Below are 121,896 nucleotides of genomic sequence, written 5' to 3'. Positions count from 1 at the left end.
GATATCTCTTCGGGAAGATAGAAAAAATGGTCAAAGAAAAAAATTAGTTAAAAATTTTAACGTTAAGAATTTTGTAGAGAATTAAAAATGAGTTTATTTTGTCATACTGAATCATTTGATACCACACATGACTATAGTTGAGTTTATTTTGTCATACTGAATCATTTGATACCACACATGACTATAGTTGAGTTTATTTTGTCATACTGAATCATTTGATACCACACATGACTATAGTTGAGTTTATTTTGTCATACTGAATCATTTGATAACTCACATGACTATAGTTGAGTTTATTTTGTCATACTAAATCATTTGATACCCAACATCAGTAAAATTTACTTTGGATAAGGAGTTCGTATGGAAATGCTTTTTAGCATTCTCAACTGGTTTATTTATTATTATTATGTATTAACGACCTAATAATTTATTATTTATTAAAGTTTTTTTTTTGTTGAATTACTACTGTATTAATGTATGACATCTGAGCTTTGATCGACAAATATGTAAGTATTTTTTAAAAATATAAATATATATAATTATTATTATTTATTTAACTATATTTAATGGAAAATTTTATTATTGATCAAAATAAAAATGTCAAAAAAATATTATATGTTGATTTGTTTGCCTTATAATTTACTAATAAATAATATTTTTATAGTTAATATTATATATAATGTATAATTAAAATACAATTTTATTTGACATTTTTTTTGGTACACACAAAATACTTAGACATTTGCTATTAAAATGTTTTTAATAATCTGGGGTTTTATTAATGTGCAAAATATGGTATAACTTTTCCAAACTATTTTACTATTTATTATTAAATACACATATGCGGTGCAATTTTATTATTATTATTATTGTAAAATATGGTAATTTTAACTATTTGTATATAAAAATAAACAAACATACGTTTATAATTATATACTGTACCACACAGACAGGGTATCAAACATAAACCATAACATTAAAAAAGGTATCAAATTTTTTTACGATATCTTTTTTGTAGGGATTTGTATATAATCCTAATGCAAATTATTAAACATTTCAATTTTTATATTCCATATATTTTATACTATATAAATATACTAAATATACAGTTACTATATTACAATATATATATATATATATAGCATCCTATTTGATATATTTGCAAACTAACTAATCTGCATATAATTGAATGGCAATAAAAATAGTACTGTTTTTATTTTCAGAGATGCAATTGATAATATTAGGTGTGAAGGGAACGGGTGTTTTTTATGAACATTTATCATTATATATATATAATATTCGTTAAGTTAACAAATACTATCTCACGAGATATACTCTACATATACACACATAAAATGAATATATGATATTAACAATTTTTACGACTATATCATCGCATCTTACTGTACGACATATTAACTTTAACGACAAATTTTTATAGCATTTCTCCTATCACTGTGTATTTGGTAAATGCCGTTTCCGATCGGCATATAAATTATGTGCTAATGTTGTGAATATGCAAAACAAAAGATATACAGAAAGAGAGAGAGAGAGAGAGAGAGAGAGAGAGAGAGAGATCCCATTCCCATATAGATAATAACAATTGCATTAAGCATTATATATAATACACAATATGTTTGTTTATAAATGTGATATATTGATAGTAAAATTTTGTTATATATTGTATTAATTTGGTGACGGCTTTATACATAATGGACGTCCATACAATTAACTAAGTTGGACTAGAACTAGATAAATCTAAGTGCATATTGTCTGTACGTTTTTATACAACTATATATTTGAAATTAAATATTTACTCATAGTTTTTGGACGTCCTTTAAGATTAGTCTCTACAATATTATATTACTGGTAATAATGTATACTGTAAATGATATAAACAAATTCTGGTATTAAGAGAAAAAAAGTACAATAATATAATATTATAATAAACTAGTAATTTATGTGTATATTTAGTTTATATATTGTATTATATTATGTGTGTTTATATTTAAAATAGCATGTATTTAATATAATATAAAAAGCGCTATCATTAATATGGATTTTCTGTTATATATTAATGTAATAATATTATGCATTAAATGTCACAGGATTTGCCTAAAATACAAACACAATCTATCATTTTTTTTGAGTGAATACCTGTACTAAATAAACTGTATGTATAGTATATTTATATATATATATTTTTATACGGTAGATAAAATGCTAGTATTTTTTTGGTGTGTCATCTAATTTACAGAAAAACTATTTTATTATTATTAACAATATTATTATTATATTTGTTTTGTATTTTATTTGAATACGAAATATGTTTTTATACTGAATATAATATTTTTTATGTTTAGACAATATTAATAAAATAAATTTATTAAATTAGAAAATATATTAAATTAATTATTAAAATGTATAAAGGCATTGAACTTTTGTTAAACTAAACCAAAATATTTATATATATATATATATATATATATATATATATATATATATATATTAATAAAATTTATAAATTTAAACTGTATTTATTTATTTAGTAGTTTATTTAATTGTAATTGTTAAATTCAGTTATATTAAAATTATCATTATAAAAATGATAAAAACAAATTATTATTATTATGCCACACATAATAAACATGTTATATTATTCAATACTGACTATTAAAATATTTTCTAGCCTTTATATGAATTAATCTTTAATATTAAAAAAATAAATAAAAATTTAGTTTAATTGCATGTGAATTGCGTGTCCAACATATTTGTGGATAATTTATTTATTTATTTATATTTTTATATATTATTTTATATAGATTTCATATCATTTATATTAAATAAAAATTTTTCAACATTTAATGGCAGAAAATAATCTTTCCACATGAAAAACTAATCAACATTTTTAAAAATAAAAAAAAATATTTTATCAATTTTTAAATATTAACTAATCAGTTAAATAATCATTTAAACCTACACAAAAATTAAATATTAGTTGCTGAAAATTGAATCCAATTAATGTAAAAAAATATTATTTTGCTTTTTATTAAAAATTTTAGAAATGTTATTATTATTATCATCATTATTATTGTTATGGTTTTTTATAAGTTTATAGTTTAGTTTAATAGTATTAACAAATAAATATTTGTGGTTAAGTTAAATCACAAATTTGTATTCAATGTGAGTACTATATGATATTTATTTATTTATTTAATTTATTTATTTTTTGTGTGTGGAAAATCTGATTCATAAAATGTTGTTAATTTAAAAAAAAATTATTTTTTAGATATACTTATCATAAATTTTATCACAAGTCATAAAATCCTTTTAATCTGTAAAAAATATATAATATAAATATAAGGGATGGGATGTTATATGTGGTATACTATATAATATATATATAATTTATATATAATACTAATATATTAGTGTGTGTGTGTGTGGGGCTTACTATCAGAGGGTCTGTCACAAAAAAGGTTAGTCCAACAAACAAACAAAAAATAAGTACATATAAAATAAATTTAAATGTAATTTTTTCTGTATGTTTATGTGTGTGTACTAAACGCACAGATGGGCACAAATATTTTACGATCAAAACATAAGCCATCAAATAATTGATTTTTTTTATTATTATTATAAAAACCCGTTCATCAAAAAATATATGTTAAATTTATTTTAATATGTATATAATGTATATATATATATATATATATATATAAATTATATGTATCTTTTAAAAATAAAAAAGCAAAAGAGCATCTGTTTCGTCAATAAAATAGACATTTAATGGTTTGGGCCTATCATTCATTTTTATGACCAGAAAAAAACTGTATTGTTATGCAAATGAATTATGATTTTTCTGCGCCAAACATCTTATACGGTTATAACGGTATTTGTTTGGTGAGTTGAGTGCCAATTATCTACAAATTTGAGGCCATTATTCCTCTGGTGTGTAGCAAATGGATGCTCTCATCTCTCTCTCTCTCTCTCTCTCTCTCTTTCAGTCTTTCACTCAAGAAATAGATAGTAAAACCATTAAAATTCTTCAGCAAAAGAAAATCTTCAACACATAATATATAACATAGAGAAATGAAATATTAATTTTTCTTATGTTGTATTCAAGTAAATCACTATTTATCACACATTCTTTGAAATATACGAAAATTTTTAGTGAAAAAAATATATTAATTTTCTAGTGAAGTAAACAAAATTTTGTGTTCATTATATATATATATATATATATATGATATGTACAATATTTATACATTTATTTGCAATTTTCTTTTTGAAAATTAACATTAATTTTTCAACTTTATTTATAGCAATTTGTTTGCCATTTGTCTAACATATTGTGCACATTGTGTCTGACTGTATGTGATAATTAAATAATGTAAAAACAAGTTATAAATGCTTTTTTTAAAAAAATAATATTTTATTATTTATGCAAAATTACATGTTTTTAATGCCAAACCATTAATACAAATATCCTAATGTCAATTTATCTAAATTAATTTAATTTCAATGGAAAATTATGTTTATCTAAACTTTATTATTATTTTTTAATAGCTGAAAATTAAATGTAATTCATTATTGCAGAGTTCAAACATATTAAATATTTTTAAAAAGTAAAATAGTGGTTAATTAATGATAATTTGGTTATATTTAATAAAATTAAACTATAAACACAATTTTTTATAATTAAATAAAAAATACTAATTTTTAATTCAATTGTTTTAAAAGTTGTAGTCGTTATTATTATTATTTTTTCAATTTTTATTAATAAACTCTATTATATAATAAATCATTTTATATAAGACAAGCAAACAATTTTTTTCTTTACAGTTTAGTTAAATTGGCATTAATTTTTGCTCACATTTTGTTTTGTAGTTTAATATTATGATTATCAATGACTTCCAAACAAAAAAAGACAATTTATGGTATATATATATATATATATATTTATTGCTAAACATTACTTTATGTTTTGGGTTAATGACATTTTCCCAATGTTTTGCATAATTTCTCAGTTAATTGTCTTTTACCACTCATATGATATGATATCATTTTTTTCTAGCCATTACATTGAATTATACAGTTATTGCATATACACTGGTGTTTTATTGTGTTTATAATTATACATTTATTATAGATTTTATGCCACCACTGCTCTACTATCACCTATCTTATCATTATTAATACAATTTATAATTTATACAAATTATACATATACTGTATACTCATATTATGTATTGTATTTTAATATTAGATATTATTACTGTATATTTATTATTATAGTATGAATCTAATAGTAAATTCCTAATCAATGTATTATATAATAGCTCTCTCTCTCTCTCTCTCTCTCTCTCATCATTAAAATCGATGCCTTATTTGATTGTCGCTATCTTTTAGGTTTGTTTTACACCCGGAATCTCTTCAGTAAAGCGCATGTGTCTCATGATTGGCAATACAGTAACTAAAACACACACTCACTCTTTGGCATCAAATTCATTGAAGTTTATTATTTGAAAGACAAGCAGAGATTTGCTGCTTAAGAGACTCAAAGAAAGAGAGAGAGAGAGAAACAAGTTTTTCTTTTCTTGAAGATCACCTCAAGTGCTACTACTCTCTCATCATCAGCTCTGGCATTGTTTGGTCCAACACATCAATGATATTATTTAGTTAACACATCCAGAAGTGTTTGATGAATATACTGTATATATATATAACACCAATTGTTTTTGACACCAAAAATATCCACTAAAACCTCCACTAATTTGAAGGACTAATGAGTGGACTTAACACACATCACATCTCCTAAACAGTTGTAGTAATCAATTTAGTGCCTCAAAAAAAATTAAAACATTGATCTCTAACCGAAATAAAACTCTCACTTAATATCAACTTTAATTGATTACATGAGATCACTGAAAGTGATATACAGTATATTTAGTATATATAACTGAACTGTTTATACTGGTCTACTATATTATACTATCAGTGCTTTTTTTTATTATTATTATTACTACTACTAAGCCACTAATGAACGCTCATTGAATTGATAATCACACTTCAATCGGATCGACATTTATTAGGTCTCATAGTTTTTTTTGTGATCATATATTCATCTCAACAAAACACATATAATAATTACACACATTGTATAATACAATTCAATATCATTAAACACTGTGTGCTAATAGTTGTTTGACTCATCATCGCGTAATACAACCAACAAAAACGTAAGTCCCAGTTGTTTGACATATAATATAATAAGTTTTAATGAATTTGCATTGAATTTTGCTAAACATCAATATAAATGGTTTTAATGTTTAGTAATGCCTTGCAGTGTATGTGTGTGTACTGTATATACGTGTTATTACATGTCGTTTAGGGGTTACTCCGGACAACCGGCTTTACCCCTCGAAAGACACTCTGGTTTTTAATATATTGACCGCCGATTCTGTTATCTTAACTGTTTTTCTATGTGTGTGTTTGTATATGCGATTCATAAAGTGTATATCCTCTCATATATTGCCTATTACTCACCATCACTACCATTACTGACTCATACACCCATTCCCTATTCGCAACAAAATATAACTGTTTCTATGTTTACCCAATGAGTTTAGCTATCACTGTATCTCAGGTGCAGTTTGTGGTTATAGTTTTGCTGTGAGTTTGATATCCTAACTGTATAATAGTATAGTCTCAATGAAAATAAATCTCAATTGCACATCACATATACATCCAATTTTCCTGTACTCTAACAACTCAACTGGCACTGGGAGTTGCTATAACTGCACTTACAATAAGAGAGAAAAAGATAACAAACTGATATAATGTTATATAATGAGTACACATATTAAGTCATGAAATACAAAAATGTTTTACTATTTTTTGTTATTTAGTTTGTTTGTATATTTTGCTATTGGTTTTCATGTCGTATCATACATACGGCTCCAGAAAAACCAATGATTTAATCGTTAAACTAATTTCTGTTTTCACTAATTCTGTACTACAATACTGTATGACTTAGATTTGAAGTGGTATTGATGTAAACAGCGATACATTTATTAAATTAAAATCAATGCATTTCTCTCTCTCTCTCTCTCTCTCTCTCTCTCTCTCTCTGTCACTCTTTGACTAAAATAAAAGGTTTAGCTCTGATTTAATACTGAATTTTATTTTAGTTAAATTTATTTGAGAAAAAAGTAAAAACAAATAAAATAATTGAAAATTTGTTTTAACATAAATTATTTGTGCATATCTTTAGGCAACTTTGTGTAATTGCAATTGAGTTTAATTCACTTTTACTGTTTGACTGCAATTTTATTACATACGATTTCGTGCGATGATATTAGTTGTATTTTTTTTCCATAAATGTTGCATTTAATTATGAGAAATATATATACATATATATATATTAAATATATTAAATACTGTATAAACGATAAAGCAATAAAATGTGTGTTTGATATAAAAATTTATGCTTTAATTTGACTTAAACATAGCGCTTTGTATTTAATTATAATTAATAATGGCTTTTATGCAATATTTGCTGCATTTAAGTGGAAATTATATATACGAATACGATATATATATAATGTATATAATAAGTTATACAGCAAATGGATATTAAGTAATAAATATTCAATATATCTGAACATTAAGAGTGATTGCATGTTAGATAACGGTTGTGTAGTAAATATAGATAGAGAGGATAGACAGCTAAATATATGGCTAATGTATGTATAGATACTGAGGAATGGTATGGCATTTAGCATAAGATTTTCTGTTTGTCTATTAAATAGACGGAATGTCTTCCCTTTTTTTCGTGAATAATTGATTGGTTGACCCAATAGTCGATAACTATCGGTGTCATCACTGGATATATCTCTAACTCATTGACATTCAATGATTCAGTGAACCGTTTGGTTTGTCTCTCTTATATATAGTGGTCATTGATGACCGTCTCGTTATATGGTTATCGGCAATCGCAATCATAATAAGACATATATATTATATATATATATCCCTCAGAGACTTATAGAGCTATCCGTTCATCGATCCTCTCATTTATATCATATATAGTCATTGAGTTAGTAAATAGTCATAATAGAGTCGCCAATATCTATCTATCTCTTATAATAACTTATTTGATGGAAACAGTTATGATTTTAGGGGTTTGCTTTGGCAACATATGTGTGATATCTTTATACATATATATATATATATGCGATATTTACACTTAATTTCTACTCAATCATCTCTGGTCTGCTTTTCTATCATTTTTCTCCTCTTCATTATTATTATCATCTAATTCCTAACCTCAAGATTATGACAATAAGTTTGATTAAATGTTATCTGAGTTGACTATTTGATGGGTAGTATTGAATGTATTCTCAACAAAAAAATCACACAATGTGTTTCAGTGTGTATGTGTGTGGTATGGGGTAGTAAATGGACAGTCATTTAACGGTCATATGAGTCAACCCGTTTCGATAAATATAAATAAATATACTTTTGCTTTTGTGTATTTGATAAATAAATATTAAGCACTTCGATGGTTGGCCTCTCTCTCTCTCTCTCTCTTTATATATATATATATATATATACAGTATATATCACTATTATATTCATTGTGTTATCTCTGATGTACTTTTATGGTATATATTTTCTAAATGTTTAATCCACTCTCCAGACCAACAAAAATCAATTTGAGTGTTGATTTAGGATCGGGAGGTAAACAGGAAAGAGGCCTACAATCGGTTCACTAAATCTTTTTTAAAATTCAATCTCTCTCTCTCTCTCTTCTCTCTCTCTCTCTCTCTCTCTCTCTCTCTCTCTCTCTCCACTACAGCTAATACTGACTTATGATCGCCTACTTTGAAGTTTTGTCAATAAAAGGGTGAAAAATATTGACTTTTTTTGTTTGCCAACAAAAATAGTGATTTTTCACTCCATTTCAAACTAATATAATATATTCATTGATTTTGGTGTTCACCCGAAGCCAAGGTTTTATTTATTTTTATTTATTTATTATTATTATTATTTCTATTACTGTTTGGCATTATTAATATTATTGTAAATTTTCAATCATTTTTTCTTTTTTGGTGATAATTCAGAGCACTTTTTTCTGATAAGCGATTATTGATTTGCTTGTCTTTTAATGTAATCAATTATACGATAGAAATTTTGTGCCAAATTTTTTTTATATACCCTAAAAAATGTTTTGACTATAAAAATTTTTTTAAAGACAATATCAGTCGACAGTATCTCGGAAAACACTGTAATTGAAAAACAAAACAAAAAATAAAATTGGAAATAAATTTAAATCTAGTTTTATTTCATATATTGTATACGATATACTAAAATACTATAATATATTATTAGAGATCAATATAACAGATGCTTTGTTTCACTGAAACAACACATTTACTAAATTTAATTTTGTATATAAAACTACTTTTGTTTTATATTTGATTTGTTTTTCTTTCTAAGTTTATAAAGTATTTGATTGTCTATTGATATTTGGTTCATGAGATGTTTGAATTCAGAGAGAGAGAGAGAGAGAGAGAGAGAGAGAGAGAGAGAGAGAGAGAGAGAAAATAGATTAATAATAATATCTAATATATACTAATATAGTATAAAACAAAACTATTTTTTTACAATTCAAATGACTAAATAAATGCAAACGCAAAACATATTGAATTAATTAATAACACATTTCATATAAATGGTAATATTTGTTTCGTGAAACCAAGAAAAAGAAAATAAAAGATTATTATTTTTGCTAAATGTTTTTATATGGACTCATATCGGGCTTATTATTTATATATATAAAAGTTATAACTCATAAATTTTATTGATTATATATCCAAACCACCAGTTTGCCATTGATTGCCTGTCCAATCTATCAAACCATTCAAAATAATAATAATAATATTTTATGTCGAAATCGGTTATAAAATTGTAATTCAAATATTATGTCAACAAAACAGATATCTGCAATTGTTATACTTGTTTTGTAATATTACTACAGAGAAAAAAATTGGCCACAATTTTTCGTGTCATTCTCTCTCTCTCTCTCTCTCTCTCTCTCTCTCTGTCTTTCTCATCCATGATTGAAGTTTTTCATTGTCAACGGTTTCATTCATGCAATAATATGATGTGTTTGTTGTCATTCAAATGTATCACAAAAAATATTTTTGTATGGTTTTGACTACTAATTTTCTGTATGATCTCTATGTATATGTATATCTGCATATACACAGCAAATACATAAAATTTACACATTTTATCAGACAAACAGATAGTCTTAAAACACATATTGTTATTGTTAAAATATCGATAGTATATTGCAGTTAAATTAATTTTGTTTTAATGTATATATTAATAAATATAAATGCATTTTGGTGTTGATAATAATAACTAATTGCATCAAAACCATCGGATATGAACAAAATATTATATATATATATATTTACCGCACAAATGTATGATTTTATTTAAATAAACAAAAAGTTTAGGATGTATATTGAGACATAAAATATGATAATAATAATAATACTATTCATAACCATTTCCTGTTGAGATAAGCAAAATAGTTAGGTATAAGACTTGGCAGCAAATCATTGAGAGAAAAATGTGTTCAAAAAAAATAACCAGAAATACCAATGAATTATTTTTGTTGTTGTATTTATAATAAATTATATATTGCTATTTGATATTAATATTAGTTAATATTTTTTGTTTTGTTTGTTTATTCATCACTAAAAGATATACTGTACAGTATATAAATTAATATATATATATATATATATATATTGATCAACGATGTATATGTAATGTGTATTTGGCAGCTAATAGTTTAGCAATTCATTCAAAACATTTATTTTTGCAAAACACAAAGTCATTAATATAAATAACATATGCAATGTTGGGAGAGATTACTGGATTATCGGACTAAATCCCAGTCCATGAATCTTATGTCAGACAACCCCCACTACATGAATATACTGTTTATATATTGTATATACAGTACTATCATATAAACCCATGTACCCAACCCATATGATATAATATAACATAACAGTCTAATATAACAATCAATGAGGTTATAAGTTTTGTTAGACACAGTATATTCATATTTATGTTTTGAATTTGTAATTTTAAATTGAATTTTGAATGAAACAGATTTTTGGTTGGTTTGGCGTTAAAACAGTAACTAAAATATATGGTTATAAACAAAACATAGTCTATGAATATTCATCAAAAAAAAATCATAGCCTAAATATAAATATAATACATTACAAGTATAGTAAGTACTGTATTAGTTATATATATAATACAAATAACAGTTCATCCAAAATAATATATAGTTTTGTTTGTTATTTCTTTTAAAATTTCAAGTCTCGGATTAAATTACTTTACAGTGAATCAAATGCTCAAAAATTAATGTCTGGTCTTATACTATATATTGAAGAGGAATAAAAACTTATTTTATAAATTTTTTTTTCGTTCACTAAATCTTATTTTAAGTATAATAATTGCTATTTCTGTTTTAGTTGTGTTTAATTCAATCAATAATTCAAGAGTTAATTATTTGCTTCGTTTTATTTTATTTTTTTGGTTATCTTTTCTTATATCTGAGAGTTTGTAATTTACTTTTTTTTGTTGCTTTACTTTCTGTTAGTTATGCACTGAATTTGAGATTAGAGATGAAAACCTCTTCTAATAATAACAAAAATAAAGAGAAAATAGAGAGAGAGAGAGAGAGAGAGAGAGAGAGAGACTATAAGTTTACTAATAAGAGTATCTTCTTATAGGTATTGCCACTAAACTTATTAGCGGTAAAACAGTAGATAAAGTTTAGTGACTTATGGTATGAATTATATTTAATATTTATCCGAAATTGTTTAGTTATTAATGCCAGAGATCTTAATCAAAAAAAAAATCTATCACTTGTGTGGAACCGTTAGACAAATGAGTATTTCCTTTGGCATCTCAACAATGATTGTATTTTTTGACTTAAAATTTTTCTTTGCATTTCATCTTATGGTTGGATTGTCTTCCTCAAGGAGTTACTCGAGATTTACTTATTATTTTGTATTTATAATATTAATTAATGTTTTTTTATTAAAAAAATATATAACAATAACCTAAACATATTAATTTATTTTACTTTACTTTTTTTGTTTAATTATTAATGCTAACTTTATATGGCAACTAAATTAATAATATACTGTATGTTAATTCAATATACAATACAATGAATATAATGAAGCATTAAAATTAAAATATTAATAATAATACTGCATTAGGAGTCTAATTCAAATGCAATAAATTATATAATATAATAAAATTAAAAGATTTATAACAATGTTATTTCTAATAATTAAAACAGACATTAAAACAATAGGTGTCTGTGTTTGTGTGTGTTTGGGGTAATTAAATCTAATGAATATATGCTATAAAAAATGTCTTGAGATGAGGACCACCTGCAATCTCCAAGTCATCACACAAAACACACACACAATGGCTATAATAATGTATTGTCTCTCAGAAAGAGAGAGAGAGAGAGAGAGAAAGAGAGAGAGAGAGAGAGAGACTAATGGTTTGCCAAAAATAATAGCCAATTATGGGGTGAAAGGCGTCACTGGATTTAGTGATCATTTGCTTTTGAATTTGAGGCCATCTTTTTTTAGACTCATTTATTTTTGTCTTCACCAATGTTTTCAATGATGGTGTCCAATGGTATTAAAATTGTTGTAATGTTTTTAACAAACAAACGAAAAAAAAACATACAAATACAATACAATTTAAAAACAAACAAACAAATCGATTGACTAAAAGAAATTGATTTTCATTTACCCGTTAAGAATTGAAAATTAGTTTTTATTTGTTTTTATTTTGTGGTTTATTTATATTTAGTTAATTTATATATTGTATATAATATATTATATATATATAGTATATAAATAAAATAAAAAAAATTTAGTCTTATTTTTTGTTTGTTTGTTTGATACAATTAATTTATTGTGGGCGATTTAATTTAGGATAAAATTATTTTTATCAATAGTAGTATTATTGTTATTGATGTTATTTTTATTAATGTTTGCCATTTAATACATATTAATTGACTTAATATTATTTTTAAAAATTTATATAAAAAATAATAATAAATTATGTTATTTTTTATTATTTAATTATTCACATTAAATTTGATGTTCAAAATTTTTTGAGAGTTAACAAATAAATTAAATATTTCAAATTTTGTTTACTTCTTATTTATAATATATATATACAATATATACATAAATTTATATTATAAACGTGTAATTTAAAAGCAATTTATTTTATACAGTATAATACCACACATTTTTTGTGTTTGTTTGCAAACATGGGATTAAACTTTTTTTAAATTAATTAATTTTCTTGTGTTAAAAGTATAATTATATGTTAAGACTCTCTAATTATATGTAAAAAGCTCTCTCTCTCTCTCTCTCTCTCTCTCTCTCTCACTCACTCACTCACTCACTCACTCACTCACTCACTCACTCACTCACTCACTCACTTATATCTTAAGTGCATTTACAATGATTTATGAATGTTTTAATAATATTTTGAACAAAATAAACAACACTTTTCTTTTAAAAATCCTTTAATACATACTTAAAATGAAATTTCTTATTCAATAATAATATTTCGATTAGAAAACTGAAATGTTATTTAATAATACAGTAGTAGTAGTAATAGTATTAATAATAATAATGTATGAGAGATGAGAGTAAAATGCATTAATAAAAATAATCGCTTTTTAAAAAATATATATAAAGATTAATATTTATGTTAATTGATATTAAAGTATCTTATAATAATTTTTTTGTTCGCTTAGATTATTTATAATAAAAAACTAACAATTAATAAGATTTTATAAGATTTGATGATTTTTATTTTCTCTATAAAATACATGCTTTTTTAAAATATAGTATATATATAGTACATCCTCTTTAACTAAATAATATAATGCATATGAATTTACAGATAATTATAATTGTAAAATTTATTTAAGCAATTATTATCTGCAATTCCTTTTTATAACATTAATTTAACAAAAATAAATGATATAAATTAACGAACCTCTATATAAAATTTTCTAATACTAATTTTAATATTGAATTATATACTGTATAATATACACTATATATATTTAAATTAATTAGTGTGCGTTAAACATAAAGGTAAAAATAAATGATGCAAATTTTTAGTTAAAATCTATATATGATATATACATGTTTAACATTTATTAGTTTTCAGTATCAAAGTATACTATATTTTATGTTTCTATAATAACGAAAAATTATGGTTCAGATCACTGGTCCTGTGCTCCCAAAAAATTTAAATGCATTAATAATTAGCGCAATTAATATAATATTATGTATTATAGCGATATATATATACAATAAATTCAGTGCATGTCATAAATTATAGTAAAATATTTTTTAATTACAAACTTTAATGGCATCTAAAAGTGTAAAAAGGTATTAGAAATTTATGTTGTTTTTTCAAAAAATAATTTAATGACTAAAAATCGATTAAAACTCAAAAGTTTGTAAATATATTTATTATATATAATTTAATTTTAATCTGTGAATACATATTATAGATTGTATTCTAAATATAATATAAATTTTTCTTTATATATATTATACACTATATATGAAAAATTCCGAAAATGCTTTTGAATTTTTAATCAAAACGGCTTATGTATGGCAATGGATGGCACATCTAAATGAACTCATCCATTGTGTGTCGGATTCACTGTTAACTTAAACTAATGGTATAAACTATCGGTGCTTAATTGCCTGTTGCACTGGTGTGTGTGTGTGTGTGTGTGTGTGTTGTCTCTCTCCTGTTATATTGTTGAACCCGAGCTCCCAGAATAATATATCTTATATGTCTGCTCTCTCTCTCTCTCCCTTTCCTCAATTTATCTGTTGCTAAGACACGTCTGGATTATGATAACCCCTGACGACTAAACAACATCTCATTGGAGTCCCATCTCATACATGAGTGCATCAAAATAATGGTAATAACAGTGATATTGAGAGCACACATATCTACAGACTTTATTGATGAATACACGTGCTGTTCAATCATTGAGTAGTGAATCACGAAATTATAGTCACATACAGGAGCTCACAGACACACTGGCATTAACTTGAAATGGATTTCAATACATATTCAATTCATATATATTTATAACATACAAACATATAGCTAACAATACATAAAAAACAGTCGCTTTTTGCGTACAATTTACTGATCATTACAACTGCAAAACTCAGGGATTCTCCGGTGAAGACCTAAGAGAGCCAATACTACTGTATACTCTATATATGAATAATTGTATTCGTTAGACATGTATTGATAGTTCAGCCATAATATCAGTCAATGACTATCCATTTTTTATGACATATTTTTGTAATCCACAAAAAGTCTCGTTCTCAGAGAGAGAGAGAGAGAGAGAGAGAGAGAGAGAGAGAGAGAGAGAGAGAGAGAGAGAGAGAGAGAGAATGTAATACCAATTTTTTCTCATTGAATTCAATCTATATAATATATATCTATACATATATTGAAAATCGGAAAACTAATAGACAGTTATATACAGAGCAGACAATATAAGTATATGCTTTTTAAAAAACTATATATACAGTATATATATATTGTATGCATTTATCATTTTTAAGTAAAATATGATAAATAACATTATATACCGGTATACACTGAATATGAGTTTATCTATAAAAAATAATTAGGTTTTATGCAATATGATTTTTAGTCAACATAAAAATGAATATACTTTTATATATATATATATATATATATAAACGAGATAAAAGATATGCCGCAAAAAATAATTAAAAATTCAGTCCATTATTTCGATAATAAATAATAAAAAGTGTATTTATATTTCAAATCAATTTTCAAGTAATATTAAGTTACAATTTTAATCACAAATTTTTAAAAAGTCTTTTGTATAATTCAATATCAAAATGAAATGCAATTCAAAAAAATTAATAAAATATTTATTTTATGTATTCATTCATACATTCAATTGTGGCTTTAATTTACATGATTTGCATACAATCAGACAGTATTGGCAATGACTTGACTGTTGAAAGTATTTGTTATTTCAATGACTTCTCAATTCACACAAATATATCACTCAATATACAGTATATCATATAAGCATATATATTGTTATCCTTATGTTTTAAGTCTAACTCTTATTGTTTTAAGTTATTCAATCAGTGCTTTTCAATGTGTCTCACATTTCAACCAATTGTCACAGATTTTTTTTCCTCTCTCTCTCTCTCTCTCTCTCTCTATCACTCACTCATTCACTCACTCACTCACTCACTCACTCACTCACTCACTCACTCTCATGAAATAAATTCAATTGTCTCAGTTTCTCTCTCTCTCTCTCTCTTATAATATATATCACTATCTCATTGACAGTACTGTACTGTACTTACTGCTGGGCGTCTATCAGACCCAACAATTCAATATATATATATATATATATATATATATCTATTTTCTCATATCAGTCAGTTGTCTCCCTTTTCTCTCATATACTGTATAGTCGTATCTTAAATATAATAAAATACAATCTATACATACGTACACACAAACACACCTCTTTTTCTGTGAACTCTCTCTCTCTCTCTCTCTCTCTCTCCTCAAACGTCAAAACGATTAACTTTTATATAAGTGTTTTAATATGTTTTTCTCTACTTTGGTTACTATTGTCGATATCAATGTGAGATTATTGTTGACTGCAAAGAAACATTAGATATTATTGGCAAAAAATCTATTAATATATTATATTCTCTGTTATATTGATTTATGTTGAGTTCATTGAAACTAAATAATTTGTTGCTAATATGAGAAACATTTTTTTCATACGAGAAAAAAATAATAATATAACATTTGATATGATATTCAATTGACTAACAATTTGAAGCTATTGATAACTTACCATTAAATTTGAGGAAATAGAGGTTTCATATATATAAATATATAAGTTTAAGCAAATTTTCATTTGAAATCAATAGCAAAAACCCCCAAACAATGACCGACTACTGTCCTCTACTACTACTAAATACCAGTTCCTCTATTAACATCCATCCTATTGATATGTGTCTACTACATACCGAGTGACTAGTTTTACGGTTAATATTTTTGTTGGACCCCCGGAATAGGTTTGACCGGAGTATGCGAGAGAAAGACAATGTGTGAGTGCACTCGTATTTCAACGAGATATTCAAATTACTGGCAAACGTGTAATGGAAAGGGAGCTGTAATTTGATAATTTGTAATAACATTAAAGTCCGATGAATCATATATGTATGACTGCACTTAAAACAGACATCGAAATTAAGCAGAACTAATAGGAATCACATTTTGCACTCATCTCCCGTTCCCTATCACTCGACACGACAGCCAGTCTCTCTCTCTCTCTCTCTCTCTCTCTCTCTCTCTCTCTCTCTCTCTCTCTCTCACACACACACACACACACACAAACACACACTTTCTTTCTTTCTTTCAGTATTTTAAATATAAATAGTATATATATAACAAAAACATTATACGGAAAGTCCACCACAACAAGTGTGTCAATCAAAACATACTGTCCAACACCAACACTCTGCGTGCACTTACATCTCAAATTTGCACATATTTTACGGCTCATGACTACTATTTATCTGATTTATATATAGTTATAGTACAGTATATACAATACATTGTCTTAATTTATAACACAATTGTTAGACATTTTTAGTCCCTTTGAAATTTTCAATTTTGAAAACTTTTCATTTGGTTTTAATTTGAAAGTTTTGAAAAATTATTTTAGTTATATTGTATTATATTGTAGTGTATTGTGTTGTTGTTGTTGTTGTTGTTGTAGTAGTAGTTGTTTTGCGATAAATTAAATTCAATACTTGTTTTATCATTTTTCTGTTGAATGAAAGATAACATATAAAATGCATTTATTAATTATATAAGTTATTATTTTATGAAAATAATTATAAAATAAAGTTTTTGAAATGAATTTTATGTTTTGCTGTCATTACTAACTATTTGTATACAATTTTCCATTGCTTTTGTTCTCTTAAAAATTTAAAATCTATTAAATATATATATATATATATATTTAAAAAAAAAATATTTATTGTCTGAATAAATAATATAAAACAATGTAAAAAACATAACATAAAAATGTTTTTTTAAAAATAAAATATTATTAGAAACTTCTTTTAGCAGTCTCTTTGTTTACAAAAATAAAATATTTTAACAAACTGTATAATAATAATAATAATAATAATAATAATAATAATAATAAAAGATCCATATGTGGTATACAATACATTATATAATGCTGAATACTATTGTAATTATATGAACCAAATAATTACAAAAATTATATACTGTTTTAGATTTTGAGAGAAAACAAATCAATCAAATGTCAACTATTTTTTTCACTACAATTATATATTTAAATTATCTTTTATGTACTAAAATATATATACAAAGAAAATAATGACAGACAGATAGACAGAGAGATAGATAAACAGACAATAAGAGAGAGAGAGAGAGAGAGTCCATATATCATATATGGTGCACAAGGAGTTGACTGGGAAATGGGAGTAATAATTAGTCTGCTATAGAAATAATAGTTTAATAATAAATGATTTGTGCATCTCATATGACGCTTAATGAAAATTTTTAAAATGCAATATAAATTGTGTGTATAATAATAATAAAAATAATAATACAGTATATAATAATGTACTGAAATATTGAGAGCAAAGATACGGCAATTCAGTAGAGCGAGTCTCCGCTCCGACATTCAAAAAGGTGTACTTTCTCTCTCTCTCTTTCTCTCTGAAAGCTAACTTTCCTATTATTCTCCCGACTCTCTCTCTCTCTCTCTCTCTCTCTCTCTCTCTCTCTCAACATTAAATGTATTGTATGAATTGCATAATATATTTGGTGAACTTACCATAACTCTCAGACACTATTTTTGTTCATTTAAATTTTACAATACAGTCATAAGTTATACAATATGTGCTATCAAAGCAAATAATAGCTTTAATAATAATAATAATACTCAACTAGTATTCAGACGGTAGTTAAGTATAGTTTAAAGTTTAGCAAAAATATATGATTATTTTAAATGTCACCGAAATATATATTATACGATTGCACAGACATCCTAACAGTTATTGCTAATGTTTGAGCAAAGAGAGAGAGAGAGAGAGAGAGAGAGCTATTGATGATAATAAATAAATATATAGAGCTCTGGGTTCACATCCCAGAGCTCTCAAATTGGTTTGTGTGTATGGTATGTGTTATAAGTTTTGTTGTTGTGATGGGCCATGACTTCAATGACTATATCTGATGAGTGAATGCATACATATTAGTACTTTTGTATTTGGTTATGTGTTTATGATAATGATAGCGACACACGTCATAAAACGCCACCAGTTTATAGTCGGGACCTAAAAACGTGCCAAAAACTTGTCTCCCGGGCCTAATATCATATCAGCCATACCAGTGCCAACACAATCGCACACAAATCGATGGCTAATATAACTGATTGACGACTGAATTCATCAGAATTCTCTCACACTTTCACTCTCTGCTGTACTTTCAATCTACCAGTGCTTTCCAAAGAGAAAGCACCCATAGATTAACATCCAAACAAATAGAGCCCATTCTCCTGGTTTTCCCATAATATTACAGCTGTGGCTCTCATATATGCCACAAAAATAAATGTTCAATAAATGAGACAAAAATCATAAAACATGAACAGAGATAATGTACAGGACATGCATTGACAGGCCGTACACCACACCATACACGCGGGTAGACACACACATACACACACCCGCGTGTGCCGACCCATCACTCAATTATTGCCATTTTCTATAATTATATCATTTGTTGCCTCTCTCTCTCTCTCTCTCTCTCTCTCTCTCTCTCTCTCTTTGAATCCTCTCATGCGATGCACGGATGGCTCAAAAAATTTAATGGTCTTCCTTTCTCTGCTATATTAACTAAGCTTTTAAAAAATCAATTTGAATATTGAATTTATAATCAAATAATTGTCAAATTAGTTGGATGTCTATCTGTCTGTCTGTTTGCTTCTCATTTCTAAACTAAACATATTTTGTATTATAATACAGTATATATTTATATATTTAGTATATTATAGCTACTGTTTGATGAAATAGTCACGAACTACTACTACTATTACTATTTTTGCTGCAATTACTATTTAATACTACCGTATACTTGAAAAAAATATATAAATTAATAATTGTCTGAATACTCTTGAAAAGTGCTGTCAAACAATACAATATACAGTACTGTATATTATAAAACATATATAAACTAATGCTAGTGTGTGCTCAGCCTATTACTGTATAATACTAATAATATTAATAATAGTATCAAGGACATTATTATATCAAATAATTTACTTGAAGTGCTTATATAATGAGTAAAATCCAATTACTGTATATATATATATATATATATATATATATATATATATATATATTTCTCTATATTTAATTGAGCTTTAATTAACTTATATCCTAAAGAAGTTTAGAGTATAAGTCCAACAAATATAGTATAAAATCTTGTGACACAAAGTACAGGAAAAATATATTTATATATAAATTCATATAATTAAGTGGAAAACATATTAAAAATTTTCATTAAAATTTCACCGAAATTATGTAAACAAAATGGTATTTCAACATTCAAGAGATATAAAGTATGAAGTATTTTATTTACACTTTGAAACTCCATGTGATGAGCTTATGGATGTTGTTATCACTCAAGTTTTTTTTTTAAAGTGTGATATATTCTCACTTAATAATAGGCCACTATTTGTAGTAAATTAGTAGTTTACTAATACGTAGAGACTATTTGATAAAAATAATTTAATGATGATTATCTGTTATAATGCTTATAATGCTTTAAGGTGCTTATAATATTGTATGTATAGGTACACAATGTATATGCGTAATACTAAAAAAAATTATAAACTATATAAGACATGTTTTTTGATGTATTAAAATGTAAATTAATTTTTTGAAATCTTGTTAAGCACCTTTTTTGATTTAGATTTAAATTGATTTTTTTATGTATACATAATATATCCAAATGGCTGTCAAATGTTATTTATTAGTAATTTCATTGGTTATGTGTTGCTTTAATTTATTGGCTACCACTTCAATAAGCGGTAAATTTTAAAATAAAAAAGACACAGATTTTTAATTAAACATACAATTTACTCGCAATTAGATCGCATATATATTACGGATGACCAACGTATCCAACAGTGCCAACAAATACATCCCAATTATAATTATGATGAGCTGGATGAGGAGGATCAAATTGTAATTAATTGTTAATATGATATATATATATATATGTCACAGATTTTCATAATTAACTGTTAAATATTTTTAAGATATTGTTGATATTTAGTACCTTTTTTTCTCTATTATATATTGTATGTCGTATTGTGTGTGTGTGTGGTCTACAAAAATATACGGCGCTATTACTGTACTTAAAAAGGTGTTAAGTGACAAATGTAGGCTAAATCCGTGTCGAGTCGATTGTGTTATATATGAATACACCGATAATATACTATTTAATTATATTAGTAATAATAATAATAATAATAATATAATTAATAATAACAAGTCTCGACGTAAACTAATTTTTACGGAATATTTTACTGACGGCACAGTTGTCTGCAATCAAAATAAAGTATAGAAATATGATATTTATTAAAAACATGTTTTAATTATTAGTATAATTATTATTTTTGTTATAATAATATTTTTATTAATCTTTATTTTCTTTATTTTTGTATCATTTCTTTTATTACAATATTTTCTAAGGTATGCAAACTTAAAAATAATATCGGGATCTGTGGATAAACTATTGATGAAATGATTAATTATGATTAAAAACGAAACATATTTTATATTATATATGAAAAACTATTTTTAATCATAATAAATAGTTATCATTTTCGTTAAATATAACTTATAGAATAATAAAATATCTCAAATTACTTTACTTTCAATATATTATATTATACTATACTATAATATATATATATATTTATAAATAAAAACTTTTTTTATTGTAATTTGAATTTTATACAGATTAATATTTAGAAAAATTTAACATTTATAAATTATTAAAATCATTATAAATATTTTTGAATTATTGATAGCAGTGTGTATTGAATAATATTAATAATAAATGTACTGATCAAAAAGTAAAAAAAATCTATTTGCGTGTATTTAACAAATAATTTTTGTGTCATATTATTAATCTAATTAATATTAATGGATATTTTTATGGTTAATCTAAAGTTTTTTATTTTATTTCTAAATACATATTTATCGATATATTTAAAAATTTCTAAAAATAAAAAAATAATTATTTATCTCATAAATATACTTATGTTAATATTTCAAACAAAATAAAAATTGTTATATTTTTGGTGACTGGCTATCCATCAAAAAATCTGGTTTTATGTAATGTTTCGTGATATGTATTTTTTGTGAAGATTCAAAACTTATCTTTCAAACAAACAAACAAATAAAATAAAAATAAAATATGTTTTTATCAAATCATTGATAATATAACCAAAGCTGTGATGCCTTTCATACCATCATTTTATTTCATTTCACTGACGAGTTAGTCAGTTGTCTTAAAAATCAATAAACAGTCGACTTCTCAGTGTATATATGTGTTGTTGTTTCATATATTTTTAATATCTCTCTCTCTCTCTCTCTCTCTCTCTCTCTCTCTCTCTCTCTCTCTCTCTCTCTCTAAGTAATGGCTAAAAATTGACTCCACAAAAGCCCCGTAAGAAAAACAGTGAAATCGCATACAACAACAAAATATACCGAAATGTATGTCCATTTCGCTCAAGGAATTAGATTTCATTTAGGTTTATATGTCCAAAGCATATGACATGTGTCTTAAAAAAAACTATGGGCTAAACAATATTGCTATACTGTACTACACTGCCCGCACATGTAGTTTTTGTTAGAGGGTAGAATAGGGCACACATAAGTTATCCTTTATATTTTTACTGACTGAGCTATACTTATCAAATCAGCAAAATAGATATATACTATAAACCAACAAAAAATGCCATAAAAAACAATGACTTTACTGAGAGGCCAAATCCTTAATCTCTGTATTTATATATATATCTATAAGACATGGATATGACATAGAAGTGTGCCATGGATTAGATGGCACATGAATTGTATGTCTGTTTTTATTTTGTTGTTGAAAAACTAATTAAAGAGTTTTCTCATTATTATTATTATAATTATTTAGTATTTTTGTTTTTGTTATTTTCCGAAACATTAATAATAAAGTATACATCGGATATTGCTTTACATTATTAAACATTACCATAAGTTTTGATAAATTTATTATACTATATATATATATATATATATATACTATATGTATCTTTAATTGAGTTTTATTTCATACTCACACATACACACTCACATACACACACACACACACACACACACACACACACACACACACACACACACACACACACACACACACACACACACACACACACACTAGCTGTTCAAATCTCACATCTCATTAAAATTATATACAGTTTGCCCGCAATTCGCGTTTAATTTATATAAATTTCTTTCTTAAATAATATAAGAAAAGAAACAAATTATCTTTTTTAATATATATATATATATTTCATAAATATTTTCTCGTCTTTTTATTTTTGCAAAAGTAATAATTTGGTTTTCAGAAAAAAATTTATTAGCAAAAAAAAGATTACTTTAATTTTTGCCTATAATTTATAAACTCTATAATTAGATATTAAGCTTATTATTATTTAGTGTACTCTTAAAAATAAGTAGTAAATTATATTTTTTTATACACCATATAATGTCATTTATATTAAGTTATATACTGTATATTAGATAATTTTTTTAGCAATTTTTAAGCAAAATTTATCAAATTATTTAATAAAAATCTATTTTTATCATTTCAAAAATTGTTACATCGATTAAATTTAAATTAAATTTAAATTATTTAATAATAAACACTAGATTTTAGAGACATCTAATATGTCTCCTTTAATTCTTAAAACAAATTTTAATTAATAAATTAATTAAAACAAGAAAATTATATTTAATAAACTTACTCTATATTATTATTATTATTATTATAATATTTTGATTAAGTCTATTAATAGTTTTAAATAATACAGTAAATACTATGTTTGTATTAAATATATAATACTGTATATAAAGTACACATGTTTTATAATACAATTTTGATACTCGATATGTCTATAAAAATATTATAATTATTTTATTATACCCTTATGTGTTATAACTATCAAGTTTAGTGTTTATAAAATATTAAATCCCTTTCAAGTTTGTATCAAAAAAAATGAGAAGCTTTTAATAATTATCATATTATTAGACGTTAGATGAGAAAATGCTATCATATTTCTAATCTTTTAAAAATAAAATATTTTAAAAATCTGATGAATAAGTTTCTCAATTGAAAGTAAGTAACTATATATTTATTATATATTAATCATATGTTTAATAATGTCTATTCAGGTTTTTAGGGGACAACTTATAGCACGAAAATTGTCCTAAACTTGTTGTATATATCATTTATTAGACATTTTACTTTATATACAGTATAAACATGTAGTGTGAAAGACATTTAATTGAGGGGTATGGGTGCAGCTTAGAGAGGACCACCCAATTTGTAAGCCCCAAAAAAGTGTATGAACTGACATTTATTATGGACTAAAAAGCAGAATAAATTAATTTTTCTTATTTCAAGTTATTTTTTTTATTATTTCTTAATGTATAACAAACTCGCAAACTCTCACACAATATTTAATATTATAAGTTACATAATATGATATATACTGTATATATATATACACTAATATATTAATAGTGGTGTTTATTATAGCTCAAGCATCTGTTAGTTTGCTATACATTTATTATCCAATAAACGCCATAACAAAAAAAAGTGTAGGTTTTGTATTTAATTTGTCAAAGTCATTGTAAATTTAAGGAAATATCTCTTTTTACAGTACAGTGTCTATATATATAAGTTATATATATATATATGAATGAGTGAATAATTTTTTTGCAAATATTTGCATCCCGTGTGTGTGTATTATGTTATGTTTAATATATATAATAAATTCATTGGCAAATGAGGCAAAACACACACACATACTAGTGCTTGAAAAAATTATGAAACACCAAATTAGTCTTTCCTCTAATATTTTTTTTAAAGAGTTACTCGCTTTGATTAAATAATAATAATATTTTTTTGGCCATAAATTTGATTTTTCGCAAAAGCGTGAAATGATTAATTGCTTACAAATAATATTTGCTTTTAATAATACAGTAAAATATATATATATATTGTGTACTATTATATAGCAAATAGTAAACAGTTGTGTGTTTATGTGCGGAAAAATTTTTGTGTGGGAGATATAAGTTATAACAAAAATAATAATAATACATGTTTTTAGCCATCGTTTTGTCGATCACTCCCCTCTGTCTAACATACCTTTCAATTGGCATTTCATTGCCATCCCTTTCCTCTCTCTCTATCTCTAATTTTTTTCTCTCTCAAACACTAAAAGCACTAACACTTTATTGTTAATGTAATAAAAACGGATCTCTCGTTTGGTTTACGGGTTAATTCAATGATGTATTATATACCGAGTAATACATTGTTAGCGATGTGTGTGTCTCTCTATTGTTTTTACTATTATTATAATTGCATTTTGTGTGCAAATTAGGTTTTAGGAAAGTCATGCAATTAAGCTGTTGTTTGTCTAACCTTTTTTTTGGTATACAAACAATATGGTGATGTATTATATCTATTATATCAATTGCACATATAATATAAACTGAGGTTTTTGTTGAAATTTTTTTTGTTTTGTCAGTCAATCAGTCAGCCATTGGAGTGAATAACATGTTTTTTACTACAATTTTATCGCTAAAATAGATATTTTATCACATTTTTTGGATAATAGAAAACATAAAATAAATATAATTTTTTAAAATAAAAGAATTAATTTATAATTTATTTTATATTAGCAATGATGTGATAAAACATAATAAGTTAATAGTAATTTTTATTGGCTATTAAAAATATAATTTTTAAAAATAAATAATAATAGGCGTATTATATAAGTTGTTGATGTGTATTGATTAATAATATAATGTAAAATTATTATATCTGATTAGTAATTTATATGTGTATTTTAAATATAAATAATGTAATAAAAAATGCAATTACATATATATAAACAATATTTTAAGTATGAATTTATAACAGAATATTCTCATTAATAATAATGTTTTTATTATGTAATGTTGATATATATGAACATACTGTATATAAAAAATTCCTAACAGTGTACACATTGTACTACACAACCTACCAGTGCTTAAACACACACACACACACACACACACACATATATATATATATATATATATATATATATATATATACACTAGCTATGACTCATACACACAACTAGCGTGTATTAATATAATTTATATTCAAAATAAATGCACAAAATTATAGCCTAAACTGACTGTCGATTTTTGTATTTAGTTTATATATAACTTATATTCTCCGTGTGTTTATTATATTTGCCCACAAATGCAAATAATTTTAACAATGATATCATACTATAAATATAAACTATATATACTATTTAAGAGAAAACACAAAAAATGAATTATAATTTATTTTTTTTCTGGTCATAAAATATATACAATTTGCTATTAATCACGAATTCAATGCAAACAAGTAGAGAGAGTTTTAGTTGTCTTTTAAATGTAATATTTCTGTAACTGTCTGTCTGTCTGTTTGTCAGTCAATATAATGGGATTACAATCAAAACCGTTTATTAGACATATAATGTCTGGGAATATACTGTATCGGAAAGGTTTATGGGGTATCACATCAACTATATTGTCATTTAAAAAGAGAGTAATTGTTCGCTTTGGTTATCATTATATTGTTTTTGGGAGTATTTTGATATCTATAAGCAAAACATACTAAGAGATGCTATGGAACAGTGAGCGGGTGAGTGAGTTACTGAGTGAGTGGGAGATAGGCATATGTATGGATACAGTTAGTAGTGGTGTTGGTGCCGGTGCTGATGAATGAAAAATGGTCACAAACTGAACCCAGTGTTAGTCAATCACTAGAAACTCCGTTCAGACATAATACACAAACTCGCACTCAAAATACACTTTAATCTCGTTTCACAATTTCTCTCTCTCTCTCTCTCTCTCTCTTTCTTTCTTTCTCTTCCACTAATGTATTGATTGCCTGAAAAACTAACAAACAGTACTGCAATTTATATATTTAGCGATCAGCTCTTTTAAAGGTTAGGTATACATCATCAACCAGTGATGGCACCGACGCTGACTAAACTCCAAATATGATAACTATGGGCACAGATATAGATTATATACAGTATATAAATTTATATTTACTCGTAATGTGTGTGTATATATATATACAGTATATACTCTATATCATACATCTCCTGTTTTTGGGAGATGAGATATGCCACTAAAAATGCAATATTAATGCCATTGAAAAAAGAGTAGATCAAATGCATCTGTGATGTTATATTACATGACAATCCGCATCGTTATTATATCTACTTTCTATCTAATACTACCGATTCCCTCCACAATGATGTCAGTTCCCAATTATGATGTGCACAGCACCAGTGTGTGTATGTGTTTGTTGTTATAGTAGTATTAGTAATGTAAATCTGTATGTCTTTTTTGTCATTTTTATGTTTGAAAAATTTGAATATAACTTTTGTCATTTTTGATGATTTTGTGTGTGTTTTTTATATTATTATTATTAAACTGATATCATAATAAATATGCAAATATAAAACGCTTTAAGCAATCATCTTATATGGAGACGATTGAGTTATAAAATACACACAAATCAGTTGAAATTTTTTTTGGGCTCATATTTAAGCCTTTAGAGAGAGTACTGAGTGAAAAGGTATTTAAATTTAAGGTCTATTTTGACAATAAAAACTAGTAGTAATAAAATATGCGAAATTCAAGGCATTTTTTGTTATATGTTCCGTAAAGCATACATACATACAGTATATACAGTGTATATGACAACAACAACACTAAGTTTTTTTTAATATTAAAAGTATTATAAGTATTTTGCGTGACATAACCTTATCGTCAGTGCCAGCGATGGCAATGCAATCAGCGGATAGAAAATACATACGAAAGATATGAGGTTTTTAGAGATGCTTTGCATCGTTGAACTCATACAACATATTATATATACTGTATTAGTAATTGCATTCTTTAGCTGATAGTAAAAGTCAAGAGAGAAAGAGAGAAAGAGAGAGAGAGAGAGAGAGAGATCAGAAAAATATGATTTCATCTGAAAGTCAAACAGTAGTAGTAGTAGTGATGTTCAAGAAATTGTATAATAATTTGGTCGCCGACAGCAAAAATCACGTTTTGCTTATATCTAAATCATATATATATATATATATAATGTATAATAAAGTAAAAAAAAATATTTTAAAAATATTGACTTCAATTTCTTAATATATATATAACTTTGTCGCATAAAATGTCATTATATTTGATGACTGAGAATGTCATTTCATGTTTTAGGTTTGCTTTTTGAAAATGAGTTTATTAAATATTTTTACAATTTTTTAAAATCATTTAATAATATTCATAAAAAAACATCTTAGATATGAGAAAATTATATTTAAAAAAATATTTTTAGATTAAATATTTTTTATCAATTATCTAATATTACTTATATTTGCAAAACTGAAAAAATGTTTTACTAACATACTTTCCGTGTGTGTAATCTATCTATAATATGATAATATTTTTTTATATGCATAGGATATGTTATGAAAATGCAAACTAGAATTTAAAAATTACTTAAAAAATATTTTATATTTTAAAATTTATAAAAAATAATAATTTAATCTAATCATTTAAAAATTATTTTTATTATTTTAATGGCAAATAAATGGATTTATACATTATATATATAATTATTTATATGTCAATTAAAATATATTTAAGAATAAAAATTTAATGAAATATTTTTTTTTGCTAAACTCGACAAATCTCTTATAATAATAATAATTATTATTATTATTACTTTAGACTTAAGATTTTTACTCGAAATGTGTGATTCAATAATATTATCTCTGAAGAGATTTGAAGTGAAATTTGCATTTGAAAGTAATATCGTAAAGAAAAATCTCAATATCTTTATATAAATACTGAACAAACAGAGAGAGAGAGAGAGAGAGAGAGAGAGAGAGAGAGAGAGAGAGAGAGAGAGAGAGAGAAAGAACACAATAATATCAGTAGTTTTAAAAACAAATATAAGAAAATTAGAAATATATCTTAAGATATATATATATATATTGTATGGATTTATGTTTTGAATGGTATATACTGTAATACTATAGAGTAAAGGTATGGTTGGGATATATGAGTGCCACAGCTGTGTCATTGCTATTCAAAATCTTATCTCTTTTTAATTTAGCCTCTCTCTCTCTCTCTCTCTCTCTCTCTCTCTCTCTCTCTCTCTCTCTCTCTCTCTCTCTCTCTCTCTATCTAACTATCTATACAACAAATATTTTTAAACTTTTGTGTTTTTTATTTTAGTTTTTTTTTTTGTTCAAAAGACTACTAAATATTCATAACACAAATTTTAGGCACTTTTATGGCACTGTTGAGACTCATACACAAAAACTTCTCTCTCTCTCTCTCTCTCTCTCCCACTGTCCTCTCATTTAGCTCTTGAAGCCCCAAAAACATAATTTCCCTCAACTGTGTGCAGTACTAAAGTAGACAACAACAGAAAAAAGTTATATATATGCAATATATGCCACCCCTTACTCGAGTGGAGGTCTACTACATTTGCAAGCAATTTAGAGACTGGCTAATTTCAACGCTATAGCCATTTAGGATACCCTTAAATATACCGGTGCACTCCAAATATATATATATTTATTTGAGCACATATTGTAGTTCCCACTATCCTGATCTCTCTCTCTCTCTCTCTCTCTCTCTCTCTCTCTAATATTACTTTTAGTAGACACACACACACACACACACATGTGAAAAATAGTCATTGAAGTTATGAAAACTGTTTTCAACCATACATTTGGTTGAGTTGTCAAATATACAGTATATACTGTATATCAATATATATATATATATATATATATTGAACAGATTTTTCAAAAATTATTTTCACCACCGATATATTTGCACCAATTGTTTGTGGCTATAATTCACTATAATTATCAGTTTCTCATATTCATTGCTACCAATTATTTGCTAACTGTGTGTTTTAAAAAAAAAAAATTTGTGACTTATTTTTAAAAAATTTATGTTTCTTTTTTAACGATCAAATAAATTGTACATTTTATATACTATTTTTAAAAAATACAAATAATTTATTTGATGCACTCTTGCATTATGATTATTATTATGATTATTATTATTATTATTAGGAAATATGAGCAGAAATAGCGTAAGTAAATATACCGTATATAATATATTGAATATACAGTATATATACAGTATATTAGAAAATACTGTGTATGTTATATAAAATGTTTATATAAGGTATGACATGATTTGCATTGAGCTACTCATCCATTACTTATAAAAACTTCAAAAACTTAGAGATCAAGAATAAGTGAGAGAAAGAGAGAGAGAGAGAGAGAGAGAGAGAGAGAGCAAAAAAAGTGTTAATATTTAATAAGATGGTCGGATAGGGAGGCATTGGATAAGTACTGACAGTATTTTTAGTTATATTTAGCGAAATAGAGAGCCCACTGTTAAATAAGGCAAAAGATAATCATAAATAATAATAAAGCAAATATATATAAATGCACTTAAACTATATTACTTTAACTGTATATATATATACTGTATATACATAGTGTACACAAAAATGTTTCAAAAAAAATTATATGAATTTCTTGTAAATAAATAAAATAAAAAATTCATTCAGTCGTTGATCTCTCATAACTTTTAGTGAAAAATTCAATGTTAAGGCAATAAAATACACAGTATTACTGTATTTTATTATTGATAGGAGAAGCGCATGTCGTCTAACACATTGAATGCTCTGCAGGGGAGAGACATTCACGTAATAGATGCCTGTTTTGTGTTAGCACTGGTTAGGGGGAGAGCAGAGAAAGAGAGAGAGAGATAGAGAGGAGTTGGTAGTATTGCCTGAGTCTACAAGTTTTCATATGAAGTGCAGAGACCAGTGCACACCCGGACTAGTTGTGAACAGTGTGTGGCTGACAGTCGGTCGACAAACTACTCACTCAACAACAGTATAGAGTTTTGTATGTATGAGAAGAGAGTGCCGTTTTGTTTCGTTCAGTAATATAACAAAAATTTTTAATATACCAGTGCTCTCACACACACACAGACTGTTTAGCTCACATTTGCTGTCCATACAGTAATAGTACACAAGTAGTACTACTGAATATTCAATGACAATATACCTATTGTTTAGAGAATGAATAAGAGGAAAGTTGGTGTCTATGTTGTTGTATTGTCGACACACACACACTCTTTTCACTGAAATTTTTTATGTCCCATGTTTTACAACTTTGTTTCCCAAAAACTAAACTAAAAATTGTTGATAAATACAGTATAAAGTTTTCAATATATATATATATATATATTTAGTACTGTATATGATATTAAATATAGTGTGGACTTTCACTGATTGTATGTATTGTCACAAATCAACACTCGTGTCAATCAACTAAACAAAACTTTTTTTTTTGTTGTTAATATTTTTTGTGTTGACATCGCTTTTGTGACAAAAAAAAAAGTTTTTTTCGGTGTCTATTATTTTTTTAAATTTTTTGTTTTGTTATGAATACTGACTCCGGTGTGTGTTGTCATCATTACGAGACTCAACGCATGTATACATAAAATAGTTTTTATGATAAACTATATATAATAGACGTTTTTTTTGCAAATTAATTATATCTCTATTAAAAAGCAATTGTTTTCAAATTAGTGATAAAAAGTGAGTTTTTTAAATGTATTGTTTTGTTTAGTGTGAGTGTGTATTACCGTATTTGTTGTACTCAATACTGTATTTTTTTCACACGAGAAGTGACTGACTATTCAAAACATTTTTTTGTTGTCTCGTTATCACTGAATTAATTGATAAATAATTAATAATATATAAAAAAAATAAGTTTTTAAGTTTTTATCAATGAATAAATATCGGCGACTATTGTCAATGCGATTACATTAATCTTTAATTTACGGTAAGAGAGATAATAATAATAATAATACAGTAATAAACTGGTTATGTTTTTGCAATTAAATAAATAAATATAATATAATATATAAATTAAATTCCTTTATATTATATATTTGCTGTATACTTGTTTGTTTCATTTACTTTTAACTAAATAATTAATTAGATAAATACCATTAGCGTTATTACACCAGTAATTATCGATCATTAATAAAGTTTATTTTTCCAACAAAAAAAAGTAAACTACTTTTGTTGTTGTTTTTTCCTACTAATCCTCAAGAGATGGTTAGATCACCATTTGTTGTCTAACTATTTAGTCTCTCATTTATATATTTGTATCACAGCTTTAGCTAATGGTTTTCACCTAAAAAAACATTTTATGCACAAAAAAACAAATTTTTTACGCTAAAAAAATCCAAAATGCAAACAACTGTTTGCTGACTATTTGAATAGTAAAACTAAATTTAAAAATAAATAAATAAAAACAAAACCACACATAATTTGATAAAATAGTTTGACTTAAACTACAAGAGTTTAAAAGACAATTGATTTGATTCAAGAGAGAGAGAGAGAGAGAGAGAGAGAGAGAGAGAGAGAGAGAGAGAGAGAGAGAGAGAGAGAGAGAGAGAGAGAGAGATAAAACCAATAGTCATCCAAACTAACATCTATTGTTTGCCTATTTATCTAAACTTATAGTAAAACTTAAGACAATTTTTATATATGTATGTTATCTCTCTCTCTCTCTCTCTCTCTCTCTCTCTCTCTCTCTCTCTTCTCGTTAGATAATAAATTGTTTATTTAGTGTGTCGTTGATATATTTATTGACATAACACCACTCACACACAGATACAGTACATACACATACAGTATATACACTATTGATTTATTCAATAAAATAAATACACTTATGTCAATTTGAGGGGTCCTATTAATTGTAATATATTACGGCTCCATAACTGCTATTGCCATTAATAGATATCTAAAAATTTTTATGTGAATTAAACTTATGTCCAATTTTGTGTTGAATTGAGTAAACTTAGTTTTTATCAATAATATTAATATACTTTGTATAAGTTACTGTATATATATATATATATCAATATATTCAGTACAAGAAGTAAATTTTTTGTTTTTAATATATTATTAAACATATGTTATTTGAAAAGCGATTGGAGTTTTTTATTTGGAGTGATTGATAACTTCGATATAACTAAAAAACAAAATTGATTCAATAATTATATTGTTTGACATAAGTGTCTAATGTTTGAATTTTTTTTTGTTATATCAAAACACATTGCAAAACATACATATTTTTCTCATAAATACTCTTATTATTGAGTGATATACACATTATTAGTGATTATATTTGATATGATAGATATTGCTTTGCTAAACATATTTTATTAGATATAACTATAAGTATATTAAATAAAATTTACTGTTGCAGTTAAGCAGTTTATATCGCATATATATATATATAAGATATTTATTGCAAAATAATATATAAATTATATGATAACGTATTAGTTGAAAAATATTTCTTATCCAATAAAATAGTTTCCTGTTTTTTCATTGATTTTACCAAATTATATATAAAATGTGAAACATTTGGGAATTGCTTTTATATAAATTAAATATCATATGAATGCTCAATAAAATAATATAAATTAAATAAAAAAATATATATATAAAAAGATATGGTACTAAATATATAAAAATGATTTTGAAAACATAATTTATAGCATTATTACTATACTTTAAGATAGATATAAAATTTAATGTACATTATGTGTATTATTCTCTGTGTATATATTTTTAGATCACGAATATATTGGTCTTTATATGTCATATCAATGAAACACACATCCAAATGATTAACTGTTTTTAATGACAAAATTAGATATCTATATACACTATATATATATATAAATAAATGAAATAAAATGAAATATAATGTATTATTGAAGCCGACAGTGAATGTCATCTACAAAAATGACAAAACAAAATCTAAACGGAAATATTATTAGCTAACAAAAATTAGTAAATTTAATAACATTACAATGTTTAGCTATTGTCTCATAATTTTACACATAAATTTGTTGGCTATGGTCTCTCTCTCTCTCTCTCTCTCTCACACACACACACACACACACACACTCACTCACTCGCCATATATGCCATTAGCACTGGCAGTAGTGGCTTGAGTTCAGGTGTGGCTCATATGTTCATAATTCATATCCATTGTGTTGTTGTATAAATGTTATGCATTTGAGTGATCATTTCAATGTATGTGTGCTATCGATCCAAACAATATATCCCATTCAAAATACTACACACAATATATAAGTTGGCTTACAATACTGTATAACATATTATATAGTTGTATATAATATAGCAGTAATTTTATTATTGTATTTTCCAAACAGACATATCGTGTAAAAAATAAACTTATATTTTATATTAGATTTATAAAAATATTTTTTCTCTGTAAACTGAAAAAAAAACAATTTTATGAATTGATGTGAACTAAAAATGTAATAAATCATAGGGATATTGAATATACATTTCAAACTATATCACTATATGTCTCTCATATAAGATTTCCAATGAGATAATGCTTGCAATTTTCAAATGTTATGAAGAAAAAAAAAGTTTATCACTGATAGAAAATATAATATTAGATACAAATAATAAAACATCGTTAATATATATGATATTAGATCTTTTAAACAGATTTTTGTTGAGAAATTAATTATAAATTCAATAATTAATGTTAAAGAGCTACTAATGTTAGATTATTATATATATAAGTTATTACTCATTATTATATTGAGCGTCTTTTAAGTATACTCCCATTGTAATACATAATTAATTTTTTATGTGTGTATATTTAATAAAAATATATCTAAATATAAATTATATTAATCATATAATTTTTATATATATATCATTAATATTATTTTTCAAAATTGTAACTATAAAAAATGATGTTGATGAAATATAATTTTTAACAATTTTTTTGTTTTTTATATTGTATTATATAATATTTTTTTTCTGGCGACTATCCATCAAATATCTGGTTTTAATGACTCGGATATATATTTTGAAAGCTCGAAAAAATTGTCTTTCAAACAAACAAAAAATGTTTTTCTCAATCATTTTTTTCGTATGATATATATAACTAAGTGGTGATGCCTTTCATACCATTTCACTCATAAGATTTCAAAATCAATAAACAGTCGACTCCTCAGTGTATATATATATATATGTTGTTGTTGTTTCTTGTATTTAGTATTACTGTAAGTAATGGCTAAAAATTGACTCCAAAGCCCCCAAACAGTTAGATTGAAAAAATAATGTTAGAAGAAATTACATGAAATGTATGTCCATTTCTAAGGAAATAAAAGTTTTGTTGTGTTTTTTTAGGTTTACTTTGTCTTTCAAAATATATACTAACATTTGAACTATACTTAAGAATATATAGTTTAATAAAAATATACAGAATATTTTAATATTAAATATATTTAAGTTCAGTATATACAGTATTATATATACTGTATATATATATATTGCGTGACATAACATATTGTGTTTCAAATCAAAACTTGTGTCAATCAACTAAATAATATTATTTTTGATGTTTTGTTTGTTTGTTTGTTTGATTAGAATTATGAACTTAAATGTTATTATTGACTTATAGAAAAAAATAAGTTTAAAATAATCTTAATGTACATTAATAATAATTATTTGATTTTATTTTCACACTTTATATAGATTTACCTGAAAAAAAGTTGGTCTAAACAACAAAAACAATGCAATCACTGGTCAATTACTGGTTGTTTGCAGTGATTATTCACTCATCATATCTGATGTCAAATAATTTGGTCGATGGCTTGGATTTTACTAAACGACATAACGGTATGTAATATATTTAATTAGATGTCATTTTGACAATCAAAGAATTTAACAGAAAAAAAATCATAAGAAATTTTGTCAAAAAAGATTTATATATATATTTATATATATATATTATTTTATTTTGTTATTAACATTTTATATTTGAGTTATGCTATTATTATTAAAATACTTTAGTATTAAATTTACTAAATGATAAAAGATTTTAAAAATAATTTTTTATTAACTATTAAAAAAATTATTTGAAAGCACTTTAATAAAAAAATAATAATAAATTTTTATAACAATTTATTGATGCACAATGTTTATCAATACATAGTATCATATTAAAGCCAACATTAAGTTTGTAAATTATTTTTATAATTTAATTGCTAAGAGTTATACTAAATATCTAAAAATAAATCAGTTAATAATTTTTATGTGAATAATAAATTATTTGTTTCGTTAAAAATACAAATCTCTGTAAATATGTTATATTTAGTAATAATTCTTAATGATGAGTAAAATTGTAATTATAATTAATTAGTTATAACAACAATATTTGTTTCAAAATTTAGGATTTAAGTCAAATTATGGTTTCCTTTAATATATATTTTTTTGGATAGAAATAAAACTTTCTCTAATTATTTGTGGCAATGACTTCATTGATAAAAACTAAGCATTTGTTGTGTACTGTATTTTCATATTAACAGTATATTTGCTAAAAGCGACACATTTTTTCTCGCAATTTATGATTTATTTTTAGCGTCCGTCCAATACATTCATAGCTTTCATTTCACATTAACCTCAAGAAGAAAAAAGATTTGTCACATCTTTTTTAGAGTTTTTTTATATCCTTTCGACTCAAATGCTAGACTCAGTCAGTCTTATAGCTTAAGAGTAAAAGTCAAATCATTTGCCAAAAAATTGGGAAACAATTCAATGTTCTGTAATGTCTGTCAAACCCGAGCCCTCATATCCTTTCATATCCTTCCTTCTTAACGCTTAATATATATATATATATATATATATAATATATAACTCTTTTTGAAGAGTAAGACAGAAAAAAGTCTTGTGTGTGTGAGTGGGTGAGAGAGAGAGAGAGAGAGACTGATTGAGATAAATAGCAGTCTTGAAATTTAATAACGAAAAAAGTAATAAAGCGATGAATGAAAATCTTGTTTATACCGGAATTAATTTTAATCCTATTTTTTCTATACGACAATAACAACAACAATAACACATACACATACACATACACATACACATACACATACACATACACATACACATACACATACACATACACATACACATACACATACACATACACATACACATACACATACACATACACATACACATACACATACACATACACATACACATACACATACACACACGTATTAGAGTAAAAAACTAATCTTTAATTTTGTAAAATATTATTATCAAATAACTTAGTTTAAGTAAAAATAATTTATTGCCTACATTTTAGAAAAATTTAATTACACAATATCTAAATATTTCAAATTTTTAGTTTAGTTTGTGATTGCGATGACATTATATTGTAAATCATATATATATATATTTTTGTCATATTTAATAGTCTGTATTAAAAGAAAACATGCGATAAATTTTTAGAGATTTTGTATGCGATTTGTATACATATTTTTTGTCTATCTCTCTGTTTAGTGTAAAAAGCATTTCCAAAACATGCGTTTTTGTAAACGCTTTGTAAATGAAGCGATACTTGAATCCCAACACAAGTATAGCATTTCACTCCCAAACAACCAAAAAATATCATCTCTTTTTTCAGTTGACTGTTAGTCACTCAACATCGAGTTATCCATCTCCCGGAGCACAACAAACATTATATTAACTATTTTTTATCTTATTTAAAACTGGGCTCATATTGCAAGCGTATCTACTAGTTTTTTTTTATAAAGAGCTCTTATGAACCCTATTGTCGATAACCAGTCTCTCTCTCTCTCTCTCTCTCTCTCTCTTCAATGTCTGTCTCAACCAAAACATAACATCCAAACACTAAATTAGTTGCATCTTATATAACACACATATAATGTTATAACACTAATCTTATATAGACTTTTACGAATGTTTGTTTAAAAGGATATTAAATTACTTAATATTTACAAAATTACTTCAATAACATATGCCTATATATATCTTGACTTAATGTTTTATTTTTTTATAAATGTATTTGTAATACAATTTATTTTTGTAGTTAAAAATTAATTTATTGAGTTTCTTATATCATTTGCATTTCTATCAAATTGAATAAATAAATATAAATATTTTTTGTTGTTAGTTTTATTTTAGTAAAAATAAAACCTAATGATCGTAACTAAAATAGCTTAGTATTTAATAAAAAAAACAAAAAATAATAATAATAATAGTATTAATGTTTAGCAATTGTTTTTGATCCTTTATTTTCTATAAAATTGTTATACAATGTTATATACTGTATTTTCTATCATTAACTTTAAGTTATATTTATTTTATTTTTTGTTTGTTAATGCCTTTCTTAGTTTTTTTTTTAAATACATTTTACTGAAATAAACAATTTTGTTTTGAACTTTAATACACTTATAAACTCAACATATTTGTAATTTAATTTAATTTAAAAATACTTTGTGTATTTGTGTGTGTGTTTAAGTAACGCTAATAATATTGAACTCTCTCTCTCTCTCTCTCTCTCTCTCTCTCTCTCTCTCTCTCTCTCTCGATATAATTTATATATATATTTAACTTTTATATGCGATACTTACCGTTCAAATTAAATATATAAAGCCTAAGCTATACTTGTGTCGGTCGCACTCATAAGATCTAAACTCATTTGACCCAAACTTATTTGACCCAAATCATTTGACCCAAACTTACTTGACCCAACTCATTTGACCCAAACTCATATGACCCAAATCACTTGACCCAAACTTATTTGACCCAAATCACTTGACCCAAATCACTTGACCCAAATCATTTGATCTAAATCATTTGACCCAAATTACTTGACCCAAATCATTTGACCCAAACTTATTTGACCCAAATATTATTTTATTTTTTCAAACTATATAATATATATAAATGATACAAAAATTAATAAAATAATAATCTAAATAGTTATAAAATTTAGAACTTATTAATATTTATTTACTGTAAATAGTATTACATATTAATTTTTAAAAATATTATATAAAAAGACAGATATTACCAATTGGTTAAAAAATGAATATGGAATAAATATTAATAAGTTCTAAATTTTCTAACTATTAAGTTTTGTATCATTTATATATATTATATAGTTTGAAAAAATAAAATAATATTTGGGTCAAATAAGTTTGGGTCAAATGATTTGGGTCAAGTAATTTGGGTCAAATGATTTAGATCAAATGATTTGGGTCAAGTGATTTGGGTCAAGTGATTTGGGTCAAATAAGTTTGGGTCAAGTGATTTGGGTCATATGAGTTTGGGTCAAATGAGTTGGGTCAAGTAAGTTTGGGTCAAATGATTTGGGTCAAATAAGTTTGGGTCAAATGAGTTTAGATCTTATGAACTAGACCCTACTTGTGTAGACTCTCTATCCAATAAACTTTGGATCCTATTGTTCACTATTAGATAAAAGTGAGTTATAATATGTATGTAAGCCTTGAGTCTATTGAGTTTCAAATATATATATATTTTTATTTGACACACAATATGTTTTCTCTTATCATGTTTTCCATACATTATAACCAATAGACTTTAAAGACAGTATATATATTGTATATTTTTAATACAGTATTTTTAAGGCATTACATACTATAATTATTTTTAAAAAAAATAATAATTGTCGCACATATTTATATATAAATTTATAAATTTTGTAAATAAACTTTTATAATATGATAATTTTAATCAACTAAAGTGGCATATATTATATTAATGGCACATACTATTTACATTGATGGGTAAAGGGTGGTTAGTTTTTCAAAAATAACGGGGCATTCATTTACTTTGTGAATTGATTTTTCCTACTATTATATTATATACTATTATTATTATACAGTTTATGATGTTATATAACATTCCTTATGATTGTATGCATACATATATTATACTTAATAATATGTAATACAATAGAGAAAGGAGAGAGTGATTGGGTTTTTAAATTGAATCGTCATTTGAGAGTCATTTGAGTTAGTATTAAATAAAATGAGTTTAATTCAGCTTTTATTACCCATAATTACATAACTTTTTTTTATTTCAATTCTCTATCCTTTTCCAGTCAAAACCATAGATACTTAGTTTATTTGTAGGTCTTATGTAACGCATATAAAAACCCTATTGTGTGGAGACATATACTGACTGTATATTTAATGTAAAAACATTTTCGATTAATCATTCATTTGCATTGCATATCATATACATATAAATGCGATTAATGTTTGAATACGTGACTAATTAATGCAGTTTTTTTGTATGTGTGATACAAACGCTCTGATTATTGCACACATTATATTATATATATTAGAGACAACTTAAGCTATAAAAACAATGAGCTTTTTTGCTAATAATATATAATAATATTGTTATTATTTTTATATCTAATATTTTTTTATCGCCATTTGTGGTCACAGATAGATAGAGAGAGAGAGAGAGAGAGAGAGAGAGAGAGAGATAAAGTTGTTTTATGTTATGTAATGAATATATTACATGTATATTGACCTGGGAGATAACAATTACACTCGTAATATATATAGTTAATTTATATTTCTCAAATTAAAATAATGTTATTTTTGTTTAGTGTGTGTTTAATACTAAATAAAAAAAATTACAATTTTCTTCCTCTCTCTCTCTCTCTCTCTCTCTCTCTCTCTTCAAAACTACTAATTAAGTTATATAAGTACAGTATATTTAAGTTAAAGATTATATTTTTAGGTTTGTAGAGAGATTTATAAAGTTTAAAAAAAATTAAAATAAAATTCTCTATAAATGTAAGACAACATTTGAGACTAATTTGATTTTAACAAACATAACATATTTGAATGTCTAAAAAAAATTGTAGTTTAGTTTCTCCATAAAATGTAATTATTTATATATAATATATATATTTTTGGGTTTTCAGAGAGGGAACAGATATTTATGTTTTTTGAATATGTTTTGAAATATAAACCCATATATCTATTATAACAATAATCCTAATATTAGTAGTCTCTCCTTAACTTTAAGAGTAGGACTTACAGGCTCTCGACATTCAACTGTAAAGTATTATATTTAAATGGATATCAATTACCAGTGTTTAAGTCATCCCTCATCCACATCACCACTGGATCGGGTGCTCTGTAGTGCACAACATGTCACTCATCATTAAGTTATACAACATTTCAAGTTAATGTTAAAACTCTAGTGATAGGACAACAACCAAAAAAAATAATTATATAGAAAATCTTGAAGAGAAAGAAAAATTATTAACGATATGATATTACTTAAACTTTATATGCATTTATTATACTTAAGTGATTTTTTTTATAAAAGTTGAATTTACAAACAAAAAAGTTTGAATTTAAACTATGTTTTTAAATTGTTTTTTTTGCTATTTTATATTTTGACTAAAAAAAGAAAAATTACTTTATTTTTCTCACCATAAAGTTATTTAAGATATTGAATACCACTGGCCAGTGATAGATGTTTTTAAAGAAAGAGAGAGAGAGAGAGATTTAAAAAACATGAAAACATTTAATACAATAATAGCAAAATAAAATGCAACCTATTTTTCTCTAGAAATTGTAATTTATTTTATTGAATCATTTGTTTTATATATTTTATTCACTATAAAAAAAATCACTGACTTGAACATACAGTACATATACATAGGCCATGGATTTTAACTGATTTTAGTTTTACAAAATTGTGTTGTATTTGGATGTCATTTGAATTCAATAAACAAAGAATTTTTTGTGAAAAATAAAACTCATTTTCAATTCTGCAATCTTTCATTTCTGTCATTTAGATTGATATTAGGCTTACGTTTTTGTCTAATGTTTATATATATATATATTTATATACATATAATATGTACAATATGTATAACACATATATATATACGGTATATATAATATATTATATAAAATATTTATATTATTTGTTTGTCACTGTTTTGTGTCGCTTTTTAGAGTTTATTATATTATATCAAATCTGACTGTTTTATACAAAATATTATAAACTTAATACATAAACACTGTTTTAGTCAATGTTTTATTATTATTATTAAATGGCATTTAAAGGAAATACATTGCGGAAGAAAAATTATAAATAATATTTCTATATTATATTTATAACATATAGTATAGTATATTCTGTAGTAGTAGTAGTAGTGTCGACCAGATGTCGACAGTATACACTCACAGACAGACAGACATACCGCAGATACTGACATCACATCCCTTTCCACCCTTTAGTAACGTTTTGTCCCTCAACCCAATCACTACATGTAATCGTTATATTTAATAATCAATAAAACCATCTTTTCATCTAATTGTCGGCCTCTTGGCTGACATTATTGGCGCAGTCGGTAGGATAACGCATTACTGTAGTTGATTTCATCGACAAAAACCGTGAATCATCGAAAATGCCGTACAGATACTGTACGAGGTGCCCAACACGTGCTGAGCGCATACGGGCCTCACTTCGTAGCAAACGTGTCAACCGCAACGTTATCAATACGACAAACACCGAAGACAGCGCGGACGAAGACGTAAGCGGCCACCACAATGAGACCGTCGCCGCACGGGTCTCACGGTTTCGCACAACCGACGGTCCAGTTTTACCGCACATATCGGTAGCTCGTAATAACAATATGACACTCAACAGCTTACCACCCACGGCATCGATTCATTATGCAGCCAAAGACTCAACAAAGGAGTGGCACCGCATATACACGTTACTCACCACCGAAGACATCGAAAAGGAGCGTCTCATCGCTTCGGCTCTTCAATACCACACTGACGGCGACGCCGGTCAACCAACAGACACTATCACCGAAAGCTGGTCATCGGACAGCTCAACGAACAAAGACATCACGATTCGCGTTCAAATCGTATCACAAATCGATTCACACATCGATAAGTATATCGCTATCACTGAAGACTTACAAGCGATTCAGTCGACACCATTAACCGAAACATATCGTCCTATTGTGACACCGACTGTCCTTGACATCCATCGGGCGACAGACACTATCACTAATGGACGAGAAATCGCCGACACCACCCCACCAGACGTAGACAACGATGTAAACGTCGATATATCACCGAAATCGCGACATAATCTCCGAAAATTATCGTCAAATCACGTTTCGGTATCACCATCGCTCTATACGTTGTATATGAATAACACCCGCAGTCGACGACAACATTCATATTCATATACAACAAGAAATCGTTCAAAACAGACGACGCATCAGAAAGCGTCACACCATTCACGTGTGACTCCCGATAGTAGACGTACCGACATGTCGTTCACGTCATCAAATCGTGTCACATATCGCCATCGATCACGACAACACCGCAGCCATCGCATTATGAACCGATTCTCAACGCCGCCCATCAATCCATCAGCGGATGGATTCGTTTCAAGTGTTCATAGGCCGCCCATTTGGCCGCACAGATTGGCAAACGTTCACCCGATTCGTCCGCGCCGTATAGACGCTGGTCTTCGCGGTCGGGGAATTGTCGACCAGATGTCGACAGTATACACTCACAGACAGACAGACATACCGCAGATACTGACATCACATCCCTTTCCACCCTTTAGTAACGTTTTGTCCCTCAACCCAATCACTACATGTAATCGTTATATTTAATAATCAATAAAACCATCTTTTCATCTAATTGTCGGCCTCTTGGCTGACAGTAGTAATAATAATAATATATATTATAAAAATTAAAATATGTACATAAAGAATATATTAATATATATATATAGTATTATTTAACTATGAATAATTATATTATGTATTTGAGTTAAATGTAAATTTTTATCTAATATGCAATTTTAATTAATGCATTAATTTCTAGCACACTGTTTATTCATTAAACATTTTTCTTTGATTTTTAGTATAAATTATATTTAAAAATTGCAATATAATTATAATAGCATTTGTAAGAATTAATTCAATCTAAATATTTTGTGAGATAATAAATATATGTTAGATTTTTTTCAATCAAATTTAATTAATTACATCAAATTAAATCAATAATAACATCTGTTTTATTACAAGAAATAGTATATCAAAATCTGTTTGTTTGTATGTTATAAGCACTCAAATCAAAATAAATTCAATTTTGCAAAAAAACTCATTTGTTTATACTTTTATTTGGTTTGAGGGCTTCAATAAACATAAAAATTTCGTATTTGATTTTATATATTATCTACATATAGACTATATGTATATATATACCACAATTGATGTAATATAAACAGTATTTGATAAATAAATAACTCGTTCACCAATTGATTTGTTGCCAGAATCCCCAAAATATATTATAATATTTTTTTTTATTTGATGTGTCTTTTGATATGCAATTTTGTTTCATTCATACATTCAAACATAAATTCATTCATTCATTCATCCAATTCATATGTTTTGCCCTCAATTTGTTTTCATAGCAATAATTTACAAACATATTTAAATCTCATAAACATTTATTTTATTTTAAATTATCGTAGTTTTTTTTGTAGAAATTTATTTAAAAACAGTGATGAAAGTCTTATAGTTAAAAAGTGATATATATTTATAAAGTTTATACAATACATCAATGAGTTTACTATGAATTTGATTTAAATGTAGTTCAAAAGGAAATTTTGTTTAATTTATTACAATAAAAACATATTGTATAAAATATATTAGTCATTTAACAGTATGTAATTATTAGCTATGCTTACAAAATATAGAAAATTTTATGATCAATTTAAAATAGATTTAAAAATAGAAATTCAAATGAGTGTATATGATATATATATAAATATATAAACATGGTTATTTTGTTATTGTTTGTTTTACATAAATCATGAACCTAAATGTTTTTAGAAAAAAAGTCCATCATTTATAAGCTATATATCAAAGTGCCGAAAGTGGCGTAACATAAGTGGTGGACATGTGGTTCCTGTATATCACATACAATGATGTGGACTATAATAACTGTGCATTTTATATGCATAGATATTAAAAAAAGGAGAGGTTCTGGGAATAGCTGAGAGAGCACTGGTATATATATATATATATACTGTATAAGCATTGATGCAGATTTTATGAGCGGAAAATAATATGCAATTCTATGTTATGTAAAGCACTGTTAGGTTTATAAATGGTTTACACATACAGTCTCTTTAGTCTGTGATATACACTGTTAGCAGTTTTTTAAGAGTCTATTACAAGCATTATATCATATGCTTTTGCCCATCAATGCGTGTCGTTATATAACTGAAACGGTTAGAGCACAAGACATAAGGCAAAAAAGTATACCATTTAATACATATAACATTGTATACCATAAAACTGTTATGTTTTTCATGTGTATTTGAAGGCAATATATATATATATATATATATATATATATATATATATATATACCGATTCCTCTGTCGATCGGATGGCAGCCAAACATTTCACAACCATTTTTATTGATTGAAAGGGAGGAATGGAAAGATAGCTTAGAGAATATACCGGTTCTGTTCACTAATGTATACACTGTGTGTGTATTATATCGATATATAATATATGTTACGTTGTGTAAGACAGGCATCACTTCTCTAAACATCAAAAAGATTAGACCAAAAGAATATAATGAAAATAAAAGAAAAATATTTTTTAAGTGAAAAAAGTTTTATTTTCATCAAAAAAAATCAATAATCGCAGCAATTCTTGTGTATACGTTTTTTGTGTGTATGGAGGGGAACTCCTAATGTTTTCAATATGTTTTACTTATAAATATACTCTACTATTACTAACTACTATCACAAATATATCAGTATATTATGGGTTGCACTGAGTTTTAAGGCTTTAGGGCTAAGACAGTGGGTTTTTTGTATGTATATTATATACAGTATATATATGCTAAACGTAGAGCTGGAGAAAAAAAATGTTTATAACTTAATTGACTTGAAATCATAGGCAAATGCTTGCAGTAATGAAAAAAATACAATATTTTATTTTTCGTTGAATACCAACAAAAAAAAACGATAATAAACCCGATATTGAATTTGTATTGTTGATGATAACGATTTGCTCATCTCATTGATGAAAAAGCTTTACTTTACACTCACTTTATACAGTATATATATATATATATATATAAAGCACCGATAGCTTTGCGCCCCCGAAGCACCAAACACTTCAATGGAAAAGTAGTTTTTTCATGAAAAAAATTATTAATATAAAAAACTTATTCAATTTATTGAATCCCATAGAGTTTATGTGTAAATAATATTTTATTTTTTTACACATTTAAAAAAATATCGATGAGAATAATAGACTCTGGGTTATAGATTAGGTATATAAAAGTGTCATTACGTTCATTACTTGTGTGTGTGTATGTGCTATAATACAACCCATACCCAAGCAAAATGCCAGTTGACTTACCCATACATAAGGAGGAAATTGTTGATAATATACTATAGATTTATACGTTAAATACGTTCACAAATTAATGTGCTTTAAGGCTAATACTGTCAATTGCAATGCCAGTAGTTTTTTTATATAAAAAAGGAAAGGCAGTTAAAAAGCGAGCAGTTTTCCAGAATATATAGTAATAATGAGTAAAAATTTTTGATAATACAAAATATTTTGCGAAAATAAAAAAAATTATAATATGATAAATAACTATAATTTTTAGCACATATTTTTTAAAGAAAAAAAGCATATGATATGTTTTTTTGTGCATCATTTGTCTTTGTTTATGGCAATACATATGGATATATATATATATATATATATATATATATATATATATATATATATATATATATATATACCGTATATAATATACGTACAATACTATTATTGTTGTTGAATGCATGCATTTTAAAAAGTCCTATAAACATCACATACAATAAAATTGAATATAAGTTATGATTTATTTTTTTCTTCTAAAAATTTTATTTTTAAGAAATTTTAGTTTTTGTTGAAATAAAAAAAAATAATAATAATGTCTTAAGCAATAAAAAGCATAGAAGAGAACCGTTTGAATGAATAAAAGCGATTTGAAGAGAGAGAGAGAGAGAGAGAGAGAGAGAGAGAGAGAGAGAGAGAGAGAGAGAGATGTGAACCTAAAAAATTATTTATATTTGAGTGCAAAAAAATATATCAAAATTTTTTTCTGATCGTTGGATAGTGTTTGGAGAATAGAGATCTCGATATATGTAATGCAATGCTCTGTGCGATCGGTATTGCCTTAACTTTTCAACTTAGAGATGCATTCATGCGAATAGAAGTAATGGGATTATAGAGAGTCAGTGAGTGAGTGAGTGGGTGAGTGAGTGAGTGAGTGAGTGAGTGAGTGAGTGAGAGAGAGAGAGAGAGAGTATTGAACAATCAATTGGTCTAAACAAACCCTTCTCCCTATTCAATATACTTGCTATTCATAGTCAATCTACAGTAAAGTAAAGTCACTGTCAGATCTCTCTCTCTCTCTCTCTCTCTCTCTCTCTCTCTCTCTCTCTCTCAACTGTAGTACATATACTCGACACTACATATAAAAAAGTGTTTACATAGAAATTGGGATTTAGTTATAATGATCACAAATACAAAACCATTGAATTGATATTTCGTATACTATTTTTTATTATACTGTATAATATACATGCCTTTAATGTATGTTTCTTTTACTGACACTTTAACATCGACTACAACAACCATTTCATTCAATTGATATTATTATTACTTTTTCTGCTATTTTTATTATAATTAGTGACTATTTTCTCTATAATTTATACCATTTTTTATTTCTTTGAAGTCTCCCTCTCTCTCTCTCTCTCTTTCTCTCACTCACTCATTCCTCATGTCTGATCTCATCCATTGCCTGTTATGATGCCATGTCTTCAAATGATGGTTAGTGTTGAAGGCATTGTTCATTACACAGACACAGAAATGTTAGGTTTTATTATTATTATTATTATATATATATATATATATACAGTACGGTATATATAAGTTTTGTTTGTCATCTCTTCATAAGTCTCTTGTGTTTCTCTTTCTCTTTCTCTCTCTCTCTCTCTCTCTCTCTCTCTTAATAATATTGATGTCATTTCATGTACAGTATTTCTTATGGTTAATGGAGTGCTCATCATATCCTTGAGGCGATGTATAGACACAAACAAAGAGAAGACAATGTCGTCGACGACCACTATTTTGTTCAGTCTTTTCTTTTGCGTAAATCTTATGACAAATGAATGAATCGTTGGTCGAGTTGTTTGAATGAATGACTGATTTCCTCTTATTTTGTGATGACTTTACTCTCTATATATCTCTCTCTTGAATGTAAGCCTTCGAGAGTAATATCTGGACAGTACTTAGTATTAATGGTCATAACTGACCCAACATTTAATTACATGTATTACACAATGAATGGCATATCTTTTATATACTTTATAGATATATATTATATAAGAGTTAGGTCTTATACTTGAGAAAAAAGAAAGAGGCTTTTCTGGGTGTTGTATGCCATACAATCACTGCCATTGAAAATAAGAGATAAGTCGATGACTATAGCAATAATATCTGTGACACAAATAATAATAATAATAATATATAAATGGAGTCAACATTTTGTCGTTCAAATCACGACTACATAATATTAATGTGATGCCATCGGTTGGGTCTGGCATCTGCTTATAGTCGACTGTCCTCTCTCTCTCTCTCTCTCTCTCTCTCTCTCTCGCTTATGATGTGTTTATGATATAACTATTGGTATCATTTGTGCCACTTATTTGTTGGCAAACGTCAGTGCGATAACAAAGTAATGTTAGACTCCTTTTCTTTTGCTGATCTTAAGCTATCGTCACAAACGTTTCCAAATGTGTATTAATGGTGTACTACTACTCTCTGTATATGTATGTCTCGGTTCTCTCCCTATCCATTATAACATACTGTATAGCCATTATCAATGTCGTTGTGTTATATCATATATAAATTGTTGGGTATATACTGTATATGTGTTTTGTCACAACAATTACATTAGCACTTGATTTTAAGTATTTGTTTTTTCTCTCTCTTTTTCTATCTAAGACATATATATATATAAGGAGCTCATGAAATCAGTTATGTTTTTTCTCTTAAAGCTTTTTTTTTGACTATTTTTATGCTTTTGTTTTATCGAAAAGTTTTCAATTTTCTCAATGATCTCTCTCTCTCTCTCTCTCTCTCTCTCTCTCTCTCTCCATAAAACTGTTGTTATAAACAATTTTTATGACACAAAACGAGAGTAGGATTTGTGATAAATAAGCAATTCTTTTGGAAGTAAAGTTAGGTTTTCTTTTAGCTGGTATTTCCTTTTTGCGTGTCTATCTAATGGACAATAATAGTACACACGTTTGTACGTAAATATCAATCAATTTGATATACACTAAGACTGTATAAACTAAATAAATTTTATTAGAAAATATACTTTTAAATTGAGTGCATCTGAGAGTATATACAAATTTTTTAAATGATATTTTTTTAAACTTAAAGTAAATGGCATAGTTTTATACATCAAATATATATATACTGTATATATACTTTAAATACAGTTTGTATTATACAGTTTATATTTATTTATATATATATTTTTTATTTTTCATGAAATATATTTTTGATGCAAAAATCTGAAAGCAACAAAAATGTTTTTCGTGTCAAATTTGATTATAACTGATTTGCATATAATATATTACTTGAAATATAGTATCGGAATATATATAGTTTATGATATAATATTATATATTATATATTATATATATAACTTGTGGTCCAATAGTTTTTGCACGCAATCACCAAAAAAAAGTCGACACATCCAGTAGATCCTGCTCTGTATATGTCATATACTATATATATATACAGTATATATACTTTTTATATATAATAGTAACTGGTATTTACAATACTCGGTATTATTGATGGCACTGATGGCGATCACGCAATGGGCCCGTTGTGTACCAGACGTGTGTAAGATCTCACTGTTCACACAATAGCACCAAATATTTACTTTTTTTAGCACAAAAATTATTAGCCATATAAATGTGTCCAACAATTTTATGTTTCAAATTCACGACAAGTTTATATATATTTTATTTATATAGTATGTGATATATAAACACAAAAACACACAATAAGGATATGCTTGTCATTAGAGTAGCGGTCAATACCTATGAAATTCATAATAATTAATCATTTTTAATGTTAAAGTTTTGCTATTAAATAATAGGTTTAAGACATTTAATCAAAAAGATATTAAACATACATCAATAACATAGACAGTTAGGTATTGGTCGATAAAAGTGTGTGTGTATTGTCTTATGTATTATAAGTTATATATTTAGTTTCATTTGTCAGTCAAATCACGATTATCACTGTCTCTGTATATATAAACTTATATATGTTTGTGTGGTAAACCTAATGCCCTTATTATAATTCACTGATGTTTTTTCTTTACAACTAATATATATATATATATCCTAAAAATAATAGGAAACTACATCTATTTTTTATTTTTATTTTTTATATCACTCTTTTCTTATGTAATAATGAGCGCAATTGGATTCACAATATTTTCTCTCTCTTAACAATTGTTTTGTTGGCCATTATTATTATTATTAGTATTATTATTATTTTGGTGGTTGTCTTTTTATATAACTGTCCATTAAAACCATACTCTCTTTGTGTCCGTCCATTAACTATCTATCTCTCAGAGTTGCCGTCAAAAACATTGTTAAAATAGATTTCTTTTTATTTAGTGACTAATGTCTTGGCATTTGTGAAGCATTTACTCCTTTTTATATGAGATATAATAATCCTATTTATATAACTATTTATATTTTGATATCTATTTTGTTGACACATTAATAGCTCTCTTCTTGTTTTGGGTCAAAATTATTTCAATTAATGATGATTTTAATGCTTATAATTTATATTATAGTTAATTTGTTAATTAATTTTCACACTTTATTTGATTTTTTTGGCACATTATATTAATATTATTAATGTTATTAAAAATTTTTAATGCCAAATTAGTTCACAAAATTATTTTAAAAATTTTTGTTTTTCTATTTTTGTATATCTAATAAATTAGTGACATAATTTACAAAAATTATTTAAATAAATCATTATTTTTATGAAATTACATATATATTTATATATTACATAAAAACAAAAATAAATTGATTTTAGATAAAAAAACAAGAAATAGTTTTATATTTTATGTAATAAACATATATAAAGTAAATGATTGCACATTTAATATTATTTATTTTTTATACATACTGTATATGCTATAAATTTTAATGACATTATTTTTATTTTTATTGCTTAAACATTATATTAAAGTTAATAAATATTTATTTTTATTGTTTACTTGGATTAAAACTATCAGTATATTACTTTATTAGCTAAAACATGATATAAATTGCTTTATTTTTATATAATATAGTATACTGTATAGTATTGTATACTTTTGTTTTTGTTTATTATGTTTATGTCAATATCTTTAATTGATATAAAAGTTTTAATTATTTTATTTATATAAATATTGATAATATAACATCAATTCATATAAATTGTTAATTAATTACCAAAAATGTTATATATATATATATATATATATATATATAGTATTTAATATACTAAATTACTTTGTTATTAAATATTTATTTATATTTATATTATATTTAATACAAATATATCCAGTTATTAGTTATGAATCCTGTAATGCTAATGTAATATAATATTACATTAATATAAACAAACAAATTGATTACAGAAAATATATTTATAAAATATTAATTTTTGTTTTTTTGTTTTTACGTTCAATAACGCATTTAACATCATTTTTCAATTAATACATATTTGTGTAAATTGCTATAATAGAGTATCTAATATACTATAAATATATATTAATATTAATGTTTATATACATTAAAAAATGATAATAAGTGATTATAAAAAACTATTTTTGTTTTTTCTCAATATTACAGATTACACACTAATTGACATAAAAAAGACTACTTTATGCAACTATGCCGGCGGACCAAAAGCACTGGGAATGGAGTCGGGAGTCATACCCGATGACGACATAACCGCCTCTTCGTCATACAATCAGCAGAGTGTCGGACCACAAAATGCACGGTTAGTATAGAGAGTTATACCACATGATTGTTATTATTTAAATTTCACTACATTTATAATTGAATCTCATTTTAATTGATCTGTTTTTTGTTTTTGTTGGTATAATTTCCTTAAAAATGCATTAAAATTTGAATTTAATTAATGGATAAAATTAATTTTAATTACTTTCCATCAAAAACATATACACCACAGTTGCTGTTATTATTATTATTATTTTAATTTATTAATTAGATATTATAAATATATTTAGCAAATTTGAAGACATGAGTGCATATGAAACTTGAAATCTAGTTATTTTGTTGTTGTTTTGTTTGAGTAAAAATGTTAGTCAAAAATTATTTTGAAATTAAAAATCTTTGGCTTAAAAAATATTTTGTGACAAAACATTTTGCAATTAATGCTTAAATTTATGGAACCCTCCATAAAAATAAAAGGAGGAAAATGTAATTAACTTTTAATGATATCTAAAGTTGTGATGAGAGAGACAGTAATGTTTTGAGCGCACAGTCATCTCTCATGCGATGATGTGATTGTCTCTGAGATTTATTCATTGTTTGAAAACCCCTAATTGTTTTAAACAATTTATCAAATTATCCTCGAAATTGCTATTGTGTTTTACTATGGATGTCATACCGAAGCTCAAACACATACACATACATACATACACACACACACACACACACACACACACACACACACACGATATGATGCAGTCATTTAGTACCGTATCATTTAAGTTGTATTACAGTAAAATAGTTTTTATATGTGTGTATATTTCGTCTAGAAATTGTTTCATAACTTTAATGTGTTTGTTTGTATCACTATTTTTTATCAGCAAAACAACGGTGTAGTTATGGATCCAAATATTTTTGGGGACTAACAAAAAAATTATCGCAAAAATTTTTGTATTGATATTTTACCAAAAAAAAAAACCTAACAGTAAATGTGTAAATGTATTGTGCAATATATGAGTGGGGAAATCGACATTTTAATGGGGGAAAGGAACAGGACTTTTAGATATTTTCATTTATAACTTCAACTAAGTGTTAGGGAATAGTTGAGAGCAAAATGTCTCAAAAGAGAGGACCCATTCTTATCGCTTTAAAACTTATTTTCCTATTCATATTGTTTGCATCCCTGACTTAACACAAGCTTTTATATCAAAGCATAACTATTTCGACGAATATTTTCAAATAGGAAATGAGTTGAGAGAGAGAGAGAGAGAGAGAGCTATCAGCGGCAATGGGGACTACAGTTTTACACCAGATTTTATGCCTTAAATTGATATTTTATTTGTTGTACTTATCTTTTAATATATATGTATTTCTTCAGCTATTCCTCATCTTAATGTATGTGTGCTTTCAAGGGAAAGGGAGTAAAGGAAAGGGAGAGAGAGAGAGAGAGAGAGAGAGAGAGAGAGAGAGAGAGAGAGAGTGCACATTAAGACCCTTTTTAAAGAATCAGAATTTTTCCTATTCTTTAATTGATTTATTCATTTAAATTATTTTACATTACATTATTATACGAAAACTATTTATACATTTTATAGCTAACTATATCAACGATTGTGTACTGCAATGTGTTGTAAATTTTTCTTAAAGTAAAATCTTTTTAAAGTGACACAAAAAATACGATACAATTAATTAAATTTTTATTTCTATTAAATTTTCAACTCTCAGTTTAAATCAAAACATGCAATTAATGTCTTTTTCTGATATACAATATATCAAAATGTTTTGTACATATAATAACACTGATATTTAATATAATATAAGTTATAATAAAAGAGATCGATATTATGTTTGTATAGAAATATTGTGTTTGAGAAATCATACAATAAGCTGAAGATTTAATGTGACTTATAATCTATAAAAAATAATAGATAAAATTCAAGCTATAAAATAGTTGTTTTAAATGATTATTTATTATAAGTTATATCAATATATTTGATTTTGTTTGTTGTTATTTCTTGTACTTTACACACAAACACACAATCGTCCAAAAAATCAATACTAAACCCACTAAACACATGAATTGAAGCGAAAATATTAAATCAAAACCACAGTTACCTCTGGAAAGTCGGGAGTCGTTGTGTGTTATATTTAAAGGTTAAACACACTGTTATTAATCAATAAATTTTTTGTTAACGATCTGTGTTTGAGGAACGGGTGTAAAGTTTGCGGTAAAAAAATCAAACAAACAACGGGTGCATAGATTTAATACATTGAGTTAAAAATCAATTTGAAAGCAAAATACATAATACAATTCAATTATATAAATGTTTTGAAAAATTAGTTTTTTATAACACTTTGTTTTGAAAGTTTGCAATTTTTTTAGTTTTTAAATTAAGATTAATACTGGTTGTCATTGCAAAAAATGCAATTATTTTTTTATATTATTTATTATTTTATGCTAAATGATTTTTGACCCGTATTTTTTTGGATTGGCGTTTAGATTGAACCGAGAAATAGCGAGTGGCGCCTGGTGTCCGTCCAGACAGCTAACAGCACCGCTATCGGGTACCGAATGGATTCAAGTCAACTTACATAGTCTATATGTGGTGACCGGTATTGCCATTCAGGGCCGGTTCGGTAATGGTGTCGGTGTTGAATATGTCGAGGGATTTTGGATTGAATATTCCAGAGATAACGGCACCAATTGGCATAAATGGACCGATCATACAGGCAATCATGTATGAAATCACTAATTTTTTATTATTATTATTCTGTATTTTATTATAAAATTAAATAACAAAAATGTATTAATATATATATATTTATTTATTAGAAATTGCCCGGAAATATCGATACTTATACTGTGGTTAACCATGAATTGTCCCACCCGTTAGTCGGCGTAAATCTGGTCAGAATCGTGCCGTTCGCCAGTCATCAGAGGACTACTTGTCTGAGACTTGAGTTATACGGTTGCAAACAACGATTCCTTCCCATAGCCTATTCAATGCCAAACGGATACGATAGCGACCGTTTCGGTGATTTGGTTGACATGACTTATGATGGACAACACGACTTTCATAGATACCTATCCGGAGGCATCGGCCAATTGATCGATGGTATCAAAGGTGACGACAACTATAAGGTTAATAAAGGCTTTGAATGGATCGGATGGAAGTCTGATGGAGAGCCCAACAGTTCAATACAAATCATATTTCAATTTTCAAAACATGAAAACTTTACGTCCGCGAGCTTTCACTGTCATAATATATATTCACAAGACATGGAAGTGTTTTCATCAGCAAAAATATGGTTCAGTTTTGATGGTAAAACTTGGTCCAAAAAACCGGTAGAGTTTTCATATATGGCCGACAATGTGATTGAAAAGGCAAGAGATGTAGTCATTCATTTGCATCATCGCATCGGAAAGTTTGCAAAGTTTGAGCTCAAGTTTGCCAAGAAGTGGCTACTCATTAGTGAAGTGTCTTTTAAATTGTCTAAACTTGAACACAATTTTACCGAAAGCTATCACCACTTGGATTACGCAGAAGCCTTAACACCGATAACAACGGCTGGCATACACAGCAACCGATTTTTTATGAGTGAAACCATTGTTTTAATAGCCTTTGGTATTGTCTTTACCGTAATTTTCATCGGAAGCATAGTTTTCATTAGATTTCATATGAAAAGACGAGATAAAACGGGACATATTGGTCACGAAATTTCCCATTCAATAAAGGTTTGTAATATTTCTGGAAAATTTCCATATATTGATTAAAATTTAATTGATTAATTAAATTAGGATTTGGCCACATCTCCGCTGTATTGTGAACCCAAAGATTTTAGCCCATCCCGGAGCTCATCATTCAATGATCCTGAATATGCTGTTCCCGATGTTGCCCTAACTAACCCAAACCTGACTCAATCTAACCAAAACTCAACCACACTATCCATATCATCGACAAAGTCAACACCGAAACATTTGATTGAAAATCCATTCATAACTCACCAGAAATACTATGCGTCCACTGATATCCTTAAATCGCCGAAAACTTTGTCAAACAATAACTTTATCAAAACCAATGGATCGACATTTAAATACAGTAGCAATGGTCAGAACGACGGCAATGTCGACCTCAAGTGTATACCGAAGATCAACGAAGAGGACATTGTTTTGATTCGTTCGCCGTTTGGTTCGTCAAAATTTGGTGAACTTTCAATTGGCAAATATCAACCACGAATGCGATTGCAAACCAATGACCAAATGGATAGCGAAAGTCTTGTTATGGTTAAGGCTTTACGTAATGAGAAATTGAAGAATGAATTTTATCACGAAATGAAGTCCAAGTGGTTTATATCGGCTAAAAGCGACCGAATCGCTAAAATCTTTGGTTTCATATCGGAGCCAAACTTCACGGCTATGGTTCTCGAGGTCGGCGACTGTGATCTCAATCACTTTTTGAACAATTGTGATAACAAACAAATAAGGTTTGAGTTTAATTAATATTATTGAATCATATATTTACTGTAAAATTATAATTTCATTTCATTTTTTTGACGATAGCTATCAAACGTTGATATACATTGCCAGTGAAGTGGCGTCAGGTATGAAATACTTGGAAACGTTAGGTTTCGTTCACAAAGATCTGGCGGCCCGTAATATAGTGGTCTATACACAAAATCTGGTCATAAAAATTGGTGATTCCGGTGCCTACGAATCGTCCAATCAATGCGATTACGTAAACGGAATGGCCATCCGATGGGCGAGTCCTGAGTCTCTAATTCACGGACAGTTCACCACAAAATCTGACGTTTACTCATTTGGCGTACTTTTGTGGGAAGTACTCACCTATTGTTCAATGAAACCTTTCCATACCGTCGATGACCAGTCATTCCTTAAAGCAGTTGTCTCTATTTATGAACAGATAGCTAATAATATTGTAAGACTTGATTGATAATTATTTTTTAAATAACAAAAAAACTAATTATTTGTCTGAATTTTCTTTTCCCTCAACAAACAGGAGTGCACTTACAAAGATATATATTGTCATCCGTTTAGCGATGACAACAATCACCGCATTCTGGCTCAGCCGCGACCCGACGGCTGTCCCGAAGAGATATACGATCTGATGCTCGACTGCTGGCAAACAAACGACAGCTCGCGGCCAACGTTTCGCGAGATTTCACTGTTTTTGAACCGAAAAACTCTGGGATTTCAAAAACCGATTGCCATTTAAAAAGCCATATATTGTTATCATTTAAATATCTGATGATTGGTCTCTAACTAACCATCAGATAATTTATTGCAATACAATTGAATTCAGTTTCAATGTGTGTTTGTCAGCACTCGAGTCAATCAATTAATCACTAATCAAATGATTTTTTTAGAGGTTTATTATAAATATATTGAATATATATATAAATATTTTGTATATAAATTATATAACAATTCTAATTGTTATCTCATCTGATGATATTATTATTATTATTATAATTATTGAAAATTATCATTATCGCATAATAAATATAACATTCAACAATTTTTATTTGTAATTAAATTAAAAAAAATTTGTAATAAAAATCAAATGTTTTATATCAAACTATTATAAATGTTTATTAATTTTCTATATAAAATAAATATTAAATTTTTTGATTAATAAACCAAATTTATTTCATAAAAACAGTATACCATAAAACAATCTATAATAATATAGTAATTTCAAAGTATTTATTGTTTAATTAATTTTAAAACTGTAATAAATTAATTGACAAACTATTTATACAATTATATAATTTGTTATAACATAAAAATTTATTATGATTACAAAAATTCTATTGAATTTCTATCTCTCTCTCTCTCTCTCTCTCTCTCTCTCTCTCTCTCGAGAGAGAGAGAGAGAGAGAGAGAGATAGACAGCCCGTACGACAGACACATAGAGATAGTATACTGTATTTAAATACAGATTTTTAATACAATATTTTGTTCACAATTTTGTTTGTTTATTCATTAGTGTCATAATTAATACAATTTTTTTATTGAATTGAAATTTCTTTATTAATTTATAAAATTGTTTTAAATTTTTGTACAGTATATTTTTATACTGTATATAAAAATAAGTACATGTAGTTATGATTAAAAAAAAAATAATATACTACTCATTATACTTATATATATTAGTTTTTTCTAGTATTTCTATAATTGTCTATTAATATCTTAAATCATATATAAATTAACACAAAATAATAGTTAATAAATTTAGTTTTCGATGTATGACACATATTATAGATTAAAAAAATAAATAAACAGAGAGAGAGAGAGAGAGAGAGAGAGAGAGAGAGAGAAGAGAGAGAAAGAGAAAGAATTTTTTTTATTAACTTAAATAAAATAATTCAAATTATTGATAAAATTTTTTTTAAACAAAATATACACATTTTTTGTGTTAAAAATTATTAAAAATTAAAAACAAAATATTAATTTAAATGATAGTGTTGTCTGACGGCTGGCGATACGTCCATCAGATCGCGATCGTGTTGACCGACTTCGGGAATGACATTACATTGCGTATTGATTATGTCCGACACATAATAGATATCAAGCGATCTAAACCCCAGTGCAATGCCGGAGGAAGCGGACAACTGATACTCAAAGCGTCCAAAGAATACTGCATCGAATCCATGTCTTTCAGTAGAGGTACGCTAGAACCAGCAGCGTCCAATCATATGCGAAGTTTACGTAGCCAATGGTAAAGTCGTGTATGCCTGCGTATGGAGGCTAGACCTTGACCTGACCATGTAAACTTTGCTGTTGAAGGCCACTAGCTCTAGCAGGGCTCAAGGTTTAATTCAATAGAAAATAACATTCCATTGTTAATAAAACATATTAACTTAAAAGCTATTTAAGCCATAAAATTAAAAGCTAAAAGCCATTAAAACTAAGTGCACATCTGTTTTCAATAAAATAGCCATTATAGTAATAAAACTAAAATCCACTACCTGGAAAAAGGCTATAAAACTTTGACCTTAAAGTGTTAATACACAGAAAGCTTGGTAGGTGTAGATATAACAGGATTGGTTGATTGGTTAAGCCAATGTAAATCAAGAGTTTTTGCGCATGTTAACACCCATTTCTAGACATATAAATTGAATTGGCACGTTTTGAACGTCACCAGTCTTTATTCAATATTCAAAGTGTTCACGTCTTTCGACACAAAAATTTCAAAGTTTTCAGTTATGAACTCAACAAACAACTCATCACTCAACAGTGAACTCAATGTAGCTGAAATTGAGTCTCTAATAGAGATGCCATTGGATACAGTGCAAGTGCCAAACACCTATCAAGGGATGACAGATCATGAGATCCTACAGATGATCTACGACTACGCTGTTGATGAAGAAGTTGAAAACAATTCTCCAAGTGCTTTATCTCAGCAAAACAATACTGTGGATCTTATTTCATCCCAAGAAGACAACAGCATCCCTTCTCCTGTATTTTCTTTGGAGTATACACCAGCTCCATGGAGTCCTACGCAGATGCCGGCAGATGATGACGTTCCTCAATATACGTCAACTCAATTTCCAGAGCCGCCTGCTTCCCAACAACAGTCATGGTCGCCAGGCTCTGAATTTTACGGTACACCGCAACCTATGTCACCATATCAACCATCAGGTGCACCTGGAGATCTATTGCCATCATATGATCCAGATGACAACCTATTTGGATCGCAAATTCAACAGTATCCTGAACCGTATGTGCCGCTGATTCCATCGAATGAGATGAGATGGGGGACTCCATCAGAACAAGAAGAAACTTCACTACATTCAAGTTATTCTAGCGATTCTGTTCAACTGTTGCCAACACCACCACCTCAACCACCAATACTAGCATCGCTCGAGTATGAAAATACACAAGCACATGACAATTGGGGGATGGAAGAAGAGATGCGCTTTTATGAATTGGAAAGAAAACTAGAAAGGGATGGTTGGAGTCAGTCTGTTGGCTGTTATAATTTGCGTCAAATAAGAGAAATGTTAGGGTTTGAATATGGTTTAGACGGTATTATGTTTAATGTTTATTTAGATAATGAACAAAATGTTTATTTGTTAAATACTAGAAATTATTTACATCTAATGAATCAATAAAATGTAATATTTTTTTAAAAAATAATATGAATAAAATTTTTAAAAATTAAAATTAAAGTTTATTTTATTTAATAATTAAACTAATAATATTTCTAATGGTTAATTATAAATATGGTTAATATAAAATGAATTAAAAATGATGTAATACTTACATTGTTGAGGAAGCATTGTTGAGTTGAAAAGTTGAAATGAAACGACGTGTGTTTAGTTAGACGAGTAAAGTAGAAATGAAGAGAAAATGGTTGAACACAGCTTTATATAACAAGTTCGGAGCAATGCTCAGTACTACATGTGCAATGGTTGTGAGCATTTCAGCTTTTGGCTAATGTTTAACGCGCGAAGCGCGTTAAACATTAGTCAAAAATATAATACATATATAAGAATATTTATTTAAAAATATAACATTATTAAAAAAAATTATTTTAATTAAAAAATAAATAAAGTGTTTTTATAGCGAGCGAAGCGAGCCGGGATTTTTTGCGAGCGAAGCGAGCGCGCTCGGACAGCAAATCCCGGGGCGTTGACGCAAGTTTTTTCGCTCGCATGCTTGGTGAGGGTGGGGGGATTTTTGCCGGGAAAATGTGAGGGCCCGAGGGTTCTCACATTTTTCCGACCTCGGAGCGGAGCGAGGAACGAGCGGAGCGAGGTGCGAGCGAAGCGAGCGGTCGGAAAAATGTGAGGACCCGAAGGGTCCGAACATTTTTCCGGCGCAAATTTTTTCACTCGCATTTACGTTGATTTATTCCACCATTTTGTTTATGAGAAAGCTGTTGTGCTCACAACCATTGCACATGTAGTACTGAGCATTGCGCAGATCAATTTGTGGAGCTCTTTGTAACACAATATAACTGTTATCATGGGAAATATAAGTAGAAAAACAATAAGTATTAATAAAAGGTAAGTTTGCTAATGTAGTAAAACTATGATAACCTATAGCTCTTAGGTTTATTGGATCCAGTCTTATAGGTTGTTCAAGACCATCGATACCACTGTTAATACTACTGAATGTTGAATTAGTCGCATTGTCGGAATTATAGCCACTTGAATTGCTGTCAAATACAGATGAGACTTCAGCAAAGCCATCATTCATCTCATCGCCTTCAATTAAGCTGTTGTTGTTGTCGTTGACATCATTTATAGGCGTTGATGCACGAGGGCTTTGATCATTGTCGGCCATTTAGTATATAAAGCTGTGTTCAACCATTTTCTCTTCATTTCTACTTTACTCGTCTAACTAAACACACGTCGTTTCATTTCAACTTTTCAACTCAACAATGCTTCCTCAACAATGTAAGTATTTCATCATTTTTAATTTATTTTATATTAACTTTTGATTGATGAACAAAAACTCTTGATTTACATTGGCTTAACCAATCAACCAATCCTGTTATATCTACACCTACCAAGCTTTCTAACAATAAGGCGCTCGGACAGCAAATCCCGGGGCGTTGACGCAAATTTTTTCTTTTTTTTTTTTTTTTTTAATGGCTTTTAGCTTTTAATTTTATGGCTTAAATAGCTTTTAAGTTAATATGTTTTATTAACAATGGAATGTTATTTTCTATTGAATTAAACCTTGAGCCCTGCTAGAGCTAGTGGCCTTCAACAGCAAAGTTTACATGGTCAGGTCAAGGTCTAGCCTCCATATTCTACACTTTGAATATTGAATAAAGACTGGGACGTTCAAAACGTGCCAATTCAATTTATATGTCTAGAAATGGGTGTTAACATGCGCAAAAACTCTTGATTTACATTGGCTTAACCAATCAACCAATCCTGTTATATCTACACCTACCAAGCTTTCTAACAATAAGGCGCTCGGACAGCAAATCCCGGGGCGTTGACGCAAATTTTTTCACTCGCATTTACGTTGATTTATTCCACCATTTTGTTTATGAGAAAGCTGTTGTGCTCACAACCATTGCACATGTAGTACTGAGCATTGCGCAGAACTTAGTATATAAAGCTGTGTTCAACCATTTTCTCTTCATTTCTACTTTACTCGTCTAACTAAACACACGTCGTTTCATTTCAACTTTTCAACTCAACAATGCTTCCTCAACAATGTAAGTATTTCATCATTTTTAATTTATTTTATATTAACTTTTGATTGATGAACAAAAACTCTTGATTTACATTGGCTTAACCAATCAACCAATCCTGTTATATCTACACCTACCAAGCTTTCTAACAATAAGGCGCTCGGACAGCAAATCCCGGGGCGTTGACGCAAATTTTTTCTTTTTTTTTTTTTTTTTTAATGGCTTTTAGCTTTTAATTTTATGGCTTAAATAGCTTTTAAGTTAATATGTTTTATTAACAATGGAATGTTATTTTCTATTGAATTAAACCTTGAGCCCTGCTAGAGCTAGTGGCCTTCAACAGCAAAGTTTACATGGTCAGGTCAAGGTCTAGCCTCCATATTCTACACTTTGAATATTGAATAAAGACTGGTGACGTTCAAAACGTGCCAATTCAATTTATATGTCTAGAAATGGGTGTTAACATGCGCAAAAACTCTTGATTTACATTGGCTTAACCAATCAACCAATCCTGTTATATCTACACCTACCAAGCTTTCTAACAATAAGGCGCTCGGACAGCAAATCCCGGGGCGTTGACGCAAATTTTTTCACTCGCATTTACGTTGATTTATTCCACCATTTTGTTTATGAGAAAGCTGTTGTGCTCACAACCATTGCACATGTAGTACTGAGCATTGCGCAGAACTTAGTATATAAAGCTGTGTTCAACCATTTTCTCTTCATTTCTACTTTACTCGTCTAACTAAACACACGTCGTTTCATTTCAACTTTTCAACTCAACAATGCTTCCTCAACAATGTAAGTATTTCATCATTTTTAATTTATTTTATATTAACTTTTTTATTTACAGTTGATCATCATGAAGCCGAAGAAGGTAGCGGTAATCAACTGTTGATGGTGGATCCAGAAGCTCGAGTGCCTCCACTTTACATGACACCGGAGATGGTCATCTTTCCGATTGGTTGGGAGCGTTGGGTTTGGCAAGGATGGATTCAACGCTATTATCATATTGAACTACAGGGATGGACGGGAAATTTTTACGTGGATTATAACACTTATCCAAATTATGCTTGTATTCGACCGTATAATCAAATTATCGGTCTTGCTGTTAATAATAATCATTATTATTTTTAAATAAAAAATTGTATTTTTATTTTTATAATTAATTACTTTAAATAAAATTTTGAATTTGAAATGTATTATTTTGTTTTATTTATTCAAAAAATATTTTTAGCATTTAATGTAAAAAAAATGGCTCAATTTGTGGAGCTCTTTGTAACACAATATAACTGTTATCATGGGAAATATAAGTAGAAAAACAATAAGTATTAATAAAAGGTAAGTTTGCTAATGTAGTAAAACTATGATAACCTATAGCTCTTAGGTTTATTGGATCCAGTCTTATAGGTTGTTCAAGACCATCGATACCACTGTTAATACTACTGAATGTTGAATTAGTCGCATTGTCGGAATTATAGCCACTTGAATTGCTGTCAAATACAGATGAGACTTCAGCAAAGCCATCATTCATCTCATCGCCTTCAATTAAGCTGTTGTTGTTGTCGTTGACATCATTTATAGGCGTTGATGCACGAGGGCTTTGATCATTGTCGGCCATTTAGTATATAAAGCTGTGTTCAACCATTTTCTCTTCATTTCTACTTTACTCGTCTAACTAAACACACGTCGTTTCATTTCAACTTTTCAACTCAACAATGCTTCCTCAACAATGTAAGTATTTCATCATTTTTAATTTATTTTATATTAACTTTTGATTGATGAACAAAAACTCTTGATTTACATTGGCTTAACCAATCAACCAATCCTGTTATATCTACACCTACCAAGCTTTCTAACAATAAGGCGCTCGGACAGCAAATCCCGGGGCGTTGACGCAAATTTTTTCTTTTTTTTTTTTTTTTTAATGGCTTTTAGCTTTTAATTTTATGGCTTAAATAGCTTTTAAGTTAATATGTTTTATTAACAATGGAATGTTATTTTCTATTGAATTAAACCTTGAGCCCTGCTAGAGCTAGTGGCCTTCAACAGCAAAGTTTACATGGTCAGGTCAAGGTCTAGCCTCCATATTCTACACTTTGAATATTGAATAAAGACTGGTGACGTTCAAAACGTGCCAATTCAATTTATATGTCTAGAAATGGGTGTTAACATGCGCAAAAACTCTTGATTTACATTGGCTTAACCAATCAACCAATCCTGTTATATCTACACCTACCAAGCTTTCTAACAATAAGGCGCTCGGACAGCAAATCCCGGGGCGTTGACGCAAATTTTTTCACTCGCATTTACGTTGATTTATTCCACCATTTTGTTTATGAGAAAGCTGTTGTGCTCACAACCATTGCACATGTAGTACTGAGCATTGCGCAGAACTTAGTATATAAAGCTGTGTTCAACCATTTTCTCTTCATTTCTACTTTACTCGTCTAACTAAACACACGTCGTTTCATTTCAACTTTTCAACTCAACAATGCTTCCTCAACAATGTAAGTATTTCATCATTTTTAATTTATTTTATATTAACTTTTGATTGATGAACAAAAACTCTTGATTTACATTGGCTTAACCAATCAACCAATCCTGTTATATCTACACCTACCAAGCTTTCTAACAATAAGGCGCTCGGACAGCAAATCCCGGGGCGTTGACGCAAATTTTTTCTTTTTTTTTTTTTTTTTTTAATGGCTTTTAGCTTTTAATTTTATGGCTTAAATAGCTTTTAAGTTAATATGTTTTATTAACAATGGAATGTTATTTTCTATTGAATTAAACCTTGAGCCCTGCTAGAGCTAGTGGCCTTCAACAGCAAAGTTTACATGGTCAGGTCAAGGTCTAGCCTCCATATTCTACACTTTGAATATTGAATAAAGACTGGTGACGTTCAAAACGTGCCAATTCAATTTATATGTCTAGAAATGGGTGTTAACATGCGCAAAAACTCTTGATTTACATTGGCTTAACCAATCAACCAATCCTGTTATATCTACACCTACCAAGCTTTCTAACAATAAGGCGCTCGGACAGCAAATCCCGGGGCGTTGACGCAAATTTTTTCACTCGCATTTACGTTGATTTATTCCACCATTTTGTTTATGAGAAAGCTGTTGTGCTCACAACCATTGCACATGTAGTACTGAGCATTGCGCAGAACTTAGTATATAAAGCTGTGTTCAACCATTTTCTCTTCATTTCTACTTTACTCGTCTAACTAAACACACGTCGTTTCATTTCAACTTTTCAACTCAACAATGCTTCCTCAACAATGTAAGTATTTCATCATTTTTAATTTATTTTATATTAACTTTTTTATTTACAGTTGATCATCATGAAGCCGAAGAAGGTAGCGGTAATCAACTGTTGATGGTGGATCCAGAAGCTCGAGTGCCTCCACTTTACATGACACCGGAGATGGTCATCTTTCCGATTGGTTGGGAGCGTTGGGTTTGGCAAGGATGGATTCAACGCTATTATCATATTGAACTACAGGGATGGACGGGAAATTTTTACGTGGATTATAACACTTATCCAAATTATGCTTGTATTCGACCGTATAATCAAATTATCGGTCTTGCTGTTAATAATAATCATTATTATTTTTAAATAAAAAATTGTATTTTTATTTTTATAATTAATTACTTTAAATAAAATTTTGAATTTGAAATGTATTATTTTGTTTTATTTATTCAAAAAATATTTTTAGCATTTAATGTAAAAAAAATGGCTCAATTTGTGGAGCTCTTTGTAACACAATATAACTGTTATCATGGGAAATATAAGTAGAAAAACAATAAGTATTAATAAAAGGTAAGTTTGCTAATGTAGTAAAACTATGATAACCTATAGCTCTTAGGTTTATTGGATCCAGTCTTATAGGTTGTTCAAGACCATCGATACCACTGTTAATACTACTGAATGTTGAATTAGTCGCATTGTCGGAATTATAGCCACTTGAATTGCTGTCAAATACAGATGAGACTTCAGCAAAGCCATCATTCATCTCATCGCCTTCAATTAAGCTGTTGTTGTTGTCGTTGACATCATTTATAGGCGTTGATGCACGAGGGCTTTGATCATTGTCGGCCATTAATTCTTGAGGAGGCGGCGTGAATATTAGATCTCTTTGGTTTTCATTCATTAACCGCATGTCGTCCATTATTCTGTCCACCATTTGTGTTGCCCCGTTAAGATCTTCCAGTACTTCACGTACAAGTGTTGAAGTTTCTAAACCTAAAGGTACTGATAAATCAGTATCTTTTGTAAGATCCAGTGGCTCTGTAAGCATAAATATTATATTAGTATTTGTATATATATATATATATATATTATTTTGTTTTACTATTACCATCAATATTGTCGTTGCCGGTCAGCCCATCTTCTTGTGTGCCAATGTTGTCGAAGAGGTCCTCATTGATGAATGGAATCGATTCACTTAACATAACCTTCATATTATTATGAATACTGTACAAAATAAAACTAAAATAAAAATAAACTGAAGTTTACTTTTGTAGTTCAAAACAACAACTGATGATTTCACTGAGATGTGCTGCTCTTTTTATAGCAAAAATTTTAAGCGCAGACGTATGTTTTCAGCCAATGAAACTGACTTCTATAGTTTTCAAAGCTTTAGTAATTTATATGCATTCTTAATGTTTATACTATTATTCCGGGAATAAATGTTAGTAATTTGTATGCATTTTTAGTATAATAGCTATAAAACATCTGAATATTTTCTAAGAAAAAATCACTAGTAATTTATATGCATTCTTAATGTTTATACTATTATTCCAGGAATAAATGTTAGTAATTTGTATGCATTTTTAGTATAATAGCTATAAAACATCTGAATATTTTCTAAGAAAAAATCACTAGTAATTTATATGCATTCTTAATGTTTATACTATTAATACTACTAAGTGAATTTCCAGGAATAAATGTTAGTAATTTGTATGCATTTTTAGTATAATAGCTATAAAACATCTGAATATTTTCTAAGAAAAAATCACTAGTAATTTATATGCATTCTTAATGTTTATACTATTAATACTACTAAGTGAATTTCCAGGAATAAATGTTAGTAATTTGTATGCATTTTTAGTATAATAGCTATAAAACATCTGAATATTTTCTAAGAAAAAATCACTAGTAATTTATATGCATTCTTAATGTTTATACTATTAATACTACTAAGTGAATTTCCAGGAATAAATGTTAGTAATTTGTATGCATTTTTAGTATAATAGCTATAAAACATCTGAATATTTTCTAAGAAAAAATCACTAGTAATTTATATGCATTCTTAATGTTTATACTATTAATACTACTAAGTGAATTTCCAGGAATAAATGTTAGTAATTTGTATGCATTTTTAGTATAATAGCTATAAAACATCTGAATATTTTCTAAGAAAAAATCACTAGTAATTTATATGCATTCTTAATGTTTATACTATTAATACTACTAAGTGAATTTCCAGGAATAAATGTTAGTAATTTGTATACATTTACAGTATAATAGCTATAAAACATCTGGATATTTTCTAAGAAAAAATCACTAGTAATTTACATACAATTTTAATATAATAGCTTTTAAGTCTAGTAATTTATATGCATTTTATAAAAGGCGGTAATGTAAAAATGACAGCCAATCCTAGGCTTTTCTTTAGTATATAAGGACCAGTAGATCTTCATTGGGATTCATTCAGTTTTCAACAGTTGAAGTGAAAGCATCAGTTGTGTCTACTAATACTACTACTACAACACGGCATCATCATTGCGTATTTTCAAAACATTATCGATCAACTCAACCACCCACTACTTCTTCAAATATTAGCTGAAGTCAACACCGCGTCATCTCAAGACAGGACTACCGAAAGACTTTCGAGTATTTTAAACGAAGACTTGGGCGACTTATTGGTTAATATATCGAATATTCGGCATTCACAAGGACGTGATTTCCCTATTGAAGAGGCAAGAGTTATAGTCTACGCTCACATGGCTCAACAGGAAGGCTATGATGTTGTCGGCTATCAATCGACTCAAGGATCGGATCCAAGATTGGCGAGAAGACGATACATTGGTCCACTCAACGAACCGGATGAAGTAAACAATCCTCCGCGTGTTGGTCTGGAGAGAATTGTTAATCCATCAGAAATGGCTTCTCATCTTCAATGCTCTATCTGTACATATATTATTGTACAGCCTGTTCAGGTAAGCTTTTAAATACTAATATATTAAAAGTAATCATTTTTTAAATATTGTTTGATATATTTTTAGCTTAAATTTTGTGGACATATATTTTGCTTGTCGTGTTTAAACAGTTGGATTCGTACTAAAATTATCAACGATGATGTACCAGTCGAAATCCCATGTCCACTATGTCGTTCGCCATTTAACATTTTTGTGGATAAAGTATTTTCATATTTATGGACTGATATGATTAAAACATTAAAGGTAAATTATTTTATTATCATTATTTTTATCTATTTTTTAAAATTGTTTTTTCTATTTCAGATCAAATGTTCATACAGCGAAAACGGATGCAAATTTATTGGTTCAATAGACAACATTGATTCGCATGAAAGAGATTGTCCGCTAGAAACCGACTCTTTGATTACATGTCATATATGCTTGGAAGAATACTTGGCTCAAGAAAAATCAATACATAATTGTATTACAGAAATATCTCAACAGACCTACAAATTAGAGGTAAGTTTGTTGATTATATATATATATATATATATATATATATACATTTATTAATTATTAATATTTAATTATTATTTATATTTTACTTTAGAAAAGAGCTAGCTGTCTTGAAAAAGCTATAGTGGCTCAGAACAATCGCTTTGCTTTGATTAACGACGCCATTCAACGCCTGTGTCGCGCCTACACAAGACTTCAGTATCGGGTTGTTTTATGCGAGAAAGCATGTGCTGAACCAAACGGTTCACTTGAAGAAAACATTTTAGAAAGTTCATCTGTTACTGAAGGTACCCAAACAGGAGACATTAGTAGTGTTGGTCAAAACATTGAAGTTGATGCATCAAATGAAGAAGAAGAAGAATCTGACGAGGATAACGAAATTCAAATGATTAACTAATTTATCAATTATTTAATTTTTTATTTAAACATTTTATGATATTCTTAATTTTATATTTTAATCTTCTTTTATATTATTTAGACGTTATTTAAATATATAAATACAATAATCATATATTCACTAATTATCTTATATTTAAAATATATTATTATAATCTGTATTTTTTAATTAATTTTTTAAATAAATTATTTTAAAAACAATTTTATGATGAATATTAATAATTGGCGACAAAACATTGTTATTAGATCTAGTGTTAGATCTGTTCTAAATAATATATTATCTGAAGTTTGCGACGACGAAATTAATAATCAAACAGGTTCTGGTTTATCTGATAGACAAGTAATTTTTCAATGGAATCGTGTATCAGAAAGTATTTTACGCCAAAGTAATCGCTTTAGAAGATTAGAAAAATCAATTATTTACAACATTAAACATAATTTTGGATCATTTGACGATTTATTTCAAATTGAAAACAACGTTGATAATTTTTATGAAACGTTCATTAATGAACAGCTTGCTGTCTATAATCCGGAAGATATATTTAGTGTAAATATAGAGCACAACGCACTTAATCATCAACTTTTTATACCTCCCACAAGTAAGCAAAATTTTAATAAACAATCATTTTTTAATGCAATTTATGAGGTTTCGCAAAGCAATAGTACATTTCTATTAGACGGGAAAATTAAAATGACTATAAATATAACAAAATCAATATCAGGAACTGGTAAATATTCAGCACCAATAACTATTACTGAAAAAGAAAAACGTAATAAAAGTATTTTTATTATAAAAAATAAAGATAATTATTGTGCTTTACATGCTATTGTTGTTTCAATTAATAAACTTAAAGCAAAAGAAAATCTATATAATTGGCAATGTATACAGAGAGACACAAATAATGAAAGGACTAAACAAGTCAATGATTTAGCTTTGAAATGTGGTTTTAATAACAATGCAATTTCTCTAAGTGACTTTATTATAATTCAGCGATATATTGATTATCAAATAATTGTATTAGATTCAAAAAGTAAGACAAACAGACTATTTGTAGGTGATAAACTTAATGTCCCTAAAATATATATAAGATATACTGAAAATGATAATCTTAGTCATTTTGATTCTATATTATTAATTAAATCTTATATGGGACAGCAGTATTATTGTGAACATTGTCATAAAAGTTATTCACATGCGCATAAACACAAATGTGAATATATATGCGATGTTTGTTTTTCATATCCAAAATGTCTTCATTTTGTCGACATTTTTTGCAATCTATGTAATATAATATTCAAAAACAATACATGTTTTATTAATCACATAACTGGTCCTAATTCAGTGTGTAAAAATATTAAAAAATGTGATAAATGTTTTGTAACATATAATGACAAAAAACATGTTTGTGACCTAAAAAAATGTAAACTATGTAATAAAGAATATATGTTAGAAAATCATTATTGTTTTTTAAAGCCAACTTCTATTGAAAAAATAAATCTACAAGACCAACAAAATAAAATTATAGTATCATTTGATATTGAATGTCAACAAATGGAATATAATGGTCTTTTTGAACATATACCAGACTTAGTTATTTCAATGACTGTTTGCGATGAATGCTGGGATAATAACACACAAACGAAAATAATAAATTGTAATGTGTGTGGTGTATTTAAAAAAATATTTTTTGGACTTAATTGTATAGAAGAGTTTTGCAATTATTTATATAAACATTTAGCTGTCAATGCTGAAAAAAATCAAGCATTTGTTTATGTTTTTGCACACAACGCAAAAGGATATGATAATCATTTTATAATAAATGATTTATTTAATAGAAAATTTGTAGAACCATCAATTATAATGAATGGAAATAAAATTATGAAAGCATCTGTAGGTAATATTCGATTTTTAGATTCATTGTTATTATTTCAACAGCCATTGGCATCATTGCCTAAAGCGTTTGGTTTTGAAAATTTAGTTGTTAAAGGTCATTTCCCTCATAACTTTCACACTAACAATAACATTAATTACATCGGTAACCTACCTGATAAAATTTATTTTGGTATAGACTATATGAAACCCAAGCAATTAGAAGATTTTAAGGAATGGTATGCAGAAGCACTACAAATTTTTAATAACAATAATTATAATTTAAAATACGAGTTAATTAAATATTGTGAGAACGATGTTTTAATATTAATAAAATGTTTACAAGCATTTCGCTTTACATTTAAAAACATTACAAGTATTGACCCAATAACAAGATGCTTTACTTTAGCCTCTATGGGTTTAGAATTATTTAAATGCTGTATATTACCTGAAGAAACCATTGGAGTTACACCAATCAAAGGATATCGCAAAGGTACATTTTCAAAAATTGCCAACGCTTGGTTAGATTATCAGCAATTAAACCAAAATGTCATATTAGATCGAGAGATACAAATAGGCAATTATTATGTGGATGGCTTTGATAAGTTTAATAACACAATATATGAATATAATGGTTGTTATTTTCATTGCCATACCTGTATTTATACTGATAAGAGATCTTTAAAGTTTATAAAAAAAGATAAATTATCAACGCTGTTTTCACCAAATGAAATACTTGATAAAACTTTAAAACGTAAAAATGAACTTACAAATAAAAGAAAATTTAATTTTGTTGAAGAATGGGACTGCACTTTTAATAAAAAAAGAAAAACTGATTTATCTATGAATAAATATATAGAATCTAGAGTAAAATATTATAAAACATTAGATAAATATGGCGGTGTCAACATACGTGAAAGTTTTTGTGGAGGGAGAACAAATAATATTAAATTTTATTGTGATGTAACTAATGATTTTAATTCGAAAATCTTATATTACGATTTTAGATCGTTATATCCAAGTGTTTTAAAATACAAAAATTTCCCTGTTGGTCATCCTAAAGTTATATCTGAAAATTTTGATTACACTCTACAGTCATATTTTGGTTTTGTAAAATGCATTATTGAAGCACCAAAAAATTTACGTATACCTGTTCTACCTATGAAAATAAATAATAAGCTAGTTTTTCCTTTATGTTTTAAGTGTGCAAACGATAAAAATCAATTAAACTGTACTCACGAAAATGAAGAAAGATATTTAGTTAACACTTGGACAACTGTAGAACTAAAGTATGCTTTAAATAAAAATTATAAATTAATTGAAATAATTGAAGTCTATAATTACGAAGAAAAAACAGACAAAATATTTTCTGAATATATTAATTTATTTTTAAAATTAAAACAAGAATCTGATGGCTGGCCTGCATGGGTTCATAATGAAAATGATAAATCACAATATATTGATAATTTTTTTAAAAATGAAGGAATAAAATTAAATTATAATGATATTAAAAAAAATTCAGCATTAAGATTTATTGCGAAATTATTTTTAAATACATTATGGGGTAAACTAGCTCAAAGACCTAATTTACCTCAAACCACTATATGTACAGAATATTACCAATATTGGGATATAGTTCACGATGTTAATAAAAAAATTAGAGGAGAATTACTAATTAACGATGATTGTTTACTGGTTACTTGGGAATATAATGACGATGAGTTAGGTAGAGTTAACAACACTAGCTTAGCTACTGCTGCTTTTGTCACCTCACATGCGAGATTAGAGTTAATGAAACTTATAGACGAAATTGAGATAATTCCTGGCCGTTTGTTATACATGGATACAGACTCCGTTATATTTAAATACACAGAAGGAGATCCAAAACCACCTACGTCAGATTATCTAGGGGGTCTAGCTGATGAAATACTAAAAGATTATGGTAGTCAAGCTATATGTACAAAATTTGTTAGTTTAGGACCTAAGGTTTACGGTATGGAAATTTGGAAATCACCAGAAGACTTAAATCCTGTAGTTCCTATAAAAGTTAAAGGAATAACATTGACTGAAAAAGCTTTAGATATCATAACACTAGAAAAAATGATACAAATGGCTAATCAATATATTATTGACATAAATAACGATGAAAATTTTATAAATATACCTCAAATGTTGATTAGATCTAACAAAAAACATTTTGTTTTTACTAAATATTATAACAAAATTTTTAGAGTTATGTCGGAAAAAAGAAAAATAAACGGATGTGATACGCTACCATATGGTTACATTATTTGATTATTTACACATTAACATTCAAATATGGAGGTTGTTGAAGAAAAACATCTCAAGTTTAAACATCCATTTACCTGTTTAGCGGCTGGTCCTTCAGGATCTGGTAAAACTTATTTAATTAGAGATTTGTTGAAATTTCACAAATTAACTATACACAATTTAAATAAGAATGTAATTAATGTTACATGGTGTTACGGTATTTGGCAAAATCTTTATGATAAAGCTGTTGAAAATGTTAATTTTAAATATTTAGAAGGAATACCAGATACAGAAGATTTAGAAAATACAGATATAATTATAATTGATGATTTAATGACAGAGATTAAAAACAGTAAAACAGTAATAGATTTATTTACAAAAGGATCACATCACAATGAACAAAGTGTAATAATTTTAACACAAAATTTATATAATAAGGGCCCTATTGTTCGTGACTTAAATTTAAATTCTCATTATATTATAATTTTTAAAAGTCCAAGAGACAAAATGCAAATAATGGCTTTAGCAAAGCAAGTTTACCCAACAAACTTTAAATTTTTTATGTCAGCATATGAGTTGTCAACATCTAAAGCTCATGGTTATTTAATTTTAGATCTTAAACAAGACACACCAGACCAATATCGGTTGAAGTCTGATATTGTACCGATTAATGAAAATAATTTCAAAATTCATATCACAGGTTATTTACCAAAATAATGTCAAATAATCTAAGGAAATGCATGAAAACTATGCATCTTTATTGTAATGCTAATTGCAATAAATTGAAAAAATCTATTTTAAGTGAAATGTCTAAAAATGAAAATTATTTTAAAGCTATGCAAGAAATAATTTTAAATTTATCTAACAATAAAATTAAGATGACACCACATTCACACAAAAAAATGAAGAAATTTATACCGTTGTTTAAAAAAATTAAATCTAATCCTAGAAACAAGAAAAAACGAGCTAAATTAATAAATCAAAGTGGTGGTTGGTTACCTATTTTAATACCATTTGTTGCATCTGTAATATCAGACATAGTAAGTGGATAAAATGAGCTACGCTAAAAAAATAAAACTAGTACCACCTGAAACGAATCAAAGCGGTGGTGCAATTGAAAATACTATAGATAATGGATCTTTAGTTTCAGATGTTGTGGAAAATCCAAACATAAAAACTCGAAATAAATTTTATGATAAAATTCAAAGATTTTTAAAAATCATACTTAAACTAGCAAATAATCTAGGATACGATAGTGAGTTAAGAATTAAATTAAAAAATGGCAAATATCTGGAAAAATCGAATATTGTTGATTTACTGTCTCACGCTATGTCTGTTGGTAAAGTTTTGTATGGAGAAAATGAATTTATTGAGCTATTAGCAAACAGTGAAGTTAGTCCTGACTTAGTTATAAATGAGAATGTTAAGCTTAAATTAACACAATTTTTAAATAAATCATCAAATAGTTTATCAAATACAAATATTAAATCCTTAAAAAGAAAACGAGGAGATATTGATAATTTCAGCTCAAAAAAACGTAAATACAATAATGAAAATGAACACAATATGGAATATGATCCATCAATTCCTAATTTAAAACGAAAACGTGAGATGGAAGCTTATGAAATGGATAAATGGAGACTAAAGCAAGAAAATTTAAACAAGAAAAGAAGACACGAGTCTGACGATGAAGAAGATCAAAATTATGATCACAATGATGAATCTGAAATTGATGAAACGTTAATAGACAGCAGTCGTTGGGAAATACCAAATGGATAATATATTAAAAAAAATATATTATAATACTGATAGCGCTGGATCATTTAGTAGCGCTCAAAAAATTTTTAAAGAAGCAGTTAAACAAGATCCTAATATAACAATTAGTTATGTTAAAAAATGGTTAAATAATCAACTAGTTCATTCGCTTCATAAGCAAGTTATTAAAAAGTTTAAAAGAAATCCTATTATAGCAGAAAATATTAACGAAAACTTTCAAGCCGATTTAGTTGATATGAAAGAGTTTTCTAAATTTAATAATAATTATACTTATATTTTAACAGTAATAGATGTATTTTCAAAAAAAGCCTGGGGAATTCCTTTAAAAAACAAATCAGCTGATTCTATTGTTAATGCTATGAAAGTTGTATTTGATACATGTATTCCCCATAAAATTCAAACAGACAAAGGTAAAGAATTTGAAAATTCATTATTTAAAAAATTAATGAATTATTACAAAATTAACCATTTTGTTAGTGAAAATCCAGCAATTAAATGTTCTATTATTGAAAGATTCAATAAAACATTAAAAAATAAAATGTTTAAGTATTTTACTAGTATTGGAAAAAGAAAATACATAGATGTATTACCGTATATAATAAAATCATATAATAATACATATCATCGATCGATTAAAATGTCACCTAATAATGTAAACCAGCAAAACTATAAAGAAGTTTTCAAGAATTTATATGGTGTTAAAACAAAACGAGAATTATTAAAAAAACAAAAAAAATCTAAATTAAATGTTGATGACAATGTACGAGTTAAATATGATTCTAAGCCACTAGATCGCGGCTATTATCCTAATTGGTCTGATAAAATATATAAAATAAACAACATAACTTTAAATAAAGTTAAACCATTATATAAATTAACTGGTGAAGACGGGTCACGATTAAAAAGAAGATTTTATCCTGAAGAAATTCAAAAAACTAATAACCTATATAGAGTTGAAAAAATTCTAAAAGAAAAAACTACAAATAATATAAAATATTATTTTGTTAAATGGTTAAACCATAGCTCTAATTACAATAGTTGGATTAAAGCATCAGATATATTTCAAGTTAATAATGGATAAGATTTCAATAAAATCAAACGATTTTACACGACCAGATGTCGTGTTATTTACTGTACAAATAATTAGTTTGTTTATCGTAATTTGTGTTAGTTTAACAAATCTAACTTACGAATGGGGTAATCAAAATTTGTGGACAGTTATACTTACTGGTTCATTAGGTTATATTATGCCAAATCCTAAAATAAAAACTTTAAACGAAAATAAAATTGATTTAAAGCCAACAAACTTGTAAATATGAAAACGTTCATATTATTAATTGTCATCATTATTGGTATAGTTAGCGTAGTTTACTTTAAGCAAAATAAAATACTGAATAAATGCGGTGGAGGAATTGTTATTACTGAAAATTCTACAGATTATATTGAAATTATACCTGCTATTATAAATGACACAACAAGAAGAGTTTTATATAACATTACCAAGTAATGTTAAAAATATTGGTGAAAATGAAAACACAATGTCGGATTATACAACATTTTTGAAAGATATACAAACTTTTAAAAAAGAAGAAAAATGGAAAGTATCAGTAGCTGAAATAAGCTATACAAAATCTTGGTATAATAGTTCTAAAAATTCGGAAGTTAAATTATGCAACGAAAAAGGTGTCATTATTTCAGTTACAGAAATATTTAAATCTTTAAAACAAAATATGAATCAAATTAAAGAAATAAAATATAATACAGCAATAGGTGAATTTGATGCAGTTGTTGATCCAAAAATATTAATACCAAAGGGATACTATGAAAACCCTGAGCTATTTATAAATGAAATAAATAAGAAAATTCATAATGCATTACATGCTGTAGCTTTGACATATCCATATATTAAGTTTAATGAATACACTCAAAGAGTTGAGATTAAATCTGGGATATTATATACATTAAGAAATGATACACAAAGACAATATTTGCACTTTTTCCCTGTATTTGGCAAAGAAATAGAAGATATGCTTGGATTATCATATAGTGACGACAATAAGGGAGAAATATCGTTTCATAAATTCTTATGTGATCATGATAATATTTATTTCAATTCAAATTATTTACATTGTTTAGAAAACATTGTTACGAACGATGAATATCCTTACATAAAGTATACAGCACATAGATGCGTTCAACTTAATGCTGGACTTCACTCGTTATTTGTGTATTGTGATATTGTGGAGCATAATTTAGTTGGGGACGCGTCTGCGCAATTGTTGCGAGTTGTAGAAATACCTCATAGTTATAATTTTGGTGAGCAAATTACTATAATTTACAACAGTTTACATTTTGTACCGTTAGTAAGTAACACTTTCAAAGAAATTAGAATTAATATTAAAGAAGACACAGGTAAAGATTTTCCTTTTGAATTCGGTAGAGTTATAATCAAACTTTGTTTTAAAAAATATGGATAATCCATACATTTTATATTATACAAATCAAGCCGGTAGTGGCTTAAGTGGATTTGAAGGATATCAATATCAAAGAGGTCACGGATTTTTTGGAGATTTATGGAATAAAGCTATTAAGCCTTTAGGAAGATATTTAGGAAAGCACCTGCTTGGTATAGGAGCTGATGTTGGTAGAGACGTAATTGAGGGAAAAAGCTTTGGAGAGTCAGCGAAAAAAAGATTCTTAGAGACTGGTGCTACTATATTAACCGATGGTGCTGAAAAAGCTAGATCATATGCACAGGCTGGTTCAGGCAGACGTAAACGCAGACGTAGACGACCAAAGAAAAACATAGAAGTTAAAAAAGTAAAATCAAAAAGACGAAAAAAAACTAGAAAAATAAAATCTAGAAAAAGAAAATCAGTTAAAAAAAGACATTCAAAGAAGAAAGATCAACTATTTAATTTTTAAATAATGGCTGCAATTCATAAATTATCTAGTGTTACGGCATTGAGCGAATTTGATATTTTTGGAGTTCCTCCAACTCAAAATACAATAGAAAAAGATATTTTGACAGAACATAGACCAGCATCAGCAATAGATTCTAAAGCCTATATTGAATTTAATTTATCGACTGGGATTGACGAATATCTTAGACTTGATAAAACATATTTATATATAAAATTACAGATCAATATTGAAAAAGTTTTAAAAGCTACTGTTGTTGCTGCCGATTGGGAAAAAGTTTCACCTGTTAACAATTTATTTAATTCTTTATTTAAGCAAGTAAATTTGATGATAGGGGATAGAATTGTTACATTATCTCATCAAACATATCCTTATAAATCCGATTTAGAAATTAAATTAGGAAAAAATAAAGAAGCAAAAGATTCATATTTATCATCGATTTTATGGATAGAAGATAATTTGAATGATTTAGAAGGCATTAACTTGAACAGAACTAATTACATTAAACCATTAGCAGGCGATACTGATTTATCAAAAGGTCGAGAATTAGATTTGATCGGTAAGCTACATATCCCAATGTTTGAACAAAGCAAAGCCTTACTAGGTGGGTGTAGTATTTCGTTAAAATTAATACCAAATTCACCATCATTTTATATGATGTGCGACAGTAGTGTGAGAATATCTAATGTCGAATTTAAAGATGCTTCTTTATACATTCATCGGTCAAAAATCAATCCAGCCGTTGTCGAAGGTCATAAGATGGCATTATTGAAACCAGCAAATGTAAGATATCCAATTAGAGAAAGTTTTGTTGTACCAATTACAATAAATAAAGGAACTATGGATACTATCATAGATAATGTTCACAACGGACAATTACCAAGAAGAGCATTTGTAACTATGGTTGATCATAGTGCATTTAATGGCTCAGAAATAAAAAATCCTTACAATTATAAAAACTATAATCTAAACTATCTGGCTTTCTATTTAAACGGTATACAATACCCTGAAAAAGCATTTACTCCAGATTTTGACAAAAATCTTTATGTCCGGGAATATATAAGTTTATTTGAAGCAACCAATCAGGACAATGTTGACAGTTGTATAACCTTAAAAAGACAAGACTTTCCAAAAGGAAACAATATATTTGCAGTTAATTTTAACCCAGATTTGTCATCGGGCTGTTGTGCAACAGGTTATGTAAATCCAATTAAACACGGTAATCTTCGATTACAGCTTAGATTTAAAGAACCTTTAGCCAACGCTATTACTGTTTTAGTTTATTTGGATTATGACGCATTACTTGAAATCGATTACGATAGAAACCCTATTTATACTTTCAATTAATGGATACCATAACAATAAATAAACTATTAAAAACATTTAGTTGTTTTAAAGGAGTCTATAGTTCAGACAATATACCAATTTTTGACAAATTTCCTATAAACATTATCGTCAACACTGATCCCTCTTATAAACCAGGAGAGCATTGGGTTGCAATTTCAATAAACAAAGGTGGTTATGGAGAATATTTTGACTCATTTGGATTACCTCCACTAAAAGAAGAGATATTTAACTATTTAGAAACTCAATGCAGACTTGGTTGGACTTATAATAAAGTTACTTTACAAAATATTAAATCTACCACTTGTGGCCATTATTGTGTTTTGTATATTATTTTTCGATGTCAAAATTTATCGACTCGCGCATACGTCTCAAAATTTAGCAGAAACACTTTAGCAAACGATAAACTTATGAGAGAAATATTCAACAACTTTACTTTGGCGAAGCAAGATTAAATAAAAAATGAATTCAAATAAATTAAGAAAAATTTGTGCAATTATTGATATGCAAGGTTTTATGATAAGAAGTAATTTTTATCCGAGAGAAATTGCTATTGTAAACAATATAATTAGAACAAGTTATGAGATTGAATGTAGTATAGGAAAGATTGAAAAAAATAAGTCATGGAAATCCTTACTCTTTCAATCAAAATCTATTCATGGTATTACTATTAAAAACTGTTTGCCATTTTCTTATGGTCGTACAATAAAACATGAAAATTTGGAAACATTTTTAAAGTCTGTATGGCTTTATTTGAAAACTGATGATAAATTTTATATTGGTGTTAAAAATCCTCAACTTTTATATATTTTGGACAATTTAGAGATTCCTTGTATTGACTTATCACCTGAAAACTTATCTCAAGAAATTTGTCCACCGTTACATTTATTTGACAAATTAATAACATCAAATCAATATTGTTATTTACATGGATTTATAAATAAAAATAAAACTTCAAAAATGATGAGATGTGCATTAAGAAAAAGTTGTTTTATTTGGGATTATATACAACAAAAAATTTTATCTGAAGATCTATTGAATGCGATTTTACTAGATGGCGATTACAAATCAACAAAAAAAGTTACGTTTGCGACTGCTCATACTTTCTTATAAATATTAAAGTCTTCTAAAAGTAGATATTATTTTAGTTTTGACCAAATAGACTAACACACGCACACACACAAACATTATTTGCAATGGATAAACAAATTTTTGAGACAATTTTTTCAGCAAATTTGTCAGAATCTGACAAATATGCCAAAAAAGTTTTAAGTTTAAAAAGAAAAATAAGTGATCCTGAATTTCTTTTGGTTGATATTCGAGGAACATATAAAAATTTACCTGCTAGACAAGGTATTTGCCTAACAGCTTTTGAGTTTGATTGGCTTGCTAGATCTTTGACTTATTCAGGACAAATTAATGATGGCGATAATCGTATTTTAAAAAGTAAAAAATCTGCTCGTGAATTAATTATAAAACAAACCGGATCAAACAAAGACTTTGAAGTTATACAGAATGTAAACGATCAAGGAAGACATATTACCTTACACAAAAACGAAATATCAAAACTACTCGAAAAGTACGGATCGTTTTTTGATCTCATTGATAGGATGGAAAATAACAATGATGGCTCACATACTTGCGGAAACGAAGAGAAGTATTTACATTGTGCACCTTTTGAAGTTTTGCAAACAAAGGATAATTGATTTTTTTATATAAAAATATATTTAATCATTTTTTATTTATTTTTTATTTATTTATTTTTTATTTATTTATTTTTTATTTACTTATTTTTTATTTTTTTATTTTATAATTTTTTATTTTTACTTTTTATTTTTGATATGTAATAATTTTTTATTTTAATTAATAAAATATTTTTAAAAACTCAATTTCAGTTAGAGGATGGGTTTTGTTTTGCAACTTAGGTAATTAACACATTGTGTTATTTGCGATTTTGTTAAACTTTTCTCATTGTCTAACTTCGCCGCTTCATTAAATTTAAAATTGTACGCTAGAACTAGCATAGACCAATCATATGCCAAGATTACGTAGCCAACGACAAGGCCCTATTTGTCTATGTACAGAGACTTGACCTTGAACTCTATACACATGCAAATACACTGGCTACGTAAACTTCGCATATGATTGGACGCTGCTGGTTCTAGCGTACCTCTACTTCTTTCTTAAGGATGTGTTTGAGTACAAACTCTTGCATTTTATGATCAATTAATCCGTGTATTGGCCGCACATTTGTGGCTAAGTGTTGACAAACGTATTGATGCCGCCGTCGCTATTGTTTGATATGGCATTAAATCTTTGATCACTACCTTCTGGACATTGATGGCTGCCATAGATGGCCGATATAATTGTCGTCGTCATCGATGACTTAATTACCGATGATTGTTGCTGACCGTTGATGATTGACGATATATGCTATAATAAGTGGCAAAAAATAAGATTATTAAAATAAAATGTTTATTAAGTTTTAAAACATGTTAATTGTTTGTCCGCGCAAACAGTTGGCCACCAATTGCAACATAACTGCAAATCAATTAATGGTTTTATTATCACATTTGATGATTGATTGATCTCTATGTTTGTTAATAAATAGTAATAGTAATTTATTAACTAAATATTATTATTTAATTTTTAAATCAGTTTAATGTAAATATTATTGATAAGTATTATTATTATTATTATTATTATTGCATCACATATTTGTTATAACATAACCATAAAGTATTTAATGTATATTATATATTGTATTATTGTTGAAATAATTGATATTTTTGATAAATTTTATTACAGAATATACAGAATTCAATTAATAAGTTGTAAACATATTGAACGCTCTCTAAAAATAATAAAAAACAATTGTTTTGATTTTTTTCTATTAATTAATTATCAAATAATTTTTTTAAACCCAAATTAATTTGTTTTTAATATTTTTCTGTTAAAGTTTTGTTATAATAAGTTTAAAATTATTAATAGTTTTGTAAATACAGTACTATTAAAAAAAGTTTAATTTTCCTAAACTTTAGATCAATTATAAATCAAACATTAAGTGGCGCTCTCTCTGTGTTGACAATCAAAGTGTTTGAATATTATAGTCAAACTTTAAGCGGCAATTAATAGAAAATTATTTAATTTTTTATAAATTTATATCTATATATAATTAATAACAAATAAATTAACACTAAATAATTAGATAATATAAAATAATTGATTTAATATTAACTAATCTATCAAACAAATCATGTTATGATTTTTTAAATAAAAAGATATTTATTTATCAAAACTTTTCATAGATTTTCATAGATTTAGATTATTATGATTTACTTTTTACATCCTTTTGTTTTACAATACATACATTGAATACAATGAAATTAGATGTCATTTATATAAATATTTTTTCTGTCATTTATTAATTTTGTTTATTTAATCGGCTTTTTTCTGGTGAAAGACTGTTGTCACGTCTATTAGGGAAACAGTCGGATCTATTGGTAAGCCCTATGAATGAAGTGGCAAAAGGGTCAGACAGTGTATGTTAGAGATCAGGGCTTCAGTGGTTCATCATTTGTACGGATATTTTAGCGGAAAACATGCCTTCAGTAGGAAATTCATAGGAAATCCTCAAAAATTTTTCCTGAAAAATAAAAATAATAACATAACACATAACAAAAGTTTTATGTCTACTACTGTATACAGTGTAAAGCATAGTATATATTATATGTATTCAAAATACATGTATACAAAGTTGTTATATAATGTATTAAACGTAAATATTTTATTGTCATATACTGTATACTATATAAAGTATAATAATAAGCCATCAGAATATTCTGTATGATAAAGTTTTAAAAATAAAATACACTATTTTTATATACAATTTTATGATCATATACAGTATATGTACATGTATAAACTGTAGTGCATTTTAGTTACCATTGTTATTGTTATTATATTTATTATCAATATTTTTTTGATATCATTGTGTATTGTGTTTCACTCCTAAATAGGGGGAGATTTGGATGACTAGAGATATATACAGTTTATTAGGGAATCGGTATTAAAGGCAAATACTATTAGCAAAGTTAGAGGTAATACAAACTCTTTTGGGAATAAGTGGTGTAACAGACAATATAGCATAAGAGATATAACTTATATATATTTATATATAGTATGGCATCAAAAACCAATGCATCATTAGGTTGTCGGGTGTCTAACAACAAGAATATTATTGTTGTTGAGACACAACATTGGAGTTAGTGCTATAACTAAATAATTTTGATAGACTTTTACATAATATTATTGACATTATATTTAGAGAGAGAGAGAGAGAGAGAGAGAGAGAAACTAAAGTCTATCGCATTATTGACTTCAATAGAGACCAACAAATATTGTCTATTGAATTTTTTTGTGCAAAACTCATTTTTATATATATATATATCATTGTTTGCAAACAAAACAATTTATAAAAAATTATTTATTTATTTGCTTGATAATTTATTAAAGCTCACTTGAAATATAGTTATATTACTATAAAAATTATATTTGAAATGTCATTTGAATAGATATTAAATTTGCTTTTCATATATATATATATATATATATATATACAGTATATACATATATGGAGTCAAACAATTGATATGATTGTGTTATTGTTTGTAAACTAAGATATTCATCACATGTTTACTGATGCAAAAAACAACTCAACAAAAAAACTGTATGTATTTATTGTCTGTCATCGCAACCCGTTTTTTGTTTATCTGTTAGACATGACATCTCATCACTAGTCAAGACCATCGCTTGAATAAAACTAATGTTTCATTTTTTGAGAAGTTTTATATAATAATACACATTATTTATATATTATATTTTTTGGATAAGAAAATAGAGCACAAAAATTGGTTAAATCTATTTGTTTGAGTAAGAGAGAGAGAGAGAGAGAGAGAGAGAGAGAGAGAGAGATATTGTTGCCAAAACAAAACTGTAGGCTAAAGTTTATATAATAACAAGGAATATAAGATATAGTATGATATTTAATCCCAAAGACATGACCTTTTATACGGTAAAAACATTTTGTTTGAACTAATGTTTTGAACTAATACTATAAAATAATATATATATTGTTATATGAGAGTGAGTGAGTGAGTAAGTTAGTGAGAGAAATATATATATATATATATATATATATATATATACAGTATATATATTGTATATAACAAAACGTAAAACTCAAAAATGCATTTTCCAGTAATCCTACGATAAGCTCCTTCATGTTAGAGATGCTTACATTACCAGAGAAACGAGTCGATAGAGATAGAGAGGGCATTAATAATACTAAAATAAAGAGAGAATACTCATCATCTACCGGTGCCTAACTATAATACATAGTATACCCATAATAAGCAAATGCATTGATGATTGTTTTGTGTAGGTTAGGTGTCAGAAAAAAGTTAGATATATACCATACAATACAGTAAATTGATTTACATCCTCAATATGTTGTTATAAAAAATGTGTGATTAAATAGCATCCATTAATGGCCAATATTTCATGTTTCTCTCTCTCTCTCTCTCTCTCTCTCTCTCTCTCTCTCTCTCTCTCTCTCTCTCTCTCGCTGTTCATTACATTAATAAGTTTTCTATTGAATTATTTGCTTTGATTGCAATATATATAATGACAATAATCTTAAAGATGAAGTGCTTGTCATATGTTATTAGTAGCCAAAAATGTTTTCTTAGACCAGACATCAGTGATATTTTGTGTGTGGAGAGTATGTGTGAGGAAATAAATGCTTTTATGATTATTACCTATTATCTAACAAAATAATAACACCAAACAATAAGTATAATTAAAATTTTTGCTTCAATTGTCACTCAATTCATAAGAAATTATTACTGTATATATTAAACACAACAACAAAACGGTAGAAAATTTATTGCCGTAAACACTGGGTATAACCTAAATATATAAGCAGTTTTAACACCGCATACAGCATAGAGATATAGAAAGAGACTATCAGTGCCTTAAAGTGTACACACAAATTGATGACCACTTTGCTTGGGGCCAGACATGAGATTTTTGAAAAATAGGAGAAGCAATTGGAGTTTTTGTCTGTCGGTCGGTTTGGTCTAACAAACTGTCTGATCATTTTGTTGTAGTAATAATTATTTTTTTTTATTTATTTCAATGCTATTTCCAATTATAGTTTTGTGTGTGTGTGTAATATTTATAACCTGTGTTTACAAAATGATATATATTTTTAAAATTGTATGTTTAACGCAAATAAATAATAAAAAATGTGATAATTTTGAATAACGATATTTGTTATACAGTAAAAGTACTGTATTATATATATATACATAAAGTTATATAATAATTGTAATATTGCTATAAAATATATGAAATTATATTTTTCTGAAATATCCAATACATTTGTTAATAACATTTTCATAAAAAGTTACTTTTCTATACATAATAGCAACATTTTTGAAATTGTGCTAAAATATTATATATATATATATGAGAGAAAGAGAGAGAGAGAGAGAGAGAGAGAGAGAGAGAGAGAGCTATTATAAAACCAAAATGATATAACACATACAAAATAACAAGTTTAAAAAAATCTGATTGCATTGTATTGAATTGAATGCAATATTGATAACATACACACAATAGATGTTTTGCTGTTATATGACTGTTGGGTATATAATATATATATATATATATAATTTAATTCACGCTTTTCTAAAAAAAATTAAACCACATCTCTCTCTCTCTCTCTCTCTCTCTCTCTCTCTCTTAGTTTGTATGTTTCTTGTCGTCCGTAATAACTGTTGCCTAACCTCTTGTAAGCGGCAAAAGTGTATTACAGTTATATATATATATATAGAAAAATCTCATATATGATATTTTTTCTCTCTTTCTGTGAATATTCAACATTATATAAATTATATATACATCAGTGAAGATTATTATAAATGTTTGGCACACAAAACAACGTTTATGTTCACAGACTTTGAATGGTCTCTACAACAGCTGCTGCTATACTTCTTTGCCATTATATATATATATATATATATATATATTTATTTATATATAAAAAAATATATATACAATACACGCCTGATATGAATCCCATCTCATATACACTACTTTTAATACCATTTATATAACAGGCGTTTTATATATTAGGCCACAAAATACAGTTATTAAAATCAAAAATAGATTTATTATATAACAAGAAAAAAAACTAATGTTTAAAAATTGGGTTTCAATTTTTTTTGGTGGAAATATAGTGAGGAGAGAGTAGTTCATAATTTTTAAAACTTTTATGTTTTAAATATATGTTTGACTTCAATATTTTTATTTATTGATTGCAAACTTTATTAAAAATATAATAATAATAATAATATAAAGAAATAAGAAATTCTTATCTTTTTTTTAAAAAAAGTAAATATCAATATAAACTGAGAGATATTATTATAATACTCGCAACATATTTATACTTTACTAATACAGTAGTATACTGTATATATTGTATACAGTTTTTTATAAAGAGATTTATATAAATAAAAAAAAGAGAGACGATATTAGATATATTAAGAGACAGGGAGGGGAGGGATAGTGTATGTAAAACACTGTTATAAGGATGGGATCAATTGCTGCCGGTGTTTGCGACACAAACTGTTGTTCGCATAACATCACTGACACATACCATATCATACACTGTATGTGAGTGTATATGCGGTCGCATTATCTGATGTAACAGTTATTGCAAATTCAATAAACCGTTTGTCGTCTCTCTCTCTCTCTCTCTCTCTCTCTCTCTCTCTCTCTCTCTCTCTCTCTCTCTGTCGCCCTTTCCTTACAATCTCCTTCTTTTTCGGTTCGCTTTTATTAAAATCCAATTCTTGAAGAATAAACTAATGGCACACAAAATAAGTGATCTTACATTACATTTTAGGTAATATATATAATCTGAACCGCCGTATCCAATATATATATGTGTATAACCTAACACAACAACTTAACATTTCAATACAATATAGTGAGTTAGTGGAGTAAGTGAATTAAAAGTGAGTGAATGAGTGAGTGAGTGAGTGAGTGAGTGAGTGAGTGAGTGAGTGAGTGAGTGAGTGAGTGAGTGAGTGAGTGAGTGAGTGAGTGAGTGAGTGAGTGAGTGAGTGAGTGAGTGAGTGAGTGAGTGAGTGAGTGAGTGAGTGAGTGAGTGAGTGAGTGAGTGAGTGAGTGAGTGAGTGAGTGAGTGAGTGAGTGAGTGAGTGAGTGAGTGAGTGAGTGAGTGAGTGAGTGAGTGAGTGAGTGAGTGAGTGAGTGAGTGAGTGAGTGAGTGAGTGAGTGAGTGAGTGAGTGAGTGAGTGAGTGAGTGAGTGAGTGAGTGAGTGAGTGAGTGAGTGAGTGAGTGAGTGAGTGAGTGAGTGAGTGAGTGAGTGAGTGAGTGAGTGAGTGAGTGAGTGAGTGAGTGAGTGAGTGAGTGAGTGAGTGAGTGAGTGAGTGAGTGAGTGAGTGAGTGAGTGAGAGAGTGAGAGAGAGAGAGATATTTGTTGTTCAGACACTTTGACTTTAAATTGAAAGTTAAATATTGAGAGAGAGAGTAATGGAGTATATATTAGAAAATGTTGACTAAATTGAGTGCAAAGAAAAATAACTGTTTTTTCGTTTATTGAAGTCAATACACAGTCAATACATTTTTGCGGGGAATATACCCGAAGCGCATACACACACAAAATAAGATGAATTATTGGAAACGCCTTCAAAAATAAAAAAAAATACAAAATACTTATGCTTTTTAAGACTTACTTAATATTTTAATATTGATTTTGCAATATCTGTTAAAATTTTTGCAAAATACATATGTATTTCACACCAAAAAAACTGTTGTTTATTTTTGAGATTTAGTTTTTTGAAAAAAAATATATTTTTGCTATTAAATAATACTTTTCTTTTGTGATAAACATTTCAAACAAAAAATTTTTCAACTATGAAATCAATGACCATTTATCCCCAGGCATTCATCAGACATATACTGCCTGACAATTATAAACTTTTTTTTCAAAAAAATCACAAAACAAAGCAAAAGTTTAGTTTTAGAAAAGCTGTTTTGCTAACAAAGAAAAACTATTTTAAACATTCAATCATTACTTTATTTATTTATTTTTTTGTTAAAGAAAATAAATCAATAAAGTGTTATATACTGTACAGCATATATATATATCTTTGCATTTGGTGTCAACAAATTATTTTTTTGACTAAGATTTAAACAGAGAGAGAGAGAGAGAGAGAGAGAGAGAGAGAGGAGTCTAAAAAATTAATAATGATTTGCGACAAACTTTTGTCACTTTTTATTTGAGACAACAAATCTAATAAATCTTAAAGTTTTTTTTATTTTATTTGAAAGACAAACTTATGAATTACTTAAACACATAAAATAAAATTATCGATAATTTGATTGTGAAAGTTATCGGCAAAATAATAAAAAAGACATACAGAGAGACATAGAGACAGTCAGTCGGGTTATGTTTAAAAACACATATATATATTAAATTTAATTTACTATTAGTTTTTTTTAATGCTATCGATATATTTATTGGTTCACAAAAATAGTCACACAAACAAAATCAGACACTCGAAGAAAATTCAATCAAAATAATACTAATAAGAAAACAATTTTTGGCAGTAAATATAGAGGCAGTTATAACTGTTGGGGAAGAGAGAGAGAGAGAGAGAGAGAGAGAGAGAGAGATATATATAGTGATGTGTTTAAAAGGATAGGCATAATAATAATAATAATATTATTATTATTGAAGTGAATGGTATGGCCTCTAATCAAATAAACGGCTGATATTATTGGTGTTAGTCTTTTAGTCGATTGTCAGTCAGGTTTTTGATTGATTCAACTCGTTATTACATTTGACATTCAGAGATGCAATAATCACTACTATCTCTTAGCTTCGCATAAATAAAAAAAAATCTATAATAATACTAATAGTATTATTATTATTATTATTATTATTATTAAATAACTTTTGGTACACATAGAGTAGTCGACAGTGTATTATTAAAATTATATAAGAGATGATGATATTAACAATATTTGATAACAACACAAAAAAAGTCAACTCTAAACCTACCGGTGATGTTATATATATATATATATATATTGCTACCACATATTGTACCGTCAAATTTTCCCCACAGTTTTTACACACTCTATTTACTGGTGTTTTTGGTGTCAAATATACAGTATATATATATATATACCAGTAGTGTGTTTGAAGTTTTTCTGGGTGATAGAGATGTTGTGTCATTGATTATATCCCGGGGCATATTTACACATTGGAGACTCTCATTCTCACATCCAATCATATTAATATATTTTGATTTTTGGGATCACAAATTTTTCATATATTTTGCTCACTAAACAAATACACTGTTTATAATGTGAATGTGTGTGTGTGTGTGTGTGTGTGTGTGTGTATGTATGTGTGTGTGTGTGTGTGTGTGTGTGTGTGTGTGTGTGTGTGTGTGTGTGTGAACTTTCAAATATAAAAAACAAGTATATCATAATTTATATATAAATTGTATATATTCTGTATATAAGATATCAAAGCGAAACATTTCAAATTGAAACCAAAACTAAAGCCAATACAATATATTAAAAATATATATATATGAAACTATAATATAAGCTAATTGTTAAACCAAAAATAACCAGTTAATTTTAATACTAATTTTAGAAATCAAACCAAAATGCAAATAAAATAAAAAAAATTTCAATTTTTGTTTTGACGGTTAAACAAAATTGTTTAAGATATTATAGTCTACAGTATTTATAATTTATAATATACTTAAACTAATATACAGTATATAGACAATTGAGTTAAGTGTTGAAAATCTGCACATAAATATATCATAAGTGAAATATTTTTGGATATCTAGTAAATTATGTGTATATTTGTCACAAAAAATTTTTTTTGGCGTAGATTTGTAGAAAAATACAAATATAAATTTAATTATATCACATGTAAAGCTGTGAAAATTACTGCATTTTAGTCACTAATAAACACGTGAGTAGTTTCAGATGAGATATAAATTGAAAATGAATTTCTTTTTTAAAAAGAATTGATTGCGAAAAATGTGAGGAATTTGTGTCTCAATTCCTTAGTTACTGAAAATGAGATAATTGTAAGTAAAGAGAGAGAGAGAGAGAGAGAGAGAGAGAGAGACACTGATGTGTCGGTTGAATATTATGTAATACATCGGGTGTCGCAAAACACAATGTCTATTGTCTTAGTTTGCAGCCATTGCTATACTAATCAAATAGTAGTAAATGTTTAACAGCTCTCTCTCTCTCTCTCTCTCTCTCTCTCTCTCTCTCTCTCTCTTTCTCTCTCCTATTAATATAAAAAATGTATATACGGTTCATATGGTACGTGACTTTTTCGATAAGAGATGCCTTCAATTTCCTGCCGACGATAAACTCAAGAGTTTGTTCTCGACTGCACTCAATGTTTGTATAAAAATATTATATTTTTCTCTTAACTTTTTTTTGTGACTGTCGGTTGCCATAAGAAAACAAAATAATATTATAAGTCAAAAAATCTAAAATACAAGTGTTATACAAAAAATAAGTATTGCATGAAAGAGAGAGAGAGAGAAGTTCACGTTCAAAAACTTTTGCAAAACAGCAAAATCTTATAAAAAATTACTTATATATATAAAAGAAAGATTAACAACAAAAATATTTAAGTAATTCAATAGTACAGCAAAAATAAATAAACTTTTAAGTAAAAAACAGAATTGATTTTCTCTTTGTTAATACATTAACGTTTATATAAGAAAAAATGTTAATATTTTCACAATAACATCATCACTGTTAAGGCCTATTCTATTGCCATCAATTGGCTATCTCTAAGGGAAATCACTTTTTCAGTTAATTATATTTGAGGTGTGAGCTCACAAAACCCCCTCTGAAAACGTCTGCAAACAATATAAATACATAAATGAATTTATTGATTAAACATTTTTGTTATCTTTATATATCGTTTGCCGACAATATATGAGATATATATATATATATTCACCACAAACCCCACTAAAACTCATTACACGAAGTATTGGCCAAATAAAGTACTCATAACTGGCCGTCACATAAACACAAGTGAGAGTGAGTTTGGCCTACAATTAACCTTTTGTTCATAAATTTTCTCTCCTCTAACACATACATACGGGTACTGTATATAACTGACAGGTGTTTCATTGGCAGCACTTTTATCTCACAATTTATCCTATATATCTCCCGAAAAAACCATTTATTATTATAACTTCAAATTCTCTCTCTCTCTCTCTCTTTCTCTCTCTCTCTCTCTCTCTCCCTGTAGTCTTAAGTGTTGGTAAAACCACTTCCACTATCAATATATATATGTCTGTAGTTTATATTTATTATATATATTTCTATGTCTAAAGGAAAATATACGGACACAACAGCATCTCAATGGGTATGGTATGTGTGAAATAAAAAATAGCCCAAAACTGTTGGTGTGTTTGGATAGGAAAAAGGAGATCAAATATTTTTCTATATATTTCTCTCCGAAAAAAAAGCCTAAAGAAAATAAAATAAAAGCCAAAACCCAAAAGTGTTATACAAATAGACGATTGCTTTGCTTTTATTTTTCAAGGGTTTCCTGGGGTGAGTGTTATCATAAGGAATACACTTAGGTTTACGTTTGCGATTTCCTTAAGTTAAGTATAGAGTAACGTTACTACAAAATATTTTGCTTTACGCAAACGTAACTCTTTTTTGTAGTGATAATAATACAGTGTTTTATTAAATTTATAAGTATAAATATTTTAAACTATAAAATAAACATTACTATCAATGTTAAAGTATAGCTAAAGTTGGGTTAAAGCTATCCTAACTTTACACCTAACTCTAGCACTAACTTGTTTTCTTAACACACTTTTCACCTAAAAACCAGTTTTGTATACTTAAGTCCTCTCCTAACTTACCCGTAAACCTAACTTGCTAAAATGTTTAATAACACAGGATTTCACTTAAGTGAGGAGTTAAGTGCACGCAAGTTACGAATCTTAGTTGATAACACGCCGCCCTGACTCTGACTTTAATCCGAAAGAGGAAGAGGTCTTATAAGTCAATGTTAGCCCATATTTTATAAAAGACTCGCAAATACATCAATAAACAGTATATACAATATATAAACACAATATGTGGAGTCAAATATTGATTGACACTTTGGGGCATTAAATGTTTAGCAAATATTAAATCATATTTGACATTACAAATAAATACACGTTTATAATAATAATAATAATAACAATTCAATAATAATTTCGGATATAAATATATTGTTAATCAAAATATTTTTCAAATTGCAATTTAGTTGATTGCAAAAAGTTTTGAAAGTTGCCAAAGTTGTAACAATTTTGTTAAATATGTAAAATATAGTATACTGGTATTTTAAAAAAAACATTTAAAAAAATATTGTTAACTATTTTTTTAAAAAGAAAAACATAATAAAAAAATATTACAACAAAATAAATAGTCAATAATAGTGAATGTAATGGTTAATAATAATAATAGTAGTTATAATAAAACATTTTTATATATGCATTCCTGTCAACGGCTATTACTATTAATATAACTTTTATATATTTACACACTTTTACATACAGTTTATGTATCGTTAAAATACTGAGACCAAGAGTTTGGGTGGTGTTAGGGTTGGGGTCTCACTCTCTATGGTGTTCCGTACGGTTGAGTTATATTTTAAAAAATCAAATCCTGAACTTAAAAAACTTAGTCTTCAATTGTAATACATTTGGACACAGACTTCAATAAGAGATCCAAAAATACTATTGTAATCGCTTTTGAATAAAAAAAAGCAAACTCTCTCTCTCTCTCTCTCTCTCTCTCTCTCTCTGCTATTGAAAACTACTATTAATTTTGTTTTGTTAAAAATAGATTTAATACTATTGAATGTTTCTTAAATAAAAAAAAATTCAGGACTCGGCTTAAATACGTGTATTATATGTGAAACTGGAGCTCAAAAAAATCATAATACTATGGAAAATCTAATATCAAAAAATACAATACATGCCATACATATATATATAATGGTAATATCGAAATCTATACTATGATATTATCGGTGGCGACCTGTGAGAGAGCAACAGGATGTTTGTTAGGGCCTGTCGTCGACACTGTTGTTGGTGTGGTATTTTGCACACCACTATCTTCATCGTTGACATACTGTACTACTGGTTCCCATTTATATAATATTATTTCTGGCACTTTAGCCAAACTCGTGACATTTAGCTTTTTGATAAAATACAATAGCAAAAGTTATATTTTTTTGTACAATTTATTATATCATTTAAGTAAAAAAATAACATTATTTTTTATAAATCTCTAAATAAATGGTATGTTTTTTTAGAGTATGGATACAATGCCTGAGATGTCATTCATTGGTATGTTTGACAAGAGAGATGATTCTTGTATTTTTTTGACTCATTGTATACATGGATTGTATACTACAATATATATGGTATATATAGTGGTTTATTCACAATATTATGGGATGTATTGATTAAAAATTTTGGGTAACAAAAAAAAGCAGATATCGTTATTTAGTATATACAGTACTGTATATATATCTAAGTTTTATAAAGTGATATTAAAATTATATAAATTTAATCCATTGCTAAATATGATGTCGAAAATTTGTTTGTAGGTTATAAATGTTTAATTTAGTAACACAAAAAAAACATTTATTTGGGTTTACATTGAAATTTAAAATTGATTTTTTTTATTTGCTTTATTTTTATTTAATGTTAAATTCAATTGAAAAATTTAAAGTCTAAAATCTCAGATTTTATATGTTATATGCGTGTAGTCAGTCGTCTGCAATCTATAATAAATTTATTGTAATGTATTCACATATAATATATATTATTTAAATATTTAATTTGTAATCTATAGTCAAATTTTTAAACAAAAATACTTTATGATAATATTAAAAATTGATTGAATAAATATAGACTAAAAAATTTAGAGATTATGATAAAAGATTTATTAGATTTGGAAATTGAGTAAAATTAAATCTAAACTATAAATATATAAATAATAATAATGTTTAATATTTATCAACAAAATTTTTAAAAATTTATAAATTTATCCTAATACTGTATATTCTATACAGTATTACTATATATTATAAATTACATAAAAATACTATAATGTAATAAAAACATTTAATATACAATAACTTATTTAGGATAATAATAATTGTAATTTTTTGTGAACACATAATAAACTGTAAGTTTACTAACAGAATATATATATATATATTATATAACTAACATTATATCTCATAACATAGAAAAACTAGACATAAAATACAATATAATGTATGAGAAGAGTACGTGTTATATAATAATAGGGAAATAGATGTTCAATGGATTTGTGGGCTAACAGTAGGACAGAGACGGAGAACCCATTATATATTGATTTTGGTTTTAGGGGAACAACACATATAAATAGACATTTTTCTTATAAAATTTTCTCAACCATGAACTTCATTTTTGGTACTCTCAAACTATTGTGTGTATGTATACAGTATTATGTAATGCATTGGACGACCACTACTTTTGTGTAGTTGTTGTTGAGTAGTAGTCGACTGTCTGTCTCTCATAACCATCTCTAACAACAACAACAACTCCAATACCATCACCACATCTCATGACTCGTCCTATTGTTGTCAAACCATCACAAGTGCCTCTTCTGTGGGCTTTTGTGTTTTTTTCTCTCTTTTATACTTCTTATATAATTTTAAGTGAATTACAACAACTCTCATAGACTTTTACAATCCCTATCCATCTATTTATCTGTCTGTCTATCCATCCTTTAACTCACTCATACTGTCAATACATTTATATATATTGTAATGTTGTTGTGCATCAGTTAAACTATAATTGTATTTATTTTTTTATCATACTTGAATAGATTATATTAATATATATTGTATATAATATAATATACCAGTATAATATTTTTTTTAAAAATATCATTAATTGAATATATTTTAATATATTATATAATATTATATATATACCACACCAAAAAATATCATTAGACATGTTTTCAAAGTTATTTCATATAATAATAATAATGAGTGGAAAACTCAAAAACAATTTCTGCCAAAAGATTTTTATATTATTAATTATAATTGTTATGCTTTTATGATTATAAACAGTACTTAACTAATGATAAATATTATTGTGTTGAAAGGTATGCTACTATGAGTTGTTGTTACTGTAAAATTTAAGGGGAAAACAGATGCCTAACAATTATGCAAGTGTTTCATGTGGTGATACAATATGTTGAACAGAGAGAGAGAGAGAGAGAGAGAGAGAGAGAGAGAACATAAGTTGGCAATGTATTTATATAATAGCATTTATTTATGCTTCAATAATATAAAAGCAAATTATGGCACACAACATATCGAGATATAAAATTTATACCATTTATATCATATATATATATATATATCGAAGCGTTTATTCATGTGATGCTATTATAATGGTTACAAATCTCTAAAAATTGTTTGTCAAATGTTGTGAATAGTTGAGGCATTAGTTTTCAAGTGTCTCAGTGGTCTGACTCTTATATTGTGCAATGCATTACAGTACTTGGATCTCACATAAACACACACACATACACACACAATAACATACATACCATATATTTATCATTAGATGATAGAGGCATTCAATGGCAATGTGGATCTATGGGCTGCTATTAATTGATTTATTGTTGCGTAAATGGATCATACATTGGATCGGGAGATATGCCGCACACAGACACCAAACAACTTAAATGTTTAGCGAAACAGTTGTCTGTTTCGGCCTCTGACCAGAAAAATGAATACCTATTTTATGAGTCATTTTGTATGGTATTTGTAAATTGATGTCTCTGGCAATCCCTATATGCAGTATATCTCATATGTTATCCTCTCAATGGTAAAGCTCTTTAAGTCTTAGTTTTATGTATGCATTAAAAGGGATTCAATGACAATATTCACAGCACTTATGGATTAATCATCAAAACAAGCTATATATTGCTATTGAATTTATCATTCATTCAATTTATACATCAATATATATACAATATATTATATTACTTGTAGGGATTTTTATAACTAATTTTTAAACAAAAATATGACAAAAAAAAGTATTATAAAGTATGCCTACTGTTTGGGTTTATAAGTATAGCTCTACTCGTGTTTTTAGTGAAGGACTCACTTCATCCTCAAGTGATTAATGGATGAGCTTTTATATGATTAAAAATAACATACAAAATGTTAACTGAAATACATATTTTTTGGCAAATGTTTTAAAGTATTAATATTATTATTAGGAACAGACAGTATGTTTTTTAGGGATACATATGAATGAGATATAATATCAATGGAAAATATAAAATATACTTTACATTACAGTACTAAGCAATACATTAAGAGATCAATAATACTTATCAATGATCTGCTAATACTTTAATGTATAAAATTTTATAGAATATATTATTATTGTTATTATTAATAAAAATATATTATTTTAGTATACAATATGTATAAAATGTAAAAATGGATATATACTATATATATAATATAAATTGAAATAATACTTATAATAAATAGTGACTAAAAACTAAATGGATCCGTTTGTGTTGTCGGCAATGAAAAACAATGAATGACTAAAAAGAAAGTACTCATCAAATAAATAACTTGCGATATGAATGGGAAATACATTGGCAAACAATACATATACTGATCTCACTAATGGATGTCAAGCCATACAACCAACAAGAAAACATAAGTGAATCCCAAAATGCATTTCCAACTCTCATATTATAACACAATAGCCATTATATTATAGCAATCATAATAATAACAATAATAATAATAATGCAAATGTTCAAAACACTGGGCAAAAAAAAGTACAGAAGCGCTAAATAGAGCGAAAGGGAGGCAACTGTTTAGTTGGTTAGGGTTTCAGTCGCTAGATCTGGAAATCTCATAAATATAAAAAAGTTTTCATAAAAAATAAAAGTTATATATATGTCTGTAAAAGTTTATAACATTTATTAATAGTTTAACATTTACTTAAAAATTTTAGTCTAATGTCAAAAAAATGTTATTAAACTTATTAAGTTTACTATAATAATATTTAAAGATAATTTATAATAGATATAATTTATATGTAATATTAATATAATATAAATAAAATTGTTTATTAAATCTGTAAACAATTTGCTCTGAAATACTCTTTAATTATGGTATAATTTATGTGATAAATAAATAATAGTGTAAACACTAAAAATAAAGTTTGGATAAATGTTAATTTTATGAAAATTTATAAATACAAAATTGAAAAAAAACTTTTTTCCATATTATGTGTTTCTATCTATTTTGAAATTTCTATATTTCCCTACACACCCCTCCCTACACTTATTCATCGCTTAATTTTGTTATATAGAGTATATGGACTTTACTGTATATATGGACTGAGATTTCACTTGTATTTAGATTATGATTACTCGTTATACAGTAAACGAGTCGATAAATTTTTGAACGTCCAATACATTGAAAAAGCGGTCAATTTCTCTCTCTCTCTCTCTCTCTCTCTCTCTCTCTCTAATGTGAAAACATCTGTAGATCTATTATTATTATACAAAATACTGAATAAAGTGTATAACCTATTGTGTGTGTTGTGTGCACCAGTTTTTTCATAGAGACCCGGCTATAGATATATACCGTATGTGTGCTTAGGGTGCGAATCGAGGGTTTTCATCCAATTTTTGTCTGAAAAGATTGTCAAATATTTGCTAAAATCTTTTTGCCTTATTATTTAAAGAGGCACTAAAACTACTAAACTATCGAAATAATTTGCAATACAATTGCAAGATTGAACTAACAATAGCACCGGCGGCTTAATTCCCGAAAATACAGAGATTCCTTAAAAATGGGATTTAAAATGACTGACAATTCATTGCTAGTAGTGTTTAGAGTTTCAATACGGTTTTCCACTGCATGTATGTATTAGCCCTCAGATCTCAGATGAGGACTCACCTTAAATATAGTAGTAGTAGTCGTAGTAGTAATAGTAGTACTACTGGTATATTATGTATGTTCTCAACTATATTGGATATACAGTACAGAGAGAAAAGTGATTGAAAGCTCGTACGTAATGTCAACAATAGACAAGACATATGAGAAATGAGCCCTAAATTAATAGCTCTGTGTGTTTGTAAAGCATCAATCTTTTCAGAGCATTGGGAGGTCTTATCCCTTTCCAAATACTACTACTATTCTACTATATATTTATAAATTACAGTCAAAGAGAGAGAGAGAGAGAGAGAGCCGGAGTCATCATCCCGTCGGGCATTTCCTCTCATTCTCGTCCATCACGTCTACGATATTAAACAGTTTGTTATATCCGTCTCTCATACTATAATACCATAGCATTCAATCGTATTATTTATTTTAACTAATATTAAATAATTTTCTGTTTTTTTTTAGTTTTTGTTATTATGTATGAAAAGATCTTTTCAGAAATGCAATGAATCCTAATTTTCATTTCTATAATTATTATTATTATTATTAGTAGTAGTAGTAATACTGTAGTAAACATCACTGTTGTATTGTTTATGTTTTTAATTTGCAGTTTTCAACATTTAAAATACATAAATAAAACTATGCAAAGAATTTTTCATTAAAATTAATTAATTTTTACAGTTAAAAATGCAAATGAAATTTTGAAATTAGTCATCAAAAGCAATAAGTTATGCACAATAAATACAGTTAATATTTTTATATGTAATCTCTCGTAAACACTACTACTATCACACAACAAATAAAAACACATGTATATACATAAATAAATATTTTTAATTAAATTTAAAAACTGCATTAATCTCTGTAAAGTAATAATAATAACTTTAATAATATTTATTTTTTATAATTATAAATCAATTAATTGTTTAATCATAAAAATTATATTATTTTGAAATTAAAAACAATTTGTTATATTTTATAAATATAATACTATTTTTTTTATGATAGCTAATCATTTGATAGGTTAACCCCAAAAAAAGTGCTGAACATATTACTACTATAGTCAGCGGTTAATATAAATATATAAAACATCCGGTTATTAACACTTAGATTAACACTAAATAAGACACAAAAATGTCAAATAAACAGATTTTAAGTTCACTTTGTGTTTGTCAGACAACAAATGCCGTCTTTGACTTAAATTATGATTTTATTTTTAATAAAACAGTTGTGTTTATTAAACATTTATAATACAGTATACATATGTGTACTAAATATAAAATTTAATTCAAGATTTTACACAAAAAACTGTTTAAGTCTTTTCATTAGTAATTATTATTATTATTATTATTATTATTATTATTATTATTATTATTATTATTATTATTATTATTATTATTATTATTATTATTATTATTATTATTATTATTATTATTATAAAAGATGATATTTCTTATGTGTCTCTAATTGTTACGACATGTCGTCTCTCAACTAAAACATATATTTAATGAAAGTTTATGTATAATATTTTAAAACTGAAAATTTACTTTTAAACATAACATTTAATCACTCATTCATTTTATTTTCATATATACAGTATGTCTCGCAAGTATTGCATGCTTTTCATAAACATTTGTTGTGATGTTATGTATGTATATATTAATAGAAATTTCATGTTTTCATTAAATTAAATCTTAATTTCAGTTCAATTTAAGCGTTACATTCAAGAGTTTTGCAGTACTATTCACTCTCTCGTATGTCTAAATAAATACTATTTATTTTTATACCGAAAACAAAAATTATTTTTACATTTAATCTCATTTACTCACAATTTTCTATTAATATTATTATTTAGGAGCAAAATTGAATTTTTAAATAAATATATAATTTATATATAAGAGTTTTCTTTATTTTCACTCAATTTGTTAATAAAATTAAATATACGAATACACACACACAAACACACACACACACACACACACACACACACACACACACGTATACACACACACACACGTATATATAAATATATATATATACACACACACACACACACACACACACACACACACACACCCATACACACATACATATACACACACATATACACATACAACAGACATAAAATTATTTACACTAACAAATGTATAGAGTTTTTCTTAAAATTAATTTTAGTTAAGACATCTTTATAGAGTCTCAATTAAATTAATTAATTTACATTATAATGATATATATATATATATATATATATATATATATATATATATAAATATTCAAACAAAATAATTTAAACTAATTCATACAAAATATATATATATATAAATTATGAATATACCGTATTTAATATATTTAATGATATAATTTTTTAGAAAAATAAATCTTAATAAGATTTTATGTTAATTTTATTAATTTAATATAATATTAATCTTTAGGCTTAGTTTTATTTAGTTTTTATTCAATATTTCATAAACACATTAATTATATAATATTTAGTTTATAAAAATATAAGCATTTATTAATTTTGAGTAAAAAAGTGTTTTTAAAAATATTTGCCCGAAATGTTGTTTCACTGCAATATACCAATTATTATATAATATTTGCATTATATAGTTGTTAAATAAAACTTGTTTTTTAATTTTTATAAATTTTTTATTAATAAAACATAGATAAATCAAAAATTAATATATAACCTAATTTTATGTGCATTAATGCACAAAATTCAATTAACTTTATTTTTGAAAAATGTTTATAATTATATTTTGGATACAAACAAAAATAAAATAAAAATACTGTTTAGACTAATAAATGTTTGTTTTGCACTACAAAATCATATATATTATACAACTACTACTAAATGACAATTTGATTATAAACAAAAACATTACTTAAAACAATTAATGTTAACAACATTATATACAATTACATAACACACACACACATACATACGGTACACACAACTGTAGCCTACAATTAGGTATATAACTGGGTGTCTGTTTTTCTCTGGCAAACAACACACTGTTAGCACACAAACAACTCATCACAAACTACTTGAGCCCAAACTATTCACTTGTCAGTAGACATGAGATAATCGATTAATTTTTCTGTTAAAGCGATCGAAAAAAATCTCATGTTTTTCGTTAAAGTATTTTTGTTGTTATCTCTCTCTCTCTCTCTCTCTCTCTCTCTCTCTCTCTCTCTCTCTCTCTCTCTCTCTGTGTGTGTGTGTGTGTGTGTGTGTGTGTGTGTGTGTGTTATAAAGGATGTAAAACTCTTGTCTATATAGATATATACTGTAATTTAAAGTGTACTCTATATGTTATATTGTACTGTATATATAAAAGTAGTGGAAAATTGATTGTCTAATTGAAATTCAATTGATTTACTTAACTCTGTATTGTTGCTCTTATATACTATATATATAAATATATCGTATAATCCATTTATATGTCTCAATAGATAATAGTTTAGTCAAAAACTTTTAAAAAGCCATTTAAAGAGTGAAAATGATAAAAATAAAAAGTTATCCATTAGTTTATATAGAAAATAAAGTTTATAGTCTATAAAGTAATCTTTATAGTGATCTTTTAGTAAAGTTTATTAAAGTGTCATAAATTTTTCAGTTATGATGTTTTGATAATTAGCTCTCTCTAAACATTTAGAAGATTTATATCTTATAAATATATATTTCACTTTTCGTTAAAATGTTTCACATCTAATATAAATTTTTTGTTTATAGTTATTTTCTCTTTTTTTTTTGTTGAAACATATTGAGGTTAAAATTAGCTCAAATCTTATTATCACTTAAAGCATATGTCTTTTATACGTACAAAACACACACACACACACACACACAGAGAGAGAGAGAGAGAGAGAGAGAGAGAGAGAGAGAGAGAGAGAGAGAGAAAGAAAGAGAGGTTTAGTGTTGTTGTGACTCATTTGCCTCATATAACCCATGCCTACACAACAATGACATCAAATTATTTGGTTAAAAAGGAGTGCCATTTACTATAGAGAGTGTCATTAAATGCTAGGACCCGGTGCTTGTAGTCACATACTGTACTACTATACACACAAACACATACAATGGTTATACAATAATAGACACTAATGTCTCTTAAAAGATTATATCTCTTAGTGTGTGTGTGTTTGTAAAACCACATAACAAAAGGCCACTCTATATAATATCTACCAGTGCTTATGATTTAAGCAAAATAACCCATTTATAATTTAACACCTTTTACTTAATACAAACATTAGAGAAAAATCATTATTAACTCTATAAACAAAACAAAAAATAATTTTCATATACAGATAAAAATTTAATATAAAGTATTACCCCCTCATAACTGTTTAGACTCACAAAATTAGTTTTTTTAATGTCTCGTTTGGTATTTACTTAATTTTCTAACATTAACTGTACTATAAATATATATATATTATATACATTTAAAGTTACTGTTTATTAGTTATATAAAGCATTTAACTTTTTTCAACAGTAAGTTTTCTACTAATTTTATTTTATTTTTTGAAAATGTCATAAAAATTGAATGTTTATTTTTTATTAGACTTTGAATGATATAAATATTTTTTTATCAGTAGATCTCAACATTATATATACAGTATATGATTGATATTCAGGTCTTTCTAATCGCTGAAAACTTTGTGTCTAATTCTTGCTGAGAGACGACACTTCAAGAAGCAGTAAAAAGAGGTTTATTGGCAGTCATTTCCTGGGAAACTATTAACAAAAATAAAATAAAATATCATTTTTTATAGCTATTATGTACTTATTTTTAGTACTGATTTTCTTATTAATGTACAGAAAAAATCAAATAAAAACTAAATGCATAACATTTTGATTTACAAAATAGATTAGCTTAAAAACGCTATAAATTAAAAGCATATAAATGCCTACTATTATGGAAACATTGACTCTCTCTCTCTCTCTCTCTCTCTCTCCTATACTAAACAATCGTAACATATCTTTAGGATAAATAATTTAATTAAGTGATGAAAATGCAAAAATGTTTTTAAAAATATTTTTTTCTTGCAAACAAATTTTCTGCTCAAATAATTTTCTAAAGAAAAGTTTGTTTCTCACTTCAAAAATTTGTTACACAATATTTATATATATATAAAGAAATTAGTTTTAATTTATGAAAAGCAAAATTCATTCATTCAACTATTGATTCAAAAAAATATTATATAATTCAATGATATAATGGATAGTATTGTTATCAACAAAACAATTATAATAAAATAATTCCGTTGTAAAAACTCACACTATTTATAAAGTTTATGTATATTAATATTATTATAAGTTAAACGTGTGTTTCAATAAATAGCAACAATGGGTCGCACATTATTATATATATTGTATACTGTAATAATGTGACACATTTTTGTTGCCCATCACTTATGGCACCGTTGGGTGCGCTGGTATAACATATACACCCACCCCTTGTGCTATATATATACTAAACAATAAGCATTTTTCTGAAAAATTCAGTGTTTAGTCAAGTGAACGGACCATCGGATGGTCAATGATTTAGATGACTGACTGAGTTTCGGGACTAAAATGAGGAGTTTCTTTAACAATGAAAAGTATACACAATTTATATTTCTTTATTATTTGAGGGCTTCATATAAATTGATTAAATAATTTGTTGGAGCGACAGATGTTTGGGCCGGACATCATTGAGCTAACTGTGTGTATGTGTTTGTGTGCCAGTGATTAACACAATAACTGTGCGCCAAATGAGTGCCAAAATTATTGTAATTATAATTATTTTTAGTTTGTTTGACAACACTTTTAGTGGGGTGTTTAGGTTTTATATGGGAATTACTAGTAGTAGTACAAAATAAGATATATAAACTACCAGTGCTCGATAGTCGACAATACAAGTCTATCTCTGGTGTATAGCATATGTTTTCCCAATAAAACAATTCAATTTAATAGTATTATATGACTTTGCTTTTAGGGCACTTCAATGGCAATGTTTCAGTTGAAATGGCAATAAAATTAGTGATTAGTCTTTTCACTGGATTTATTGCTATTTATCGCTATAATTATTAAAACAATAATATCATTCAAATATCAGTTGATGATGTTATGGTCTATCGGGACCATCAAACAAATAGTAAAGGGATTTGTGTCTCAAATGTCATAAAATTTTATTTTGTTTAAAACAATTTATTTGTTATTATAAAAATTATAAACATTTCTGTATATGTGTTTTTTTGTTGTATAAAATTATAAAATAAAACACAAAATGTTTAAATTAAAACTAAAGCCATTACATAATCTCTAGTATATAATTAATATAAACAAAAATTTTTAATATAAATTTAGCTTATTTTTGTATAAATAATACATTATAAATAGGATTAATTATTTTGATTTTAAAATACTGCCTCAAAAAAAATTTACACTCATATCGTTTATATGCTATCTATTTAATTATAAATATATTTTTATACAAATTGCTATTCACTATTATTTTCAGTCTAAATGTAAATATTTTGTTTAACGATTGTGTTGTTTAACTGTAAATAAACAGTTGAATTTGTTAAATTATTTTTGGGTTAACTAATATTCACAAATAATAGCAGTGATAATATTATTATAATCAACAAAATAATGCACATACATAAAACACAACAAAACAATTACAGTATTGTGTGTATGTATGAGTGTATATATATATATGTGTGTGTGTGTGTGTGTGTGTGTTGTCTAAACAAAAACAAACGGTTTTATATAATTTGCGGTCCAATTGAGGACAAGGAGGAGAACTATATATATTTGAGCATTTGTTTTATAGCAATATATATATATATATATATATATATATATATATATATATATATATATATATATATATAGAGAGAGAGAGAGAGAGAGAACGGTATGTGAGGAACACCATGAGCTGCTTTTCATCACTTTTTAGTGCACTTCTCATTTGATGTCTATGGGTCTGCCAGTGTCTCCGACAGCAGCTGTAAAAGCCATTTGAGAGACCGAGTGCTGTATATATATATATATATATATATATATATCAATACATATAAGTTATGTCTGAAATTTTTACCCTTTTTATAATCACAAGTATAGACAGTATTGTATGTTATGTATGGGAACACAACCAGATATATTGGAAACAGCAATTTCAATGCAAACTATTTGAATAAATAATATAAAAGTTTTTATTTTGTTGGCAAAAGTATCCCTTTCTCTCTGTGTGTGAAGTATTATGCAAACGATATGCCAAAACATTTGCAAACTAATAGATCTCAACCGATGATAATAATAAAATAAAAACCAATTTTTATAGCCATTTGGTTTAAAATGAAAATTATTTTCAATTTGTTGTACGCTTTTTAAAACTAAATATCTGTACTCTCTGTTTGCCATTTAGTTATACCAAGAGTTTTATATTTTAATTTTATGTCTTTAAATATTATCGCAAAACTCTATGAACTGGCATTTAATGTAAATTATATGCTAAATATGCAATGACTTTATGTGTGTACAGTGTGTGTGTGTGTGTGTGTGTGTGTGTTTGTGTGCAATATTATTAAACATAAAAGTTATGTAATAATTAAATAATAAAAATACAATTTTATAGTTGCAATTACATTGAGTACGTGAACTGATTGACCAAAAAATAAAAACACTGTACTCTATACACACATAAAAACATTCAAATTATGTACAAATTATTAGTTAAACATTTGCATAAAGTTTGTTAATAATATAAAATAAAATACCATAATTATATTTAATAATTTTCTAACGATATAAACTTTTTTATTTTTTTATTAATTCATTATAATTTCCTTCAACAAAAAAAACATAATTTACACAATTTTAATAGTCATTATTTGATAAAAAAAACTACAATTTAATATACTTATCAAAGTAGGTATATAAGCATTGAATATATAAATCTATATATATATTAATGTTTTACAAGAAACTTAAATTCATTAACTTATAAAATGTCTAAATCACCATTAATCTATATGATGGCATTATTATTAAACTTTTACATGTCATTAAAGTTTTTAATAAAAAATAATTATTTATAAATGTATGTAAACAGTAGTAGTAGTCAAGTAGTAGTAAAATGGTTAGACATAAACCATTATTACGCCCGTAGTAGTAGTAGTAGTAGTAGTAGTAGCAGATGCTATAGTATGGTATGGTATGACACAAATTAGGGGACAGAAAGAAAGATTGTTAAAACTAATTAATCATTTAAACGACATTTTAATGATAATGACAAACATTGAGAGATTAAGATAAGCGCAGAAAAAATATTTGTATGATTAAAATGTAGCAAAAATTGTCAAAAAGTGAGACAAATTGTTTGACTCATCCCATACTTACTACTAGTAGTAGTAATACTATATATTGATATTAAATTAGTTGCAATTTTATAATTAATTGTGTCACAAACACTGCTGCCATAATATGCTAAATATAACATAAATACAGTATATATAGTATATCATATTTATTATTAAATTAAATTTATGAAAATAATAAATATTAGATATTAAGAATTAAGTTATTTTATAATAATTTTAAAACAATATACTGTATATTTTTATAAAATAATACATTTCCATTGTTTCGATCATTATAATGAAATTTTTATTTGTAATATATAATATAATAACTTAGTTTCAACTAAACAAACAATCTATGGGTGGTTAGTGGGGTTGGGCGGCTCCTATTTATTATTATTAATTATTTGCTGGGATTATGCTATGTAACGTTATATAGATTATCGGTAATATAATGTCATTGAAAATGTTGTTATTTGTAGCCCATAATCATGTGGAGTAATAATATTAATATATTGTTAATATCGGTATTATAGATATTATACTGTTTATTGATTATGCGATATTTAAAAACAATTAGTCAAACTATTATTATTATTATTATACAATATTGATTTAATATATTACAGTTAACCATATTATCAGTTATGCTAACAACAGTTTCAGATAAATATCTATACCGTATATATATATATATGGATGTGAATGATAGAGAAATGATATGCAAGAGAGCACTTGAATGTAATTTTGCGGTACATTTAAAGCAACACAAAATTTATATATTATATAATATATTAAATATTATGCAACGGTTTGTATAGTATTATAGTATCGCTTATCACTTTGTATTATATTTATACACACAAATCATAGACAGATAGCAGAAAATATTGTGTTTTTTGTGTCATCAGTTGTTTGCCAAACATATTTGGCTTTCAAAACTGTTGTCTTATGTTTCACAGGTTTTTTATATATTATATTTTGTGTACACCAAAAAACATTGTGAGTTAGTTTTGTTAATCATATATAAGTTATCTGCAAATAAGATGGATTATTGATATAAAATAAATAATAAAAATACATATTATATGATCTAATTAATTGGGATTTATTTACAGTAGTATATAGTAATATAAAATATTTTATAAACTAATTATTTTTATGTAATATATATTTACAACACACTTATGTAATCCTGTATTTTACATTTAAATTAATTCATAGACATGTGTATACAGTATATACTGTATATTATATGTATTTTTAGTTATTTTTCAAAATCCTTTTATTTGATTTTAGTATTTGCTTTTATATTACATTTTTATTATATTTATGGGTTTGTATTTATATTAGATTTTATTTCAAATATTTATACAATTGGCACCAGAATAATACATAAAATATTTTAATAAAGATGTCTATATATTCTATAATATATACAGTATATTCAGTATATTAATATATTTTTATGATAATATTTTTCTATATAAACATATCAATACATAATAATATTTTATGACAAAATATTTGCTTTAATAGCTATGTTTATGTAGATTTGTCTATTCATTTTTTAAAGTATATAAAAATATCAACTAAACAACTACATTAAAACCCTATAAATATAATATTGAAATAAAATATTTTACTACTTTTTAATTGTTTACTGTTATCATGAAACATATTAATATATTTATAAATAATACAATAATTTTAAGTATAAATGAAACTAAATATACCTAAATTATATATTAACTTATATAAATATATATTAAATATAAAATTTTATTTAGCTAATAAAAGTATAGTAAATATTTTATTACTTATAATTAACATTTAACATTATGCATTTATTTTTAAAAATTTTATTACTTTCAACAGATATGGCTTCAATTAACTTTAAAATATACAGTAATATAAATACAGTAATACACATAAAGCGATAATATTTTACAATATTATTTTTTAAAAAGTCTACTTTAATACGGTATATTAGTTTTTAATAATAAAAAATAAATATTTCATTTTTCAATTATTTTCTACTAAATTTGAAATTATTTTAAAAAGATTTTTTCCTTTATTATATACAGTAAACCGTATATATAATAAAAATTCACATTTTATATTAATTTTTTAGCTTATTTTCTTTGTTAACATTCATTACATAAAAATATTTTTTTTAAACTTTGCTAAAGCCTACTGAATATATTATAATATTTATAATATTTTTCTTAATTTAGTTTTTATGAGAGAGAGAGAGAGAGAGAGAGAGAGAGAGAGAGAGAGAGAGAGAGAGAGAGAGAGAGAGAGAGAACTAGTTTGAATAATATTTATAAAATTAAAATTTTATGAATATATTAGATTAAAATATAACTGACTGTCCCCTCAAATGCATGCAATTTCTACATATCTTTTTATTACTGGCGCCTGATTTACATCCTTTTATTAAAAACTTTTTGCTGGAAAATAAAAATACTTTTCAAAGAGACAGTACAGTACAGTACGGTATGACTTAAGAATATACCAGCGCTTATGTATAGAGAAAGATAGCGAAAGTGAGGAATCGGGCAAAAATGCCGGAGCATTGCTGTACTGGCATAACATGCATATTATGAATGATGTATACAAATAAAATATCAATTTAAAACACGGATTCCTCGAAGTGAACATATATATATATCTATGGCCCCACACTTATACACTTATTTCCCCTATATTTTCCTCTACTACCAGTGCTTCCACTACTACTACTACTACTACTCATATCACCCGTCATTTCCTGAGTAAAACTATTTTCTCTAAACATATATATATACTGTATAAGAAAGCGGGACATAAATGAGCTGACATTCCTCATATACCAGTGCTTGAGAGTAATCAGAGATTGTTGAACAATACATCACAACACTGAACCGTTCAAAATAAACGTATCGCCAAATGTTATGAAATCTCTCTCTCTCTCTCTCTCTCTCTCTCTCTCTCTCTCTCTCTCTCTCTCTCTCTCTCTCTCTCTCTCTCTCTCTCTCTCTCTCTCTCTCTTAACACATACACACTGACTAACTGACTATGTTTTGGCAAACAAACTATAAACTCATCCTTTATTTCTTATTTAATGTATTTTTAAGGTATTGGATAAATGATATGTAATTTTTTAAAAAGTTTTTGAAATGAAAAATACTTTTTGACAATATCTGTGACATAAATTATTGTGCATTTATAATTGATGAAATAATTTTAGACTTTAGACATTTTCAAAATAAATATAAATTCAACTAAATTAAAATAAATATGCATAAAAATCAACAACAACAGCAAAATGTGCAAATTTTTGAGAATATTATATATATAGCTTAATATATGAAAAAACAATTAAGTTTCAAATTAATATATAACTTTATGGCTAATTAGATGCCATCATAATGTATAATGACATTAACAGATAGAGATTATAGCGTATAGTTTAATGAATCATTGGTACAATTGGTTGTAATGGTAAAAATTACATCTAAATTATGCGGTTTTAATTTTTTTTATTAATATTATGGAGATATAGTTTTATTTGTTATAAAAAATTACAATTTTTTATTATTAAAAGCGACGAATATATAAATATTATGACTTTATTTTAACAACAATCGTATACCTAATGATGTGCTTAATTGTGTTGTTCACGTATTGCATATAATATTGATCTTTAATTATTAAAACTTTTATGTTATTATACAGTAGTATATATATGATATAACATATCATTTTATCTTATATTATATATAGTACATAAAAAAATGTACAGTACAATTATTATTACTATTTTATTGCATTTATCTACTACTACCTGAATTACAAATACAGTATATAATTTCGTAAATTATAGATAAATATGAAATTCAAAAAAATATATAAATAATTAGTTTTACAACAGACAATAAAATATAAATTATGTTGTAATTGTATAATCAATAAAATCATTTAATTGAAATGTTTTTTATGGTGATGATGACCCTGTGGTCAATACATATATTAGAAATGACATCTAATGTCGATTAATATTATGTTGATGACACCCAATGTCACCAAAATTATTATTATTTTTAATAAATATATTATATCATACAAACAGGTTTATTGAAATATTAGAAAATTAAATATTTTATGATAAGACTATTTGGTTTCAAATATGATGTTAAATATTAAAAATGATATGAAATTTATATTTTTATTGATTAAAAATATATAATTACCAACACATTATCTTAAATCACCTGGACAATTTTATTTTCTGAGAGTCAAACTTAATAATTTATTTATAACTAATTTAAGTACTATATATAATTTAACTATTAAAATATGATAATTTTATTTAATTTTTAAAAATGCTATTAAAAATAATATATTTAAATAATTTACATTTTTTCAATCTATATTGTCCAGAATTAACTTAAACAATTAAGTCACTATAGTTTGAAATGATATGTGCATTAATGTAATGTATGTGAAAAATCTAAATGTGTTTTTAATTAATATTTAATTAAAACTACTTGATTGACAAGTGTTGTCAAATTAATGCATTTAAAGAGAGATGTTATACAACTATAAATGCTTAATAATAACTGATTTGTAAATATTATATATAGCTTATACTATATAACATGAAATGATTAAAAAATAAATTGAATTTTCATTTTAATGTTTCACTTTCTATTTATTTCAATTTTATTTATATATCAATATAAATACATTAATACATTATATTAAATGAACATATTTTGTTGTTGTTATTACATTAAAAGTAAACTATTCAATAATAATTAATTGCATGAATTAATATACGGGCAAAACAATTATTATATTGTAAATACAATACTTTACTGTATAATCATATAATGTATTTACCAATAGTAGTGAACACACATAAAGATTGATTGGTAGCAACCATTCATGACAGTCACAGCACGATTTGAATGATAATTTAATAGTAATGGATAACAATGAGAGAGAGAGAGAGAGAGAGAGAGAGAGAGAGAGAGAGAGAGAGAGAGAGAGAGAGAGAGAGACCATATATTTTTAATGTAATGAATGTATTTTTCATCAATTGATGGCAAAGTTGGCAATCATTTGATTGTCTATTTAGTTGTTGTGAACACTATTTTCGGAGTTCATATAATAATAGCAACAAAACTGATGTTCAAAATGAATAGATTAGTCGCTACTACTATACATATATTCAGTAGTTATTTCAATAGCCAGTAGTAGTAGTTATAGTAAATGATTTGAATTATATTTGAATGTGTTTTTGTGTATATATTCTGTAAATAATGTTATAAATGTATAGTCATTCAAATGTTATATTCATTTGCTAAACACAGTGTATCTCCTGCTGTGAAACACAGGTTTTTGAACGAAACTATTTTTTGTGTCCTTAATAGTCATATGTTTGCTATACATACAGTATATATATATGAGAAAATACACGCCAACTCTCGTGTCAATTATTATCTCACTTAAGTAACAAATATTAAGAAAATTTTTAGTTTTTTTTGTTGAGAAAACAAAAATATGTATCATTTTATTGAATAAAAATACAGTACAAAACGTGTTTCTCTTAAGTTTAATTTATTTATGTAATATTTTCAATAGAAAACTTATTTTCAAATAAAAATGTTATATAATCTTTTTATACTATAATATTAAAGCAGTATTAAATTGCAGTATTTAAATATTAAAAATATAGTATATTAATACAATATTGTTTATAGTGTGTAAACGACCATTAATTATAATTATATACACTGTGTGAACAATAAAATACTATTATATTTCATGTTTAAAATAATTAAAAACAGAATATTCTGTGTATTATAAATAATGTAATAATACTTATAAAATATTTTCAACATTTTTATTGTTTTTAATAAAAATGAGTGCAAAAAGAAATTAATTTTTTATTATAAGAAACAAAAGCGTTTGAAAAACTTTTCACTCATATAATACTTAATTTTTTATTTAACAACAAATTTCAATAGTATTAGAATATACTGTAGTTTAACTAATAGTTTTAGTTAAATGAAAATCTGATAAATGATTACAAATATAATTACTGAATGTTTTCGTTATATATTTAATATCAAATTTTCATTTTTTAAACAACTTATTTAATTCAAATTTCTATTATAATAATTATAAGTCTAAATAAATTGTATATATTTTATTTAATAATACGATTAATAAGTCTCTCTCTCTCTCTCTCTCTCTCTCTCTCTCTCTCTCTCTCTCTCTCTCCTCTTTAATAAAAGTCTCGCTGACATTACATGTAATAAAGCTATAAATAAGTTTTATTTTTATATAATTCCTAAGACTAACTGTTAGTTTTTTAACTGAAATACAATCTGTAAAATGTTTTTTACTTTACTTTAATTAAATGTATTATATTAGCAGTGAAAATGTTGAATATATTAAATAATTCAAACATAAAAAGATATTTTGTATATTTAAACATTGCATTGAAATAATGTTCATTCAATTGAATAAAAAAAAGATTTTGAGATTATTATTAATCCTAAATATTAGCCTAAATAAGTTTTAATTTTTATTTAATATTAATTTTTACTGTAATTTTTATATTATAATGATTATGAGATGAAAATAAATATTTTTATAAAATAAACTATAATATTAAAAATAATTTTTTAGATGTTTATTATAAGTTATATTCAGTATTTATTTATAAATGCCATATATTTGTATAATATGTATCTAATTATATAACTACAGTATTAATTTAAATATACATAAATTGATTTAACAAATAAATGTATTTTTAAAATTACTACTAAGTCTATTACATATAGATTTCTAACACCATAAACAACATTATCTATTATTTGTATCTCATTTTCAAAAACAACTTCACTTACTAATGATAATAATAAATATTTCAAAAACACAAACATTTGTGACATTAATTATTGAGTCGTCGACTCCACTCATACTCTAGTCATTTAAAATACAGTATATCTTATTAAAAATCATTGCATTTACGACAAACTATATTTTAAAAATATGTATTTAATGTAATAATATTATATAATAAATATAATTATAGGTTTAAGCTATAAATGTCTTATCAATATTAGCTATAATATGATATTAGGAACATATATATATATATATATATATATATATATATACGGTATACTGTATGACATAGAAACCTATTCATCGACAACGGTAACATCAAAAAGCACTTTTAGGAAAAGGGATGTCAAAATGTTTATCATTTTGAAGAGAGAGAGAGAACTGTCTATCAAACAATTTTTGGCCCACATTTATAGTAATGGTTTTATACGTATATATATATATCTATAATATTATATTTGATATGACATAACATATAAGAATGGTTTAAATGATAACACATTTAGCAGACAGTTCAGAGAGTCAGACAATCAAAAATTGTGTGAAACGATACTTGTTTTGCGGAAAGTAGTAGTGGTGTGTCGTTTCTCATATAAAAACCTATTTTAGGCAATGTTTACCAAAAAAATGTTGAATCACCCAAACAAATGATTTGTTGAACAAATGGTTAGTATCTGTTGTAATGTTGTATTACTATTCGGATGCAGAAGTGAAGTGGTCCTTATCTATGACAACACACCCCACACACCCACCGTCTCCACTACACAAATACATATATATATATATATATATTTATAAATATATTCCTCATTCAGTATGTATGGCACATACATGAGAGGAGTCATATTTTTATATTACATAACACGCGTTTCGTATGATTTGGCATAATATGGGGTAATAAGTGATGGCAATTGAAAGCTATCAAATTCCCAGAGGAACGGTGTGTCTCTGTTTGTATATATGTATCGCCAATATTTGAATATATATTTTTTGATTACAAAGAGAGAGAGAGAGAGAGAGAGAGAGAGAGAGAGAGAGAGAGAATGAGAGTGTGAGTGAGTCTCATGACTATCCACTACATATACATACCGTATGATTGTTTTATAGTCGATTGTATGCTTAAATGGTGCCACAAATGTGGTCTTATATTGTTTTCAAATGGTCTGCTTTATGATCCATAAGTTGCTGAATATTATGATTACTTTGCACTCACTATAACAGCTTATATACTGTAGAGTATATACTGTATCCGAGCTTATGTATAGAGAAATTGGTTTGGATTCAGTTCGACGGCATGACTACCCATCATATCACAAGCTTTTCCCCCAAAACGACTATTTAAATATATATACTGCTTTTATAATAACATATATTTTATTTTTTATCGCCCAATACTTTTACAATTTTGTTTTCTATTGTTACACAATAGACATTATTTTTATTTTATAACAAATTGCAATATGTTTTGTGAAAGTAATGGACATTTGTCATAATTTATAGTTTATATATAAGTTATATAAAAAATAACTTAAAACAGTAATACTTAGAATAAGTTATAAATTTTTAGTTTAGATAAATATACATATTTTTCGGGGTTCATATAAATGTCAAAAACAATTTTTAAAAACGTGAATTGATATTATGATATCGTATAATACGAAAATATAAACATAATTTATATTAATTTCGATCAAACATAATAATAAATATACATTATTTGCATATCCAGTATAGATATTTTTATACAACTATTTGATTAATAATTTAAAAAAAATATATGATACGTATTACTGTAAATAACAATATATCAAATACTATCCAATTTATACAAAAAATATTAATTTATCAGAAATAGCAAATGTTTATATTAAAATGAAATTTTCATAATTATTATTAATAATTGATGGTAATCAGTGACAAATTGGATGAGCACTGAGGGCATCGGTATCCAAGTGCTGGAGTGCCGCACTCACCGACGGCATAGATATGACCGGAAACGCATACATACCACTTGATTACAGCTCCCATTGCCTGCAAAATCAAATGTTTCTCGTTTTCGGGTAATTTCATGTATTGACGTAATGACAACATTTTCACACCAGCACTGGGGTGTCATATATTTTAAACATAAGGTTAAAAAATTTATAATAGTTTGAATAAAATTAAAAAATAGTAGTTAAATAAAACTAATAATTACCAACAAATTTAACTCACGTATTTAATTTAACGAATTTAATCAAAATTAAATTGTTTTCAATCGATAGAAATAATAATTTTTCAACAAAAAAAAAACTAAACCAAAACTTTTGTCTAATAAAACAAAATTGCAATTGAAATCAAAGTTTAATACATATATATGACCACAACATTTAAAACTATTGGGACAGTCATGTGATTGGCATTATTGACGCCAAATTTGTATGAAAACTTGTGAGTCGGTAAACACACCACACAAAAGGTTTCACACATATTGCCTAAATATATATGCAATACTTTTTCAATGTTTTTCAATATTTGATTTCAATTAATAAATATAAAATTTAAATGGATATGACTAATAGATTATTAGTAATATTACAGTAATAGGGATATATCATAAATGTTATTAAAGTGTAAAATCATAATGTTAATTCAATTTTGTTTTAATTATACATCATTATATCTTAATTTATCAATACATTAAAATCTTATAATTAAATTTTTCTAATGCATAAATTATTATTAGTTTATTTTCAATTATTATGCAAATAAAACAAATGTAATTTTAAAAAGTATTTTATTTAAAAGTTTATTCCAATAAACAGTAAATATTTTGTTACAGTGTTTGCGAAAAATAATTTATAAAACAAAATTTATGCGTTCATTGAGAAAAATTATACACAAAATTTATTTTAAAAGATAAATAGTTAAATAAATGTTTGACATATAATTTATATATTTTCATATCAATCAATCGTTTTGATCGTTAGGTTTTCATTCAAAACCGTAAATAAAAATACATTAAGAAAACTATTTTCTTATATAATTTATTTTAGCATCAGTTGTATATCACATATAATTCATCTCAAAATTAGATTTACTAAACAAAACAAAAAGACTGAGAGAGAAAAAAAAAGTTTTTCTATAAATTGTTTTATTATAAATATTTAATATTTAAATTTATATATATATCTAAATATTTTTGGCATACATTCAAACATTGCTCCAGTAAATCATACGTTAATATCATTTAAATATTATACTATACTGTACTTTATAATATAAATTATATACAGTACTACTAACATACGGTACAGTAGTAGTATTACTGATAACTGTTTGCGAGTTTTCACTTAAACTAAAAAAATATGTTAATTGAGATCTGAAAATGAATATTTTGGGTTCACAAATAATAAAAATAAAAAAACGGATAATTTAAATAATAATGCTATAATTTAATAACGGATAAAATCTATATAACAATGATAGTGTGACAAAAAAAAAGTTTGATGAATAAGTATTATTACTGTATTGTGTGATAAAATAAAAAAATAAAAAACTAAAAAAAATTGCATAAAAATAATTGATTTAAATATCTATATAAATATCTAAATAAATATAATACTGTATAATATTAAGGGGACTCAACAACAAGAAAACTAAAAAAATAAGTAATAATCAAAAGGAAAGTATGGTTTAAGAATCTAACGATTCCTTAATACACTACACATAATGTTTTTATTGCATACAATAGCCCAACTCATACATCCCTTTCTCTATCAGTTATACATTTTATACTATCGTTTTTTATGTTGTTGTTGTGTTATATAATATATATATATAATAAATTACATCACAATTTCTAGTGAACTGCTGCTTATCAACACATCTGAATAGTAGTAGAGCTTCTTTATCTCTCACCCACTCATTCACACACATAAACTCCACATCCATTTCCCCCATTCAATAAAATAGGCATTTCTTTAAAAAAAATTGCTATTGAATGGGAAAATACTTTTTGATTGAAGAGATGGATGTTTTTTTAAAAGAAAAAAAATCTTCTTTATAATTGTATGATTAGTTGTTAAAGATTTTTTGGTGTTGTTGTCGTTGTGATGAATCCCTACTATTAATATTATATTCTATACATAAACTATCATTTTTTTGCATTATTATTATTATTATCTATCTTCTTGTGTGTGATGTAAAAGTGATGCAAAAATATCTACACTTTTTTTTATACACTTTATTGTTATTGTTGAACAATATTGTGATAGAAATCTTATCTAAAAGATTTGAGTAAAATATTCTATATATATATATTATATAAATAGTAGTTATTGTATTTTAGGTAATATTTTTTGAATGGTTTTAATTTTAAAAAATAGTATTTTTTAAAAATTATTAAATCTAATGAATCAATTTTTCAAAATCAATCAAAATAAAATTTAAAAAATAATTTATAAATTGTATACAAATTTTTAGGTCACAAAAAATTTTCTATACTATTTTTAAATAAAAAATAATTTTTATACATCTCATAGTAAAATCAATAAATCTAATTATAAAAATAAATTAAATTTTAATAATAAATTGTGTATACTTTAGATAAAATGCAAACTGCTATTGTATTATTTATTTTATTGAAATTTATTATAATTAAATTTATTTTAAAATGTATATGTCTATACAATTATTTATTATATTAGTAAATTTTTCAAATTAGTTAATTGTATTTTTTATAGTTAGTAAAAATAAATACATTAGAGATATTTTTTTGATAATTATTATAAAAATAATTAGTAAAAACTATTAGATACTTTAGTATAGAATTTAATGATAATAATGACCAGAATATTCTTGTAATATAACCACAAAAATACAGATAAAGTTTAAGGAAATTGTTTATAACATAATATTATTTTTCTTATTTTTTTTGTATATATATTGTACACAATAAATATATACTCATATTTCCTATATTCATATACTCTACACATACTTTTTGTAAGTGATTTATAAATAACTGTTGCAATGAAAAAAAGTTTATTATTATTATTATATTCGCAGATATTTCATAACAATAAGCGTTGAAAGAAAACAAAACAAAAAAAGAGAGAGAATTGTCAAGAGATATGAAACTTAAATGAAAATATTTTTGTTTTATTGTTGTTTTGTCGGACCATTTGATTGCTTCCAATGGTTTTATCATTTTTCTTTTAGTATTAGTATTATTATTATTATTTTCAGATTCATCGATAATGAAAAAATAATAAAAAATACAATTTTCCAGAGAGAGAGAGAGAGAGAGAGAGAGAGAGAGAGAGAGAGAGAGAGAGAGAGAGAGAGAGAGAGAGATAGTGAGTGAGTAAGAAAACAATAATGTATTTTTCAATTTCTTTTAACGACTTTTTTGTTATATATATATATAAATTATATATAATATATATTTCTTAGTGATTATCATTTTGTGACATCTTTTCATATCTAAGAAATGTTATGTTGTCTTATCGTCTAATGGTTTAGAAATTTGTTTCATACATTTTTTTACCTTTTATTTTCTCATTAGATTTCAATTTTATATATATATAATAAATATTATAACAAATCTTTGAGTTATCTTAACTTTTTTACTGTTATTGTTGTTTAGTATTAAAAAATTCCTCTCAATATACTTGTTTAAATTCAATACACTATTTTTATACATAAAAAATTGGTTTTGAATATAATAACATAAAAGATGTGTTTGTTTATCAGTGAATTCCTTTACCATCAGGAATGACAACAAACTTATATAATAATAATAATAATAACAATAAAAAAAATATTATATATAAAAATACAGTACATTATCCATATTTTATAAGAAAAAAAACATAAGTGCATTGAAAACACACACACATAATGAATAAGATATGACATCAACAGAGAAATATTGAATTTAAAAGTGTAAAATAAAGTTTATTATAATGCGCTTATGGGATATACACCTAAGTGTTGGCACACATCATATTATTATTATTATTACAATTTTATTTTGCAGAGAGAGAGAGAGAGAGAGAGAGAGAGAGAGAGAGAAATCTTATAATATAAAACATATTTTTGTGATGTGAATTATATTACCTTTTATTTTTTGATTACAAATTAAGTATTTTGTAAACATTTGCCAAAAGTAGCGCTCAGTTATTTATAAATGGTAAGCCAGGTATGCGCTTAAATGGTATTTGTAAAGCAAAAATTGTATTATTATTATAAGATTATTGCGTTAAGGGTTTTCATTGTAAATGGGATTACAATATAACACATATTTACAGTACATATAGAATATACTGTACTGTAAATGTAATATATGGGTGTATCTCAAGTAAAATATTTTTCATGGATTATATTAATAGATACACACATAGTGTTTATGGAAAATAGTGTGTTTGAATAACAAAATTTTTATTTTATATATATATATATATAATGTAATATATTTTATTTTTTGTGTACATCACTTGAATAACAATATGAGTGTTAAAGTAAACCTCAAACCACACACATATATATACAAATAAAATAATATCTATTCTGCATAATAATTGAAAATTTTTTGTCTGATATTAATTTTTGTGATCAAATAGAAATTATTATTAAAAAACCAATTTTATTTAAAGTCATATATATAATATAATATACAGTATATTTAGATATGTCATTACATTCAATATTATTAAAAATTGTTTTATTAAAAGATTCGTTTGTAATACATATGTTTACATTTCATTATTATAAAGGTTATTATTATAAAATTGATATTAAAAATTGTAGGGAAAAAAATAATTACTATACCACTATTTATTTAAATTTATCCAAAATTCAAATATTTATACAACACTATATTGAATTGTAGTAAATTAATATACAGTATATAGTCTACAATATATTTGTATTTGTCTGTATAAATAATATAGTTTATATTAAATTTTAAGCTATTTTTTGATAGCAAAAAAGTAATATTTATTTTGATAAAAATATATATTTGTAAATATATTATTTATTTAGAAAATAACTTTTACTTTAAATAAATAAAAGTGATTTTTTATATTATTAGCTAAATATTGTAGTATCATATATTAATAAAATTTTATGAAAAAATATAAATGTATATAAATATATTTTTTAATTAGTTAAATTAATAGCAATAACAAATTATTTTTTAAAATTAAAAAAACTATTAAATAAAAATGTAGACAAAATATTAATCTTATTATATTAATACACATTATTTATTGTAAATGAGA

The 121,896-nt window shown here is 26.2% G+C and overlaps 1 protein-coding gene across 2 annotated transcripts; it reads left to right on the top strand.

Annotated features, from left to right (window-relative positions):
• Positions 1-21,170: 21,170 nt before the first annotated feature.
• LOC128956411 (epithelial discoidin domain-containing receptor 1-like) lies at positions 21,171-58,111 on the top strand. Of its 2 annotated transcripts, XM_054302146.1 has the most exons (9): positions 21,171-21,328; positions 21,391-21,485; positions 36,286-36,429; positions 52,624-52,774; positions 55,229-55,466; positions 55,562-56,464; positions 56,528-57,213; positions 57,290-57,665; positions 57,747-58,111. In XM_054302146.1, exons 3-9 carry the CDS (start codon positions 36,324-36,326, stop codon positions 57,960-57,962), a joined length of 2,676 nt encoding a protein of 891 aa, XP_054158121.1. In that variant the 5' UTR covers positions 21,171-21,328; positions 21,391-21,485; positions 36,286-36,323; the 3' UTR covers positions 57,963-58,111. The 2 variants fall into 2 exon arrangements, with proteins under 2 accessions (XP_054158121.1, XP_054158123.1); XM_054302148.1 differs by lacking the exons at positions 21,171-21,328; positions 21,391-21,485 and adding an exon at positions 32,454-32,518.
• The last annotated feature ends 63,785 nt before the right edge of the window (positions 58,112-121,896 follow it).

Source organism: Oppia nitens, unplaced genomic scaffold (genome assembly GCF_028296485.1).
Source record: "Oppia nitens isolate AA-2021 unplaced genomic scaffold, nextdenovo-longstitch-racon4-pilon3 scaffold2_pilon_pilon_pilon, whole genome shotgun sequence".
NCBI lineage: Eukaryota > Metazoa > Arthropoda > Arachnida > Sarcoptiformes > Oppiidae > Oppia > Oppia nitens.
This window is presented reverse-complemented; position numbering and strand designations above follow the sequence as displayed.

Coding starts and splice junctions, on each gene's coding strand:
- LOC128956411 (XM_054302146.1), top strand. CDS start 36,324: ATGCAATCACTGGTCAATTACTGGTTGTTTGCAGTGATTATTCACTCA. Junction 52,775..55,228: donor GTCGGACCACAAAATGCACG/GTTAGTATAGAG, acceptor ATTGGCGTTTAG/ATTGAACCGAGAAATAGCGA. Junction 57,666..57,746: donor AACAGATAGCTAATAATATT/GTAAGACTTGAT, acceptor CTCAACAAACAG/GAGTGCACTTACAAAGATAT.